Source organism: Lissotriton vulgaris, chromosome 2_1 (genome assembly GCF_964263255.1).
Source record: "Lissotriton vulgaris chromosome 2_1, aLisVul1.2, whole genome shotgun sequence".
Classification (NCBI taxonomy): Eukaryota; Metazoa; Chordata; class Amphibia; order Caudata; family Salamandridae; genus Lissotriton; species Lissotriton vulgaris.
Genome location: NC_141687.1, coordinates 602,036,229 through 602,180,407, shown reverse-complemented (window position 1 = coordinate 602,180,407; position 144,179 = coordinate 602,036,229).

The window sequence follows — 144,179 nt, the reverse complement described above, 5'->3', positions numbered from 1 at the left end:
AAGGACTTGCTAGGTCCAGTGCTAATGCAAAGACAAAAGATGGCGAAAAAAGTACAGCACCCCTGAACATTGAGTGGATGATCCAGGCCCATCTGGATGACCCAACAGAGATCTACATTGATCAAAACCCATTGCGGTATTGGTTATGGGAAAAGGGGCCAATGGCCAGTGCTTAGCAGGCTGGTGATAAACTATCTAGCTTGCCCTGTAGCAAGTGTCTCTTCGAACGTGTTTTCAGTGCTGTTGGTTCCATTTTAACAATCAGAAGGTTCAGTGTCTCACCCAAAAAATGTGGAGAGGTTAACCATGATCAAAATGAATCACCACTGTATACCACCGAATTACACAACACATGAATCAAAGCAGGAAGATGAAGAAAGCGGCTCAGGTGATAGAAGTAGTGTGTTAGACGATGATTACCTACTTCTGGTTGAACCCCCAGAGTTTGAGGATAAGCTATACTTCCCTGACAAGTAGGCTTGCACTTCTTACTGTCTTCCTCACTTATTTACTTTTATTAGTGTGTCTGTCTTTCTGGATTGAAGCTTCGAATCACAACAAATCCATCACCACCATCTTCTAGTCTTTTTATTGCCATATATGAGTTTCAGGTATCTGCATTTCAGTCCACTCCTCCGAGTCCTGCTCCTCCATCCTCCTGAATCACCCTAAATCCATTGCCCTCAACCCAGATGATGATTGAATGTAGCATACTAGAAGAGAAAAGAAAATCTTGTCTAGTTGAGTTCCTGCAAAAGAAGTGGAACACATGATGATGACTGCTATAGCTATCCTCCTTTCCGAGCCGAGAGAGACTGCCCATTAACTGAAGATGAGAAGGAACAGGTAATGAATGATACCATGAATTGGACACTGTCGCTGACTGAGTGATTTGTGTTGTTGTGTGTTGTGCATGAAGTACATTCATTGTGTACTATTATCTAATCTACACACTAAAAGTAACTCAAGGCAATTTTTCCCTTCTTTTTTTAATATCAAATTTGTACTTCTACTTCAGGCCGAGCCATTGCATTTTGTATATGGAAAGGGGACTGTATCTGTATACTGCACACTGAGTTGGACAACACCATGATGACCACAGTGACATAATATCTTCGCAGTCATTGGAGATGATTGATGGAATAAGTTAAGGCATTTCATGAGTGGCATAAAAGGTCAACAAGTCAACAATAACCACAGCAGACCTACATGTCTGTTTAGTGGTGGAGTCGAGTTTAGTGGAATGACTGACAGCAGTGCATTGATTTAGTCACTTGATTTGTAAAATGCTAGGTTTCTGTATATGTGCTTTGTCTGACTCTGTCAAAAAATGTACGCTAAATGGAGGATGGGTCAAGGGTGCCGTGGGCCTGCTCTGTCCTGTTGTTGTTGTAGGTTAATGCTGGAAACAGACTAGCGTAGACATGATGTATCCATGTTGCCTCTTAAAGTGTTCTTGTTGCACTCCACTAATTTATGCATTTTTTTCAACTTGATTTTTCAATATCTCTTCTGTTTTTCCATCTACAATTACAGGCCGGCCCTTATCCTGTGCTATACTGGGAAAAACAACTCACACTTTCCTTACCAATGAATATACATCTTCCAGGCAGGCAGTGGCGTCATCCAAGATTGATAGATGTAAGGACCGTCCATGGAAGGCAGGACCAAGAGGAATGCAGAGATGCAAGTTCCCATTTGACCCGGATAACATACAGTAACAGTATCAACTCTCATCATCTTTTAAATAATTTGATTTTTTTTTGTCTTTAATCATTACTACTGTGTGTTGTTGTTATTATTATGTTTGTTCTCTGCTTATAATTCATCCCTACAGCTATTTTTACATTTTCTTTGCTATCTTTAAAAGAAAGCCCGGTACAACAGAACACAAACTGCATGTAATCTGGTCTCTATGAGGGCAGACAGGCAAGGCAAATTGCATAATATTAATATAATACTGCCCTGTACTGTCTAATTGTCTAGTAGTAGTTAGTAAGTACTATTTATCATTAACCATCAAGTTATCATCATCATGCATGCCCTTTTTCTCCCTTAACAGATTTATGGATATGGTCGTCTACAAAGATTGTGTTTTGTTGTTTGTCCATATGAACTGTTTTTCTTTGTCAAACCTTTCCCCAAACCCTCCTTTCAAACCATTCATCAAACCCTAACCCTCTTTTCCCGGGATGTGACATCTATTGAGGTGTGACTAAATTAAATCTACACCAATAATTGATCCCACGCTTGCTGGGGAGGATGTGGCTAAAGCAACACTAATTCAATTTCAAGGCAGGGCGAGGATCTTCTTCTACTTGCCCACCCATGATCAGTATGTTTGTGAGGTAACTTTTTTACCAAAGGAACCTAGTCCATCATCATTAATTTCCGGCATTGATTGGATCTGTCATCATACTACACACAGCACTAAATGTTACGCTTGTGTCAAGTGTAGTCCTAGTCGAGTGACTCGACACAACTACAGTTTGTAACTTGTTGCACTAGGCTATACCCGCCAACATTATGTTTTATTTACTTCATTATACTACTCCTCCAGAGTCTCACGCTACTGACTGTCTTATTTTCTTTTTTTGCAAATTCTACTGCCAGTGTCTACTACTACCACCTCAACCATGACATCACCATTCTCTTGGAAAACTAAACCATCGTCGCCATGCAGCCATCGCTGTGCCAAGCTTTTTGTCTTTTGAACTTACATAGACTCTGTGGTATTTGGTATGGACTTAAACGAGTGAGCAAAAGGGTGTGCATTGCTTCCACGACTCGGAGAGGTCGCGAGTTTAGTGTTATTTTCTGGGTTGTCTAATCATTGGGTTTCTTCAGGGGTTTCGGGGAGCTAATGAGACTCTATAGCTAGTCAGTCATGGCATTGTGGGTGTGGTATGAGGAAGGTCCAACCTCCTATCAACAACGTCCTGTGCATAGTTCTGGATGTGCAGAATCCCTACAACAGTAATAGTATGTACTAGTATCCTATCAAAAATAGTTAAATATATTGTTGGGCATTTTATTGGTGGGAATTTTCTAAAAGCCTAAAGATTAAGAAGACTAGAAGAGGACAACCCAAAGGACTGGACTCAGTGGCTAGAGTGATTGGTGAATCAGAGGTTTTTTTTTAAACTTTTAAATAAAGAGTGGCCACCTGGGCAAGCTTAGCTACAGACAGACTAATAGTAGTAGTAGTGGAGTCATAGCAGAGGAAGTTAGAAGTAGGGATAACAAGACTTAAAAACTGATTGTCTAGATTGAACATTGAAGAAGATTTAGTAAAAACAGAATTAGGAAATCGAAATAATATTTCGTATAAAATAAGGTGCTGGTTAGGGAATTATAAATATCAATATTAACAATAGGAGGACTTACTGGGGCCAGCAACAGAGCCCTCGGTAAAGGAGCGTTCCTGCCCCTGGGAGGCATCTTCCCCAGCTCCCGCCGACTCCCATCCCGTCTTCCTGCCCCTGGGTGATGATCATGAAAGATGTAAGAAAGAAAGAGACAAACATGGATGATTGGTGTGAAGCAAATAAAATATATTTTTTTAAACACTCAAAAAAACATACATGGAAACAACAATTGCAATAAAATCGACCTATCCAAATCTGGTTGACTAGTATTGCGGGATTCGTGGTCCGTCTTGTTATTATTTAATATATTTATGAACAATATTCCAGTGTTCCATTCTGATTCCAAAAAACTAACTAAATCTAAGTACCACCTGACCTAGCCCACTTTTTCCAGACGGGCCAATTGTTCACAAAGTCTGCATTTCCATATTTTAAGCCTAAAAAATGCATAGATGGAGGACACATGTATATATTTTTGCATACACCAAATGCTAGTTTTGGATGGTTGTGCTGATTTTCTGCTAGTGATAATAAGCCTATATTACACTCAATAAAAACACTACAAAAGGTTCTACTAAGGACTCGGGTAAGCAGCACTCAGCAACACGTGATGTGAAAAGGATGCGTCACGCAGACCACTAAAGAATTACCTCCTAATAACACATAACTAAACCTATCAATCCACCACTATCTCCTAGTGGCAGGAGAACAAAGGAAGGACTGGAGTCTCTTTAGCATTACCTAACTTAAGTTTTCTAAAGTAAACTCTTACATAATCATGCCAAGCAAGCGCAAAGTTGCCAACAAGTAAGATTAGTAGCGCTGAGCACCTGTGTCATAACAATCACAGAAGACTTTTAAACGTAATTTACCTGCAATGTAAGCAGCAGCACTCTTGCAGTCCAGTGAAAAAATAGTATTCACAATATATAACACAGAGCAGAAGAACACAAAGTAGTAATATTAAATAGCTACTCACCAAACCTCCACTCCTAGCAGGTCCAGCAGGTCCTGCTCCCGCTCCAGGATATCAGACCACTGGTGCGTCAGCTGGACACCAGAGCAGTGAAACACTGCTCGGCGCACATTTCCCCACCCTGGTGACGCTCCCGGGGCCCGTATATGGACCCAGGCCTGCCACCTGCTGCCAGGGGTAAAGGGAGGGGGTGCTGGACAAAAGCCAACCTCCGCCTCATCAAATAAGGCCATGCCTGCACCCCGTGTGGGCACCTTGCGGCGGCGCATACGGGAAGCCTTGCCCTTGCCCTCTCCCTTGGCCATGGCTCGGGAGCTCGGGAGTGGCGGAAAAGAAAAGGGAGGAATTGGAAAAGTAAGTAAAAGAAAAAGCAAGTTATAGCAAAAGAGTAAAAAAGTTGTAGAAATGTAACAAAAAGTAGAAAAAAAGCTCAAAATATAGAATTAGGAAAATAGAGAGATAGATAATAAATAAAAAAGATTTTTAAAAAGTGTACAGAAACAAAAGATTGCAAAGATAGAGGGAGGATAGCAATAGAGTGAAAAAACAAGATAGCCGCACACGTTGTGACCGTGTGGGTAGGTTCAGCGATAATTCCCCCGAACACGCAAAAATCGTCACAAACACGTAATACATGTTCCCGAACAGGAAATGCTCATCGCGAATGGGGGGAGCACGCAATACACAACCCGGAACAGGAAATAGGCATTGCGAACGGGTGGGTCAAGTGAAAAACAAGATGGCCACGTCCAATGGCAACTGCATGGGCAAGTTAGCGACATATTCCCCACGAGCACACATAAACCACATCGTGAACGGGCGGGGCAAGCAATTCCGCGTGTTTGTGGGGATTTTTTGCGGTTTCGTGGAGGTTTGCGTAGCGCGACTACGCAAATTCCACCCAGGCCTAATCAGCACATGCAAATTTCAACACCAGAATATCTAAAGAAAAACTATTGAAAACGCAATTAGCCTATATAAAATTGCAAAATAATGCATCAAAAATATTATTAATAGAAATATTAAATATAAACAATATTGAGAATAAAAATATGCTAACTCATACATTGACATTCCTATATTTAAAATTAAACACCAATAAAAATATCAACGACCCACAATATCAACATTTAAAACGAAAATATATAATAGGCACACATTTTAACACATTACAAATATGTTCTTAATACAATATTAAAGAAATCTAAGCTAATTACCAACCACTACAATGTTTAAAAAATATATTAAAATACACAAATCGGAACACTACAAATCAAAACAACCAATCAAATCCCAAAATTAACAAACTACTATATAACAACATTTTTTAACTCTCATTTGCTTACTATCTTTCGTACTTCAACCAAATGCGAAAATAGAAGCTAGCCACTCTGCAAAATAGTTTCAGACAACTACACATAAAAAGTAAGTAAAAACAAATATTTCCCCTAAATACTTGACATCCAAATCCTTTAAACTAGTATCCAAAATTAGCAAAATAATTTATTCTTGATTTTCCTATGTTTCTTTAACCCCACAGACATACAAACAAAGCACAAGATATTCCAAACAAAAGAGCAGCTAAAAACCAACCCAACCAAACCAAAAAAATGAAGATTGCTTCACCAAGTGTTAAAAAAATACAAACAGTAGTAACTAAATTATGTAAGCAGTTACTATATCACACAACCCACATTAGATAATTTTGTTCATATTTTTTTAAAACAGACTACAACTTGTCCAGTGAAGCAAGACACACTGTTTCGCAGAAAGGAAAACCCTTGCTAGCATGCCTAGGCAACACCTGCAGCCAATAACATAACACCAATGAACGTAGCACCTTGAAATGCACCATACACTACTCAAAAGTCAAAATATTCTTTATTCGGTTGCCATACATTTTTAGGAAACTATAAAAGCACATAAAAAACATTTCATAAAATAAAAGTTTTAAAAAACATGTATAAAAAGGAAAGCAGAGTTATTTGTACGTATAATCATTTTTACAGTGTAGGGAGTTCAGAAAACACAAATCTGGTAAAAGTGCTTGTGCATCAGGAATTATTCATAATTATGACGATATTTAATACAGGCCTTCAAAATGCAAGCAATAGATTTAGTACAGGGTTCTGTGTCTAAAAATTGTAGTGCAAGAAAAGCAGGGCGACAACATCGCAGGCCCAGGTGTCTCAGTAGGGGAATAATCCATCTCCTACGTGGAAACTCATAGTATCTACAGAATAGAACTATATGGACTGTAGATAAACTATTCAATTGTTTGCTATGGGTGGGCAGTCCTTGTAAGTGAGGAAGTAGAAAGCACTACTGAGCTTTACCTTCCACCAAATATGGCAGACTTAGAGGTCAGAAACATAGTATAAAGAACGCAAGGAAGCTTAAACCAGCTCTAGTTTTCTAAGTGGAACAGTACTAAAATGTATGTGCACAACATACCAACCCACTGCATAGCACAACTACCAAATGCAATTAACTTAAAACAACCATAGTTAGAAAGAGACACACTAACAAAATAACATGTCCAACCCCTAAATGTTTTGCAGAAAGAGACACCCCAGACAACCTACTAGCTACACTCACAAAAAAGATTTTCTTATATATGATAATCGCAATAATGACAAACACATTTTATTGTTAGCTCCAAACACAACCTGTAAACATTACATCAGTGCCCCATATGGCATACTGATGGCACCTTTAAAGCATCTCCAATATCTTTCTAACAATTCTATATCATTATTGTTTGAATATCGCCTTGCATATAGCGCTACGCGCTGGAAGCCTGCAGTCATTTTAAAAGCCCCGTTTTGTCGTTTTGGTTTAGTTAATTTTGCTCGCTTCTACCTTGGTTTTAATTACAGACTAGAATTGTTTAGATATTCATAGTTGCCCTACCTGTGCCCTTAGACACGGATCGCATTGCTGCACTATAAAATCCTGCTGCATTCACCGCCATTTGGGCGGCCCGGTCCCCGCGCTTTGTTTTCCTGGGGCGCCATCTTGGGTCGGTCTCAGAAGCACTCCTCAGCCATTCGCTGAAGCCGGCACGTGGACTGGCTAGAGGCTGTAATTGGAGCTTGTATTTAAGTCGGGTAGGAGAGACCTCCACTTCTGTTTAAATATCGCCTTGCATATAGCGCTACGCGCTGGAAGCCTGCAGTCATTTTAAAAGCCCCGTTTTGTCGTTTTGGTTTAGTTAATTTTGCTCGCTTCTACCTTGGTTTTAATTACAGATTAGAATTGTTTAGATATTCATAGTTGCCCTACCTGTGCCCTTAGACACGGATCGCATTGCTGCACTATAAAATCCTGCTGCATTCACCGCCATTTGGGCGGCCCGGTCCCCGCGCTTTGTTTTCCTGGGACGCCATCTTGGGTCGGTCTCAGAAGCACTCCTCAGCCATTCGCTGAAGCCGACACGTGGACTCGCTAGAGCCCTACATAATCAGTAGGGTATGGCGCGCAGCGTATACGCGCAGCGTGGACGCCACAGTGACGCCGGAGTCACGCCAGAGTCCAGCCCGTCTGCGCCCGTCCACGCCGAGGACGCGCTGGGCGGCTGGACTCTGGACTTAGAAGATGCCTCTGTCTCCCCTTTCAAGTACACACGCCATGAGATGGAACGCCTGAAACCCCGTAGCCTTATCTGTTCGCATACCTACGAACCATACGAACTTCTTCGCCCTCTGCGATGTGGCTGTTGCCACACATGTGTGTCTGTTAATTCCTCCCCCCCTCACCTCTCAGCTGACCGCCCCGCTGTCACTGGACCTATGACAGCGGGAGTAGAAGGCATCTTGATCAACGCCCGCTCCCTTGTTAAGAACAATATAATGTTTAGGGAGATGGTTCTTGATAGAAAGCCGGCTCTAGTGTTTATTACGGAAACCTGGGCTAAAGATTCATCTGGCCCTGACCTGATCGAAGCGGTCCCGGAAGGGTACTGTCTGACTAGACTGGACAGACAGGGGCGAGTGGGAGGGGGGATAGCGATCCTTTATCAAGATCACTTTTATTGCCACACAGTATCTATATCTGACTTTCCGGATAGCTTTCAAGCCCTCCACTTCACCGTAAAGGAAGGGCAAATCCCTTTCTTCAACGGAATTCTGTTGTATCGCCCTCTGGGCCCGAGGACTGAGTTCACAAACAACTTCCTCCAGTCCCTGGAATCTTACTTTGGTCGTGATAACTTCTCCATTTTGGGAGATTTTAATTATCATCTAGAACGACTAGATCTATCTGACACTTCTTGTCTTATCGATGCCCTGGTCTCCTGTGGACTCACGCAGCGAGTCAGCGGCGCTACTCATCGTGCAGGCCACACACTAGATGGCATCTTCTCTAATGACCATCGTTTGACCATCATGGATCCGGTACACCTATCCTGGTCGGATCACCTTGCGGTTCCATTTCTTCTGGAATATCCGCGGATGGAGGGAAATAAAACAGGGAAGCACACTAAGGAAACTGGCAGAAACTTTAGGAATATTGGTAATGATTCCTTTTTGCCATGGGCGGCTAGCCTTTCCGCTATCAGCATGGACAATGTTCAGACTGCGGTTGGTCACTTTGAACAGGTCATCACTGAGGCCCTGAATGAACTTGCCCCACCTCAAACCCGCTACCGAGCTAGGAAGAGACCCTCTGCCCCATGGTACTCGGAATCCCTCAGACTCCTCAGGCAAGAAGTGAGGAGGATGGAGAGGCTCTGGCATTCGAGTTGGGACTTCAGGAACAAGGAAGCCCACAAACTTCTGGTCAGAAAATACAAATCTGAGATTGTGCAGGCCAAGCAAGATTACTTTGTGGCCATGACAACCTCGCTCTCCTCGCCGAAGGAGCTCTTTAGAATCGTTGATTCTTTAGTCAACCTGCAAATACCTGACCCCGTCGCACCTTCACAAGATCTATGCGATAATATTGCGTCCTTTTTTCATTCTAAGATACAGGACATCTATCTGGCTCTTGAGGTACAAAGAGCCTCATCCAGTGGGCCCCCTGCCTTGGTTCAGACAAATATGATCACGCCAGACATCTCCCCACGGAGCACCCTGGACTCTTTCCCCCCGCTCACTCTGCAAGATCTGGAGATTTTGCTCAATAAAACTAAATCTGGCTCCCCCCTAGATATTTGCCCATTGAGGATCATTAAGCAGTGTAAAGAAACCTTCTTACCGCCTCTACTAGAAATTATGAATCTAGCCTTGAGGGACGGTGTCTTCCCCTCAGAGTGGAAGAGTGCAGTAGTGAAACCTCTGCTGAAGAAGGCTTCCCTCGACCCGGAGGTCCTAAAAAACTTCCGGCCGATCTCACTGCTCCCAGCCCCTGCGAAGATGCTTGAGGCACATCTAAACAAGCATATTGCCGCCTTTGTGGATAGCTCGGGCTGTCTGGACTTCTCCCAGCACGGATTCAGGAGGGAACACAGCACTGAGTCGGCCCTTACTATTGTGCTCGATAAGATCCACACTCAAGTAGATGGGGGCCAGACCACCCTCCTAGTCCTGTTGGATCTAACTGCGGCATTTGATTAAGTATGGGCGGAAAATCCGTTTCGCTCGCGGATTTTGCGGATTTTCGGTAAATTCGCAATCCGCGAGATTCGCGAATCTCCCGCAAAATCCGCAAATCCGCCAGCAGCGGATTTTATGGCTTGCTCGCACTGTTCGCGTGAGTTCGCGGCTTCCCAGTACAACTTCGCGCCCCGCGAATAAGCGCTAAATTGCAGAAATACGATCTTAGCAAAACTGAAACTACTTACCAGGTTCAAAAGTTCAGGCTCATCATTAGTAGCCATTTCCTGTAGTGCTTCCTGAGGAGCCCCTCCAGAGTTCAGTTGCCTACTTGCAACTATTATGTGACCCTGCTCTGAACCTCAGAATAGTTACACATATGCCACAAAGGTCCTGAATTACAGCTAAGGGAGACAAGCAGGAGCCAGGCTGGAAGTTCAAATCCATTAATCAGCCCCTAATTCATTATTGTCAGTTGGGGCAGGGCAGGTGTTGTAACTAATTTTGCAACAATGAAAGCACTTAGCAAGTGCAAAAGATCACTAATCAGGGAGCACTAAGGAAGCAGGTGCCAGCTAAAAAAATATTCTGTGACACATTAATCAGCCCCAAATTAATTCAGGTCACTTGAGGCAGGGAAGGTGTGCTTTGCTTTGCCACAATAATGTACACTGACTGGACAACCAGAGGGTGCTGTGATGAAACAGAGGGTGGCATGGGTGGGCCAGAGGGTGGCATGAGTAGTCAGAGAGTGGCAGTGGTGACAGAGAGTGGCAGTGATGAAGAAGAGTGTCCCAAACAGGCTGGACACGTAGAAACAACAAGTTCGCAAAACTTGCGACCCGACAGGTAAGTTCGCGTTTGCGAAATTGTACAAAACCCTCGCGAACTGGCAGAAACCCGCGCGAACACAAAAAAAAAATCCGCAAATTCGCGAGAATTCGCGGATTTTTCGAATTGCGAGTTCGCAAATCCGCAAAATTCGCGAACGCGAGATTCGCAAAATTCGCCCATGCTTACATTTGATACCCTCTCCCCCTCAGTACTTACATCTCGTCTGAGGGAAGTGGGGGTGAAGGGCGCAGCTCTAGATCTACTGACCTCCTTCCTTGTTGGAAGGGAACAAAGAGTGAAGCTGGGAGAGTTTCTATCTCCATCCCGACCTGTGCTATGTGGGGTCCCGCAGGGGTCGGCTCTTAGTCCGACCCTATTTAATATCTACGTGACCCCACTGGCCAGATTAATTAGATCTTTCGGGATGGAGGTAGTCTCTTACGCTGATGACACCCAAATCCTCGTCTCTCTTTCCCATTCAGATGTACCAACCGCCTCCAATTTTAGATCTTGTATGGAGGCGGTTGGTCTGTGGATGATCCACAATTCACTTAAGCTGAATGGGGAGAAGACGGAGGTGATGGTGTTCGGAGGGAAAGAGGACACATGGTCAGCCAGCTGGTGGCCTGATTCGTTAGGAATATGTCCCTCCCCCACGACATCTGCTAAGAACCTTGGGGTGATGATAGACCCTGCCCTGGACATGAGCAGACAGGTTAGTAGAACTATCTCTACCTGTTGGGGCATCATTCACACCCTCAGAAGAATCAGGAAGTATCTCTCCCTGCAGTCCAGAAAACAAATAGCTGTCGCTCTCATTGGCTCACGACTGGACTACTGTAATGCGCTGTATGCGGGCCTAAATAGGAGCCTTCTACAGCGCTTGCAGGTTGTCCAGAACGCCGCAGCCAGATTTGTTTTAGATATCCCCAGACGCTCTTCGGCCACGTTGGCCAGGAAAGCGCTGCACTGGTTGCCGGTAGAACACCGAGTGCGCTTCAAAGTCCTATGCATGACTTACAGAGCCATTGCAAAGAACAGTGCCATGGGAGTCGGCTCCATCATCTCCCATTACACCCCTGGGAGGGCCCTGCGCTCCTCCAAGAAACTGCTCCTGACAGTCCCCCGCATACGTAGAGCCAAGTGGGGTGGCAGGGCTTTTTCTACTCTTGCCCCTAAATGGTGGAATGACCTTCCCCTTGATCTCAGGTCCCTACCGTCCCTGCAGAAATTCCGTAGTGCCCTTAAAACTCGCCTCTTCCTGCAAGCCTATATGTAAGGTTGTATATTCCCACTTTGATCTGATTGTTAGGCGCCTTGATACCTGCGGGTTATTGTTCTGCACAATATACATTTTTATCAAATCAAATCAAATATTGTTCAATTACATGGCAATAACATTCAATTAATTTTTACTGCCCAATAAATAGTCAACCACTTCTTTAGAGATGTTTAATATCATTAAACAAAAATGTACCAACGATGCACCCACTAAAGTAATCATAGATTTCAAATTTGCTATGATACATTAAATATCCAAAAGGTACCCAAACACACAAATGCATGGGTAGTATTTCTACTAGAACATCGCCATATTTCACCTCAGGTGCTAAATACTCCACAAATAGCACATTCCAATTCCAAATTTTAGACAACCTTTTTGCACTAGCATTTGTGCCTCGTAAAGAAATAGAATCAACATTTTACCTCAAAAGGACTTTAGACTTTGAGGACAGCTGGGTTAGTCACCTACACCACTTTTAAAACAGACACCAAGCCAGGTTCCACATTCACTGGTAGAACTTATACAAAAGCACCCTAAACAAAGGATCAAAAACAAACACTGGAGCAGGAGGGTGGCACAAAACATTTTGAGCCACAATCGCTAGGCACTATCCAACCATATACCGATTCATTGAAATACGTAAAAAAAAACACAACTACCAGACCCTAAGACTACAACTATCCCTTTCAGAAACACTAAAACCAAGAGTAGGTAAACAAATTCTACACATGCATGAAATTATTTGTGTAAAATTAAACCTATACAATAAATACTTAATTTATAGCCCACAGACTACTAGAAACAAGACCACTAAACCAACAAAACATCACATTTTCTATAACTCAGTGAATAAAACAAATTGTACTCAATTAAAAAAAACCTACTGTAAGCATCATAGACAGAGAATGTATAAATACATTAAATCAGCTTAATCCTAACACACTGAAACATAACTTTAAAAATCAGTAAAGTATACACATAAAACGCTCTCACACACATATTGGAAAAATAGCAAACAATACTTACATTTAAGTAGTAGTAGGGCGCCTAGAGAATCCCATCACCCCAATATAAATCCACAAATTGTAACCCCAAAATAAATACATAACTTTAGCCCAACATAAAAATGTAAAGAATCTGCATTACAAAATGCACTTTAATGCAGTTGTAAACATTCCCAAAAATACTGAAAAAAATAAAAAATGAACCAAAAAGGTGGTGTAAATAGGCTAAAAAAACAAAATAAAAAATACATCTCATATCAAAGGAAATGAAAACCATCAAAAGTAAAAGGCTCTCTGCTATAAAACTGAAAGCAAAAAAACACAACACACCCAATTTAACCACAAATGATTTTAAGTAAAAAAGTTGCATACCATACACATAATCAACATTTCCTGTACATTTATTGCACATCGAACAAATTAATTTTTAAAATAGAAACAGTGACAAAAATTCTCAAAACCATAGAAACCTACTAAAATATGACCTAAACTAAACCAACACTAAGTAGCGGCTGCTAGCGCCCCGGTGGCAGTGGGTTCGCGTCTGCTGTTGCTGTGCGCGAAGGCCCTTTTATCTTTGCTTCTTTGAGTACAAACGATTTAGAAAAGGGGGTGGTGATGAACAGAGTGTCTGAGTTAAACAGACCACTCTTACCCAGTCCAAAGATCAGGGCTTGATCCATCACCGTTATTTATCTCACTGCCCCATCCCAGCTCAGAACCTGGCTAAATGCAAATCAGTCTGTCCCTGGCCCAGTGCATCATGGGAACAGGGCAGACTAAACTACCAAGCCAATTCTTCACCAGAAAGGAGACAAGCTACCGGGGACCGGTTTCTGGCATTTCAGCCTTCTTCGGCCCGGCTTGCTTGAATCCTGATGGAGCAGTGAGAAAGGGACTCATGTCTGAGTATACCCTGCCACACCTATAGTGGCCAAAAACGATTTAGAAAAGGGGGTGGTGATGAACAGAGTGTCTGAGTTAAACAGACCACTCTTACCCAGTCCAAAGATCAGGGCTTGATCCATCACCGTTATTTATCTCACTGCCCCATCCCAGCTCAGAACCTGGCTATATGCAAATCAGTCTGTCCCTGGCCCAGTGCATCATGGGAACAGGGCAGACTAAACTACCAAGCCAATTCTTCACCAGAAAGGAGACAAGCTACCGGGGACCGGTTTCTGGCATTTCAGCCTTCTTCGGCCCGGCTTGCTTGAATCCTGATGGAGCAGTGAGAAAGGGACTCATGTCTGAGTATACCCTGCCACACCTATAGTGGCCAAAAACGATTTAGAAAAGGGGGTGGTGATGAACAGAGTGTCTGAGTTAAACAGACCACTCTTACCCAGTCCAAAGATCAGGGCTTGATCCATCACCGTTATTTATCTCACTGCCCCATCCCAGCTCAGAACCTGGCTATATGCAAATCAGTCTGTCCCTGGCCCAGTGCATCATGGGAACAGGGCAGACTAAACTACCAAGCCAATTCTTCACCAGAAAGGAGACAAGCTACCGGGGACCGGTTTCTGGCATTTCAGCCTTCTTCGGCCCGGCTTGCTTGAATCCTGATGGAGCAGTGAGAAAGGGACTCATGTCTGAGTATACCCTGCCACACCTATAGTGGCCAAAAACGATTTAGAAAAGGGGGTGGTGATGAACAGAGTGTCTGAGTTAAACAGACCACTCTTACCCAGTCCAAAGATCAGGGCTTGATCCATCACCGTTTATTAACCGGGCCGAAGACGGCTGTAATGCCAGAAACCGGTCCCCGGGAGCTTGTTTCCTTCCCAGTGTAAGAATTGGCTTTTGTAGTTTGGTTTGCCCTGTTCCCATCATGCACTGGGACAGGAACAGACTAATTTGCATACAGCCAGGTTCTGAAACTGGGATGGTGCAGTGAGCTAAAAAACGGTGTTGGATCTAGCCCTGATCTCTTGACTGGGTGAGAGCTTTCTGTTTAATTCAGAGACTCTGTCCCTCACCACCCCTTGTTGTAAATATTTTTGTCCACCCTAAGCGTGGAAGGGTATTCTCAGATGTGAGACCCTTGCTCATTGCACCATCAGGATTCAAGCAAACCGGGCCGAAGACGGCTGTAATGCCAGAAACCGGTCCCCGGGAGCTTGTTTCCTTCCCAGTGTAAGAATTGGCTTTTGTAGTTTGGTTTGCCCTGTTCCCATCATGCACTGGGACAGGAACAGACTAATTTGCATACAGCCAGGTTCTGAAACTGGGATGGTGCAGTGAGCTAAAAAACGGTGTTGGATCTAGCCCTGATCTCTTGACTGGGTGAGAGCTTTCTGTTTAATTCAGAGACTCTGTCCCTCACCACCCCTTGTTGTAAATATCTTTGAGTACAAAAGCGGCATTTTTAATCACTCTGTTTTAAAAAACTTGTACTTTTGCACTTACTTCCACTCTGCTGGTCCCTGCTCCCCGAGTCCCGATCCGGCATGGCTGAGTGCCGCTTGAACCGGCGGGCTGACGGGGTAGCGGGCGCCATCTTGGATCGGGGCACAGAGGCTGCCCAGGTCAGCGCTGCAGTCCTCGCGCTCCTCCCCTATTTAGGAGCTTCCTTTGCGCGCTCAGTGGATGCTAACGACCCGGTGGCAGTGGGTTCGCGTCTGCTGTTGCTGTGCGCGAAGGCCCTTTTATCTTTGCCTCTTTGAGTACAAAAGCGGCATTTTTAATCACTCTGTTTTAAAAAATTTTTACTTTTGCACTTACTTCCACTCTGCTGGTCCCTGCTCCCCGAGTCCCGATCCGGCACGGCGGAGTGCCGCTTGAACCGGCGGGCTGACGGGGTAGCTGGCGCCATCTTGGATAGGGGCACATAGGCTGCCCTGGTCAGCGCTGCAGTCCTCGCGCTCCTCCCCTATTTAGGAGCTTCCTTTGCGCGCGCTCAGTGGATGCTAGCGACCCGGTGGCAGTGGGTTCGCGTCTGCTGTTGCTGTGCGCGAAGGCCCTTTTATCTTTGCCTCTTTGAGTACAAAAGCGGCATTTTTAATCACTGTTTTAAAAAAACTTGTACTTTTGCACTTACTTCCACTCTGCTGGTCCCTGCTCCCCGAGTCCCGATCCGGCACGGCAGAGTGCCGCTTGAACCGGCGGGCTGACGGGGTAGCGGGCGCCATCTTGGATCAGGGCACAGAGGCTGCCCAGGTCAGCGTTGCAGTCCTTGCGCTCCTCCCCTATTTAGAAGACCTACCTATGCGCACGCGCAGCGGGCCCGCCATCGGCGTGCCGAAGGCGTGCCAAAGGCAAGCCCGTCTGCGCCCGTCCACGGCAGGCCGGGGCTAGGGGCACCCCACTATGCCCATTTTCTTACCTACTCGTCAGCCCAGCTCCGATCCCTACAAGGCTCGTGGCCACTGGCAGGTTCTGCCATTGCCAACATTTCCAAAATTGGCCTTAAGCCGAGCTCTCCCATTCCCGTTTTCACTCCTTGCACTTTACCCCTGCCCCCTTCCCCCCCTACATTACCAGAACCGCCTCCCTCACCTTGCCACTGCAATCTCTGTCTTTCTTTTGAACACCAGATCCGCGGTCAAACATCATCATTAACTTTTTTCATTAACTTTTCGTGATGCTTGGCATGCACAAGCCTGATCTTCTGTTTCTTACAGGGACCTGGTTTTGCCCGGACTCTCTGCCAACCCTACTAGCCGCCCTCCCCTCCTCTTATTATGCCCTTCGCGCTGACCGACTGGCCGGGAAGGCTGGCGGTGGCGTCGCCTTGATTGTCCGCTCTGGACTCCATTCTCAACTATTATCTGCCCCTCCCATCACAGCGGTCGCCTACTTAGTCGTTCGCTCGGCCTCCTATCTAACACCCCTCACGTGTCTGCTCATGTATCGCCCTCCACAACAAATCCTGCACTTTCTTTCCTCAGTCCAGGACCTGCTGGCCACTCTGGTGGTGAATAATTCCTCTATCCTACGATTTCAACTTTTGGCCTTCCGACCCTGCTGAGGACCTCTTATCCAAAGAGTTCTCGGAATCTCTCTGTTCCCTCAACTTCCTGTCTCAATTTCACACCCCTACCCATATTCACAGGCACACCCTGGACCAGGTTTGGTCGCTCAATTGTCCTGTTTCTTCCCCTGTTGTTTCCCCTTGTGCCTGGTCTGATCACTTTTTAATTTCCTTTTTCCTGCACCCCTAGTCTTGCTAAGAAACCTCCTCTCCCCAGGAACACCTGGGCACGTAACTGGAACGACGTTGACATGAAATCCCTCTGCTCCTCTCTCTCTGCCTCCAGCCCCAACCTTCAAGACCTTTCTTCCTCTTCCCAAGCGGACACTTTAAACAAATGGCTCGCCAGAGGCTGCGACCAAGTGGCCCCCCTAAGACGAGTTACTGCTAGGCGCGCCAACGACGCAAACAGGTGGTTTAATGCTGATCTTAAGAAGACCAAATTGGCAGTACGGCAGCCAGAGCGCGCTTGGCGACGCACCTACTGTCCTACTCTTAAGCTACATTACACTACACTCCTCAATAAATACAAGAAGTCTATTCTCTCTGCCAAGACTGAATATTTCTCCTCAAACATTTTGTCCGCCGAAAACCAATCGAGAGAAATCTTTACAATAGTGCAAGATCTGGCTTATTCGGACAGAGTCACCCTCAAATCCTCTCCTTCTCAGGTCCTCTGCGACTCTCTTAACAACTACTTTATGGAGAAAATCATCACTATTAATTCCAACATCTCTCCCCCTCCCCCCTCTTTTTCGGACCCTCGGCCTTTACCCTCCCGGTTGCATCTTGATCACATTCCCCCCCTAACCAGAGAGAAGTTTTTGTCCCTCCTCACTATGGTAAAGTCAGGCTCCCCATCCGACATCTATCCTGCACATATCTTGAGACAAATCTATCTCGCTTGTCCTTCCCCTCCTCTCACTTTCCTCAATACTTCCCTTGCCCAAGGCATTGTTCCACAACCTCACAAATCCGCGACTATAATTCCTATTCTTAAAAAGCCCGGTGCAGACCCCTCTTGACTCCCAAACTACCGCCCCATTTCCCTCCTACCTTTTCTAGGAAAAATATTGGAACGCCACATCACTAAAGTGCTCAGCGCCTTCGTTAAAGAGAATGGCTGCTTTGCACCTTGTCAGGCTGGCTTCCGCCCCGGGCACTCCACGGAGTCCGTAGTCCTTTCTGTTATGGACACCCTCAGAGAGGGTATGGACACCAATCAACCCCAAGCTTTGGTTCTCCTTGATTTATCTGCCGCCTTCGACACGGTCGACCATTCCATTCTTCTCTCCCGTGTCGGGCGGCTGGCTTCAGGGGATCCGCTTTGGTTTGGCTCGTGTCCTTCTTGAGGGACCATACTCAGGCCGTCCACCTGGCTGATTTCTCTGCTCCACCTTGTAAGGTTCTGTGTGGGGTTCCACAAGGGTCTTCTCTGTCCCCCCTTCTGTTTAATCTGTACATTTCCCCTCTCATTTTTGCACTACAGCAGATGGAGGTCACGATTTACAACTACGCTGATGACCTCCAGCTCATTTTTAATTTATCTTCTTCCCCGGAGTCCATTCACAACTTTCAATCTGTTATGATTTTCATCAAGAACTGGATGAACTACAACCACTTGAAACTCAATCCTGAGTTGGTTTTGACGGGTGGTTGATCCAGTCCCTGGAACTCTCTGTTTTGGCCCTCCTCTCTGGGCCTTTCTCATTCTCCCTTCTCCTCTGTCAAGACTCTAGGGATAAAATTAAATGCTCACCTCACCTTGCACTCCCAGATTAGTTCAGTTGTCTCATCCTGTTTTCTTACCCTCCGCACCATTCGAAAGATTACCTGTTTTTTTTTCCTTTTCCGCCCTTAAACTTATTCTTTCAGCCATGGTCATCTCCCGCCTTGACTACGGCAATGTTCTCTACACTGGTGTCCCCGCATACAACCTCCGGCGACTTCAGCTGGTTCAAAACCAGGCCGCCCGACTAGTCTACAACCTTCCCAAGTCTCACCACGTCACCCCCCTGCTCAAAGCATTGCATTGGCTGCCCATCCGGGAGCGCGCCCTTTTTAAGATGGGCTGTATCACTTTCCAGGCCCGGGCAGGGACGGCCCCTGCCTTCATCACCTCTAAAATCAAGGCCTACCTCCCTAGCAGAGAGTTGTTCTCCTCCTCGCAATATCTCTTGGCTGTCCCACGCTTCAGGAAAAAGAAGTCGGGAGGCGTGAAATTCTCCACTCTTGCTCCTGCTTTCTGGAACACCATTCCCCTTCCCCTCAGGTCCGCCCCTCAATATTTGGATTTCCGAAAAGCATTGAAGATATTTCTCTTTACTCAAGCTTTCCCACACTAGTGGCCTACCCCCTCCCCTGCCCTCTGATCCGCATCCTCAGCTCCAAGAATCCGCCTGGTAGTCGCGCGCTTTATAAATATTTTAATTTCAATTTCAATTTCAAGCATAACACTAAAACGGGCATCATAGCAACACTAACAATACATTAGATTTAACATGCAATCCAACCACAACAATAAATCAAACCAACAACTACATTCATTATAGTACACAAAATAATGCTACCTATAGCCAAAACACAACTGACTACACTAGAATACACTTATTAACAGTGCATTCAACCAAAAATGTTTACAAGTAAGAGTAACATTTCAAAAAGGGTTACCTTAAGTGACAACACTCTGAACCCCCTCTGACTGTAATAGCTTTCAAAGCAAACTAACAAAAAAGAATAAGAGGCTGATTTGTCCGCCCGCCACCCTATCATATCCCGACAGAGGCATTATCATGCGACCGCCACCACGGCTGTTGCAATGCCTATCTTTTGCATTGCAAAAAGGGGATACATTACATATCCCTGCACTACATGGCAGGCACCATGCAGTGCCTGCCACATGGGGCAGGGATTGTAGGCGGGCACCATGGGTACCCCCTACAACTTAGGGCTAGGGGGAAAGGAGGCCTGCTACGGACCCCCAAAGTCCCTTTCTGCATGCCTTTTCATAGCGGGTTACCCACCATGAAATGGCAGGCAGAAAGGGACATCATAATCCCTACGGCGGTGCATGGCAGACACTGCCACCATTGTACAGGATTATATGACCCTCTGAAGCATCAACGGGCTCAAGCAGACCATTGGATGCCTTTCCGACCACCAACCAGCCACCTGCCATGGTAATATTGCAGGTGGATTGCATTGTTCCAATGGTGGTGGGACCACCACTGACGTCAGCCCGTCAATCAATCAACAGAATTTGTATAGCGCGCTACTCACCTGTAAGGGTCTCAAGGCGTTGAGGGGGGGGTCGCTACTGCTCGCACAGCCAGGTCTTGAGTTGTTTCCTGAAGGAGAGATGGTCCAGTGTCAGCCGTAGGTGAGTGGGGAGGGAGTTCCATGTCTTGGCTGCCAGTTAGGAGAAGGATCTTCCTCCGACGGTGGATTTGCGGATTCGTGGGATGGAGGCGAGGGCGAGGCTGGCGGAACGGAGCTGGCGGGTGGGTGTGTAGAATGTGGGGTGGCTGTTGAGGTACTTCGGGCCCGTGTCTTGGATAGCCTTGTGTGCGTGGGTGAGGAGTCTGAACGTGATCCTCTTGTTGACGGGGAGCCAGTGCAGGTCTTTCAGGTGGGCAGAGATTATTATTATTATTATTAATTTTATAAAGCGCTTGGTTATACCTGCTGGTGAGAGGCCCTATTTGAGGCATTGAGGATTGGGGAACAGGATTGTTTTCAGTTCTTTACGGAATAAAAGCTCGGATTTTTCCCGTCGCAGCTTTTCTGGCAGATTGTTCCACAGCTTAGCCGTTGAGGCTCTAAAGGATTTTCCACCCATTCTTGTTCTTTTTACCTTTGGGACCTGCACCAGCCAAGCGCCACATGATCTTAATTGGCGTGTTGTCTCATACCGCTTAAGATAGTTGAGCAGGTACCTGGGGCCTTTCACATGTAGATACGATGTCCTATGCAGAGGGCCTTGAAACTCACCCGTTCCCTAATAGGGAGCCAGTGAAGTGTTCTTAGAGCCTTTTGTGATGATGCCATTCTGGGTAGTTGAAGGATCAGGTGGGCCGCCACATTTTGTATACACTGCAGTCTAGTTACGCATTTTTCGTTGGCTCCTAGATATAGTACGTTTCCGTAGTCCAGCCTGGATGTTATCAGTGCATGGACTAGGGTTTGGCGCACCGGCGTAGGCATAAGATCCAGCGTTTTTCTGAGGACCCGTAGTATACCAAAACAAGTGCCTGCCACTTGTTTGGTCTGGTGGTCGAAGGATAGATTTTTATCCAGCCAAACTCCTTGGTTTTTCACTAGATTGCTGGGTGTGGGCAGTTTACCCAGCTCGTCTGGCCACCACGCTGAGGTCCACACTGATGGAGTTTTGCCTATGATCAGTACCTCTGTTTTGTTTCCGTTGAGATGGAGGCAGTTGTCCCCCATCCACTTGGCCAGTTCCTGCATGCAGCTCTTAAAATTAGCAGCGCATTGCTCTTCTGGTTGCGTAAGCGTCACGATCAATTGTGTGTTGTCTGCATATGACACTGTCTCAACCCCAAATTTGTCTGTGATCGCTCCAATAGGGGCGACATACAGATTAAATAAAGTGGGGCTGAGACTGGAGCCTTGTGGCACTCCGTGCTTGAGTTTTATTTCATTGGACCTGAACTGTCCTTGTGCAACCTGGAAGCTGCGGCCTGTAAGGAATGATTCCAGCCACTCCCATGTCTTGCCTCTTACTCCTCCCTTTTTAAGACACTGCAGCAGTGTGTGGTGCGCCCCAGTGTCGAAAGCGGCACTGAGATCCAGCATGATCAGTGCCGCTGTCTGGCCTTCATACGCGTAGCGCCGTAGAGTTTCCGTTGAGGCCAGTAGGGCCGACTCCGTAGAGTGTAAAGCACCGAATCCCAACTGAGAGGGGTGGAGCAGTCCGTTGGTCTCTGCGAATGCAGACAGTTGTTGATTCACTGCTTTCTCCGCGATTTTTGCAAAGTAGGGGAGAAGGGAAATAGGTTGCAAGTTGTCCAGTTTAGCAAGGCTGATGTTGGGTTTTTTTCTCAAAGGGAGGACTATTGCTCTCTTCCAGGCAGCAGGTACTTGTCCTGATGCAAATGAGAGAGTGAGTAAGTGACTGATGTATGGCTCCAGAGTGGTTAAACTACCATAACGTTTTTTTGGTGGGGCTGGGTCATTAGGTGATCCTGATTTAATGCTGCCTGCTATATGGCATATTAAATCCCGTGAGGGCACTAGAAATGCCGAGAGGCAGTTGCTGTTCTGTATAGTAGGGGGGGTTTCCTTTTTCCCATCCCCTACTCTAGCTGCCTCCGGAAACGCCGTATAGATTTTGTCGACTTTGCTGGCAAAAAACTCTGCTATTTGATTGCAGGCTCTGACTGATCCATCTATCGGGGCTGTCAGTGGGGCGAGATCAGATAGTTCCTTGTATACTAGGAACATTTCCTTCATGGAGTTGTTCGCGTTCTTAATTCTGGTGCAGTGGTAGGTTCTCTTCGTTTTCCGGATCATGATATTCTTTTAAGCCTTTCTTATATTCGGCTCTGTCTGTCTCAGAATATGACCTACGCCATTTCCTCTCTAGATGTTTGCATGCGGATTTAAGTTCTCGCAGTTCAGTATCGAACCAAGGGGGAAATTTAGATTTCACCACTGGCGCATTCTGAGTCCATGGTGCTGTGTGATCTAGCGCCTTTTGGATTCGTAGGTCTAATATTTCGCAGGCAGATTCAATTTCCTCGCTTTCGAGCGGGCCTTCGGATTCTATTATTTTATTAAATTCCTCTGGGCAGAATTTGGCCCATTTCCTGCGTTTATTAGTAGTGGTTGTCCCATTCTGAGGTCCATTTTCTGGTACCGCTACCCGAAATGGGGCTAGAAAATGGTCCGACCAAATAACAGGCGTTGGGGGTGCTACGGTCAGAGTATCCCAGTTGGCGTAGATAGGGTCCAAAAGATGGCCCTGGCAGTGAGTGGGCATATCTGATTTTAGCAGCATCTGTATGCCTTCTAGTTCCTGTCTGAATTCCTGCGCTTCGTTGTTTAGGGGGTCGTCGAAATGATAGTTTAAGTCCTCTAAGAGGAGGAGTCTCTCATGTGTGAGAGCAGAGAGTGTGAGAGTGTCCATCAGTTGCGTGGGAAAGCTGGCTCCTGGTCCCGGTGGGCGATATGTTAAAATTCCCTTGAGACAGTATCCAAGGGGCACTGCTAGGGAAAAGAAACCAGTCTCACTTTTTGCAATGATCCTCTCTTCTAAAGTGCAAGTCAGCTCTTGTTTATGTATAATCGCAACCCCCCCCCCCTTTCCCCTTCTTCCTGTCGACTCTCTTAATATCATTTCCTGGTGGGAGCGCGGCCAGTACATCAGGTGCAGAAGCGGAGTGTAGCCATGTCTCCGTGAGGAATAGTGCGTCCACCTGATGATCCGACAGATGCTCATATATTTCCAGCTTGTGTTTCCCCAAAGACCGGCAATTTAGCAGGGCAAGATTTAATATTCTACCCTTGTGTCTCGATCCGAGTTGCCTGTTAACAGTGAAAGGGCAATGTGCACACTTTTTGCCTCCATTGTTAATATTTATGATGTGCCGGCAGATATTGTTAGTGGGAGGACAAAGGTTTCTAAGTTCCAGGGAACTATAGTGTTTCCGGAACGTGAGACCCCCCAGGGGTTCCTGCCCCCGGCCCGGTCTGTCACGGACAGGCACAGACGGGCTTACCTTTGGCGCGCATGCGGCGCGCCCGCAGCGCGCGTCCGCTGCGTGTCCGGGGAATGCACATTTATATATGAGAGGGGGGTGGGGCCTCTGGGCCGTGGGCGTGGCCTGTGGGCTGAGGGAGGCAAATGGCGGTGAGTATCACTGTGCTGTGTCAGCGTTTAATATGCTGCGTGGCGAAGCAGTGATAAGGAAGGTGAAGTAAGCACTAGGTGAGTGCAGTGCAGGTTTAAAAACAAAGTATTTGTGACTGTTTTTCAATTTTTAAAAAATCGAGCGTCTCCCGGCTTCCGCCTCAGGAGAGTTGAGCCTCTGAAATGCGTGCTCTTGATCAGCGCGCTTTAAATATCCAGGGCGAGGGGGGCGTGGCCTCTGGGCCGTGGGCTGAGGAAGGCAAATGGCGGCGAGTATCACTGTGACGTGTCAGCGTTTAATCGGCTGTGCGGTGAAGCAGTGATAAGGAAGGTGAAGTAAGCACTAGGTGAGTGCAGTGCAGGTTTAAAAACAAAGTATTTGTGACTGTTTTTCAATTTTTAAAAAATCGAGCGTCTCCCGGCTTCTGAAATGCGTGCTCTTGATCAGCGCGCTTTAAATAGCCGGGGCCGGCGCTTTAAATAGATGTGGCTGTGGCGAGGGATGTCCAGGATGAGTTGTGCTGAGGCGTTCTGAATGCGCTGGAGTCTTTTCTGCAGTTTGGCTGTGGTTCCAGCATAGAGGGTGTTCCCGTGGTCAACTGGTGACGAGGGCCTGGGTGACCGTCTTCCTGGTTTCGGTGGGGATCCAATCAATTAATCAATCAATCAAGACATTTGTATAGTGCGGAGGCGTTCTGGATGCGTTGGAGTCTTTTCTGCAGTTTGGCTTTGGTTCCGGCGTAGAGGGTGTTCCCGTAGTCCAGTTGGCTGGTTACGAGTGCGTGGGTGACGGTCTTCCTGGTCTCGGTGGGGATCCAGCGGAAGATCTTACGGAGCATACGCAGGGTGTTGAAGCACGATGAGGAGACGGCGTTGACTTGTCTGGTCATCGAGAGGGAGGAGTCCAGGATGAAGCCCAGGTTGCATGCGTGGTCCGTTGGCTGGGGAGTGGTGCCCAGGGCCGGAGGCCACCAGGAGTCATCCCAGGCGGAGGGCGATGATCCCAGGATGAGGACTTCCATCTTGTCTGAGTTCAGTTTCAGGAGGCTGTTCTTCATCCACTCTGTGACGTCTTTCATCCCTTAGTGTAGGCTGGTTCTGGCGGTGGCGGGGTCGTTGGTGAGGGAGAGGATCAGCTGGGTATCGTCCGCGTAGGAGATGATGTTGAGGTTGTGTTGGCGTGCGATGGCTGCGAGGGGGCTCATGTAGATGTTGAAGAGGGTTGGGCTGAGTGATGATCCTTGTGGTAAGCCGCAGATGACTTTGGTGCAAGATGATCCACTCTAGTGCCTTCTCCTGGATTCCGATGTTGATGAGGCGCTGTACTAGGGTGCGGTGGCATGCAGTGTTGAACGCTGCGGAGAGGTCCAGAAGGAGGAGGGCTGCTGTTTCCCCGTTGTTGAGCAGGGATCTGATGTCATCGGTGGCTGCGATCAGGGTGGTCTTGGTGCTGTGGTTGGCTCGGAAGCCGGACTGCGAGGGGTCGAGGGATCCATTTGTGTCGAGGAAGGCGGTGAGCTGTCTGTTGATGGTCTTCTCAATGACTTTGGCAGGAAAAAGGAGGAGCGAGATGGGGCGGAGGTTCTTGAGGTCGGTGGGGTCCGCTGTTGGTTTCTTCAGGAGGGCGCTTAGCTCGGCGAGCTTTGGCCTTGTTGTAGACGTGGTGGGGGCAGGGGTCGGTTGGTGATCCGGAGTGGATGGTGTTCATCGTGCGGGTGTTGTCTTCGGTGCTGACCGGGTCCAGTTGCAGAGGGTGGTGGTAGGGGGTGTTGGTTCGGCGGTTGGGTGTCTGGTTGGTGCATCGAAGCTGTTGTGTATGTCGGCGATCTTGCGGTGGAAGAATGAGGCGAGTGAATCGCAGAGGTCTTGCAAGGGTATGATGTTGTTGTTTCCGGCGCTGGGGTTGGAGAGCTCTTTGACGATGCTGAAGAGTTCCTTGATGTCATGGGCGTTGTTGTCCAGTCGTTCTTTGAATGCTGTCTTCTTGGTGGTGCGGATCAGCTGGTGGTGCTTGCGGGTGGCGTGCTTGAGGGCGGTCATGTTGTCTGAGGTCTGATCGTGTTGCCAGGCTTTCTCGAGGGTGCGGCAGTTCTTCTTGGAGTTCTGGAGTTCGTTGGTGAACCAGGGGGATTTCCTGCTTCTGGGCCTGCTGGGGGGGTTCTTTAGGGGTGCAAGGTCGTTGGTGCAGGTGGTCAGGCACTGTGTGAGGTTGCTGGCTGCTTCGTTGGGGTCCGTAGTACTGGCGGGAAGGTTCTGGCGGAGGGAGGTGGTGAGGTGCTCAGCGGTGATCTTGCTCCGGCGAGGACCCTGTTGTGGGTGGTGGTGGGTCGTCTTTCTCCTGAAGCTGAAGTGGACGCAGCTGTAATCAATCCAGTGTAGTCCGCTTGAGTGGCTGACAGAGATATGCTTGCTGGAGGAGAAGACGGGGTCCAGCGTGTGGCTGGCATAGTGAGTGGGGGTGTTCACCACTTGCTTGAGTCCGAGGTTGGCGAGGTTGTCTAGCAGGGTGGTGGTGTTGCAGTCCTTGTTGTTCTCCAGGTGGAAGTTGAGGTCCCCTAGGAGGATGTAGTCGGAGGAGGTGACGGCGTGCGGGGTGATGAAGTCTGCGATGTCTTCGCTGAATTGTGTGTGTGGTCCCGGGGGTCTGTATATGAGGGTGCCTCTGAGGGTCGTCTTGGGGTCAGTGTGTATCTGGAAGTGGAGGTGTTCGGCGGCGGTGAGGGTGTCGTTGGAGTTGGTCGAGATGCGGATGGTGTTCTTGTGTACGATGGCGATGCCTCCTCCAGTCTGGTTGACGCAGTCCCTCAGGGGGATCTTTTATCCATCCGGGATGGCTATGGCGATGTCGGGTGCTGAGGAGGAGTTCATCCAGGTTTCCGTGAGGAAGGCGACGTCTGGTGATGTTTTGTCGAGCAGGTTCCAGAGTTCCAAGGCGTGTCTGTGGACTGAGCCGATGTTGAGCAGGATGCACTTGAGGTGGTTGCTGCTGGTGCTCGGCTTGGCGGGTGCGGTGCAGGTCCGGAGGCAGCAGAACTTGCAGGCTTGGCAGGTGAAGGGTCCGTGGGTGCGTTTCGGAGTAGCTCGGTAGCTTGGTAGCAGGCGGGGTTTCGTCCGGCACTGAGTGCGTTGAGGGTGTCAGAATCGTAGGTCCGTAGTGTGGGCTGGCAGCGCCGGGGGCCAGGGGTTCTGGCGCTGGGCAGCATACAGGCGCGGATGGGCGCAGACGGGCTTGCCTTTGGCGCGCCTTCGCGCACAATCGGCGCGCCCGTTGCGCGTGAACGCTGCACGTGCGCGAGGGCGTCATAAGTGAGGAGCAGGGAGGGAGGAGCAGCTGGGTGGTGGGAGCGGGGCGGCGAATGAGCTGGAGGGGGGCGGGGCCACAGGGAGGCAGCGGCGGGAAGAAACTGTCGGTGGGCGGCTCAGCGGCGGCTGGGTCGTCCGAAGCAAAGGCAGGAAGCAGGCAGGCTATCTGGCAGGCAGCGAAGCGTGGGGGCGACCGGGCCTGGTAAGAGGCTCAGCGGTTGCTCCACCGGAATATCCACCGGAAGATCTTTCGGAGCATGCGCAGGGTGTTGAAGCAGGAAGACGAGACGGCATTGACTTGCTTGGTCATCGTGACGAAGGAGTCTAGGATGAAGCCCAGGTTGCGTGCATGGTCCGTTGGCTTGGGTGCAGTGCCCAGGGCAGGGGGCCACCAGGAGTCGTCCCAGGCAGAAGGGGATAGTCCCAGGATGAGGACTTCCATCTTGTCTGAGTTCAGTTTCAGACGGCTGAGCTCCATCCAATCCGTGACGTCTTTCATTCCTTCCTGGAGGCTGGCTCTGGCGGTGGCGGGGTTGTTGGTGAGGGAGAGGATCAGCTGGGTGTTGTCGGCGTAGGAGATGATGTTAAGGTTGTGTTGGCGTGCGATGGCTGCGAGAGGACTCATGTAGACGTTGAAGAGGGTGGGGCTAAGTGAGGATCCTTGCGGAACGCTGCAGATGACTCTGTGGCCGCGGATCGGAACAGGGGAGGCGGACTCTCTGGGTTCTTCCGTCGAGGAACGAGATGATCCACTCCAGGGCCGCTCCTTGGATTCCGGTGTGGGTGAGGCACTGCATCAGGGTGCGGTGGCATACGGTGTTGAAGGCTGCTGAGAGGTCCAGGAGGATGAGGGCAGCAGTTTCCCCTTTGTCGAGCAGGGACCTGATGTCGTCGGTGGCTGCGATGAGGGCAGTCTCGGTGCTGTGGTTTGCTCGGAAACCGGACTGTGAGGGGTCGAAGGATCCGTTGGTCTCCTGGAAGGCGGAGAGTTGTCTGTTGACGGTCTTCTCAATGACTTTGGCTGGAAAGGGGAGGAGCGAGATGGGGCGGAAGTTCTTCAGGTCCGAGGCGTCCGCGGTGGGTTTCTTCAGGAGGGCGCTCAGCCCGTCATAATATTCAGCCCCTAAAATCCTATAGACATTGTGAAAGGAAAATGCCATCTTAATGGAAATACATGTTATGTTATGTTATGCTAAGTTATGTTATGATATGTCATGCTATGTTATGTTATGTAGCGCACATACACCAAATGGTTTTTGACACAACGGTAACTAACAGTAACGGCTCAGAATATTAATTCATGTCTCTCTTCAACCTTTTGATGCCACTGCAGGAGGCCCTAGGGTGGGGATACACTTGCTAAACACCTTTGCGGGATCGAACAGCATTGACTAAGATGCCTACGATTGCCTCTTCTGTTCCTAACATTTTCAGTTTATCTGCCTGCACCTACCGGATCCAATAACACTCATGAGCACACATACACACACTGCCTTCCAATAGTTCTCCAGCCGTCCTGCTAGTGGTTTTGGACCTTTCTGAAGATGTACACTCAGTGAGCGACCTAAGACCACAGGTTGTCCTAGAAGTCCAAGTTTTATTTGTCTTGGTCTGCTAGAGGTTAGGGCGACACCTTCCAGTAGCCACAATGCCGCTGACTCTTGAAAGCTCCTAAGCAGATGGTGCCTACCAGAAGGAGTCCAAGTGGAGAAGAAAGCCCAAAGGCAAACAACCTTGTAATTGGGGGGCATGGCCAGCAAGTGGAGAAGATGGCCGCACACTAACGCGACTACGGCCTCCTCAGTTGTTTTCCCCCTAATATCCAGCTCTAATCCGCTCACACTGGACACACACTTGAGTGCGGGGCATCGAGTGCAGCATACTAGTGCATCAGGCAGAAATGACCAGTTTTCGGAGGTGCCAGAAGCCCCCGGATTTTGAGTCCTGAGACACCAGTGAAGCAGCGCAGTGTTGTAGACGTGGGCCCAAAGTGGTGATGGCAGACTCGGTGGCACAGCTGTTGCACGCTAGAAGGCACTAATACGAGGGGCGACTGCCGCTCACCACCACACATGCAGAGAGTACCGGTCCTTGAAGCCGGCAGTGGAGGAGCGGAGCACCAAGGTCGGCACTCTCGGCCAGTAACAGACCGTCGACAGAGCCCAGCAGGACGAAGTCTGAACCCAGCCAGATCGGAGCTTCATCTAAAAGACTGGTGAGGAGTGCGCTGGAACCCCGGGGCAGGCAGTGGTGACTTGTGTTCATAACTAGAGGCGCTGCAGAGCCTGAGAGCAGAGAGACAAGGCATAAACTGGGCACATTGTGGCAAACACATGCAGCCCGATCCACTTGCGGTCGGTGTGTCGGCTGAAAGGTTCCGTAACCCTGCAGTTCTAAAACTTACCTCCCAGCCACAACTCTATCGCACGAACACCCCATATCGCAGTAAGCAGCACAGGTGACAGAACCCAGCAGGACATGGCCAGAGCCAGACCTCACTGGTCTAAAAGACCAGTGAGAAGTACGCTGGGACCCCGGGGCAGGTACAAAAGGGGGTGGTAATGGGCGGAGCATCTGAGTCAATCAAACACTCACACCCAGTCAAAAGATCTGGGTTTAATCCATCACCTTTCTTTGGCCCACTCTGCCACCCCAGTTCAGACCCCGGGGCAGGCAGTGGTGATTCGCGGCCATAACGGAAGGAGCTGCAGAGCCTGGAAGCTGAGAGACAAGGCGTAAACTGGGAACATAGCGGCAAACATAGGCAGCCTGATTCACTTGTGGCCAGTGTGACTGCTGAAAAGTTCCGTAACACTGTGGCTCTAAAACCTACCTCCCAGCCACAACTTTACTGCACGAACATGCCATCTCACAGCAAGCAGCAAAGGCACATACTACAGGGGCGTGAACGTAGGGGAAAGCCAACAGACAGCGTGGGGAATCTCCTGGCAGGCGGCGGTGAATAGCCTGCAAATGCTCACGCTACACCATTGTCTGCATTACTTCAGGGGCAATAACGTCAGACAGTAGAGGCGGGCGTGGCTCGCATCAACTCATGCTTGACAAATTTTCACGACAGAAGGTGCAAGATGGGGCAGCAGTGCAGCCAGACCCCGAACAAGAGACACTGCAGAAACAGGTTGAACAGGGCTCTGCCACATTGCAGAATATAATGGGGGCCATCACCAGCCTGTGCCCTAGACTCAGTATCCAGAGACATCTCCCTAGTACGGGAAGATGTGAGAAAAATGGACTCTTGGGTCAAAGAAGTGGAGGACGTAACCCATGGTCTGGTTGCGGACACAAAGTCTTTGGAGAAATAAGTCTCAGATTTGCAAGCCACATGTAAAATCCAAGCAGCGCAACTGGATAATTACGAGGACAGATCTAGGAGAAACAATGTTAGAGTTCTTAGGGTGCCAGAAAAAGCAGAGGGACCAGCTACATACCTATTTGTGGAAGACTTAGTCACAAAACATCTGCAGCCTCTGCAAATCTCCAACTATTTCTCTATGGAGCAGGCACATCATGTACTGGGAGGCAGACCCAAACTGGGTACGCTCCAGGCCTATCCTGGCATGAATGATCAAATACAGAGACCGATCCTCTAAACTGCCCATAGTGCACGGCATCTTAAGTTCAAAAATAGGATAATAACATTCCTTCCTGACTTCACCACAAAGGTGCAGAGACAGAGGCGCATCTTCCTGGGGATTAAAAAGCCCTCAGAGAGAAGGAGTTGAAGTATGCAATGTTGTTTCCAGCCAAGCTGAGGGTCGAAGCAGAGGGTAAAAGCTGTTTTTCACTGAGCCGGGGGATATCTGGGAGTGGCTGGAGGGATGGCGGAGAGTAGGCGTTCCGGATAACCCAGATAGGCGACTGGGGAAGACGCAGTAGCGTCCAGATCCTAGTCAAAAAGAGAGGAATCCCGCCAATAATAAAGACTAGCTCACCAGCCATCATTGGAAGTTCTGCATTTCATGGTCCGACTCTATTTGGGGCCAAGAGACACTGAGATGTCCACAAAGGCTAATGAAACATGGTTTTTGGGATCAATTGGGTTGGTCTCGACAAGGACTGGGGTAGCTACCGACTTATCACAGAAGAAGAGACGGCTGAGTATATCAATAACTGCACTGTGCACTCACAAAGTAATTGTAGTAGACTTCCCAGTAAAAGTTACAGGGAATGGTGGGCAACGGGCACTCTGCAAAGTTCGAGATGTGAGCAGTTCTGAACCCATCATGCAGGGAGGCAAGGAGGGGGGGCGTATTTTTCTAGGAGGGGTGTTTGTTGTAATTTAGGTTACATTGTTCAGTTGCAACAGCATTATAGTTCACTCATGACACTTCAGGGACCACACCTTTTACCGCAGATAAAAATATTGCATATGCAATTCAAGACACAAGTTAACCGAGTCCACATAACGGGCGGATTCACCTATCACCTCTCAAGCAGGGATTGCACGAACAGCCATTGACAATATACAAGTGACAGACATGCCAGCGATGGAGGGGAGGGCAATTCAAATACTCTCTTGGGACAAACTCAAAAGAGTTAAGTGCGTCAATACATTAAAAGACAGGCTCCAGATGTGGTCCTGCTTCAGGACACCCACCTGGTCAGAAATACCTGTGAGGCACTTAACAGATGGGGTTAAAATCTCATTGTCCACTCAGGTTTTACCTCACGATCCAGGGGGCAGGGATACTCATGTCTAAACAATTCCCCTTCACAGTGTCAGGCATTCACATGGATAAACAGGGCAGATTTGCAGGGGTGGTCTAATCCTGAGAGGGCAGACGGGTCAGTAACATGTCGGCCTATATGGCCCCTGCATTATACAATTTGGCACTACCCGACATGAGTAAAATGATCCTAGATTTCCCTGAAGGAAAACTAGTGATAGGAGGAGATCCCAATATGACCCTCAGTGATCAGCTGGATAGATACCCTCCATGAGCCACTCCACGCACCGAAAATACTATGGCTGAATTCATAACTGCGCTTGGCCAATTAGATGTGTGGCGTGAGGCCCACCACGAAACAAAGAAATTCACATTCAACTTGGGGTACACAATATACTGTCTCGAATTGACCACATGCTTACTGTAGCAGAGGACAAACAATACTTAATTTAATTTAATTTTAATTGCGGGTTTCTAACGCACTAGAATCAAGGAAGGAGTATCTCTGCGCAATAGACCGCTGGGGAACCCGTCCTGGCTTTCCCTGTGAGATGGTCCCTACTGTGTATCTCTAAGGTGAAACCAGGCATCCCCGGCATATGTGGGGGGCCCTTGTGGAGATGAGGCAAGCTAATGCCCAGAGTTGCCGAGTGTGATCTCTGGTTAGAGTAGGCACCAAGGTGAGAATTATCGAGTCCGCTGACCCTGATCCACGACCCTGCCGTGTCGGGAATTGAACCTTGGTCCCGGGTCGTCCTCTGCTCCCGGGTCTTCCACCTCTAACCAGTGAGCCACACCACTTCATTTCATAAATGTCAAACATTTAGCCTAGGGGATTTCGGACCACACACCACTATGGGCAAAATACAGCCTGGGTATGAAATCCATGCGTAGATCTATATCGATCAGTCCAAGGTACCTCACAATTCCACATATTAAAGCCAGCATTGTTAAATCCACTGAAGGTTATTTTAAGGAAAATGTGGGGTGGGTTCATTCTCCCCAGACTATCTGGGGGGCCTACAAGGCGGCCTTGAATGGGCAGGGCCTCTCTCTCATGGTCGGGCACAGGAAAGAGAAGAAGCAAACTAGATACATTGGAGCAAGACATACTGGTTCTGGAGCAGTGCCCCACCTCCTTGGCAGATGAGTACACCAAACACCCATTAAATGTAAAGCATCAAGAGTACAGAAATCTAGTAACAGAAACGACAAGAGGCAGACTTCGGGCGATGCAGCATAGAGTCTACGAACTTGGAGACAGAGCAGGCAAATTACACGCCTGACTGGAAAAGGCGGACATGGGTAATAACCATACGGGGAGCGGAGTGGGAATGGCTGCATGACCCTCAGGAAATTGCATATGCCTTTGTGGCCCACTACAAGCATCTCTACACCCCGGAGGAGTCAGGCACATCAGGGGAATCCAGAGAGTTATTAGTAGATATCCCGATTCAGACCCTGTCAAAAGAGGACAGGCAACTGTTCGAAGACGATATCATAAAGGAGGAAATAGTAGCGGCTATAAACAGCATACAGCCCGGTTAGGACATGGGGCCAAATGGCATCCCAATTAAGCTCCTCAAGCTAACCGCGTCTAAGGTGGTGCCTCATCGCCTTAAGATGTTTGAACAGAGTAGGCAGGTGGGTATACTACCCAGAGATCAGAGACTAGCATCGATTGTGGTCATACATAAGGGCAAGCCAGTGGAGGAGTGCTGCTCCTAGAGGCTGATTTCCTTCCTCAATGCAGAGGTTACAATTTTGGCTAAGGTTCTAGCCCGGCGACAGATCCCAATGGTTGCCAAACTTGTGCATCTGGACCAGTCCGGATTCATGCCTGGATGCAATACTGCTCTCAACCTGAGACGGTTGAATGGTGTGTTGGGCCGGAGGGACTACATTCAAGAAACGCAGCAATACTGTCATTAGACACTCACATAGCCTTCAACACTGTCGAATGGCAATATATGTTCACAGTCCTAGAGCACATGGGACTGGGGAAAAAATGTATTGAATGGATTCAATTGCTATATACTGTACAGTTGGCCCAAGTGGTAGTAAACAGGCAAACATCAAATATGTTTACCCTAAATCGGGGAACAAGACCGGGTTGTCTGCTATCTCCGCTCTTGTTTGCTCTGATACTGGAGACTTTAGCAATTTGGATATGGGGAGAACCAATAATACGTGGGCTGAGGTGGACAGCGGAGTGCAAAGACAGAATCTCGCTCTATGCAGACAACATACTGCTGTATGTTGTGTCACCACGATACTCCATCAGCAGGATACTTCAGATTTGTTCCAATTTTGGAAGATACTCTGGCTATACTATTAACTGGTCCAAGTCAGTTGTGTTTCCCTTATGGGGCCCGCTCCTGCCCTGCCTGCTGGCTGTGAAGCGAAAACTGCAACAGAGGGATTTATATGTTTAGGTATTTATGTCACTTGCAGGGAGGAATTTTTATATGAATGAAATCTCCTCGCTCCGCTACTCTGTCTACAGGGAGAAGTGCAGCACTGGCGTGCCCTGCGCTCTCCCAGTTGAGAAGTGCAGCAATATTTAAAATGATGGCACTGCCGTGGTTTCTCTATGCTCTTCAGAATACGCCCTATGAAATTCCCGAAGCTTACTTCAGATCAATAGACAGAGAGGTTAGAAACCCACTCTGGTTTGGGAAACCACCACGTATAGCAGCCAGAGGCTGGTACGACAGTTGAATCACCTTACCCAATATTCGTACATACTATTGGGCAGCCCAAATAGTGGTCATAAGTAAATGGGAACATTGCGCACAGGATGACCTGTTGTGTTATATGGATGAGTGGTTGATGGGTGCCTGGGAGTACAGTGAAGCATTGTACACTAACCCAAAAAAGTGAAACTCACTGGGCCAATGGCCTAGACAGTCACCATTTGGCACAGAGTTACAAATCATCTCAGGTGGGTGAACAGAGTGATGCTCGCCATACCCTTCTAGTGAGTAGAGCACCCGGGAAAGCTAGGCCACTACCAGGGCTTCAACAAATAGAACACCATCGGCATATCAAGGGTGAATGACCTGTGGGCAAGGGGGAAACTAATCCCATTTGTGGAATTACAAAAAGAGTATGAGTTAACTGAGAAAGAAATCTTTAGATATTCACAAATACGACATGCTCTCAGAAGTGTGGTCTCTGTGAGGGAGGACATACCGGTGCCTTGCCATTGGAAGACAGGCTCCTGTCAAATATATGCACTGCAAGGCCATATCCCTGACCTACAAAAAAATTATTAAAAACTACCTGACCCCCTTCTTAATCTTCAGGAGCACTGGCAGGCTGATATCGGGAATCTAGAGGAGGAGGACTGTCAGGAGGCACTCGCGTCACCTCGTGAAGTTGCAATATCATCAAGACTGCAACTTGTCCAATTAAAAATACTCCATAGCTTATGCATTGCATGCACCATGCACGGTCAAAGTGGCCAAGAATGTAGAGGAAGGGTGCAGAAGGTTATGTGGGGGTACTGGCACTCCCACTGGTACTGCTCACTCCCTAACATTGGGCTCACTCCCTAACACTGTCCAGAGTTCTTTAGTTGTAGCGCGGGGACACGCTTCTGCGTAACCAAGCGCTTTATAAACTACCCTATTATTATTATTATTCTACCATATTATTTGGGAATGTCCGATGATCAAACTATACTGGGAAGCAATAATCACATGTATGAAAGACGCTAATGGCGAGGTTATTTGACTGTCCCATGAACTGTGCTTGTTGAATAAATGGGAAGCAACCAACATGAATTGAGCTGAGCAGCTCTGGACTACTATGTGTCCCATGATAGCAAGATGTAATATTGCTTGGAGGTGAGGAGCAGCGGAGTCACCAGCCCTAGTTGAATCGGAGAGTGACATGGACTGGTGCATGATTGCAGAAGTGGAGGTTTACAAAAACAGAGGATGCACTCGGAAATGGGACCGGGTTTGGGGGAAGTGGAATGCACACAGAGGCAGTATATGAAACCCTCCTTTGCCTGTGGTAATAATATAGGGGGGGCGGGCAACACTATGGAGATAAGCGATCAGGAAATGTGATGTGGTCTTAACGTCGAAGTCTACAAGAGGTCCAAGTAGCTGTAATCAATGTATTAACTGGTGTTGGTCAAGTATTGCTGCTGTACTGTTTGTTTGTATAGTCAATAAAAAGCTGTTTTAGGAAAAAACTCCTGATGGCAGAAAATGCAACAGACAGATGAAAATCTGAAGATGGACCACCCAATGCAGAAGGGAACAGGAGACACATGACATAGAACTTCAGGAACCCTTCCCAAAACCACTGGAGAGAGCAGGAGCAAAGAACACACCCACAGGGACGAAGAAGTTTTACGATGCAAGGAGCGAAAGGGACAATGGCCTTTTATACATGTAGAACAGGAAGTGCATCACAGGACGGTGCAAGCCATGGTGGTGGTTTGGGAAGGAATGCTAAAGGCATAAGGAGCCGCCATCTAGGTTTGGGCTATTCAGTAATCCAGAAGTAATCAGTAGAGAATTCTGCAGAGAAGGGTGTTGGAAAGAAAAGTCCACTGTATGTTAAGAGACGTGTACCCCTGCACTGAGGACCCAAATGTACTGTTGTCTGAATCCCTAATGCTGATCTTTTTGTCATAGGTGAGCACAGATCATGTGTGTGTGTGTCATGACATAGGCTTGTCTCACAGATTATGGTCTTGTTGGACTGGGAGTGGCACCCAAAGCACTACCATCATAGTGGTGGGACACCACCACCTTCACCAGAAGTAAAGCAGCACAAGTGCAGTGGTGTAAGCATACAGTGTAGCGATCAGCAGTAGTGAACAGAACCTTTTTATCCTGTGGCACTGGCTTTACATCTACAGGCTCACTCATCTTTTTGAAGTGTACATTACTGTGTGCTTAACTCATCCTTAACCTATGTCAGCTAGATGTGGAGTGCTGCAGAGCACAGAAGTAGTGACTCTGTGTTGGTTGTATGTGTGCATAGGAAGGATACAGTACAAGGTTGGAGCAGCGCTGTGCAGTACATGTGTGGTTATGGGTGTATGTATGCTTTAGAGGAATACATTACATGATAGAAGTAGGGCTGTGCAGCGCATGTGTAGAGACAGCATGTGCTGGATATGTGTGCTTGTGTGAAGTACAATACATGAACAGTGAAGATTTGTGTAGCGCACATAGTGAGTGTGTGTGCTGGCAGTGCGTGTGTTATGAAATAACACACCCTGGTTAAAGATAGCAAAGCTTCAGTGATGAACAGAGCATCCATAATGAGTGTGTATGTGGAATGCAGGTGTACATGGGGGTGTACAATGCATTGATGTATTAGTGCTGAACAGAAAGTGTGCTATTAATGCACCCTGAATGAGTGTGCCTGCAATGGTGCTTTGTATGGAGTAGCCTGGGTTCCAATTTGATAAGCCCAGGTCTGCCTTTTAATGACTTGAGGAGGAGAGGAAAACCCCAAGAGAGATTTTTGTATTTCTGTTCTCCTGTGAGCTGAGTGGGGACACACTGGAGGAAAGGAAGAGTCTCCCTTTACATATCAAAGGACTGTTCTAAGATTCAGTGATAGATCACTAGGAAGGGGCCTAGACACATCTCAGTAAGGGAGATGGGGCCGATAAGAGAATCATAAAGACTAGGACCAAGAGAATATGATTATCATTTGATGCATTTGCATTTCCAGGTCAATACTCCAGTCACGCCTGTAAATTATGGTGTGGGCAATCAGCCTCTGAGAAGTGTCTACAGTGGCAGACTTCTCTCATGAAGGATGTTCCTATCAAAAGAAGCAGAACCCAGACATAAAACATTAAAGATCCAGACCCTAATTTACATTTGGTGTCTGGAAATGGGCTATAAGATGGCGATAGACTGTGATGGCTCTCTTAATTTTTAGGGGTGCATCATACTCATGGGTAGTACGCATTTACATATTTAATGCTTGGCCGTGTTAACATTTGGTCATTAGATTGTTTAATGTAATAACTTGTAAAGTGAAGTAACAGGAATGTTTTTGTATAGTGTTGAAAAATTAATATTGTGATTAAAATCTACATGGTGAAGCTTTAATGTTTTGATTGTAAAAGTGACAAATGCAATGAATTCACTATTATGTAATGCATTGATTTAAACGTGCACAGTAATAATGTTCATGTATACGCGAGACTAATGAAGTTCTATATTGATTCTTATGTTAGCCAAAATTGCAGGCCTCATGTGTATTTCTCCCTGGCTCTCTAGACAGCTTGCTAGTAAGACTCAATCAAGGTCATTAAGCCAGCACTGGGAGTAACGCAACTGCTTGGAAAGTTACCTTCGAGGAGGTGTCTAGCTGGATGTGACAATCGCGTGATATGACGATGGGTGTGTTCAATGATTTTGGTGTTGGGGTTAGGGACAGAGCCCAGGGGTCATGGGGGGAGATCTGCAGAGAGGGAGGAGCATCTTAGAATGAGTGCTGAAGCTTTATGATACTTGACCCAAATTAACGTGACAGTACTTCTTAAGGAAGTCTTCACGTGCTGACACCTTTTCCTGAACTTGCCTGAGAAATGCTAAGTAGGGATTTCACATTAGTGGTGGAGTAGGGACAGACTGATGCTTTTCACTTACGAACTGCCAATGAAGAAGACTCTTGATGTAGGCGCAGTTATACTCGTGGCCTGTTTGTAGAACTGATTATTCTGTGTATGCTTCCCCGACTTAATTTCACCCATAGGTTTGGCTTTGTATTAGTTCCAACGTACTTTTACACCCTCATCTTTAGGTGTCCGTATGCCCAGTTGTGTTTGGCTTTGTAATAAACTAACTAAACTTTAATCAGAAGTCAGTGATTCTTCGGAGTCATGGTTTAATAAAATTGTGACATATGATTGGTGAATGGTTTTCCTCCCCTCTACACTTTCAAGCAGATACCAAGGGTTACAGTGTAAGTCTAGAACATGGAACCCGGCTCCTTCAAATGGGAGGTTGAGTCCCCAAAAATTGGTCATCTGCCAAACAACCCGATGGGCTGTGTGAGAAGGGGAAGCTCTGTAAGTCTTCTGCCTGCGACCAGAATTGAGGGCAAATGCCTGCTATTTTCCATGCTGGTTGTGGGGACATCCTCGAGGACGCCAAGATCACCTGCCCTGGAGCACCATCACCTGCCTGCTTTCTAAGACCAGTGTGCCCTATGAGGGAGAGGAGAGCATTGGAGGCAGAGAGGTGCAGCGCAGATCCCTGCATGAGGATTCCCTGAGCAAGGTGGGAGGCTGTGCATCGAGTGGGCCATTGTCTTTGTGCAATATCGACTCTGTGACCCTCGTATGTCTGGAGAGGGTGCCTTTCTCTGAGCTGTATCATTAGCGCTGGACAGGCAGCACCAAGCTGCACCACCGCTCTGCGGTGACCCTATATGCCAGAGGGAGTCGCCATAAACATAATTTTGTCATCAATATTACGCGGTTTCAGCTTATGGAGGTAGGGCAGTAATGAAATCAGTAGATATAGTGTGCCAAGGTTCAAGAGGGACTAGTAAAATGTAAAGTAGCCCAGAAAGTTGGGCATGAGAAGGCTTATTTTGAGCACAGACTGGACAGGTGCTAGCGTAGAGCTCCATGTCTTCTGGGATAGAAGGAGGAGAATAGGTGTTTGAAGGTAGATTTAATGTCTTTGTGACCATCAACAGGAGAATAGTGATACATCTTCAGTACTTCTAGTCTGAGTGGCTTAGTGGGTATGAAAAAATTGTCTCTTTTCCAGAGTTGTCCTAGTAAAGATGCCTTGTCTTTCTAATAAATCTTGGAATAATCAGCTTGTAATCTATCCAGGAATGTTTGAACAACTTCAATAATTCATTGTGGAGAGAGGACATTCTGATTAAAGGAGAATGGTCCCTCGGGATATCTGTGGGAGACAGAACATCTTCTAAAATGTTTTAGTACCCGGAATATAGGTAATAAAATTGTCATGTTGATTGAAGTAATAATCTCAGTGGCCTTGCAGGCTATTCCTGCATTGCAACTTCCGTAAACACTGAAGATTATGGTGATCGGTTTGTATTTCAAAGAGTTCTCTGTCCCTATTAGCAAATGTCTCCATTCGACACAGACCATTTCCATGGCTAAAAGTTCTTGTTCCAGAGCTGAATAATTATTGTCTGATTCTGATACAATGTGTGATAGATGGAAGATGGGATGTTCAAGGCCATCCTCATCCTTTTGTTAAAGGAGGACAGCCAAAATGTTATGTAAAGAAGCATTGGTTTCTACAAGAACCTTTTTGTAGTGTCTCGTTGGTGGCGTATCAGAGCTTGGATAAAAGCTAACTTTGACTTGATAAAGGAGCTTTGGCTTGATGGTTCCACTGAAAGCTGTGACGAGATATCTCTTTCTTAATAAGGCACATTTCTCAATGCATTGATGATAAAATATTAGCAAAGCCAAGGAAGCACTGTGTCTCTTTGACATTAGAGGGAGTCAGCCAGTCTAGTATTGCAGACACTTTCCGATAATCCATTGATATACCTGTGCCATTTATTCAGGAGACTAAATATTCGATTTCAGGCTGGTCAAATTCACACTTTTCCAATTTAAAGAATCTCTGAGTCTGATAGAGATTCTCAAGGACTTGACAAACATGATGATGGTGATGTATTGGATCCTTTGAGTAAAATAATATCATCCAAGTAGATAACAACAAAGTGGTTTAATATGTATGCAAAGACATGATCCATAAAACAATGAAAGATCTCTGGGGCATCACTCAATCTGAAAGGAATTACACAATATTTGGAATGTCTGCGAGGAGTCCTGAATGTTGTATGCCACTCGTCACTGCCTTCATTCACAGTAGATGAAATGGCAGAAGAAGGTCTATTTTGGTAAAAAAAAATCCCAGCTCCTCGAACAGACTCTAAAATGTCCTTGATAAGGGGCAATGGATATCAATCTTTGATAGTAAAATAATTTAGACCCCTACAATCAATACATGTTCTCAGATCTTTCAGCCTCCCAGGGACAAAAAAACATAGGGCCAGATGTATCAAAAAAATGTTTTGCGATTCCCTAATTGCAAATCTTTGCAATTTGCAGTTAGGGAATCGCAAAACAGCATGCATGAAAGTGTACAGTACACTTTCTGCGATTCCTAAGGGGCACCAAATGACCTACCTCATGAATATTAAAGAGTTAGCTCGCAATTTGCAACCCCCTAGGAATCGCAAAAATCACAGGGATGGTGGCCTTCTGAGATCAGCTTACCACACTGTCTGTGATTGCTTTTAACCACTTCCATGCTAATGACAAGGTCAGCTCGTCATGGAGTGGCCATTCATTTCAATGGAAATTACACAGAAATCCTTGAAGTGCCGTAGCAGCCAAGTGGTTAAATAAAGCTATAATTTGTTTTTGGTAAAGCAGCCCATTTTCCTTAAAGGAAAACAATATGCTTTAGAAAAAGAAAAATTAAAAGTTTTCTTTTCATTTTTTAATAGCAGGCAGTGGTCCGTGGTACCCCTTCCCATTTGTGAATGTCTTACCACCTACTTAAAATAGGTCGTAAAATGTGAATGTTCTGTGACCGCATTCATGGTCACAAAAGATTCATGCATACTATTAAGATTCAGTATTTCAAAGGGACGCCCTAATGATGCATCGCAAAAGCAGTTTTTTGCGATCGCAAACAGGCTGATTCTTTGAATCAGCCCATTTGCGAGGAAAAAAATGCTTGATGGATCTGGCCTTAGTGGGTAAAGAGAATCAAATTATTAACCCATCCTGTAAATCCTCCTCAAGGTATTGTTTTAAGGAATGAAACAATTGAATTCCTGGTGTGGTGGTAAGGACACCTCTGTAGGTTTTTGAAAAAAATTAGCGTACACTTGATAACAGGTAGGAATCCCTTGGAGGAGGCTGATTGAACGATTGTTGTTTCCGAGATTCTTTAGAACGTCTTTGTGAGTCCTTCTTGTTTCCCACTTTATACAAGGGTTACGATGGGTCAACCATGGGATTTCTAGTATCAACATATGATCAGGGAATGCGATCAGGTCAAAGGACAAAACCACCCAATGTTTTACGATGGTCAGTTTCATAGATGTTGTCATCTCCTTAGCAGGACCAGATACTAGGGGTGTACCATCCACAGTTTGTACCTTTCTGGAGTCTCCCTGATGATCCAGATGATCTTCCTTTCCTGGGCCCAACGGGAATCCAAATACAGTGCACTAGCTCTGCTATAAAGAAGGGCCAATTTTTGCTCACTCCACCCAGTAGGAACTTTCAATTGAATGGGTTAAAGGAACAAAGAGGCTTGCATGTCTCCAGAGAAACCATTCAAAGGGCTTGTTGATGTTCCTGTCCTTTCCCCCTTCTAAAAGGACAGGACCTGATGTTTCCTGTGACATTTTGAGGATGGACTCACAGGCATTTGTCAAATGCTCAGATGAACAGCAGTATAGACACAGTCCATGTTTGTGGTGATGTTCTCTTTCTGTCTCACACAGAGGTCCTTGGGCAAGATTTATTTCTATGAGTTCCTCATTAGAAGAGGCAGATGGTTCTCCCCGAATGGCCTAGGTTATTCTGACTGGTAAATGGGCTCCCACTGGACGAGTGGTGTGTCGGGACATGCATCTCTCAGATCGACGTTCATGTAGCCAGCTGTCAATAGTTAATGCAGGCTCCATCCATACTGGCATGGTCTCCGCTCGGGTTGAATGAATAAGTTTGTCTTTGATTTCCATCATGAGACCTCTGCAAAACAGTGTAAGCAGGGTCCTCTCAATCAACGTGGTCTTGGCTGCCAATTGACAAAAACGAGTGATGTAGGTTAAAACATATTGATTGCCCTGCTGGATGTTTAATAGGGATTCCTAAGCAAAGAACTCAAGATTGGGCCTTTCAAACATCTGTTTAAACATCATTATGAATGGTGACTAGTCAGATAGGCACGGATCTTCGGTCACTATTAATGCTTCACCAGATAATGCATTGATCAAGTATCCAACTTTTACCATTTCTTGTGTGAAATTGAGCTGGCCGGAATGGCAAAATAAACTGTCAAAGAGTTGAAATATTTTCCAGCTTACTTGGATCCCCTGAGAAGCGTGGCGAGTAGAAGATACTGGAAGAACATCGGAAACTCTGGCACCAAAAGTTTGGGCTAAGTTCTCTTCATGAAGTTGCTGGATTGGCTAAACTAAAGCTTGAGTTGGGTTGATCTGGTCTATGGTGTCTGAATCAGAAGCAGTATCTGGAGTGGAGTAGATTCTTGGGAGATGACTGCCGGGCTGTCCGGGTGAGATATGTTTGCAAAAAAGTAGATGTTGTGGCTCGCCAGCCTCTCCCCCACTGCCCAGGAGCTGCATTTCAGTCCTGCTCAGGAGTAGAGGGAGATTGCTGTCTGGAGGGACTTCAACGCAGCAAGAGGAGACTAAGCTGTCTTTCACACACCCCTGGCAGTCTTACCAAAGCACTGCCTTCAAGGGGGCATACCTCTGGGGGGGCTGTTTGGGGTGTGCCACCCTCTAAATAAAGCAAAACAAAAGGTGATGATGCACGGAGTGTTGAACATTGCAAGCACTCACCCCCAGTCAACTGATCTGGGTTTAATACATCATCATTCTTAAGCTCACTTCGCCACCATAGTTCAGACATGGCCATATGTAAATCAGTCTGACCCTGTGCCTCATGGGAACATTCCAGCCCGAACTGCCAAGCCATGTCTTCCCTAGACAAGAAACAAGCATCCTGGTACCGTTTTTTGGCTAATCAGCCACCATCAGCCAGGCTAGCTTGAATCCAGTGGCAAAGTGAGCAAGGGACCAACGTCTGGGCATACCCTGCCAACTAGAATGGCATGGTGACCAAAAAAACACATGGATTTAGGCCCAGATCTCTGTACTGGGGTGAATGTATGACATTGTTCTACATTCTGTCCATCAATTGTTCTTTTTGCATTTGTCACCCCGAGTGGGACGGGTATGCCCAGACTCGGGTCCCGTGCTCTCCATGCCAGTGGAGTCAAGCAATCCTGGCTGATGAGGGCTGAAAGCCCGAAACCGGTCATAGGGTGCTTGTTTCCAGTCCAGGGGGGACCTGGCCTGGCAGTTCGGGATGCACTGTTCCCATTGGGTGCAGGGTGAAGACCGATTTGCATACGGCTGAATCCAAACTGGAATGGCATGGTGAGCAAAAAAACAATGGATTTAGGCCCAGATCTCTGTACTGGGGTGAATGCATGACATTGTTCTGCATTCTGTCCATCAATTGTTCTTTTTGCACCCTCTAAATAAATGCTTTCTTGGATTGGTTTTGGGTCTGAGGACTTGAGTTGGGTCTGCTAGCTCAGTGTCGGTTTTTCTCATCCTAAGCCAAGAATGAATGACAAAACACTAACCTTTTAGTCAAATAGGAGAGTGAAAGACATAGATACTCATCTGGTGGCTGAATTTCAAAATGTGAAACAAGATAACTTGGAATCAATGCCGGCTTCCATGCTTGTCCAAATTTTGTGATCTTAGGCACATCTTTGGTTTCACAGAGCCTACTTTTTCTTTATTATCACATATAAGCACACTTTGAATATTTGAGTTCAGAATGTGCACAGCAAAAGCACATCTTATATTTGATTTAATATACTGAAATATAATATAATAATAATCTAGGCCACGTCTAGGGTTAACATGACTACTGACTTGCCTCTTAGCACACTAATGGCAATGCCCTTGGAGTGCGGGCCATGAATGTTTGCTAAAAACGATGTCTGTTTATACATTGATATAATATTATATACTAAGGTGAAAAGCTTCCACATGTTAAAGAAATTCACGTTTTGAATTTTGAAGGGATTGCATCATATTTTTTACAACATGTTTGTTGCACAATGTATATAACATTTATTTTCGAGGACAGCTAAGCCAGCAGAGGAGCGTCACTTACTGACTTCAGTAGGAAAAGAAAATGATAACAACTATTGTAAATATCATTTAATTTTTGATTTAAGTGAGTGGCCATCGGGTTGGGGCTGTCCAGAGCAGGGAGAGTTGTACTCTGGTCGACCAAATAGTCCTGCGCACTTCGCATCTTTCCCGTGCCAGGCTTGCTTTACACAGCCTGGTGAGGAACATGCAAAACCTCCCAGTCCCCGTCTGAGTGCCGTGGTTTGGTGCTCAGACCAATCACTATGGTGCATTGCAGCATTGTGATTGGCTATGGGGGGCCTGGGAGCCTGGGTGCTTCCTGTTCCTTCCTGCAGCCAGCAGAGACAGGAAGAAGGGGACAGAGAGGAGGCGTCGGCGGTCTGGCCCAGGTAAGTATTTTTTTGTTGTTATTTCATTCCGTTACAATCTCCCTCTAGTCATGAGTTCCCAGGGAGAAATACCAAGCTTGGTGGAATGGGCAGGAGTGTAGCTTCCATGGGGGTGTTTGGGATGTGACAGCTCTCAAATGGATTATTGGTTTGGTAGTTGGGCGTGTGGTCCCTGAGTCAAGTCTGTATTGTCTGTGTTGTTTTTTCTCATCTTTCTCATTTTACTGAGAGGTTTTAAATTGTTCATTTTTTGGATTGGGATCCTAAATATATAGTGACTGGTTTCCAAAAAAGTAGTAAATCTGCACCCATTGAAGCACTCCTTAAATTGGTGCAAATTTAATGCTATCAAATTCACAAACATTGGCACTAGTAGGCTTGTAAAACCATGTCAGTTTCAAGTTTCCAGGCATACCCCTGGTAATCAAACACCCAAAATGTGATGTGATGAATGCTTGCAAATTGTGTCACCACTGGCAATCACTCGAGTTAACATTGCAACCCATTGTTTTTCGCCAACTGTGCCACTGTAGATAGAGGCCCACCTAAAGTAAATCAATACTAACCCTGCTTCTCGAGGACATAGTCTTTCCTGAACTTTGGTTATTTCACCCCTCCACCCCACTGTTTTTTTTAGTTGAGAAATTTGCAATTCACCCCCACCCCCTGCCTTCCAAATCTCACTGACCAAGCTACTCCCCTGCTGCCACTACCTACTTTTTTCATAGATATGTGTGGCCTGCAGGGCATTAAAAACAAATCAAACATTTGTGCTAAAAAGTCAGTGGCCCAAATGTAAAACAAAAGGTACAATTGTCTTTCATCCTGGGTGCAATGGAGTAGAAGGAGGAAGCGGGTGTGATGTCAGCAGGTATGGGGGCAGGGCAGAGTTGTGGCTAAAAATGTAACATAATGTATCTATTCTGTTGGTCTTTCTCCTGGAACTAACTACGCATCGAATATATTTGTTCCACCTATACACTTAATTGATACTTAATCATGTATTTTTAAAATATAGATTGCCAACACTCAAAAATCATCTAAATGTTAAAAGCTTAGATTGTTAAATCTCTGGTCACAGAACAATTCAAGCTGTTAGTGCATTGTTTGAGAAACCTATTTTGTTGTAGCCTGGCAAATGTCACATGCAGGTTACATACAGATCTCTGCCTTAATGTCATTAATAAGCTGAACTTTGTCTGCGAGTTCAAATAAGTGACTTAAAAGATACATGCATTCACCTGAGACATTTTTTAATGCAGTCAGTATATCACCCACCTCACTATCGATATCACAAGTATTGGACCTTACAGTGACTGGTGGATTGTATGTAGAATTATAAAATACAGAGTTTATTTATTCCTCTGTTATTTTGTATTATGGTCACTTTACATCTATCTTTGTTTTTTGCTAATGTGCTTTTTTTCAATATGTCAATTTTGCTCTATTATTTTTAGTTTTCCTTCTCTAGTTATGGCCATTTCATTCTGTATTACAATCTCAACCTTACTGTGGGTGTTATAAGTTTTCTTTCTCCTTTTATGTCCTTTTCTTGCTAAGCCTATTTCCTATACTCTTTAATGTAATTCTTACTCCATTTTTTCAAATTGTCAGCCATTGCTTGCTCTTATAACTTTTTCAAATCATTCTTTTTCTGGTCCTTTCTTGTTCTGTCCTATTTTACCATCTTTTTCCACTCATTTTCTCTTCCTCTTTTTTCCATTTTCTGTCTCATAATGTCACAAGTGCTGTGCTGGCCGTAATCAAATGTCTCCTCAGTTGGCATCCGATTTGATAATTAGTATATCACTTTTTTAGCACTTTCAGAAAACAGGTGCTCTGATCAGCATGTACTGAAACAGTTTCCACTGTGTGTTTTTAGGTCGAGTCTGGGCAGCGCATGCGCTGTTCTGCCAGGCATGCTATATTCAAGTATTGACTTGAAGCTCCCCCACTCTCTGCCCGTATTTTTCATTGGCTTGTGCCATTGCCCTTAGTAAATGATGGGTTCTGATTTGTTAATAGGCTTGTTAGTCCCTCCTTAGTACGGCCTTGTCTACATTTGTAACCTCGCATGAGGACTGGCCCTTTTCCTTCTGTTGTTACAGGATATGTTTATTGTAGTCTGTAAGCACTATTTACTTTAATGAGTTTCTCCTACTGCAGGCAGGTCATGCTTCCCTGCAACATTCAGTGTGACATGCGGGCTTTCACTTTCAAAACAGCCCGAGCCAAAGGAGGATGCTTCTTAGAAATTAAATAGGTCTCGCATTTACAAGAGTTTGAGATATTAGCATTGTAAATTACTATGCCTTTTATTTATGTTATAAAAACAGTTAAATTAAAGTCATTGTCATAATAGCTTAAACTCTTGCAAATGCGAGACCTATTGCATTGCAAATGCTTGTTTATTCTGCTGTTAACCTGCCTATGTCTGCTCACATGGTCATGGTCAACCTCATTGCTATTTTAGCCTCGGCATGTCATGGTTACGATTAACCATCCAGAAACGGTTGTTTTTGCATACAATTATAACAACGGCTTCTGCAAAGTAAAAAACACAGAGGAATGCTGTTAGTTTCCACTCACTTCATCTTCTCCTCACATCTCTAATTCTATAAACAACAGAACGTGGGGAGAAGTAATCTGAAAGTTACGATGGTAAATCGCGGGTCCAATATGAGGAGAAAAGAAACAAAGTTATGGCTTGTATGAGAAAAAAGAGGGAGGGAAGCATAAAGAGACATGATGCAAAGGAAAGGATAATAGAAAGAAGTGAAGGAAAGATAATAAAGGGATGAGGGATGGCGAGAAAGCAAATCAGTTAAGCAAGAACACTGCAAACAAAAGAGAGACCAATGGGAGGCCTGAGAAAAAGTGAAACCAAAAGGATAAAGGGGATTTTCGAGAAATTCCAAATTGAAAAATAATATAAACGACAGAGCAGTCACGAAGAGAGGAGAGTTGAAAGGAGAGAAAAAATGCACAATATATGATAAGAGAGAAGAGAAGAGATCGAAGAAGAAAGATGGGTTGTTCAGCATCTTATAGCAATTGTAGAAATATCAGAGAGATATGTGAATGGGGAGTTAGTGAAATAGTAAAAGGATTGCTGTGCCATGGATGGAAAGAAAATGGTTATGGTGAGAAAGGCCATCTTTATGCATTTGCACCATTTTTTTTTTTTTTGCATTATAACCTTCCTGCTGTATAACTTTGACAAATTAAAGTTTTACAGGCAGGCTCTGGTAAGTTTGGGCTGGACTGTTCCCATGAGGCACAGGGTCAAGACTGATTTGCATATAGCTGGGTCTGAACTGAGGTGGCGAAGTGAGCTAAAGAATGATGATGGATTCAACCCAGATCTGTGACTGGGGGTGAATGTCTGAAAATTTTCAGCGCCCTGTCCATCATCTCTTCTTATTTGCTTTGTTCGCCCTAAGTTGGCAGGGTTTGCCCAGACGTGGGTCCCTTGCTCACTTTGCCACTGGATTTAGGCTAGCCTGGCTGATGAAGAGTGTTACCCAGAAACTGGTTCCAGGATCCTTGTTTCCTGTTCAGGGAAGACCTGGCTTGGCAGTTTGGGCTGGACTGTTGCCATGAGGCACAGGGGCAAGACTGATTTGCATATAGCTGGGTTTGAACTGAAGAGGCAAAGTGAGCTAAAGAATGATGATGGATTTAACCCAGATCTGAGACTGGGGGTGAGTGTCTGAAAAGTTTCAGGGCTCTGTCCACCATCTCCTTGTGCTTTCTTTGTTCTTCCTAGGTTGACAGGGAGAACAAAGAAAGCACAAGGAGATGACATGCGTCATTTGCTCACTTTGCCACTGGATTCAAGCTGGCCTGGCTGATGGTGGGTCCCTTGCTTACTTTGCCACTGGATTAAAGCTAGCCAAGGTGATGAAGGGTGTTACCCAGAAACTGTTCCCCAGGATGCTTGTTTCGTGTTCAGGGAAGACCTGGCTTGGCAGTTCGGGCTGGATTGTCCCCCTGAGGAACAGTGTCAAGACTGATTTGCATATAGCTGGGTTTGAACTGAAGAGGCAAAGTGAGCTAAAGAATGATGATGGATTTAACCCAGATCTGAGACTGGGGGTGAGTGTCTGAAAAGTTTCAGCGCTCCGTCCAACATCTCCTTGTGTTTGCTTTGTTATGCCCAGACGTGGGTCCCTTGCTCACTTTGCCACTGGTTTCAAGCTAGCCTTGCTGCTTAAAGGTGTTACCCAGAAACCGGTCCCAGGGTGTTTGTTTCCTGTTCAGGGAAGACCTGGCTTGGCAGTTCAGGCTGGACTGTTCCCATGAGGCACAGGGTCAAGACCGATTTGCCTATAGCTGGGTCTGAACTGAAGTGGCGAAGTGAGCTAACGAATGATGATGGATTCAACCCAGATCTGTGACTGGGGGGGTGAGTGTCTGAAACGTTTCAGCACTCCATCCATCATCTCCTTATGTTTGCTAGGCTCTGGTATGTAGCAGTGTAAATGTAAATTGATACTTGTATAGCGCACTACTCACCCACAAGGCTCTCAAGGCGCTTGTACGAATACCGCTGTGGAGCCCATCCTGGCTTTACCTGTGAGGCCTCCACTCCCGGGCACCCCCAAGGTGGAGGCCAGGCATCCTTAGCGTTTTGGGGGCCGTTGAGGAGATTAAGCAAGCTATTGCCCAGAGTTGCAGAGTGGGACTCCATGATTGAACTAGGCAACGAGGCGAGAATTATCAGGTCCGTGGAATTTTGAGCCCAAGACCCGCCGAGGCGGGGAATCGAACCCTGGTCCCGGGCTAGACCTCTGCATCAGGGTCTGCCGCTCTAATCATTGAGCCACACTTCTCCACTGTAATTTCACAGAATGACTAACTGAAAGGCTGCTAAGTGCAGCTGGAGCAGTGGATTAAAACTCGTCATTAAATATCACAGGGACTTTGTAATGCCAGTGCCTGTCCATTCCACCATAGTTCTATTTCCATCAGGACACAGGGACATAATATGAAGAAAGGGCGATACATTATCGCCCCTTTTATCGGCAGGGAACTGCACCTAAAGCGGCGATAATGGGCTTGATAATATGCCCTTGTGAATTTCCATAGAAGGCTAGGTTAACACCATAACCTGGGCTTCCATGGGAATTCACAAGGGCATATTATGAGGCCCCTTATCGCCGGTTTAACTGCAGTTTGCTGCTGATAAAAGCGGCGATAAGGAATCGCCCATCTAGATAATACGGCCCACAGACTCTTGAGTACCCCTGGCAGCCCAGTTCTATATTGCTGCTTGTACATCAGTGCTGACCCACTGTTAGCTTTTTAGTCAGTTCGGATGCCTCATCTAATGGAGAGCAGCCAGGAATGATTTATGTCTTTGACCTCCCCAAGGGCTAAATCAAAAATGCCACACCACATGACCCTTTGATACACACCTCCAACATCGAGTTCCAGGAAAAGCATTCCACTACAATCAATATTTATCAGAAATATTATCAATATCGCTCTTGCAAGTAAAACAACCAGTACTTACAGAGCTGCTTAGAGGCAAATTTTCTTCTAGTCAAGGGCTTGCAAAATATTTAATTCTGTCTGTCCCTGCGAGAAGCCCTAGATAGAAAATCCTTTATGTATATCACAGTAAATGAAAAATAAAACTGTATTAAGGGCCCCACATCTAGCAAACATTTTCCATGAGTACCAAAGTGTGAGTACAGAGGTGAAATTTCGCTCGCATTGATTTTTAAAACTTAGTGGAAAATCCCCTACAATAAGAATGTTGAAAAACATCAAGACGTTTTAGAAATCTTGAAAATAATGCATTACCTTTCAGACTGTGAGTTTTCTTGTGCAGAAGAATCATTGACAACAATTATTCTAATTTAAGTGTAGGTTAGTAGCTCCACATGTAAATGCCCCGAAAAAATGAATCAAAAAGAGAAACAAAGTGATGTAACATTTAGTAAAAGAAAGAGCACAATGAGCGCTAGAACGTAATAAAACCAGACAGAGGATAACATTTAAGATTCATAGGGAGGCCTGCCAGCATGCTGAAAAGTCCCATCCCTTCTCTAGTATATTATTGACCGTACAAGGAGTGAGAGAATACACGAGGATTTGCATACGATTTGAGATATACGCGGAAAAGAAACTGTGAATTGTTACCAAGGCTTTTTGGACTAACGGTGTAATATATCCCGTGATTAGACGAGTGATATTGATGGCATTTATATGAAATACAATAATGACCTCAATCTGATTGATATAGATGTAAAGGACAGCTAAGGCCCTGAGGAAGTCATTTGGGATACATCCCTTGACGAAACACGTGTTGGCTATTGGCTGTTATGTGCATTATCAAGACTCCACATATGTATCAACAAGTCTTCATGAACATCTATGAAATAAGAAAATAAAAGGCAAAGGACTAATCACTATGAATGTGTACATATGGACAATTAATTTGATCAAAAATATTCCACTGATAGTTGTAAATATTGTTTTAAGTGCTCGGGGTTCCTCTCTTTTTTCATTTTATCACAATAACAATTGTTGCATTATTGTTATTGTTTGACAATGTTAGGTGGTCGCTGTCTCTGGTTCCCCTTGAAGCAATCCATGAACAAACCCGACTAAAATGTTAGCTACGTGGGCTATGCGCTGAAGATACCTCACTACCTATTTATACAAAGTGTCACTTGATTAACATGTTGCAATAAATAATGAATAAATATGCACTGTATGTCTCAATGTTTATATCTCCATAACCAACATTATAGTTCAAGAAGTGAATACCTATAAGAATATTTATAAAATCCCCACAACAATAATAAAGTAGGTAAATTGATGGGTAGTAGATTTCACCTGACTTCCTTGAGTGGTGAAAGGAGGGGCCCGATGATGAAGCCTGCCACCCACTAGGAGGGTCACGTCTTTCGTCCTTAAAATGGGATGTTTTTCCAGCCAAGGAACCTTTAATTTTTGTGTGCCACTTACTACGCAATATAGGAAATGTGTTCTTTTGTGGATATTTAGAATTTGTAGGGGGTGCACTGACTGTCTTTAAACCTCTTGACCCTTATGTGTGATATAAAAAACAGCCCCAGATGATTTCTCTCATATAAATATGGATCTTCATTGTTTAAAGAGGCTTAAAATGCTAAATTAAGCATCAAATGTTTAACAGCATTTAAGTCGCATGAATTTGCACCACGGCTAGGAATTTAAGGATATTGTTGAAACATAAGGGATTTAAATAATCTCTATTGGACCCATGATTTAGTAAGGAACATTTTGCCAAACAACACTGTTCAGCACAGTAATGTTCACAGCATGATAGTCCTGTCCTGCTCTGTGAGAAGAAGAAAGTGGTTGCATTTCCACTGGAGGACCACAGGAGATGGTAATGTTTTATCAGGAATAAAGTTCCCATATCCTAGAAGTAAAATTATAATCAACATAAAATTTCATATTAGAATAGATATGACTCCAGTAGTAATCCAGATGAAAGAAAAGGATATTGGTTATGGAGTCAAGAGCAAGCAAGAAGTCATGCGTCACATTGATTGACTGGAGGAGGGATCATTATTTTCTTCTTTCAAAATGTGTATCAGAGTTATTTTCATATAACAACATTTATTGCAGTGGTGTCATTTAAATAGATGTGGGTTTGGTTGGTGGTGCATAATAAATCACTTTTGCAGAGATTGCTATTGTCAATTTTGCAGCATCAGATTTTGAAACTGGCTATAGATGTATAGCTGGAGACCGAGAAAGGTATTCAGTCTCTCTGGAATGCGGCTCAGGATTTCAATATTGCTAGGGTAGTTCCTCCGGGATAGGGAAAAGTTTGTGCTAATCTACTCGAGAGGCACCTTGGTGTTGACGGCGGTCTACTGAACAGAAACAACCACATAGTGCATTTCAAGTCAAGTCAATAGCACTTTATTTCGATTAATAAAAATCATAAAAGCGATCACACAATTATATTACACACAGTAATGTTAAAAAATACATAAAAAGATGTAATCATACATAGTATACAGTATTATACATGATAAAAAACATAAAATCAAGTGTTGGTGATGCGGTCATCCACAGGTAAAAAATCTCACAATTCATTAGCAGAGGGATATAATCTGTACATTGAAAAAGGGGTATAATCAGATCTCCAATTGCATAAGGGCAAACCTCCTATTCTTATTACGAACAGCAGCCACCAGGAAGCTGGCAACCCCAAACATCACCCTCGGTGTACTTAACATTTGTAAGAACATCAGAGCTGGTTTAACCTGGGTGAATCCCGCTTCTCTAAGTATAGGCAGTAGATGTCGCTTCCTGATATCCGAAAAGTGCTGGCAAAACATGATAAAGTGCAAGAGGCTTTGGGGGGAGACACTATCACAGCTACAAGGAGGTGTAAGGTCTGGTTTCCCCCACACACATGAGATACCCAAAGTATATTGAACAATGCTCAGTCTAAATCTGATCAGGAGATTTATATGCTGTGGGATGGATACAATTCTGAGGTATGGTTCTATTTGTGAAGTAGTTTTCAGAACATAATTTGCTCTCACAAGGGGTTTACACATTTCCAGCTGTTCTCGTTCTTGCTCTACCATCCTCATAAAGTTTGTCTTCACCCACTTCAAATCATTTTTATGCAACAAGTGCGGGGAATGAAAAAGCTCTGGTCGTCCCAGTTTGGCAAAGACATCTCTTATGTAGCATAGCCAGGGTATTTTATTTGCTTTATCAAGTGCCATTACGTCTTTTAGGATGGCATGGTTCAGTGAGATCTCCTTGTTGGTCCAAGTTTTAACCCAACACGCTATAGGGGCTAAGTGAATAAGGTCGGAAATGAAGCTCATGCCCAACTCGGTATGAATAGTATAGACAGGCGTTGATTGGGGAACTGCTAAGAGATTCCTTAAAAACTTATTCTCTATTTTTTGCAGTTTTTCCTGTTGCAAATATCCCCATAATGAAGCCCCATACAGTGCAATAGATATACATTTTGATTTATAGATGGATAAGAGTGCCTCCATAGGCCTGGATCCTAACCGCTTAACAAGGTCCATTAAAGCAGATGACGATCTGGCAACCGCAAGGCATTTAGCATTAATTTGGGGGGCATTTTAATGTGATTAATAAACAACTTCCTGTTCTTTTCGGCATCGGAGAGCAGCAGTAAGATTACTGTCAAGGAATTGTTTTTTAAGCAGGACTCCCACAGCCAGGGATCTGCCAGCCAGGGATCTGCCAGTATCCCACAATTGTCTTCCAAAGAGGGAATAGTTGTTATACAGCTCCATAGAGACTCCATAAAATTCTTAGATGACTCTCTTCTCAAAGTGAATTTGCCCCACGGCGTGTGGAGACCACGTGGATCTGTAGGCCAAGTGTTTACACTCCAAACAGTGGATTTTGATGATGAATATAAAACGGCAACCTTGAAAAATGATACTCCTCTCTTGAAAATAATTATGTATATTTTAATCCGGAGTACTTCTGTACAGTGGACTTGGACACATAACGGGAAACACTGTTAATTTAGAAAAACTTTCCCTTTTTGGATGATAGCTGTAGGATACTGATGGCTCCATCCTAGTGTGGAGGAGTCCTGCTCTAAAATCAATCCGATCACAACATGCCTGTCCCTAATTTACTAGTCCCAGGGTAGACCCACCATGATGTGTACCAATTAACACATACACAAAGGGTTGGAACGTTGATGACATTTAATTGGTCCATATCCTTGGTCAACCATCCTTTAAATTGAATTAATGATGTGATAGGGTGTATGTTGAACCAGTAGAGACAAGAAGGATGGGCACCTTTCTATTTTTTTTTTCATGTACAATTTTTGTATTGTGTTTTGTTAAGAAAGAATGTACTTTATGTCGCTCCCTCACAAGTTACATTGCGTCTTTCATATTTGTGTCCATGACAGCCTCATACGAAGAAGATTGTGTATGAGTATTTTGACATATAATTGTGAATATATGCAATAAGTAATGGTTATGCTGTGTGTTGTCTATTTCTTCAATGATTTGTACTGTAAGGGTGTTAAATATTGGTCAATTACAGGACTATACTCATTTTATTCTATGTTGGGGATATTGTCTACTCAATCGTCTAGATCTTAGATTCACCTGCATAAATTGGTCAAATTTTCTAGAAACCATTTCAATTACGCAAAGCAACTAGGAAACACATCAGAATACATTGTAGCTTTTATCAACCATCGGCTGCGCAGCACAAGCTGTGGATTACTTCTGTGTAGTGCAAAACATATACAGGCACATACATCGTTATGATTTTGGGAGTCCTTAATTGCGATAATTAAGGAATCGTAATTAAGGACTCGCAAAAGCCTATGCATGTTGGAATCGCTATAAAAATTGTGATTCCTACACATTCCTTATTTGCGATTCGCCTCTGGCCCATAGGAATGAATGGGAAATTGCATGCGCAATTTGCGAGCACCAATTGGTACTCGCAAATTGCGCATGCAATTTGAAGGGTGCAAGGGTGTCAAAAGGAAACCCTGTTGCACCCCTGGAATTGATCTGTGCACAAATGTTGCGCATACACATGTCCTTAGGACATGTGTGTGTGTGTAACCTACAACTTTGAAAAATGCACTTTATTGCATTTTTCAAAGTTTTTGCAAATTACCATGAAGTTTAACCTCATGGTAATTTGTGACCCCTAGTAGCGAAATCGCTACTTCAAAGGGGTTCTTGCTTTGCATTTAAGGAATCGCAAAATGCAATTCCTTAAATGAAATTGCAATTTGAGAACTCGCAATTAATTGCGAATTCTCAAATTGTGAGGGCCTTGCCCCTTGATGCATTACTAATTTTGCGTTCGCAAACGGCCGTTTTTTTGTGAATCGCATATTTTGCGATCGCAAAAAGCTTTGATGCATGTGCCTGTTACTCTATAGAGCTGTCTCCATAGAACATGAACTTATACTCATGTATGGATAAAATGTTCAAAGTTTGTGGAATATTTTGTGTGTATTGCAAAACCTCCTGAGTATGCCCTGTAGACTCATATTAAAAATTTATATCAGTAGCATTTAGAGAAGCAGCCCATTGCACCCAATTAAGGTGTGGAGCATACAGTCAGAAATATTAACTTCTGTTTCTTTGCGTGTAGGTTAAGGGGAAGCTATAATTATTTGTTTTTCCTGTACTAAAGAACACTCCTTCAGTATCACTGTTTGTACTGCAGATACAATTTTCTCAGTAGGAGTGAATCATACTTCAGTTGAGGAATATAGATGTGGTCTACATGTTGTAGGAGTTGTCTGGCCTTCATTGTATACTACAAATGTGTAGCCTGAAATGCTAAGAACTACTCTAATTACCAGATTGTTCTTGTTGTCAAGTGTCTGTAAATATTCAGGTCCTCATTTATATTTCCGCTGACGGAATACTCCATCACATATGTAATAGAGTATCCCGTCCACTATATGACAAGTGCAATTATATCCTATGGCACTTGTAAAACGGCTGACAGGATTTATGTCACTTTATGATGACACAGTATTCCGTCTCCCGAATATAAATCAGGCCCGTAGTCTCTAAGATTTCTGCTAGCAGTTCACTTAATATAGATGTGTGAGTTTTTGTTTAATTCCTTGAAAATGTTTGAGTAATTATTTCATACAAGGGCTTAACTCACTCAGTGTAATATGGCCCTGCCAGAATTAAGAAACCCTATCATGGCTCATAACTTCCTTACTGAGTTTTGAGGTTGTAAAGAAGCACACTTTTGCATGAAGTCAGGTGCCAATCCGATACCCTAAGTGGATTATTCATATCCTAGAAAAAACACATTACAGTACACAATTATACTTTTCTTTAAATTACTTTGTCACTATCCTGTCCACCCTAGCCAGGTGTTCAGTGAAGTCATCGTCTATGTATGATATGGATGTCATCAATATATGATAGTACCCCAGGATCTTCCTGAAATATCTTCATAATCCATGCTGAAAAAACTGAGGCTAATTGTGTACCCCTGAGGTAATCTTGTACATGTATAATGAAAACTATCAAAAGAAAAAATAGTTAGATATTGGGATTCAGGCACTATATTCTGACTAAAGAATCCAAATGAAATCTCTCAGGTCAATTTATATATGTTCTTGACTATATTCGGTATTGATCACGGTCTGTGAGTGTTTAGTATGTGTGCATCTGCAGACATTTTAATTTTTCTACTCTAAAACTATTCTGCTGTAATTACAAGGTTTAACACCACAATAATAGAAGTGCTCTTACTGGCCTGGCAAGGAACTATTATACCTTGATATTGTAATTAATCTTAAATAGCTTTGATATTACGCTTAGTATCTGGCTTCACTGGAATCAGTGGAGACAACGCGCTCCGCGTTCACATGCGCGATTGATGATCACAATCGTGAGGGCCAAAGTGTATTTTAAGAAACCCTCAATGCAGGAGGATCACGTTTAAGCCCTTTTCCCTCGACAGCTGGTATGACTCAAGAAAGCTGCTAGAGGTCGCTACAGAACAAAGTGTCCAACAGTGGTGTGGTGACAAGGTGTGTTGCCCTGACGAATCTGCTGTTACTTTTGAGGCAGAGAAACATGTTGGTGATAGTTAATGGTATGAGAGGTTAGCTACCAGCCTTCTTAATTCGACAGTTCACACCTATAAATTAGGAATAAAAGGTTGCGAATAGGTTTGACTGTTGATGTTAATCACACTATTGTAGTGTAGTTCCTAGTTTCCCACTAGGCCCTGCGCATTGGAATAACATAAACAGTAGTATCGACGTGGAACTGCGGATATTCCAGGCCTCCACTGACTATGCTAAACTTAATTGGGTGTGTTACCAACTAGCTCAGAGGTCACTGGAAACTTTCTTCTCTGCATGGGAAGTGATCAGCTTCCCTGGCACAGACAAGAAGGGATTCAGCTTTCCAACAACCGTGCAACATGACAACTTTGCTCCTCAGATCAAGAGTCAATCTCTAGGGTCGTGTGAAACAATAGACATGTATTTCACTCAGTCAGGTTAGTGCAGTTTACTTTCACGAGATGTAGAGAATAGAGAGACAGGCGTTTGTCAATAAAGGGTTAACATTTATTGAACAGTCTTTCTTCTCGTACAAGAGAAATGTATTGCCACAATTGCAAGACTTGTTATTATAAAAAGTACGTACAGTAAGATAAGGATTGCGAAATAGAACTGTAAAAGCATTGATATGGTTTCTTAGCCATACAATGGTTTAAAAGTAATAAAACATATATACAGTCATATATACATTTAGGCTAACATACTCAACTGGTGCTTCTAACTACGCCTACCCCAGTGTGCCTGACCTAAGCCTAACACGTGGAAGGGGAGTAAGTAAGTAGCTTTAAGTTAAGTTGGTTTTGCCAAGGTTTGCTTCAAGAATTCTCGTCTAAGGGTTTAGTCAACACCATACCTCTGAATAGAATGATGGAAGTCTGGTATTTCCTTCAGGGGGCACTCGATATCCCAGTCACCCGCGAGGGCAGACCGGAAACGCTAGAGCTGGATTTCTCTGCAGGAGAAAGGCAGCGGCTCTCTTCAGCGCGTCGAGGAAGGAGGGGGGACAGCGTCCGCGGGCAGCTTGGCATCTGCTGGGCTCTTCGCAGAGGGACGGCTGTTCAGCTCCTAAGCGTACTGCACCATCGTTCGCGCTTTAGCAGCGATAATGGTATCAGTAGCTTCAACACCAAGGGGACAGCAGGCTGCAGCGACAGGGTGCTAGCTTCACCAACACGGGGTCTTGCAGACAGCTAACAACAGGCAACGAGCAAAGAGCTATTGCTTAAGGCAACGTTGGTAATATTTATACCTGACAGGTGCCGGGTTTGACGCAAGTTTGCTGGACATAAGACGTCAATTAAAGATGTCACTAGGAAGTGATAGCTATCAGTTGCTCATTAGAGTTCCATTACTAATCAAAACACAGCAAGCGGGGATTTCCAGGTTTGCTGAGTTTTTATCTTGTTGAAGAACTCGGAGTGTTAATCTAGGAATCTCAGATAGTGACTCCTGCTCTGTCATTGCACTAATTGGTCGCAAAGGAAGTGGCAGAGAGCTATGCTGGAATGTGGCTCTGTTTGTGTGAGGCCAGAGATGACTTTCTGAAAATCGCACTTGAACGGTTATGCCAATATAGGGAATAAATGGATTTATAGCCGAATAGGGGCATAAGGTCACAGTATCGATCAAGAACCTAGATAAACACGCAACACCCACTCCACGTTTTCATGTCCATCAAATTACTAAAACTAGAGCAATAGGATGCATGTGTAACATTGCCCAGCCCAAAATACATAAATTCATTCGAAATAGGCGTATATTGTAATACGTGAAATTTAGGTACTGTACGTTTTTTGAAGCATAGAAATCATTCAAAAATTATTGCATATGAAATCAATGAACGATTATGCAAAAAGAATTACACATGAAGTATCTCTGACAGAAGAAGGGCGAGATAAATCATCACATATAAATGCATTGCAATAACATGTGCTGGAGGCTGATGTAATGTTGTTATGTCTCTAGATGTGTTTAGAAATAGAAGTTTGAAGCTTCTGTTCTCTAAGAATAGTTTTTACGTTAAGCAAAGAATTGTTTGTGCCAAAAAAAGGGTGAATATTAAAAAATGTTCAATTCAAAAGAATTATTGCTTGAACGGGGAAAAATAGAGTTCCAAAGCTTTTTGCAGTTTTTGTTGATCAAAACTGAAGGCCGAATTCAGAGTTCATGGGAACGCTGTGAGTCGGAAAGCTTCTCCAAAGTTATTATTTTTGTACGGGTGAGAACATCGTATCAGACAGGCTCTCAAAGAATTGGTCTACAAAATCAGGTGACAGTTCAACCAAATTCGATAGTGCTGTAACTTGGCAGGTGTGAGAATGCTTGCTGTCATCGTAGTCAGGATCAGCAATGCTCACAGAAGGTCGTACCTGGGTGATGTTGCTTTTGTCACTCGCTCCACTGTTACCACCTAATCGTAGTACAGGTGTCTCAACGAATGCTGTCATCAGGATTGGTAGCCGCTGGGGACAACACAATGCATGAGCCGTTATTGGACTGAGCAAAGTATCGACGTCCGTTGGTACTGCTGATGGAAGTGAAAGACAGATGTCCAACACGCATTCATCTCCGCATAGCATACATCTCAGTACCAGTAAGATACAGTTCTGCCATATAGGTCTGAATGAAAGGAACCAGGTCATGTTTAGATCTCTCAGCCTGGCCAATCCAAGGACGTTAGTTATCCTGTCCCGGTAGCGCATTGCTAGGATTGTCTCTTCCATTCCCATGGGAGCTATGTCTGAGTTTCGGTTTGCCATAACGAAGCAGGAGGGTCAAAAATAAAATCCCTGCGACGAGTCCCAAAAATAATGGTATGCCGCCAAAAACAGAGTGTACAAAATTAGGAACGATACCCAAAATTGCCTGGAAGGGTGTTAGCAGTCCCGTAAAGACTGTTTTAAATATGCCTGGGATGCTTGTTGCACTAGACATGTTAAGGAGTTGGCTCAACATTTCTACGAAATGCACGGGGCAATTTGTTGATAAAAGGTCATGAACTTCAGTAGCTGTCCTTGCAACTAGAAGATCATACGTCTCTTTTGATGACGTTATAGGCACTGTTGTCTGTAAAAGTACAGATTTCATTTTGCTTAATGTATCAATTCGTATAGAATAGAGTTCAGACGAGGCCAGATGGGAGTCACTGTGTCTGCAGGCCCACTTGGAAACAATGCTTGCATACAGCATTTGACCATGGATGTTACTCTTACTAGATAACTTTTCCCTGGCACAAGGCCACAACATCTGTGATCCGTTCTAAGAATGTAACTCCCGTTTGAAAGTTGCATAAAGAAGGGCTCTATCTGAGTTGCAGGTGTGACTAGCTGGTGGCATGAAAGGTTGTTAGAATTTCCATCATATGCTCCGTGTAAATTAATACCCTGACACAAAAGTATACCGCTTAGTGAATGTTTACAGTTCTCACCACTAAGAAATACATTTTTGTCGCTGTCACTATAGCAAGAATGTGTGTATGGTAATTTCCATTCAGATTTTACATATCCTTTACCCAATTGTTCATACTGGCCAGCAGGTATGTATTCAAGGCACTTTTTAAATCGGAAAGTTGTTATCGGAATAGTGATAATTCCGTGTATTATCCATTCAATGACAGGAATCTCTGACATTGTCAATGGTAATCTCTCAAGTTTTTCGATGCTCAGGATTGTATAGTCTGCTCCTTTCTGTGCCAAACTGATCTGTTTATCAGTAAGGTTAAAAATGGAAAATAATGACGTTGTGTTGATTAAACGCCAAGGCACATAGCCTGAACGAAGATTTTGCAGCGTCTAGCCTAATTCTATAATAGAGCGTAATTGAGACTGGCCATGTTGTAACACTAGCAAGTCTCTGTCTATCACATCAAAAGCAGATGATACAATATTGTCCAACGAATATATTCTGGAAGACAGAGTCATTAACCCATTTTCTACTACAGAAAGTGATTTTTCCAAATTAATACGATCAATTTCTCGTATTTTTTCAGCAGTTTCAATTTGTTTGACTTTCCAAGCCTCGTTGTAAGCAGCATAGATACTGGTTGCTATGAAACGCTTTTGACGCTGTTTGCGTGGTCCAAGAATGAAATCGCGCAAATCAGCACCTTCTTTTAGTAAAGACAAGTGTTGCTTAATTTCAGCCAGTGTGGATGTTGTTAGCCATTCAAGGCAGAGTTTCCCTACACTGTATGTTGTTATAATCCCTGGATGTTGTCTCTGGGAATATCTCGGGTCTAGTCTTGTCATTTTTAACCCCTGTGTTTTATTCAGGAATCTATCTTGACAGCTGTTTGTGTCAGTAGGCCGGATTAACCACTTTTTCCAATCAGGATGTGATCTGCTAAAATGTAAAATTTGTGTTACGTCTAATTCAATATCTGCAGTTGTATTCTCAGGTATTGGCTTTGGTATAGACGGTGTTTTAAGGTCTTTGATCTTAGCTAGGCCAAGACAAGATGTTTGGTGTATTGTGTCATTTAAAAACAACATTTGTTCTGGTATCATGCAGGTTCTAAATAGTGCTTCAATGCCTTGCACCTGCCAATCTTTTGTACCCCAAATTGTTTTCGTTTCAATATTATTTTTCCAATAATCAAAACCAAATGTCATCATTTTGTCATAAAATGCTTCTGAATATATCAATTTAGAATTTGTCAGCATTGTTTTCATTCCTGTTTTATCTAACAGTTTGTAATAAAACGTTTCTGCATTACTGGTGTTAAACCCTGAGAAGTATTTGAATTTCTCAAAAAATGCTTTAGAACTGCTTTTAGGTGGTGTAGCACAATGTTCCCATTGATTATACATAAAAACATTTCTAGGCTGTGCAGATTTATGCAAGTAATGATCACCATAGTGTGTGTAACAGAATAACTGCTCATAACTAGATGAACCTTGTAAATAATCATGATCTGTGAATCTAGCTGACATTACTAAATCAGACATCATGTCATTAATACTGTTAAAGTCCCAATCATCAGAGAATGTACTAGGTTTTACAAAGTCACTTAAGGAAACCTTCAGTTGATGAGGATACTTCAGGATTTCGACCGGACCATATATCTCATAGTCTGTTTTCTCCCATACTACCCCACCAGGTATTGGAATTGCTGTGACATTTACTGTTGACTGTTCTCTTTTCTTCACGTGGGATGATCTGTGTGGTTTCAGGACTAGGTTGATGTTCTGACTTGCTGTGTCCATTGTAATATATTTTCCCTCAATGAATCTTCCCAAACATAGTACCATGATGAGCCAAAGCAGGAGGTAAAATACACCTAGACCGAACCAGAACTCTAGCCAAGGGGAAACAAGGTAGATTTCCTTCAGTTGATGAAAGAGTTCTGTTGCTTTTTCTTTAAAAGTCTTTTTTGTTTCTGGCATCACTTCGGGGTCGTTTTGATCTTCAGAGAAGTTGTCGAAGTTGATGAAGTAACCAGAGGCAGTTCTGTCAATTGATGGGATTGTTCTTTCAATCTGTCTTTCGGTAGCATTTTCTGATGCCACATCATTGTAGACTGGTGTTGTTTCTTGACAAACTGTTTCAATCTGTGTTTCAAGAGGCACGAGTTCCATGGCATTATTGCATAGTCCTTCATTGTGCACTGCAGGCTGATCGAATGTGATGAGTCTTTCAGTTTGAACCTCTTGGATTGTTGCAAGTTTGGGTATTCTGTTGTTTCTTGGGAGTCCACTGGGCCTACTGTTGATTATAGGCCACATGCTTGTGGTTTTACCAGGTCGATGGACACGACTCTGTTCTCCTTTTTACCAGCAAGGGGCGGTAGCACAACTGATCTTGTTCCGGTGACTGCCAAGACAGGTACTGCTTTTCTGTAAGAAGGCCCAAATTCCTTCTTCACCGCGATCTTTTCTCTGACTAGATCCCCAATCTTTGGAATCCAGACAGGCCTTGCTGGGGCTGTTGCTGGTGGTGCCTCGTCAGTGGTACCTGGCTGTTGCTTTAACTTTATGTTGCTTAATGATTTTCTTGTTTCATTCAGTTCCTGTAAAACAGCCAAACGATCTTTGATGTCAAAGTTTGTTGTTTCTTCTTGTACCACTGACATCTGACTATCGAGGTCCTGAATACGCATTCTAATTCCGAACAATAGTTCGTATGGGCTGAAACCTTTTAGAGAATTTCTTGGCATGTTGTTAAGACTAGTCTGGACACTTATTAAATGTTTGACCCACCCAGCGCCTGAACCTAATACCTTCGCTGTTATAGATTGCTTTATGTCCCGGTTTTTTCTTCCTACCACACTGTTCCCTTCGGGGTGCGACGGACAAGAATACCGCAACCCAATTCCCATGCTAGCCATGGCCTCCTTATAAGCTCGAGAGCTGAAAGCAGGACCCTGGTCAGAATGGAACGTGGTAATTGCGTATGTGCTGATAAAGACTCGCAAATCTTTTTTAACCGTTGTAGCGTCAGCCGAGCGCTGGAGGCCTCATTATTTAAGTGCTTTTAGCCTTAACTGATTAATAGGACGCAGGTTGGGGTGCAGGCAGCGTTACGCTGTTTCTGATCGGTAGCCGGTAGCATGGTTCACTACTGCGATCCCTATTGCAGTTTTCACAGTTGTTTGCATATATTTGGTGTTCTACACTCATTCCCGGCCACCAGTATACTGATTGTAATTCAGTCAGAGAAGCCTTAATTGTTTGGTGTCTCAGACCCAACCCCATGTGTGCTTCCAGTAAGAGGAAGCCTCTCCTGCTCCTGTTTGGAATTACTCTGTCCCCCACTCCAGGGATTCGAGCAAAAGGAACGGAGTTTGCATCGATTACGTATGCATAATTGAGTGGATAGTTCACGGGTAGTGCTGCACAGTCGCCTTTTACGGTCGTTTTTACTGCCAGCATGGTTTCCCCGTCTATGTATTTATCTGTACGCTTTTTTGTGGCTACGGAAGCCGGGTTAGTTGCTTCCGCTGTGGCTGTATTAGCCAATGAATTCCCTGCAACGTGAACGCCATCACGTTGAAGACTCTGTGCGTGAATCACGTGAGTCTTTTGTAGTTATTTGTGTAAAAGAGCTACCTGTTTCCAGAGCAATTTATGCTTTATTGTGGCACCTGTGTCATCTTTGTAGTCGTTTTCGATCCAACTCTGCAGCTTATTGTTGTAAGAGATGACGCAAAAATGAGAATCGCACACGATAAGTGTCGGGAATTCACGTTCTGCATTTTCGAGCGCCATCTTTAAAGATCTGATTTCAGTTCTCTGAACCGAACAGTTTCTTCCAGATTCAGTTTTTGTTACTTTCGGTCTGAATTTACCGCACAGCCAACGACCTTTAATGATCGCACATGCTGCATCGTAGGATTTTCTCTCTACGTTGAAATGCTGTACAAAGCTGTCTGTATAGATTATACAGGCGTACTGTGGGAGAGGCAGAATTTCGATTGGCAGAGGATATTCTTCTTCATATTCTAAATCATTCAGTTCTTCAAATTGTGGGGCGAAATAGTATTTCACGTCTTCCGCTCCTAGAGAATCTATGCACTGTATCCATTTCGGATCCAGTGACACTGTAGGCAGGTTTACTGGGCTGAATAGCGCTTCGAAGGCGGATTCCGCTGTAAGGATATTAATCCTTTTGCCGTGTGCTAGTTCTCGTTCATTTGCTAATGCGATTTGCACTGCTTTCACAGTTCTTTCTGTGTGACTGAATGTTTTTTCTACTTGTGTGTACAAGTGTGATTTAATTGAAATTGGTACCTTTTCTCCCTCATTAGAGGTCAGGTATGTGAATCCGCATCTTCCTGGTATGACTCGGATTACAAGATCGATCGTGTTGTCAAGTGTATCTAATTTTGTTTTTGCTAACATGTCTGTTTGCAGTGATCTCAAAATTTCTGTGTGTTTTTGAGTCCAATTGATTTGTTTAAAATCAGGTTTAATTAATTCGTAGAGAGGTTTAACCCTCTCTGCGTAATTTCGGATGTAAGTTCTTCCGAAATTCAGAAAACCTAGAATGGATTGTAAATTCTTCAGCGTTTTTGGAGCTTGGAGTACAGCGCACTTCTCTAAGAAGTTGTCCGCTAGGCTTTTCCCTTCACTTGATAATTCGTACCCTAAGAATAGTACTGTCAGATGGGCAATTCGGGACTTTTTAAAGTTGAATTTGTAACCCTCTGCTGCGAACCCAAGTATAATGGTGTTCACTCTTTTCAAGTGAGTATCCAAGTCGTCGTCTGTGAGATAGATATCATCTACGTAAGATAATGCCTCATCATCATAGATTTGTAGTAACTCTGTTACCCTAGCTGAGAATAGTCCTGGGCTGTTCTTGAACCCCTGTGGGAGTCGACAGAATTTTTTCTGCGACCCAAATGCGGAGAAAGCGGTCAAATATCTGCTTTCTGGTGCAATGTTTTGACAAAAGAAGCCATTAGATATGTCTAATGTCGTTTTATATTTTTTCCTAACTATGTTATTCATTAGGGCTGCACTATGCGAGTTTTGTACTGCAAAAGTTTTGCAACATGTATTAAGGTGTCTGTAGTCCAAAACTAGACGATATGAATTGTCTGGCTTGGAGACAGGAAACAAAGGATTGTTCATTTGAGAGGTGCATGTTTCAATCACCCCCTGGTATTCAAGTTGATCTAAGATCTCCCTGACCTGTTTTTTAGCTTCTTGCTTTATGGGATACTGCCGTTGGGCAGTTGGTTCACTTTTCAATTGGATTTTGTGAGGAGGTGAATCCTCATCCCATCCTACATGATTTTTATATAATGCAGGTGCCTGGGCTACTGCCCATTTCCTTGCATATGTATATTTTTAATGAATCGGAATGTGATTCGAGAAGGCAGGCATAATCACTTCTTCGCCACGAGGGCACTCCCTGACAAACTCAGGGGGCCAATCTTTTTCAGCTAACAGAATATCATAGCCTTTTGAGAGCTTATACCAAAATAGACCCCTAATTTTCCTAGTCTTATCACCCTCTATACGCAATGTTATTTCGTATATTTTATGGGGCTCGCTAAGTCTGGTGTCGGCAGTTTCAACCTGAATGTATTAATTCGTGTCCACTGTCTCCAGATGACTCATCAAGATCTTGCGTGCTATACTGATTTCTGCTGCACTGTCCAACATTGTCAATGCCCACTCCCCGTTTTTCAACGGTGTCCTCAGTATTCTCGGCATGGTTGATTACTCTAATACTGGCTACCTTCTTTTTCTGAAATTGAGATTTTTACTCTGAGCAGGTTCCTTGTCTTTGGACTTGGTGTGCTCTCCTGGGTCTGACCGTCCTCTTCTTTCCGAATTCTGTGGAAAAGATCGAGAGGGACGTGTATCAATACTTTGATATCTATCAGGTTTTTTCAGATTATCCCTATTTCTAAGGTTATATCTTTTCTCAGAGGGCTCCCTCTGGGGAGACTGGCGTTCTCGAGTCGGAGTTCTTTCCCTCCGTCGAGGAGACCTTCCTCTGGACTGGAAAACTTTTTCCTTGGGAGTGGATTGTTTATTTCCATCCCAGTTCTTTTTAGGAGTGTTTGAATTATTTTTAATAAATCATTTTTCAGGATTTTCGAGCAGTTGGGGCTTTACTGGTTTCCCACCCAAGCTGTCTCTACCTAATTCTTCATAGCATTTTTCTATGATTTTTGCAAGCTCAACAGGATCTTTTATATCTGTTTCCTTCAACTTCTGGCGGATCGCCACAGATGCTGCTTCTCCTTTTATGTTGGCTAGTAATGTAGCCGAGACCTGCTTGAAGTCTTTCAGTAATTTCATACCTAGATTTAAAGCGGGCTCTGGACCGTATTCGTTTTGAATCTGTTTTAGCACTTCTGGAATTACCGCCATAGACGGAACACCGTGTGTTTTTGTGTAAATGGAAGCAAAGACTGTACCCCAAGTGTCGCAGTCCTCCACGTGTGGTGCGATTCCCATTGGAAGGCAGATGGTCAAGATTCTGTGTTTCTCTATAGGGGTAGTATCAGGAAATACTGCCTCTATTTGAGTGATTTTCTGTGCTAACCAGAAAGGAATTTGTTCCCGTTTTACGGGTGTTTTACCAAGACATGACTGTATGTTCTGTGGTGTGATTTTATTAGTGTTCCCCTGATGAGGGGTCAGCTGTGGTGTATTTACAGCTGGTTGGACTGTTGCAGTCCGCAATACATATTGGACTAATTGCCTATGTATTTTTATTAATGTGTTTAGCTGTACTAACAGCTCTTCTCTAGACATTTTTACAATGTCCGGATGTGGTGTGTAGCTGGCTAGAACCGGCCACGTTGCTCCTGGTCTACCTAGTGGACCGAGCCTGGTAATGTGATCAGTATGTTTTAGGGCGCCATTAAACCAGAGCAGGTGCTCTTGAAATTTAAGTGGAATTTCAATCTCCTCGAAAGGAGCGTACTCTTCCGGAGGTTTCTCTATTTTGTAATAGTGAAACTCTTTTGTTGTAGCGTTTACCGCTGGAAAGTTTATCTATGAATAGAATACCTCTGTCTGCCGATATTCGTGAGCCTCTATCACGAAAATTACTGTACCACCCTGAGGTGTCAGTCCATTTTCTATAAGTTTTAATGTTATAGATTTTCTTAAGTGGACCGGGATGATAATTGCACCCGGGTCTGTGTGTTCGGGACCTTGCTGAGTCGCATCTGCTGCGGCCCCAGTGGTTCCGTTTTCTCCTGGCATTGTTAAAATGCAAGGTTTGCAGAGTAGGTCTCCAAGGAGACAAAGATTAGGTGCACAATATTTTGGAACACTGTATCCTTCAACGTTGAATAAACCAGAGCTTTACATAGGAATCTCTTCCTAGTGAGTTCGGGCGGATTTTAACCTTTCACCCACTCCAGACGTCTATTGGAGTATTTACGGGAGAAAGGGGTGTGAAATATGCACGACTGAGTTACTCTAACGTCTTGCGTTAGTTTATCGCCTTACCAAACGTTTGGGCGCCATGTAGTGTAGTTCCTAGTTTCCCACTAGGCCCTGCGCATTGGAATAACATAAACAGTAGTATCGACGTGGAACTGCGGATATTCCAGGCCTCCACTGACTATGCTAAACTTAATTGGGTGTGTTACCTACTAGCTCAGAGGTCACTGGAAGCTTTCTTCTCTGCATGGGAAGTGATCAGCTTCCCTGGCACAGACAAGAAGGGATTCAGCTTTCCAACAACCGTGCAACATGACAACTTTGCTCCTCAGATCAAGAGTCAATCTCTAGGGTCGTGTGAAACAATAGACATGTATTTCACTCAGTCAGGTTAGTGCAGTTTACTTTCACGAGATGTAGAGAATAGAGAGACGGGCGTTTGTCAATAAAGGGTTAACATTTATTGAACAGTCTTTCTTCTCGTACAAGAGAAATGTATTGCCACAATTGCAAGACTTGTTATTATAAAAAGTACGTACAGTAAGATAAGGATTGCGAAATAGAACTGTAAAAGCATTGATATGGTTTCTTAGCCATACAATGGTTTAAAAGTAATAAAACATATATACAGTCATATATACATTTAGGCTAACATACTCAACTGGTGCTTCTAACTACGCCTACCCCAGTGTGCCTGACCTAAGCCTAACACGTGGAAGGGGAGTAGGTAAGTAGCTTTAAGTTAAGTTGGTTTTGCCAAGGTTTGCTTCAAGAATTCTCGTCTAAGGGTTTAGTCAACACCATACCTCTGAATAGAATGATGGAAGTCTGGTATTTCCTTCAGGGGGCACTCGATATCCCAGTCACCCGCGAGGGCAGACCGGAAACGCTGGAGCTGGATTTCTCTGCAGGAGAAAGGCAGCGGCTCTCTTCAGCGCGTCGAGGAAGGAGGGGGGACAGCGTCCGCGGGCAGCTTGGCATCTGCTGGGCTCTTCGCAGAGGGACGGCTGTTCAGCTCCTAAGCGTACTGCACCATCGTTCGCGCTTTAGCAGCGATAATGGTATCAGTAGCTTCACCACCAAGGGGACAGCAGGCTGCAGCGACAGGGTGCTAGCTTCACCAACACGGGGTCTTGCAGACAGCTAACAACAGGCAACGAGCAACGAGCTATTGCTTAAGGCAACGTTGGTAATATTTATACCTGACAGGTGCCGGGTTTGACGCAAGTTTGCTGGACATAAGACGTCAATTAAAGATGTCACTAGGAAGTGATAGCTATCAGTTGCTCATTAGAGTTCCATTACTAATCAAAACACAGCAAGCGGGGATTTCCAGGTTTGCTGAGTTTTTATCTTGTTGAAGAACTCGGAGTGTTAATCTAGGAATCTCAGATAGTGACTCCTGCTCTGTCATTGCACTAATTGGTCGCAAAGGAAGTGGCAGAGAGCTATGCTGGAATGTGGCTCTGTTTGTGTGAGGCCAGAGATGTCTTTCTGAAAATCGCACTTGAACGGTTATGCCAATATAGGGAATAAATGGATTTATAGCCGAATAGGGGCATAAGGTCACAGTATCGATCAGGAACCTAGATAAACACGCAACACTATATTGTCACTAGCAGTTCCAACAGTTCTGCTTTAGCACACTCACACTTTTCTTTTGGGTTCTGCTTGGACACATTTTTTTTCTTCTTTTGAATTGAATGACGACCAATGATGAGAAAAGGGGCCCAGTCTGGTGAGAATTTGCCAGTTACCCCGAGGGTGGTGTTCCCGCGAGGTGTCATTCTTTTCGCCACACATTTTTCTGACTGATGATTTCTTTCTCAGCAGAATTTGCTTTGACACATTTTCATTTTTAAATTTTTTTTGGGGTGCACGCACTGTGTAGACGGAATAGTTCTGTCTTTTTATGTGGTGTTCCGTGCGATTGTCAGGAGATGGTACTAAATATACCAACTTTTCTTCCCCGTGTTTTATGAAAATATAGTTTTTTTCAAAAAATTGTTGGACGCATTGCAGTAGATATCCACTAACATATGAAAGCTAGGAGGGTACTGCCAAAGCAAACACTGATACGAGATTGAACTGTTGCTAGGCACACTGACATGATTTGCATCCATAAGACAGGGTTTCATTGGTATTGATGTCCACCGGATATTGAGCCTGTACTTAGAGCCTACTCCATCAGGCAATTACTTGTGGGACAGATTCTCAGACCCACCCCACAACACAGGAATCTGCTTCAAAGCCCATTCTTGTGCATATTTTTCCCATAGTTCTTCAAGTACTAAGGAGGAAAAAAGAAAGTTACTTACCTTTGGTAACACCTTCTCTGGAAGAGACTCTTTCTAGCAGCAATTCCTTACCTTAGAACTATCATCAGGCTCCAGATTGGATCCAGTACAGTCTTGAGTAGGACCCTCACATGCCGGTAGGTGGTATAGTTCAGCTCTGCACCTGAAGTGACATAGACAATGTTTATATAAGTGGGAATCTCCACAGCAAAAGCGCAGACACATGTAGAATGCAGATCCACTGGCGCACAGTGCTAAGGGCATCAGAATTGTAACCCTATAAAGAAATCAGTTCACAGAGCGATGAGGATGAGAGAGACTATATCTGCAGCTAGAGAGGGCCTCTACCAGATACAGCATTATCGAAGGTAGGCAACTTGTTCATCTGCTAGAGACTTCTGGTCAGAGATTCTTTACCTTAGAATAAATATCCTAGCAATATCTCCAAGGAGGTTGGCCTGCGAACAGATTAGAACAAAATGTCCTGTTGCACCAAATGGGGAAATTGCCCATCATGACAGACCTGGCTTTCAGTAATGTTTGGGGAATGTGTGTAATGACGCCCATTTTGCTGCATTATAGAAGTTCAGGACAGGGAATCCATGAGCTAATGCAGTGGTCGCAGCATTGACTCTGGTGGAATGAATGTGAAAACCATCTAGGGGCTTCTTTTTGGGCAATGCGTAGCAGATTTTTATGCAGAGCACTATCAATCGCAAATTGGTTTGTTTCTACACAGCCTTTCCCTTCTTCGCCCTGACATACACAACAAACAGTTGATCATTCACCCGGAAATCTTTGGTGCAATCAAGGTAAAACTTCAAAGCTCTTTTTAGTTCCAGGCGATGGAGTCTTTTTCTTCTTTGGAAGGGTGAGGTGGAGTAAAGAAGGTAGGCAGAATTATATTCTGGTCTGTGTGGAAAGATGTGACAATCTTCAGAAGGAAGGAGGCGCTGACCCTCAGAACCAATTTGTCTGGATAGAAAGTTGTGTAAGGAGGGTGCACGAAGACTGTTTGCAGTTTGCTGACCCTCCTGTTCAAAGGTATGGCCACAAGAAAAGTTGTTTTGATGGTAAGCAGTTGAATTTGGCAGTTGTGCAGATGCTCAATGTGTGCTCACATGGAAAATATTAAGACCAGGTTGAGATCCGATTGGCGCATGATGAATGATCTTGGAGGGAGCAGATGTTGAAGTCCCTTAAGAAACCGAGTCACAACAGGTGAGTTAACCGAAAAAGGTTGGACTGGCAACTCTGGAAAGCCAAAACTGCTGACAAATAACCTTTAACAGTGACTGGCCTAGCTGCACAAATAACATCACAGATTTGTGTAGTCTTGTTGCTCAGTCAGCATGTATGAAAGCGAAGAGTACACATGTTTAGTTACAAGACCCTTCCCTGTTGCTGGGACAGAAGATCCTCCAGAAGGGGCAGCCTGAGTGGAGGACCGATGCTCATGCTCATGAAGGTCAGGATACCAGACTACCCGTGCCCAACCTGAAGCCACAAGAAAGACTTGGGCCCAGGCGTTTCTAATGTTCTTGAGAATTCCGGGCAGAAGTGGCATCAGCGGAAAGGCCGGAGTTCCACTCGAGACGTAAAGCAGTTCCAAACAAGAGCCACCTTGAAAACTCCAGCACACAGGCCTGCTGACATTATGCATTGTTTGCGCTGGCACACAAATCTACCCAAGGCTTTCCCCAAACTTGAAAAAGACCTTGCATCACCTCCAGTATGGAGATTCCATTTGTAATACACTAGGCATCGATGGCTGAGTTTTTCCACTCTAACGTTCAGATAGTCGCAAGTTGTTGAACCTCCAGGGTAATGCCCTGATATTCCAGATATTTTCAGAGATGCAGGGCCTCTTGAGAACGGATCCACACACACAAGCCACCTTTTTTTGTGCATCTGTCACATGGTGTGGTGTTGTCGATGAACACCTGCACCATCCTTCCCTTGATCGAAGGAAAGAAGGCTTTCAATGCCAACCATATCCCCAAAGTTCCAACAAACCAGACCTTGCCGGACACCAGAGTAATCTGATCCCCACCTCTCCCAGGTGGCCGCCCCGGCCTAGGAGTGATGCCTTGGTGTCGTTGGAGCTCCTTCCTCATGATCAACTTGAAGATTGCTTGTTCCAGCTCCAGGCAGATCCAACTCAGAAAGCTAATATAGGGCTGAGTATTGGAGTGGCCAGCTGAGGGATGGGAAGGAAGTGGACTGCGGGGAAGGGGGTTAAAACACACACAAACAATACTGAACATCACTATTGCCCACCAGGTGATGATAGGTAAGATACTCAATGGACTTGATCAGAATCTATACTATTGCATAACAACATATAACCTCAGGACAGCGTAGCTCTATGAGGACTTCTGCTTAATTATCCTCACAATTTCCCCTACAGGTTACAGCACCAGAGGTAGGAACATTAAAGGAATTGTACAGAGAAATAGCAACCGCCTTACGCCTTGGGTTGTGCAAGTCATGATTGCATTACAGTCATGCACGGCGAATGACGCAGTGTAGGCTATATAGGCAGGTTACTTCACGGGAAAAAAGACACAATTAAAGAACATGATCTTGCTTACAGAAATGAAACACAACACCATAATGCTTCAATGGATTCACATTGCTGCCCAAGAATCATGTTGAGCGAGTGCACTCACCAACACAGAAAGCGGGTCTGCTCCGTCAGGCAGAAACAGCATAATCGTCTTTATCGTTTAGTCAGGGACGGTCTTATTACTAGGATAGGAATACCTGCCAATGATGCAGTAGGCAGCAATGGCTGACTGGATAAATGTTGCGTTGTCAGGGAGACAGCCAACGGAGAATCCCTACTGGAAATCAGGAAGATTTCCTGAATAGTAAGAATGTGTGCCTGGGCTGGCATCTTCTTATAGGCTTGACCACATCCAAGATCGCTGCTGCCCAGGGCTTCTGGGACTTGCAGTCCCCTTAAGGAAATCAAGGTAAAACACAACAAGCTACAAAAAGAAAACACAGGGAAATTAAGCATGCACACTTGTTTAAGGCTATGCACAATGATACCATAGCAATAAAGCATTGAACACATGCATAATATAGAATGAACCATAAAGTACATCATACTAGCTTGCTCTCACCAGGACTTTGTGCAGCATAAACAGCAGTGCACCAGTCTGGTTTGGGAATGGATCTCACCACAAGGGAAACCCTGCACTTTGAGTGTATGACAGCACTGTAATGTCGCCAGAGTGTTAACCAAGGATATAGGGTTCAGTGGATAGCAAAGAGTGGTGGTTGGGATGGGCTCTTGACCGCGCCCTGCCACGTTAACAATTGGTCACTACAGGCAGCTCTGGATGTGGAAGGGAGAAGGGCCTGCTGCTGACCCAATCATTGTTCGTCAGCCACCACTGCGCGTCTTTTAGAGTTCCTTCCAAGATCTGGACCAGGTTGGAGAGATTCCCCTGATGCTGTGCCCACTGGAACTTCAGATTCCACTGCAGAGCCCACATATGCCAGCTTGTATGTGTCACTAGCAGGATGCATGATGAAAGATGCCATGAGGCCCAACAATCTCAGAGTCAGTCTCAAGGAAATCAGGTGATAGATTTGGGGGTCTCTAGTCGGCAGAGGTAGGTACCTTTGACCAAATAGGAACCCTTGAGTCTAGCCAGGGTAAGGGGGTACACTCCTAAAATAACCCCTGTTCACCCCCTTGGTAGCTTGGCACGAGCAGATATGCTTATCTCAGAGGCAGTATGTAAAGCATTTGTTAGCACATACAGTAAACCAGTGGCAACACTACAGATGGACACCACACAAGTTGTAGTATAAAAATAAGTATTTTGATATAGACTTAACACAAGACCACAAACGACAAAAATCCACAATACTGTACTTTAAAAATTGGTGGAAATAGCTTAGTTCTCTTTAGATGTAAAATGCGACACTTTGAGTTCAATGTACCTTTGTATGTGTAATGCTATACAAAAAGTGTTGCAGGGAAGGTGATGCATCGGTTCCTTACATGCAAGAACGGTAATGCGTCGGGTCCCTACTGCTGCGTAGGGGATGCGTTGGTTCTTCTCCGCATGGGGAAGTGATGCGTCCGTTTCTTACTGTGCTTCCATGGCCATTAATTGGAGCAAGGTGGACCTTGGGAATTCCGTAGAGGATGGCGTTGCCATAGTCAATAAGTGAAAGAACATGTGATTGAACTGCAAGTTCAAAATCATCGGTGGGTATGAATGGTTTGATTTTCTTGAGGTGACACAGAGTGAAGAGGGCTCCTGTGGTAGAGTTTTTGATGTGAACGTTAAGGGGGAGGGTGTTGTCGAAAGTAATGCCAAGAGATTTGACGGAGGTTGACAGTGTGAGTGAGCAGTTGAGTGCATTAAGGTCTGAAATCAATGATTGAAAAGGAGAGGGTTCTTTTTAGCGAAGAAAATAATGATTTCAGTTTTATTTATGGTTAGTTTGAGATGATTTGATTGGAACTAGGATTGGATCTTGTAAAGGATGTTGTTCAGGTGTAAGATGTCAACATGAGTTTTAATCTTGTAATAGATTTGGGTGTCATTGGCATATAGGTGGTAGTTGATACCTGCTTGTTCCAGAATGAGAGTGAGGGGTTCCATAAAGAGGTTAAAGAGGGAAGGAGAGAGAATAGATCCTTGGGGGACTCCAAGGGAGACTGGAGTGGGTTTAAAGAGACAATTTTGAATTTTGATTTGCTGAGTTCGGTGTTGAAGGTAAGAAGTGAACCATTTGAAGGCGGTGCCATTAAGGCAAAAACGGGTCCTAAGAACATTAAGTAGGGCTGGATAATTGACTGTATTGAACGCTGCGGAGAGATTGAGGAGGATAAGAAGGCAGGTCTCGCCATTATCAAGTGATTGATGGATGTCTTCTATGACATTGAGCATTGCTGTTTCAGTGCTGCAGCCTTTCCTGAAGCCAGACTGAAGGGGGTAAAGTAGGTTGAAGTTTTCGATGTGTTTGTTAAGTTGTAGTAGTACACATTTTTCAAGGACCTTTGAGAGAAGGGGGAGGTTGGTGATAGGGCAGAGATTGTTTAGGTCATTTAGGTCAGCATTTGGATTTTTAATTATGGGCAGGATTTGTCCAAGTTGAAGAGAGGTGGGGACGCAGCCAGTGGAGAAAGAGGTGCTGATGATTTTGGTCCAGAATGGGGCGATGATGTGCTTAAGGGTAGGGACAAGGTTGGAGGGTACAGGGTCTTTTGTGTGGGAGGACGGTTAAGATTGCCAATTATTTAGAGGACTTCTAGCTCAGTGACGGGGAGGAAAGTGAGCAAGGATGCATTGTTTTTTAGTTGTGAGTTAGGGGAGTTGGTAGCCAGTGAAGTGGTAGCAGGGAGGGCAGTGGAGTGGTTGAGGGAGTAGAGAAGTGGGTGGGTGAGAAGGGTGGTTAGGGAGCGGGTTGGAGAGTGGTTGTGTGGGAAGGAAGGATTGATCAATTTTGGCAATTGTTTCCAAGAAGAAATGGGCAATTTTGTCGCATCTGGCTGAGGAGGCTGTCATATTAGGAGATACTGGGGAAGTTTGGTTACAAATGATATTGAAGAGTTCCCTAGGTCTGTTCTTGGCACGATCAAATTGAGGGCGGCAGAGTGATGGCTTTTGCTTGAGGATGTGTTTTTTGTACGTGGATCTAGCACGTCTGACACGTGCAAGATGGGAGGGTGAGGGCTGGTGTCTCCAGGTTCCTTCCGCTAGTCTGATCGCCTGTCTTTTACTACTAATCTCGGTATTAAACCAAGAGTTTGAGGGGGTGTTTCTTTGGCTTTTGAGTTTAGGCAGGCCAGTTCGTCAAGAATACCAGTGACAGTATTATTGAAGAGTTCAGTAAGCTCATTTGCACTTTGTGAGTGGGGAATGAGAAGGAGTTGAGCTTGGAGTTTAGATTGTAGAGTGTCTGGGGGGATACATTTTAGGTTCCTTGTAAATTTCTGAGGTCTGTTAACTTTAGAGGCAGGGAGGCTTGCTGAGGTATCAATGGTGAACAGTATAAGATGATGGTCAGACCAATCAATGGGGATGATATTGATCACAGTGGTCAGATCTTCGTTAGACAGAATGACGTCAAGTATGGAACCTTTGGCGTGTGTTGGGTATAAGCAAAGTTGTTTGAGTTCACTGATCTCAAGGAGAGTTGTGAGGAGGGAGATAGTGGGGTCATTGTTATTGGTCCAATGGAGGTTAAGATCCCCAAGAAAGAGATGTTTTGAGTTGGATAATACAGATTTTGTCAGGAGCTCAGATAAATCCTTAATGAAGGGCTGCGGTGGTCCCGGGGGCAAACGATGTTGTGTAGGCGAATTTGGTAGGGAGTTTTGAGTTGACAGTTCAGCTTCCAGGTATTCGCAGAAGGAGTAGCCTGGGTTAGTGACAAGGGATATCTGAAAATCATTTTTAAAGATAATGGCGAGACCACCCCCCACTCTGTCTGGTCTCTCTTTTCTAAGAATAGAGTATCCAGGAGGGGAGAGTAGGTCAAGTATGCTCGTTGAGTGTTCATTTAGCCAGGTTTCTGTGAGGAATGCGATATCAATGGATTCACTCAGGGTTCTTTCCAAAATGTCTGTGGCGTGTAAAACAGCGTATCAGCAGTTGACGAGCATGCACTTCAGTGGTGTGGGGATGTATATGGAGTGTGGGCACGAGGGGATCGAAGTGAGTTGCGGCAGTGGTCCAGGGGAAGCTGGGGAGGAAGGGGTTCTATTTGTAACTATAATAACAGGGATCGGGCGTAGGGGAGTGGAGGCCTTGTGAGTTGGGGCGGTGGTCTGGGGGAGACTTCAGAGGAAGAGGTTCTATTAGTACCTATGATAACAGGGAAGGGGGAGTGGAGGGTTTGTGGTTGGTACATTAGGAAGGTAGTAGTTGCATAGGTCGGCGAGGTCAGACGGGGAGAGATGGTTAGAGGTGCGGTGAGGTCTGTACGTACCACAGCTGATAGGGAGCAATCTCTACCTGTTGTGTGTGGTGTGAGGGATTTTTGAGGGAGGGTGTGAGTGGGTTTTATGGTGGAGGAAGGTTTTGGCACTGAGGAGGACAAAATCTTTCCTGAGTCGGGCCAGTACAGTACCTAAGTTATAAAGGTCACGTTGAATGTTTTGTAGGCTCTGGGTAATTAGAGTGAGGTGAGGTATCGAGGGGGCGCAGTCTGTGTTATTTGTGGATGGTGGACTAGTGTGTGAGGGGGAGATGGTAAAGGAGATGTGTGGTGGAGGGCGATGGGGCTGGGAGTTGTGAGGGGTTCGATAGTTCGATAGTCATATTAGATTGGTCAAGTTTGGTTTTGTGTAGGTTCGGATCCATCCGGTTACGGGGAGGGAAAGAAGGGGCTTAGGAGAAAAGAAGATTATGGTCTGGGGAAAGGGAGTGGTCTTGATTAGTTGCGGAAGGTGGTCAGTTGTGTGGGTGGGGAGATTGGTTGGTAGGTGAGGAGTGAGGGGTGATGGAGCTGTTAAGTGTCAGTGGAGGGGTTAGGTTGTTCAGGGGGCACAGAGTTTCCGGTGAAGTAGGTGCTTGAGGGGAAAGGACAGTGAAGTATGTGAGTGGTTGGGACAGGGGGAGAAAGTTTGGGGGGTCAGAGGGAGGTGGGGTCATAGGAGGGGTGTGTTAAATGGGTGATTGGGAGTAGGGGATATCATTATTCAAGGAGGAGTCTGAAGAGAGGATAGAGGGGGATGTGAAGTATGTGATTGGGGAAGGGGGATGTTAGCAGTAGAGAGGTCCAAGGAGGGAGATAGTGAAGTCCATTGTTGGATTGAGAGTGGAAGTAGAGCAGGGGGGAGGAGGGAGGTAGAGGTATGAGGGGTGCTATTCGTTTTTGGGAGGTGGAGTGTTAGGCGCCAAATGGTGGATGAGGAGGGACATAGTGCTGATGTGGAGCTTGAAGATGGAAAGATGGGATGCTGTGGTTTGTATGAGGAGGTTACCTGTTTTGAAGATGGAGATGTCAACATCACCATGAAAGGCTGGGGAGGGAGCGGTGGATATTTTGAATCCATATGGTATTTTGGCTGATTTAGAGATTGGGAGGTGTTGAAGGAAAATGCTCTTCCATTTGGAAGGGCGTTTGGAGTAATAGATGTAGTTGTTACTAATGGGGCAGGTGAGGCTGATGTAGTTGTCAACAATGAGTGTTTCTGGGTTATGGATGAGGAGTTTATGTTTGAAGTTTTTTCTCCAATGTTTGGAGAGACTGGGAGGGTAAAAACTGATCCAGGAGTTAGGGCCATGTTTGGCGAGAGTAGGGTCCTGGGGTTGATGGACGGTGCGGTGAGGAGGCATGTTGGGAGGGCGAGGGAGGAGGACAGCGTGGAGACAGGGAAGTTAAGGAGATGGGGGTAAGAGAGGAGAGGAGGATTAGAAATCCAAAAAGTGTAGGGGGGTGCTGGGAGAGAAAGGTAGGGCAGGATCAGGAAGTAGGATACGCAAGCAAGGAATTGGAAACCAAAACGTGGTGTGGGGTGCAGGGAGAAAAAATAGGGGCAGGATCGGGAAGTAGTAAGTAAGTAAGCAAGCAAGGAGTAAAAAATCAGGCGCAGATTGGAGAGCAAAACAGATTACATTACTAAAATAGAGCAAATAAAATAGTAAAATAAACACGATCAATATGATGATATTAATAGTGGTAATATAAGGAGGTAGATTAAACAAATGAAGAAAATAGAAGTCAGAGAGAGATTAGACAGCAAAAAACAGGTTAAATATCGGTAATATGGAGTAAATTAAATAGGTAACACAAACACGATAAGTATGATGAATAAAATAGGGGCAAGATAAGAAGGTGGGGTAAGCAAAGGAGGAATAAAAGTCAGGAGCAGATTACATATTAAAACAGGTTAACATCGCTATCATGGAGCAAATTAGATAGGTAAATAAGTAAATAAACACTTTGGGGGTAGATCAAAGTCAGGGTAACATTGCTAGCATGGAGCAAATTACATAAACCTGTAAACCTGTAAACCTGTAAACCTGTAGACTTGTAGAGCGCGATTGCTGCCCGGAGGCGTCCAAGCGCTAGGGTAACCAGAACCTACCAAAGAGCAGATGAGGAGGAAGCTAGGGATTAGTGGGGGGAATTAAACAGGAAAGTCTTTAATTGTTTACGAAACACAGTGAGGTTGGGATTGGCTCTGAGATGTAGTGGCAGAGTGTTCCAGGTTCTGGGCGCATTGTAGGCGAACGTCCTTCCGCCTGACCTGGATCTTTTTATTCTTGGCGCCATTGCTAAAAAGGTCTGGCTGGAGCGAAGGCTTCGGTTGGGAATGTAGTGAGTAACTAGGTCACGTGAAATGCTGGGGCCTGTGTCCCAGAATGCTTGGTGGGCTATGCACATAGCTTTAAAAAGGACTCTCTGCCGAATCGGTAGCCAGTGAAGGCTGACCAGACCGGCCCTCACTGATTGTCTCCGAGGGATCTTGAGCAGTAAGCGCGCTGCGCAGTTCTGCACTATCTGCAGTCTGCGCAGAGTGTAATCTGGGGCGCCTAGATAGAGCACATTGTTGAAATCGAGGCGTGAGTGTATGAGGCCTTGTATGGCCACCTGTTTGGCTTCCAGGGGGAGGAGGGGGAAGATTTTATTTAGCATCCTCATGATGCAAAAACAGGTGGCTGATAGTTTTGTGGCTTGAGCGTTGAAGGACAGAGATCTGTCTAGCCACACTCCGAGGCTCTTAATATTGTTCTTGGGGGCTGGGGGGGCCCAGACAAGGAGGCCACAAGGAGGGGGGGAGGCCAAGATCTGGGGGGCCTAAGAGCATCAGCTCTGTTTTATCCCTATTCAACTTGAGGGATGATGAAGACATCCAGGTCTTCACCTCCTCTAGGCATTCTCTAAGCCCACCTGACGCAGGCCGGGTAGTCTCCTGCGCCAGTGAGACCACCAGCTGCGTGTCGTCCGCATAGGAGATGACCTTAACTCCGAATGGGCGGACAACATCAGCCAGTGGCCTCATATACAGGTTGAAGAGTGTGGGGCTCAGAGAGGAGCCCTGAGGAACTCCGCACTTTAGAGGTCTGCTAGAGGAGACAGACTCACCCTCAAAGACCCTGAAGGATCTGTTCTCCAGAAAGGATTTAAACCATGTCCAGGCTTTGTCCTTGATCCCGGCGCAGGACAAACGGTCCAGTAGGGTGTCATGACTGACCGTGTCAAATGCCGCGCTTAGATCAAGGAGGATCACTGCCACTGATCCTCCTTGATCCAGGATTTTTCTAGCTTCCTCTGTTACCATGAGGAGAGCGGTCTCGGTCCCGTGTTTCGGTCTGAAGCCTGTCTGGGTGGGATCTAGTACGTGATGATTTTCCAGGAAGTTCACTAGTTGTTGATTCATATATTTTTCTAAGACCTTACTCACCCATGGGAGCAGGGAGATGGGGCGATAGTTGGCCAAGTCAGACGGGTCTAAATTGGGTTTTTTAAGCAGCGACCTGACCATGGCCTGTTTCCAGACGGTCGGTACAGTGCTGGAGGTGATGGATGCATTTAGTACCTCCCTAATAATAGGCAGGGTGATCTGAGAGGCAGCCATTATTATGTCTGGTAGAGCAGGATCATCCGGCGATCCGGACTTAACACTGCGCGCTAGTGGTTCAAGGGTGGTAAGGTCTAGTTGGAGGAAAGTGGGACATGGTGTGTTGAGATAGAGAGTTGGATTGGGTAGATGAGTTGATTTTTTGGGGGGGGGAGGCTGAATAGATAGCGTTTACTTTCTGATAAAAGAATTCAGCGACATCTTTGCAATGAATGACGGATTTCTCGACCTGCAATGCAGGAGGGGGGATCGTTAACTTTTTAACGATCGGGAAGATCTCCTTAGGTTTGGACTTGGCATATAGAATTTTTTCGGCGAAATAGGTCAATAACAAAATAAATACTTTGGGGGGTAGATCAAAATCCCTTTCCCTAGGTAAGGTGGGGTACTAGGTCCTAATCAGTCATGATTGCAAGACTGTAGAATGTAGTGACTGTGTAATCCTATGTCACTTTCCATTGGATTGTATCCGGAGTGTTGGTCTGTCCTCTGTTTCCATGAATGAGGTTAGTATCCTGCCAATTTGAGGACGAGGTCATGGGATGGTCCCAGTGCAGATTAACCCTCTGGCATCTGGATTAGATTAGATAGGGATTAGATCATCTCAACCTGGCAGATTTGAGCCCACGATTGCGCCGCTAGATCAAGGGGCACTGGCCACCTCACCCCTCCGAGGGCCGGTCCCTTCCTCACTGAGCTCCACAAAGAGGCCAGACCCTCTACCTGCGAAAATATCTGTGTCCAGGGCTCCGGTGAGACAAAGCGGAAATCACCCACCTTAATCCGAGATCCAGGGGCACTCAACACAGAACGCTCACTGTGGACACGGTGGGGGAAGGCAGCCAGCAAGTCCGAGGGACAACTCCGGAGCGAGCCTGGTCATCGGCTTCGCCGATGCCCAGGACAGGAGCTAGCACTTAAGATCTTTTGTGGCATCCGCTCCACAACTTCCCAGACGGCCTGGTTTAGAACAGCCGGCTCTGCCGTGCTGGGTTCCTCTAAGTCGGAGTCCCTCTGTCCATACTCTCAGGGCCCACCATGCTAACCCATGGAGAACCCTTCTCCTCACCTGTGTAGACCATCTCTGCAGCACCTAACCTTAGCTTGCTCACAGGTGTGTCCCAACAGATGGACAGCAAGCCACAGTGGACTCTGACAGTAGTCAGTGATGAGACCCAGGCCTTATGCCTCTCAGGGCTCTCAAACCTCTGTGGCATCAGAGAGTGAGGGGCAGTAGCCCCAGGTGCTTGGCACCCTTTGTCCACTCTCCCTCCTGTCAGGTCAGGTATGACATCCTGACACTGACCCACCAGTCCGGGGCCTGTACCCAGTGGCTGGATAAGAGACTGTGTGGGATCTTCACCACCCGGTCCTCCTCTTCGGGGCACTGCACCCTCCCACTTGGAGTGGCACCCCCTTCCAGAATTGTCAGGGTAACTGTAGCAGGTGTCCAGCACAATTCGCCCACCAGTTCAGGTGTTCTATCCTGCAATTGGGCTTCCATGTCAGGGGGGACACCCTGAACCTGACCCTCCAACCTAGGGTCTAAACCGGCGGGCTGTAGCAGGGTCAGAGTCGATGACTCCCTTCCTCTGCATCCCCTTCCAGAGCACTGCACACCCCAACTAGAGTGGTACCCTAGAAGCTACATCGGTCAGGACACTGATTACAATTGCCCCTTCCTCCAGGTCAGACAAGACAACACATGAACCTGGCTTCCCAACCCATGGATCAACCCCTGTGGTTGAACACTCTCCTGGCAAACCAGGACTTTCAGGGGAGTGCATATTCCCTCCCCGAGGGTGATACACATAACTCATGTGTCGTGTGACAGTCTGCCCGGTGCAGATCTCCCGACCCCTGTCCATCTTACAGCGCGTGAAGATCCCCCAGGACAGAAGTGGTGTCACCATGGTCATTCCTTGGTGACTCAGCCCTTCTGGCTGGCCCCTGACCCACTGGTTCTTCCACTGGGGACTCTTTCACCCTCTCACCCCTCAATCTGGACTTCTGCACTCTCCACTTAGGCGTGGCACTGCCAGACATCACAACAGGTGGAGGCCTGCTTACAGACACTCCCAGTTCACCAGACACTAGGGGATCCCCCTCAACGTGAAGCTCATCAGGACAGTCTAGGCTCCCCACCTGGTGTTCCCTTAATGGACCATCCAGGCTCTGAGACTGGGTTTCAGGCACCTTGTGACACGCAGCCCCAAACCCACTTTGTCCCCACTGACACAGGATGTGTGCCACTACACCCCTCCCACTACACCAGGACCAAGCTGAGCTACTCTGAACCTCTTCCACCACACAGGTCCGGAAGATACCGGGGCCACTCCCCTCAGTGTCGCTCCCCAATGCCTCTTCAGACCCTCAGGAATCCACCAAAAGGTAGGTCTGCCACCAAGGTGAGCTCCGTAGGGTCAGAGAACTCACCCTCCAACAGGAGTTGGAATAGCTCTGGAAAACAGGGACTTGCAATATGCTCTCCCACAATTGAATCAGATATCCCCACACAAGGGTTAACCAAGCTATCCTTTACCTCACCATCCAGTGCCTCACACACGTACTCCACACCACTCTCCTAAGCTTGGCAAGACAGTATCTGACTGTCTCTGTTATTTAACCCACACTCTTCTGGGCGGTCTTCACACTTACATACCAGGACTTCACCCTTGGGGGAAGCCCTCTCCCTGCACCTCTCATCTAGAGTCAGTAGAGTGTCCCTCCCACCACTAAGACCATGAACCCCTGCATCAGTTTTCCCATTTTCCTCAGGGACACTGCCACTACTGAAGCTACCTCATGTCCTGGAACATACTGGTGTATGTTAACCCCCTCCTTCAAGTCATGTGCCACATCTCTGTGTGTATGTACTGCTCCCTCAGCACTAGATAACCCAATTTTGCTGCCACTATCTGAACTGGATTCCACCTCCAACTTGGCAAAGCTCACTCCCTGAGCTACACACATTTCTTGTTTCTGGGCTGAGACACTCATGGCCTCAAGCCTCTCGAGCTCCAAATCAAGTTCCCTCATTCTCAACTCATGCTCAAACTGCATCCTCTTTTCCTCTAGGGACAATTCCCTGGTTTGCAATCCCAATTCTAACTGCTCACTCAACTTGAGCTTGGTCAGCTCCATCTCATGCATCCTACTTTTCTCCCTGTCCTCCAGCTCTTCTGGGGACAGGCCCTTCGGCAGAAACACTGCTACCTGCTGGGGAAGGTGCTCTCCTCCCCCGGGCCCTTCCAGCTGCTCCTCTGCATGTTCAGCCCCCTCCTCATTCTCAGGGGTATTCCTGGCTTTGACCCAGGCCCTCAGGGCCTTTTGGAACTCCTCCTTCTTGGAGAGACTGGTCATAGCAACTTTAAAACTCCTGCAGAAGTGCTTCAGCTGTTTCACATTGTAGCATTCTAGTTTCTCCTCTTCCCATTCAAAATTAACGGCTGCGATGGATGCTGCTTTATCCATGGTGGTTAAACGTGGCAGTTCATGGCAAAAAATTGAAAATCCCAGGAAAAATAATCTCCCAAAATATATGTGGTCGCGTTTTTTCTGCACTCATTAGTAGTGTTCCCCAATAACTTTATATGAGTCACAAGTCCAGAATCCTCACTTCTGACCACCAATGTTAGATTTGGGGATCTCTAGTTGGCAGAGGTAGGTTCCTTTGACCAATTAGGGACCCTTGTGTCTAGTCAGGGTAAGGGGGTACATTCCTAAAATAACACCTGCTCACCCCCTTGGTAGCTTGGCACAAGCAGGCAGGCTTATCTCAGAGGCAGTGGGTAGAGCATTTGTGAACACATACAGTAACCCAGTGACAACACTACAGATGGACACCACAGAAGTTGTAGTATAAAAATTACTATTTTTATATAGACTTAATACAAGACCACAAACAACAAAAATCCAAAATACTGTACTTTAAAAATGGTAGAAATAGCTTAGTTCTCTTTAGATGTAAAATGCGACACTTTGAGCTAAATGTAACTTTGGATGCGTAACGCTATACAACAAAAGTGTTGCAGGGAAGGTGATGCGTTGGTTCCTTACGCGCAAGAACGGTGATGAGTCGGGTCCCTACTGCTGCGCAGGAAAGGTCGGTTCTGCTCCGCATGGGGAGGCGATGCATCAATTTCTTACTGCGCTTCCGTAGTGATGCAACCAGCAGTGCCGTGATGCGATGAAGATCCGCTGCAAGGAAACAAAATGGCATCTTCTTCTTGATGCGACATGATGCGCACACGCCTGACGACCGTGAAGCGACTAAATGATTCTTCTGAGCCACGACATGCCCTGCGACACACTTCTCTGGTGATGCGAGGCACTTCAGGTGATGGGATGGTGACAGCAGCAGTGGCGGCACTCTTCTCTGGTGATGCGACGGCGTCTGCTGCAACGGCGACACTCTTCTCCTGTGATTCGACAGCAACGGCTGCAGCGGCAACATGCTTCTTCGTCTTGAGTCGTGCTTCCTGCTCCCAGTGGCACGCAGTCTCTCAGAAGGACCAGCTCAACATCAGGCACTTCTATTCCCAGCAAGGGTTGGTAGGGGAGATGGTTGTTGAAGTCGGTTGTCCCTGAAACTTCAGCAGGAGGCAAGCTCTATCTCAAGCCCTTGGAGATCCTTTACAAGTTGATTTGAAAGTAGCAAAACATCCTTTCTCCTTTTATTGGTAGTCAGGCAACCACTGCAGGCCAATCCCCCAAACAGCACTCAGCTTAGGGATAGTCTCCTCCTAAGTTTCTCTGGTTCCTCTCCTCAGCAAAGTTGTGTCTTGTTTCCCAAAAGCAATCTAAAGTTCTGGGGTCTAGGTCCCCATATTTATACTAGCAAATCCTTTGTCTCTGAAGCCACAGACTGTCTGTGCCTAGTCCAAACCAGTTCTGTGCAGTCCTGGAGCATTTTGTTGACAAGACTCCTTCTTTCCTTTGACAGTGTGGGCCAGGGACATCAGATGCACCATAGGAGGTGGAGCCGGCATTGTGGAAGGCAGGCATAGCCCTATTCAGGTCCCAGGTGCAACTCCTCCCACCCATCTACATGCAGATAGCTTTATTCAGCCCGGTGCTGACTTACCCTGTCTCCTGGATTCCCCCAGCCTCTGTCACTCAAACTCCAGACAAGGAATACACAACCTAGCAGAGGCAGGTGTGGATAGTTAGGCAAGAAAATACCTACTTTATATAAGTGGTATTTTCAACACAGAATGTTAAAACCAACTTTATTAAAGATGTATTTTACCATTCTGAGTTCAGGCATACTAAACTCGAATTTCTACCTAGTTCCCTGAGTCACTTAGGATTATAAAATGTTATAATCAAACTGCCCATTCTGGCCTATGGAGAATAGGTAGCCTTGGAACAGTGAAAAATGAAAATGGCTGTAATTCACTACCAGGACATGCCACACTCATCAGATCATGTCCTACCTTTTACCTACTATGCACCCTGCCATTGGGCCTACCATAGGGGTGACTAATATGCAGAAAATGGAAGGTTTAGGGACTGGCAATTGGGTGCACTTGCCCAGTCAACATGGCAGTACCAGACTGCACACAGGCTCTGCAATGGCGACCTGAGACACACTTTACAGGCTGCTTCTGTAGGTGGCACAACCAGTGCTGCAAGCCCTTTTTTATAATTGGTTGAATGCCAGAACAGTGGATATCAAGTTTAGCATCTCACATTCGGCAAACAAAATCTCCTTCTTGGATGTTGAGGTATATCCCGCCAAAGGAAGGTTGGTCACAACACTATATACGAAACCTACGGACAGAAATAAGGCTCTGTTATTTTCCAGTAACCACCCTAGAAGCCTAATGGAAAACCTGCCGTACGGCCAATTTTTACATATCCGTAGGAATTGTTTCTATAATGAAGACTATAACCTACATGCAGGCAATCTGGAAACCAAATTATGTGAGCGAGGCTAACCCAAAAAACTTGTAAAAAATGCTATTAAACGAGCCAGATGGCATCCAAGGGAATGCTTATTAGAATGGAAAATCAGACCATAGACACAAAGACAAGTCTGTGTCACCACATTCTGTCCAAATTCTAACAAACTGAAAAAGTTATTGCACAAAACTGGCATTTAGTCAAGAATCTGGAAGCCAGTTTAAAGTTACCACCATTGTTTGCATTCAAAAAGGAGAGTAGCATTTCCAACTATATTGTAAGAGCAGCAGCTCCTAAAGAGGCGCAACCATCATTAAGACAACTAATGGGTCTTACTCCCATCACTGGCCATCATAAATGCGGTACATGTGTTTGCTGCGATCTTACAATGGAAGGATCATTGTTCCAGCATAGAGGATAATTGTGGAAACACGAATCCTTTAGCAATTGCAAATCTAAATACGTCATCTATGGTATAACATGCCTGTGCGGACAACTATACATCAGCTAAACCAATCAGGAAGTCAGCCAAAGAATCACTCAACATATATCTCGAATTAAAAACAAAGTAGAGACGGCACCATTAGTAAACCACTGGATTAGAAATAACCATGTGATTAGTGACCTCAAATGGATGGTCATTGCCAAAGTCGAACGAGATCCTCGGGGAGGGGACTTGGAGTTCAAATTATCCAAAAGAGAGGCTCTTTAGATTGTTAAATTTGACACGGCTGTGGCAGGTCTTAATGAGTTGTAAGAAATATACAAACTGTAAACACTCATTCTTTCGTACCCTTTAGTGCCTTCTGCTCTCAAGTTCGTGTATGATTACACTGATTTTATACCCACTTCTGTTGTAGATTCAGTCCTTGCCTAGCTACACCAGCTTTTAACCCTTCCAATCAATAGGCTTTCCCTTCAGGACTGCACCCCCTGTCTTCAGGTTTTTCTACACATTATTTTTGTCCCCCATTGTTCATTTGCTAATCCTTCCTCCTTTGTCCATTACTGAGTTGCATGAATTCTCCATGGCTTGGGCCACCTATAGTTATGAGTGCCCGCAACAATTGCTTGCACTCATAGACATCCAATATTTGAGTTCCTCTCCGTTTTTACCCAATAATTATTCACATGTCCGCAGCACCAAAATTACAGCCCTTATTAACCTTGGTGGTGTTTACAGTAGGTTTTACACCCCTTTTTCTAACAACACGTATAATATGCCCCTGAGGTCCCCTACTATGATACTACAACTCCCATGGTTCAGAGGTTTTTCCTCTGCAATTTTAGATCGGGCAAAGAATGCGCTTCCTCCTGCCAAAAATTTGTGGCAGTCGTTTTATTCCATTTTTTTGATGTTTAAACATCGTGTACTTTTGTATTATTGGATTTCGTAATTTTTGAAAAGCGTTCCACTTCCGAGCATGCACATGACGTGGACTACATTACCCAGCATCCTCTTAGGGGCCTGCACGCAAACTGATGCAGCGTCTCTCAGCTCCCGGTCCTGTTTGATTCTGCAACTCGGTCCAGTACTCGTTAGGAAACCTGTAAGATATACCGAGCTTTATACATTACTTTAGCTTTGGTCCTTTCTTCAATAAGGACAGCTCCCCTTCACATTCCTCCGTTTTTTTGAAGTGCGGCAATTCGAGCCCCGCCTTTCGAGTTTTCTGATTCATCAGCGGTACTTTAAGGAAGATTCATTTCCCCAGCTCCACTTGGTGCCTTTTGGTGAGAGGCCTCCAGTACACCCAGCCCCCCCACCCTTTTATTAGTGACCGTTTGGTCACCACTATTAGGGATTTTTCTTCGGTTCGGTACCAGTTGTATTTCATAAATGTTGTTTGTTAATATTACTTGACAGGCCATCTCCTTGCCAGAGGGGTGAGGAGCCCGTGCCATTTTTGAACTATCATCCCCACTAGGACATCTTTTTGGACTCCCATGAGGTAAGCCCTTGCTGACCGTTAGACTATTCGAAATTTAGAAGGCTGTGTTATAGGTACACTCATTGGTTGTCTCCATTTTTTTTGTCTTTTCTTTCCTCTATGTCTGTATAGGAGGATTTGGCAATTCACGCTTTATGATAACAAGGCTTGATCATTATTCACTGGTAAGCTAAGGTGTTTTTATGGTGTATTAGTGCTCTTAGGTTTTTTATTGAAGATTGGCTAGAAACACAGTTTCTTCTTTTTCTTTTCGCATACTTTGGTTGGTCCTGAGGAGAATCGCAAGATCCAAAGGGATTCGAAACGCGTAGGCCATTGGGTCTGCCTATTTGCCCTGTTGCTAATTTGTTTTTGCAATTCTGTTGGCAATAATACACCGAACTTTGTTGTATATTGTTTGAATTCAATCATTTAATTGATTTGGATGCGGTGTATTTTTGTTAATAGTACACATTGTAATTCTTTAATTTTTGTTGGCAGACCTAGTACTCTACAAATTGGTGTATACATTCTCCATTTGTTTGAGGGCATGTTTGAATGAATGTGTGAGGTATGATTGTGAAATGGTTGAAGATTTATCAATGATTGTATGTGTGATTTTTTGGTTTATTTTCATGTCAATTTTCATTGTTGTTATACTATTGTGTTGGAATTGTATCTGAACTGCAAACTATTTATCAAAAGTATTTCCAAATAAACAAGTTATTCAATAGCACTTGGATGCATTGAACTGTAGTCTATGCATTTACTTAAAATGTTTGGGTTTCAAGCAGAGTATCAGTATTGGCATTTTTTCTTGTGGTATAATTATATTTGGTTCTGCCTTACTGATTAGAGCCATCCCCTTGTTTGTTATTAGCAAGCCCGCCAGCAGCATTTGGTGTACAAGCCCTGGGCACTCTCAGTGCACTGAAATAGGGTCTGACAAGTAAACCAAACCAGCCAATCATGGAGTCCCTAATCCATACATCAATTTACAATAGAGAGAACATCAGCAGTGGTAAAGAGCCCAGAGTCATAAAACAGCCAACAACAGGTCTGAAAAAATACAGGAGGAAGGCAAAAAGTTCAGGGCTGACCCTGAAAAAAAGGCCAAGTCCAACATCCAGGATAGAGGCTGAAACATCAGAATCATAGCCCGAATATCCTGGACTTGCCACTCAAGTAGATAGCCAGAAACTGCACTGTTTTCAGAACAGCTCTGATGAAAGGAGCATCTGAGAGGGAGTTAGGTGTGACTTCTGCATGTTTATAGTGAACCCCAGTGAATGCAGGAGGTCGGACGTAGTCTGGAGGTGAGAAGCTACTGTCTGGGGTAGTCTGCCTTCAACAACCAATCGTCAAGATAGGGAAAGACTGTAACCCCTGACCTCTGCAGATGTGCTGCAACCACTGCCATCAACTTGGTGAACACCAGAGGGGAGGCCCACCAAAAACCGCAGGCAACATCTGTGGGCAGGCACGACAGGGATATGGAAATATGCATGCTGCAACTCCAACACTATCATCCAGTCTCCAAGGCTCAGGGCAGACAGGACCTGAGGTAACACCTGCAGTAACATGAAAATGTAGGCGTATGTAGGGGTGTAGATACTCACAAACATTTTTCCCACGTAGTACATGTCTCTATGGGTTTATCATGTTAAGTGGAACACACATAGTTGACACTCTATGCCTATCCTGGAGTGTTATCCTGGAGGATAAACTGCTTCTGCCTGATTCGCCTCTGACATCCTCCTACTTTTTTACTCTACGAGTGTCCCTCAGTCAGATTTGTATGGTGGGTAGCGTTACTTGCTCTGTATTCCCTGTATGGCCTTTCTTTGTCCCCTTTGACAGGGCATACCCAACTCCACTCCCCGTCTTCCCTTCCTCTGAGTCTACAGATAGATTGTATGACTCGGATATGCTTTGACAATCTGTCCAACATGTCTAACTTAATCTAGACGTAAACAAAACATAACAGGTGCTGGAATCTACATGCTTGTCTATCAGCCAGGATACGAATTGGGCACAAAGTCAGTGTACTTAAGCAATCTTTGGGCTCTTGGTCTGAAATCCTAAATGGCAGACTCCTTGTCACTCAGGATCAGACTGGCAGAATCCAACATCTGTGCCAGAAATGCTGTTGACCCTGCCTGTGAGGGAAGAAGTTCAACATTTATTGATGAGGAGCACAAGAGGTAGCATGCAGAGAAATATTTTTATCCAGATAAAAAAGCACTACCCAGTGGCCATGAAGGATGAGAGCTAAGCAATGGGATTTTACTCAACAACTACGGCCAATGGTGCGGATCCCAGGGGCTTGACTGGCTTTGCTGCCACTGTTTGAAGTCACTCAGGTGCATATTAGCAACGCTTTACGATAAATATCGCAAGGCGCGCTTAGCGGGTATTTTTTCATTGCCGGCTATCGCTGGATTCCATCTCTGAGATAGCACGTTATTAGCAACGGCTATCTCCACGGTGATGGAAAACCCAGCGATGGAGGCGAAAAGAGGGATTATCACATGAATTACAGCGATAATGACCCAGCTTTAGGGTGGTGGTTGCTCATAGGCCATGGTGGTCTCAACCACACAATCCACCCCCCCTTGAGTTGAGTCAGGTTTTTAGCAGGTGTAAAAAACTTGTGATAACCACGGTTAGCGCGACTTTCATCGTCGCTAACCAGGTCCTAGGGTCGCATTGCTGATAGGAATTAGGTGTGTTTGTGAGTGGATTCCTGTTGTTTTCATGGGGCACGCCTACTTTGCATGTCATTAGTGATAGATATCGCCGAGATGCAGAGTGGCAAGGGAAACGGTCGCTGTCACCGGAAAGCTTGTTAATTAGGCGATAATAATATCACCGCTTTGGCGGCAGAAAGTGCTGCTAAGGCGGCGTAAATGCCCTTGCTAATATGCCCCTTAATCCATTAACCCAGTGTATCTGCCCTCTAGTAGACCCAAGAGGCTCAAGTTACCTTGGCTCACCTCCAATGGCTAGGAGTCGTCCTGCGGTTGCTTATGCAGCTTAAGTACCTTGAGTGGATTGCACCTGAATTTGTGTGCAGTTGCTGGGATATTGCATTTATCCCTGTTTACTGGGAGTGTGTGCACCCACCTGCTAGATTTTTGTGTGTGTGATCTGATCATGTCAACTGAACCCACCCCCTGAACCGTGTGGCTCTCCAGCTCTGAAGAGAGATGTTCCCCCTGCCACATCGCAGCTTCCAGTACTGTATCTCAGAGGATCCTCATCTGGACCAGAATCACACCCAACCCACAGGAGAGACTGCAATGAGCTCGCATTTGACTACTGAAGTAACAATCAGCTCACCAGCCAGCATGTAAAATTACTTCCCTGCTCACTGCTCCCTAAGAAAGCGCATGTGGAGCTCTGGCTCAGACAATTCAGGAGAGTTGTTGTGGGCAGCCCCTTGAATAACAGCAATGAGAAGCATTAATCAAGTATCTTGTTTAAACTACTAATGAGCCTGATTGCCTTATTTTAGTATATAATCCATATGAAGACACATGGAAACAGCCACTACACTCAAAATAGCCAATCAGGCTCATTAGTAGTTTAAACAAGATGCTTGATTAATGTTTTGCACTGTTCTTGCATCTGCATGGGCGAGTAGCTTTCCTGGTTCTGTGACTTGTAGTTCAGTCCCTACATTTTCCACAATAAGTTATGGCCTTTTCCCAACGCACTTTAGATCAATTCATGAGGCACTGGTGGGAGTTCAACTGTTTCTAGCTTGTACCTGGTCATTGAGGCTAGGCACAAGGGCCACACAGCCTTCTTTAGATTCTCTCCGTGTGTCAGGGCGCTGGTCAGAAGCTCACAAGGCCACGTTTGATCTGCTCTGTTGGTGTGCAGTAGCAGTGAGTGGAGGCTGCACCTGTCGGCAGAGTCAGTTCCAGCCACTTGGTCACTTTAGTGCTTGCTGGTGACGTCTTCTGAGGGAATCAAAGCAGCTGCTCACAGCTTATGGTGCCTCAGGTCTTAGTTGCTCATAGCTGTCGGTACCTCAAGTCATACACAGCTGTAGAAAGTTTGGGAAGATCATAACAGAAATTGTTGCACCTCTTGAAGGTTGAGCGGGCGACTTGCGGCTAGGTCCGGGAGGCCAGTGACTCACATCTGACTCTAGCCGTCACCAGCTACACTCCCTACAGTAGTCTGCGATTTGAGACTGTACCCCAAAACTTCTGTTCTCCTCTCCTTCCTGACAGCTTTCTTCCTGCATGGGTTAGGCACTCTTTCCCCTGTCCCAACAGGCTAGCAGCTCCAGTGGTACAGACAGACCAGCTGTTCCTCTTCAAGTGATGTCGCATCATCTATGGAAAATTGATTGTACAAGACATGACAGAGCCCTGGATCTCAAGATTTTGTAAAAATACTCTGAAGTTTCCTTATTTCTTTGTCAAGAAAAAAAACTCGAGATTTGTAGTCCCACTTTTATGCTCGTTTTTCACACAGGGCATGTGGCTCACACTGTCAAAGGCCGCCTCCTTTTCTATTCCTAATCTGTGTAGCAGTCAGAGTCTTTTCAGCAAGCATGACAAGGGGGCTGGCGGGTCACTTGGTTGCCCGAAGACATGATGGCAGTGGTAATTGGTGGAAGACAATTAAATGTTGCCTGAAATATTTTTTTTACACCTTAATAAAATCTGACAACTCACCTCCCCAAGCCATTCTCATCCCTGATGGCAGTGCTTTGATAGATAAATCATCTGCGGGCTTTCCCAACAAATGGCCACTGCAGCATTTCTAAAGTAGCTTTGTCTTCATTCTCCCAATGTCAGTGTCTGGGGTTGTTACCTCAAGCCAAGGAATGGCGGAAATACATTTCCATCTAAGGGAAAACTTAGACACCCTCCATCGTGTGTTATGTTATACAAGGGGCATCCAAGATGGACCCCATTGGTTTTGTCAGGCATACACTCACATATAACATGGAGCCATGCAAATAGCATCACATATAAACAACACACAAATACATTTACTCTGGATGACTGCGCAGGCTCTGGACTAAAACTTCAAGCTGAACTCTACTTGAATGAGGCAAGTAGGCACCACTCTCTGCCTAAATAGGAAATAAAGGCAATATTTCTCTAGCAATTTGAAAACGTATTATCATCTGACACCACTGCTTAATGTGTATGTTCAATGACACAAACATTCGATTCATGTCAGCTCGAGGGTGTGCTTGATGTGCCTCCCTCAGACCATAGATCTAGGACCTGCGCCTCACAAGTTACAGACTTGCCTATGAAATAGTATGCACACGTTTGTTGTCTCACAAGGCTAATAGAATTATTTTTTAGGATACTATACATATCATGGAGCTATGTTACTCCCAGCTGGGAATGCACATCTGTTTTATCATACAGGAGACATTCCTGTACCAACAGACACTCATCCCAGATCTGAGTACACTTAACCTTATTCCACAGATTGAAAAGTCTGGTTGGCTGATCAGCAGAAGGGACTGGAATGTTCATTGGCATTCCAACGCTGCAGTCTAGCCAGGTCTCTGTTTAACAGTGAAGTTGCACATCTCAACAATTTGGGATTCAACCCCTTCATTTCCCTTAAACACCTGTGTGGCTTGTGAGTTGTGTGGAGCTCAAATGTGGTGCCAAACTAGTAGGACTGAAACTGTCTCAAGGGCCAAACATTTACAATATACTATCACAAAAGAGAGACAAGAAGGGTGTTATGGGGCTTACGCCTGCCCTTACTAACTCAAACAAACACAAACATTGGCTTGCTACCCTCAGAGAAATGCTGTTAGCTTATTAGGCAAGTCAGCAGGTTAGGTTCAGAGACCAAATAAGTTCTCTGTGTGCTGCTAGTTGTTTGTTACCTAAATTCAAGGCAGTGCCAAGAATTGGACGAGTTTGGCTCACTAACGTAATGTGACATGCTTCATCATTTGCCACCTCATCCCACCCTGGTAAGATGTTACTACTTGGGCGGACTCAACCTCAGATTGGGGCTTTTCTGAAGGAGTATTTAGATATTTCTTCTCTCAGGACAATGATTTGGGTCCAGTTTATGACTTAAAAAAACATAGGATAATCCATTAAAGTATCCATTCATTTGGTGGTATCCCTGGTTGATTAAAAGATTACCAAGGAGAAAATACAGTAGGCTTATTTAGGTGTAATGACTTGTATGTGTCACTGTACAAATAATTATGCCAACATGTTTTGGCCTCTAATCATCCATGTGTCTAAGGCATACGTCAGGGCTGTGTCCATGCCCCCTACACTGCAATTAGTAATTGCTGTCTGAGCTTAGATATAAACTGAGGACCTACCTCTCAACTGGTATCATATTTTGTGATAATCTATGAGATAAATACAAAAGGCAGAGAAAATAGAAAATGCCCACACCTCATCAAATAAACAATTATTCAAAAAAGCACGTGTAACTGAATGACACATGTGAAGGTACATTTATTTATACCAACGACTAATGTTTTTTAAATTTTTTCAACAAGATATTTTTTTTGAAAAGCAGAAAAAAGGGGGTAAACCCACACAATCAACACAGTGATTATACAAATACATACAGTTATTAACAATGATGGACAACAACAATTGATGAAAAACATAGGAACACAGAACAAAAATATTAACACATTTGATAATTCATGGTTAAATGTGAATGCCTGTTTTAAAACCACCAAAGCAAAGTGAAAAAGGGGGCAAGAGCTTGTACAATGTTCATTGACATAAATACATTTAATGTATTACTACGCTCTTGCACAAGAGCGTAGTAATACATGAAATGTATTTATGTAAGTTAGGATTTTGTCCTAAGTTTGTTTTAAGACAAACTTAAGACAGACTTAAGACAGACTTAAGACAAAATCCTAACTTCTGTGAATACCAAAAGTAGTAAGTTCATTCTGTGAATGCCAAAAAGTAGTAAGTGCATTCTGTGAATACCAAAATAGTAGTAAGTTTAGGATTGAGTCTTAAGTTCATTCTGTGAATCGGGCCCGCAGGGTTTAGAAGCATGTTTTAGGTCTCATTTAATTATTTTATACACTGTAGAGCAATAGGAAATATCAAAATCATACTTGATATTTTGGCTGCGTTTGATTCTTTTACTGATAGGTAAAATGGCTGGTTTCATAAGAATCTTTTCTAATATGTGTCATCACATTTACCCACAGAGAATGGGTAAAAACCCTTAATACACCAGCCCACAGTTGTTCCTAGTGGGTCAGTATTGATAGTAGGTGAATTGCCAACACCTCACTCAGTGCAAGGTATAGTAACAAGTATATGTATTAAGAGCATGTATTAAGAGCGCTATCACCAAGCATCTGGGATAGTGGTTAAAACATGACACCAGACTTTTGGAAAAACATGGAATGCAGTGTCACTTGGAATGCTCTGCAAAAAAAGGTTATTTCCAAGTTCAACAAAGATTGGAGTGATATTGTTTGCATTTGCAGTGATTCAGCTGCGTATATCAAAAAGTTGTGTGATGACCTGTCAAAATTGATACCCGAGCTGAACTGATTCCCTGTAGGAGATCCTTGCCACTTGTTAGATGGTATGCTGAAAGCATCTTTACAATCTTCAGAGTTAATGAGGGATGCTATTGACTTTTTAGTCCATTCTGGTACTCCTTGAGAGTAGGCTGGGTTACACCTTTAGTGACTTTGGCACTGCAACATGTGTCATGTTAGAGTGCTTGGCACTTTGTAAGCAAAGCAATGTTGAAGAGCAATTCAAGAACGTTTATTCTACAATGTATGAGAAATGGCTTGCAATGATGCATAGAAATGTCCCTTCACCACCAATGGCATTTGAAGGCAATGAAACCTCACTGTGGTACTCTGTACAAGTTCTAGATCCCTTCAGTAAAGGGGAATTTCCTCTGTCGTTTCAAAAGTGCTGCTTCATTTTTGACCGCTTCAATAATGCTGAGGGCAAATGTGCCCAGCTCAATGCAAATGTTGCAGAACCTGCCCTGAGAATCGCAATCTTCAAGTACACCAGTATTGGCATGGAAAGCTATGTCAGTGGCCAGAGTTAGCAAATTCTGTACTGGCTGTTTTGGCATTGCCCGTCTCAAGTGCCAATGTTGAGAGGGCCTTTTCACAGATACAAGTTTACATGGGAAGGAAAGAGCGAGCATGCATGACCAAAGACTCACTGAAGAAGTATTGTAAGATATACTACGATAAGTTTAATTTGCAAAAATCTATTTGGACCTCATATACACTATACATACACTATCTATATACCATGTTCTCTCAGTGCAGAAAGCAAGCAATAATAAAAGCAAAACGTTCCATAAACACAGGAAAAAACACTCTTTCTTTTGTTTTTAGTGGCGCGAAAATGTGTAACCTCTGATAACAACTGTTTTTTAAGATATTGAAATCACTGAAAAAATCCCACCAGAATTTACCAAAAATAGAAACTGAAAACAGGAAAGCCTAAATATGTTGCACTATAGGACACAAATTAATTAACAACAGACGAGTGATTAGGGTGAGTAGACTAACTCTAGCCAATGCAGTGATCAAAATGAAGAAAGCAGACAAAATGAAATACCTAGAACTATTTAGCTAGGTACCTTGTGGTCTGTTAGGGGTGGGTCTCTCTTGTAGCCACACTTTTGAGTCACAAAAGGATATATAAAATAGAGTTTAGAATGATATCAACTCCATGAAGAACACATGAGAATGTTTTTTTTAATAAATATATATTTCCCTAGTGCAGCTAGAACAGGAATGGTAGGCAAAATATTAAGGCCCCACATGTAGTAGAAGTTATATATGGAAGCACAACAATATACCACAGATATACTTAAAATATAAAACCACGCCCCTCTCTTCTTTTGTAATAGGAGCGATTTACAAGGATACCAAAATATTCTGTTTCACTGCCTCATGAAGGACCTGCATTCTAAAATCCTCAAAAAACCTCCATGCAAGACTTACTTCATCAGGACCAGGACCCACTTGTCACCTAATTTGCCCCATCGAACAGCCATCAGGTGCAGCGTTTTTTTGCCAGGAAGTTCCAGCTTTTAAGCTTCCAGGCTAATGAATTCTTGTATTTCTACGTTGGTTAATGTATAGAGCATTTCCACTTACACTCACCCACTAGGGGCATATTTATGTACCTTTCACACAGTGCAGCACAGCAAGCCACATTGCTGTGCTGCATGAAGCAGCATGGGCGTCCGCAGAAATGTTTCCAGGAGGGGGCAAAATGTTAACGTCATCACCATCCTCCGACATGATGTGTGCCAGGTGGGGCACACGAAACATTGGGGCGCAGAACTCGGATAGACTCAATTGAAAGGCAGGAATCCAGCACAAGTGACTGACCCTGCCACGGGCCAACAAACACCACCTGTAGGGAAAACGCTAAACTTTCTGACAAGGTGCTATATCTCTGGCTGCTAGGTGTGCAGACTTCCGGGTCCTCGATCCAACACAAATCAAGGCTGTCTTCAGCATGATTCGATTTTTGTCAGAATACTTTAAAACAGTCTATGATTAAAGCACCAGATTAAATATACTGTATGCACAGAGTATGTTAGGGATTATTTGTAGCACACATATTTACCAATATTGGCTTCTTGGTGCTAGAATTTATAATAACTTTTATCCAAAGTTAATGCACAACGTCAAAGTTAGTAATAAATAATGCAGCAATCACAAACGCTAGTGATTTGGCAGTGGGTGCTCCCTTTACTAGAATTCCCCGGGCATTGCTAAATTTTACACACATTCAATTAATTTATACAAAATAAAATGTATAGGTCCAAATGTTAGCTATATTTTTTTAAAGAAACTTAGAGTCCCTCTACGTGTAGTCAATGTCAAACTGACATCTTGTGCACGTTTAGGGATACAATAATGGCCATCTTCCTTATGCGGAAGCCTGGCACCGTAAATGTGTGGCACATGCGGCGCCCGCAGCTGTGCCTCATCACTGGTTCAGGGATGCTGAGTCTTACACAGTGGCCGAAAGGGGGGGGGAAGTAGGGGAACAGTGGGCGGAGAATCAGAGGGCGGGAATAACCCAAGGATTGGATCTGTGGGTGGAGCCAGAGGTGTGGCTAGAATGCGCAGACATCCCAATTTTTAGTATTTGTTTGGCATTTCACTGCCCAGTTTAATCAACCAATGGATAAACATGATTATTTAAGGTTATAATGAGCTATTGACATTAAAATATATTCACAAAGTGGGATATGCTTCTAATCACTGAATATACTAAATATGATAAAATGTGGAAACACATGCACTTTGTCTCCGAGCCATGGAGTTTCTGTCATCAGCACTTCACCCTTTTTCAACAACAGCAGTTCAAACATGAATGGCAAAATATCCTAGTTTACAAATGTTTTATCTAAAATTATGGCTCTGCCATATTTGCCTCATAATTCAAGATCTGCTGCATGATCTGACCATTTAAACTAATAAATTGTTTGTAGCTCAAACATATCAAAAGTTAATATAAAATGTGACTTGTGCTGCTGCGGAGTGGATGGCCGATTGTAAAGGTTGACTGGTCACCCTTCTCACTGCTGCATTTGTATGTTACACTGGTACTAATAAGGCAAAATCTTTCCAGAGACTGTTAGCATGTGTACACACTTCAAAATAATAAAATATCTGAAAATATACTGCATTACGCTGCAGCCTTTTTTTTAATGCATAATTTAGTCAACACTACGGCATCATGTTGTCATCCTTTGCTGCATAATTAATTCCAGTGGCCCCACAGCAGGCAGCACATGTTAAAAGTGCTTGTGAATGAAGCAGGGAGACTGTGAAGTTTGCGAACTTAGTTTGGTATGTGAAAATCCTGCATTGCCAATCCCTGTTGAATTGCAGCTACTGCTGCTGAAACAAGGCCAGTGGAGGTACCTTAGGGTGAGGTAGACTGGCCTCAAGGGCAGGGCCAGCCATAGCACTGGTGGTGTCCTGTGCATTAATGTTTGTTAGTGCCCCCAAAGACCACCTCTGCCCAAGGATTCCCTTAGTACCACCCTTAACTGTGCCCCCCAACTCTCCATAACCACTCTCTCTCAGATGCAATTAATTTGATTTACAGCGCCACTCATACCATTGTAGGGTGTCAGAGTACTTTACATCACACACATTACACAAAGACAATCAATATGTGTGTAAATCACTCTATAGAAAATATTACATAAGACTAAGGACTACAAGATGTAGGAGTCACATGACAACCATACTAGTAGCCCGTATAGTTTTAGTGATTGGTCTGGAGAAACACAATACCCGGAAGTTAAAACGTAATACCATGGTTGGGGGTTCTCCTTAATAATCAGAATTGATTTCTGTCCAACTAACACTTTTTGGGACATTAGGATAATCAAAGACTGGGGGACGTGGGGGGGAACATAACGCTCAAATTTATACCTTGCAGTTTGTATGCAGCTCTTAGATGACAGTTAATAGCTCACTGTTCTAAGTTAGGATTTTAACTTATAAACTGCAAGTAACAAAAGGATCTCTGACAAAAGCAGTAGCCCACTGACCTAATTACATTATGTGCACTTTGTGATCTGCATGGCGCATGTCCTTTGCAGCCGGGACATTAACCATCTGAGCTACCTTTCCATAAGTCAAAACTTCCACTAGACAACATTCTGATCTCTCTCTAGGAAGAACATTAATCACCAGAGTCCTCATGACATTTTTATTGTTGCAGAAAATTGCTGGAAGCCAGGAAGGAGACAGCAAGCGTTTTTAAAACCATAATATACTTGCAAACATGATGCCTTCACCTAAAGTCATTACCCAGTGCGGTCACACTGGTTGCACCGCCCTAGAGCTGGCCCTTCTCAAGGGTCCTGTGACCTCAGTGACTGGTGTTCTAGGGTGTGCTGCTTCATAGGCCTGCCCGCAAGACTGGAAGTGGGCTTCAGTATGGATTGTGGTTGACAGGCCTTCAAGGTTAACCCACAATTGACACCACTAGGGTCCACCTGCTGGTACGTAGACACCAGAACTTCTAAGGTGTTACAAAGCCTTCTAAGGTCTAGCATGTGGTTGTGCTCTCACAGGAGAGTGGTCTGGTGGGCTGGATTGGTGCACTAGTTCCAAGTCCAGGGAAAACAAAGACAAGAAAACAAAAATAGCGCTTCACTGGCAAACTCTGTAAAAGTGGCGCTATTGTGTTTAGGTGTGAATAAAATCAGTTTGGCCAGTTTGCTACCACTCTGTCTTACTTTATTTAGTTATGTATCTATTTTTCATATTTTTAGCCTTTTATTCTCAATGCTGCACTTTGGAATTAAAATGACAGAAAAATACTACATTTCCAGCAAAAGCGTCTTTCTTTTTTGGATCCATTTCACAGGGAAGCAAATAAAAGAAAGGAGAGGAAAGAGAGTGAGAACCCGTCTTGAAGTCACGGTTTTCATGGGCGTCTGCAGAGGGGGCAAGGAGGGTCGCTCCAGGGGGGTGGGGGGGGCAAGCGCCCCTCTTTGCCCCCCCTGCGGACGCCCATGTGAAACGGGAAGGGCAGGAAAGGGCAGGAATGTGCTGTATTTACCCTAATACGATGCAATCCTGTCCTTTCCTTACGCTAGTGCCCTTTTGGCTGCCTAGCTTCAACTCAGGCACCCTTGCACTGGGGTGCAAGGGTGCCATAGTGTTGTAAGCACAATTGTTTTTGTGCAGGAAAGTAGCCCTCCCCTGAGGAACTTTCCTCTATCTATGTGAGCTGCAGAATGAAACACACAGAGAAAGAAGTAGTAACGAGGAGATATAAAGATATTTCCCCATGTTACGCCTCACCTGGGGAGGTATAGCATTTTGATGGATTCCAAGGTTTACCACTGATGGTAAATCTGGGAATTTGCCAAAATCCATGGGTCGACACAGGTGGCCTTGAGTAGCTTGATAAATCAAACATAAGAGTTGCATCGCTCTTGCGCCCCTCTGCGGGCGCAAGGGCGCCCCAAACCTTTAATAAAAATGCCCCTAAATGAGTTTCCACTATCCAAAGATGCCAACTGTTATTTGTACCTTTTATATTTATTGTTTTCTTAATTAAAAACAGCAGGTTTAAGGCAACATTTCGATCGGTTCATTAAATATGCACTAGACCATCATGCATTGAAGACTTATAGTTTGTGGATCTTCCTAATGATGGTCTAGTGCATATTTAATGAACAGACCGAAATGTTGCCTTAAACCACCTGTTTTTAATTAACAAAACAATAAATATAAAAGGTACCAATAACAGTTAAAAAACAAAGGACAATTGATACTTCTAATGAAACAGCTGTCAGATGATCACTAAAGAATGGTTTTCGTTTTGCATGTCTTTTTTTATTTCTTATCGTTTTTAGATGTTTTTATCCATAGGAGAACAAAACATGTAACTAATTAATGATTTGGAAAACTCTTTGATAAATGAATCAGCATGATAAAAAACACATTTTGTGAATATTCACAGTCTAGCCACGACTTAAATGTTATTAATGTGATGTCATATTTTCGTCATTATTAAAGATTACAGTAATGTTGAGGTAGTTCAGTAAATCTATCGAGTGAAAATAATAATGTTATATTATATCCCTAGAGGAAGTATTGCTGTTTTCCAAATACTGGCATGTTTTCTAATGTGGAATTGGCAGCTCTGTATGATAGATAAAGGGGCATATTCTCAAGAAAGTGTGATAACCATCCCAAAAGTTAGTTAACGCAACTTCAAACATCGCAGTGTATCGCAGGAAAGTTTCGCCGTGTTAACCAAGCATTCTCAACACGGCAGTACCATGCGATAGTACCAGATAACGCGTCAACTGACCGCATTAAAATCAACACCACGCCGCTAAAATGCAAAACAAGAACACAAAATAAGTTGCGATGAGGCTAATCGCGACACTGAAATCAGCTAAAACTAGGCCTGCAAGTCACACGTGCCAGGTGGGAAAAATCAACATAAAAGTAGAAAAAAAAAGGACATACAAATGCCAAACAACAGCAAAGCACAATGGACGTTGCTGGAGCAAGGACGGAGGAGAACCAGAACCCCACAAGCCTCCCGGAGGACCTGCCTGGGACCGTGGTGTCAGGGAAGGCCAAGGAGAGAAGAGTAAGAAGAAGCCCTTTAGTCCGCAGGAAAACAGGATCCTGATAACGGAGGTAGTCGAACAACATCAACAACTTTTCGTCACCTCCACTGTGTCATTGGCAACAAAAAATGGACTATGGCAGTACATCGTGGACAAGGTGAATGCAGTGGGAGTGCTGAAGAGGACAAAGGAAGCGGTCACGAGGTGCTGGAATGACATCAAGCGCAAAACCAAGCTGCAACAACTATAAGGCAGCAAGGCAGACTGGAGGTGGGAGTCCTGCACCACAGGAGGAGCTGGACGACATGGAGGAAATGGTGTCCACAGTCATCAGTGGGGAGACGGTGCCTGGAGTCGGGGGACCTGACATTGCTCAACATGACCGGACACAACAGCAACAGGGTGAGTAATGACCAGGGACTGGGGGGACTTGGGAGATGGCAACAATGGCATACATGCACAATTAAGTAGAGCACATCTGCGGACAAACCATGTCCCAGACCCCAACACCCACCAAGAGACAAATGTACCCAAGAATGACACATCTCAGCACTGTATAAGCACAGAAGGCAAAGGCACATCACAGGAAAGGGATATGGGGCAGCAAAACATAGCAGCAGGGGCCACACCCCTGAAATGCAGCACACACATAAAATGCAGAGCACAGCAACACTGACAACAATGTGGCACAAACCGCAACACGTCCACAACAGAACAGAGGAAACAACTGGTGCCGGCTGGGTATAGACACAGGCCTAGCACAAGTGCCACACACATGTCTGTTGTTGAAATGTCCACTGTCCCCCATCAAATTGGCAGCTCCTCCCAAACAGCCACGATGTACACAGGCATGCAGTCTGTATGTAAACATGTACAATGTGACAACACACATGCAAATACATTGTTAAGCTGCATCTCCCCTTCACATTGCAGAGGGACAATCAACACCTCCTGCAGAGCAACCGACCCTCTCTTCTCTGATGACGAAGAGGACCACCACAGCTTTGACTTTGACGCCCTCCAAGAGTTAATTGACAGCTACGTCAACCCACCTTCAGTAGCTGGGAAGCCCAGCTGCAACGAGGACACCCCACCCCTCTCACAGACCACACAGCAGGCAGCACCCACCACTACGGCTGCCTCCCAGGAACCCCACGAAGAACACCTAGCCTTCCAACGCTGTGTGTTGGGATGCCAAAAGCAGCTGGCGGAACAGGTGCAGGTGGGCTTCTACCACATGGCAGACAAACTAGATGCCATACGTGGGTGTCTAAGTCCCAACAGGGACCACTCACAGTCCCTAACGAACACCCACAGTCCGCTCCATGCTCTCCAACGAACCCTGGCTGACATCGACAAAGTCCTGACTCAAGAGACAAGAATGACTGACTACTCAGAGTGGCTCCATCGAGCTCGCCCGTGAGGTGGGAAACATGCGGAGGCTCATGGAGACAATGGAGCGGGCCAATGCGGAAAGAGCGGCTGCCATGGCTGCACACCAGTGAGTGGTAGCTGGGTTCCTCTATGACCTCAAAACCATCCTCATGGCATTGCTTACACAAGGCCTGGCGCTGATGCATGCTGCTGCTACCACTACATCCATATCTCTGCCCCCTGAAGTGTCAGTGCCACACAGTGCAGCAGACATTCTACCTCTGGCCCCTGAGGTGTCACTGCCACACAGTTCTGGAGAAAGGCCAGCACCACCCACAAGTGAGGCACTTGGTACAGCCGAGGACAGCTGAGGACGAAGAGGTGGATGAAAGCGCCATTGTGGTAAGAAGGACGCAGTAGCATTCATCTCCGCTATATGGCCGGTTTCAGCTTGGTTCTGCCCTCTGCATCATCACCTTCCACTGTCCCCCGATGTACTCTGCAACACTCACCTTGGACCTCACAATGGACTGCCATATTCTGTTTGATCGCCAATTACACAGCAATCAGCCGGTGGACTGAACTCTTCCTCGTCCTTTGGACTTGTCATTCCCAGAAGGACTCTGGCTGGCCCTCCACGGGCCAACATCGTCATGTGGGGTTTGTATGGCCCTGTTCTGCTCCAGATGCAACACTTCAATAAATGTGCATTAAACATTCCGAATCACACAGATGTATCATGTCTATGGTCTTCATGTGCGGTAGTATTGATGAATGTAGGGTCAGTGAATTCCCCCTACCTCCATGTGGCTCATGTCGTTGGAGTTGGGTCACAGGGTGACACATTGCCGTATGTTGTCCAGATGGCGCCAATGCAACAATGGGGACACATGCATTAGTTCTTTCCTTGTCCAGCCCCATAAGGAACGACGCCCGAGCCCCAGGGTCATTGTTCAAACTCTTATGCTGGACTGGCATAAGCCAGCCAGCCCACTACGCTTACGAACACAAGGGGAGACAACAATGCTACATGTGCAAGGTCTCCCCGGTAGTAATCTGCTGTTCACTGGTCTAGTTGCCAGCATGCCACCCCCACTCCCTCATGACTGGTTTACACCCACACAACACCCATCCAGTACACGCATCACAGCACATGTGACCCTGCCAATAAAAAGGACCATGCACACGTGCACGACGCCATTTCCAACCTCTCTCGCGGTGTACCTGTGTGCTGTGCATGTAGGCATGGGGGCCCAGGGGCCTGCAACATCACAGTCCGCAGGCCTTCAGGTGACATGATGGCATTCGCACCACAATACCCAATCATAGAGGGTCCATGAATAGCAGGGCATAGACTTGGTGGCACCAGATACACTGGCCGGCACAGGAACACCGCCACGGGACGGTGATTTTCGGTGCACTGAGGTAGGGGACCTACAGAGTGTCCCAAGGGGTGCAGCCATGTGTCTTCATTTCTATTATGTGTTTGTTTTAATAAATTTTAATTTGTTGTTTCGAAGGTGAATGTGTGATGCACATTTTTGTGTCTCTGCATGCTTGTAACCAGGTGTGATTGTGCATCATCAGGAGGAATGTTTGGTACATGATTCTGTGTAGTCGATGTGGCATGCCTTTGTCCGGGGGGTGGTGGCGGTGGGTGTTGTGGCCCTCTGTGTTCCCGGGCTGCATGATGAGTGGCTCCATGGCATCTGTTGTTCTTCAGGTGTGGCTCTGGGCTGGGCTCCCGTTTGTGGTCCGACTTTACACCAGGACAGAGCAGGTGTTAGTTTCCTGCTGCTAACGCACCTTATCGCATGTTATGTGACCTTATCGCCAATGTGGCTGGTTGTTGAGAATGTTGCAGAGTGGTGTTGTCGTTGCTTTTTGCTCGGGAACGCTTACTATGCATCTCATTAGCGAGTGTCACGGGGGTCATCTGTGGCGATGTTTTTTGCGGCTGCTATCGCAGTTAATCTGGTGCTATGGGCTGTTTGCACAAGCTTGCGAATGGGGCGATATAGTTATCATGACTTTGGCTGCGATAAAGTGCTGTTAACTCAGCAATAGCGCCTTAAGAATATGCCCCAATGTGTCTGAATAGCAGCATTTGAGATTAATCTACATGACTTAAGATAAGTGTTCTCCAAATGAGGAACTTGTAAAGCAGAAATGCTTTGAAAGAGCAGAGCAGTGATGGGTAAGTAGTTATAGCGTTCTCTGGGGGAGAGTAGGAGGAGGTTAAAGTCTCTCCATCTCAGCGAAAGCATTCTAATACTGCTGTTTTACCATTTCTATTCAGAAAATTACTAGATGATAGTACATCATTGTTCAAGCCTGTGAGTTTAGTAATCATCAAATGCAGGAGAATTTATCAGAGTTCGACTTAAAGAATTTTCATTTCTTTATACAGATTTTGCAACAACAGTAGAACCAAACATCCCGAGATGATTTTGATGGTACAGGAGGGGTGTCCTCGCTACGCTTTGCTTGCTTATTCAGCCACAAACGGCCAAAAAGTGCATACTTGCAAAATGTCTATCTCAAATTCATCTGGCATCAACCCAAAATCCAGTCCTGATTTTGTATAGTCGATTCTGAACAGTATCAATTCTCAAACAATTAAGTAGCCATGTCCCTAAAAAGCGGGCTTCCTTGCCTACTCAAACTGCAACTCATAGAGAGCATTTCACCAGCAACTATAGAGCCATACGGTCGGGTGTCAATGATTTGCAGTCAAAGGCCAAGAAAAGTAGTAGGTCTCCAAACAACGTACAGTACATTAGTTATATCTTCATAGCTACACCCCAAGGAACCGTACATTTAGGATACAGACGTAAGAAACTGCATGCTGCATCAGTCAGAGAGAGAGCATGCCCTGTTAATAAAGGATGCATTTTCACGCCCTTATAGGATTTAAGTCACATGTAGACTGCAAGTATTTCTCAAATGTCCAGGTGAAACCACAGTGCTAATCACAAAGCATAAGCTATGTAGATATGTTGTCAGGATGAAACAGGCTGGCCATCAGCCTGTAACTGCTTTCAGACAGCTCTCTGTTGTGTAATAGAATAATTAGTGGTAGAAAACTTCTTCTTCGTAAACATTTCCGCATCATTCTGCCATCGGCCTTCCCGATGGGGTGTCTCATTAGTAACTGATATTAAGAAGCAAGGTTTGTGATGCTCTGATTAGCATGTTTGTTGGAGCCAGTATAACCGTAAGAGTATTCATGTCGTTTCATGGAGGTACAGGTTGGCCTGAGGGTAGAATTTTCATTGACAGTACAAAGGACATCAGAGTAGTTTTTCAAATGTTGAATCAAGAAATATTGGGCGTCCTGTTGCCCTGAATTCAGTAGATTCTATCAGCTTCTTTACACAGCCCAACAATCTTGGTGTGCATTATGCTGTTTGATTCAGAGAGGGAAAGGTAAAGTCAAGTTTTGATATGGGTCTGCAGAATCTCAATACACGACGATAAGAGGCAACTTAACATTCCCTGAGAATGTCATTGAGCTAAGCTCTGGTTTATTTAGTCAAAGGGTTAGAGTTCGTATTTCTTCTTCACTACACCACGGGCCTCATTTATGAGAAATGACGCATCGATGCGTGAAAGCAGTGATGCGTCACTTCTCAGTGCGCACCCCTTGCCACATACCTGATGCGTCATATTTAATGTATGACGCATCATGTCGCAAGGAGTTACAGATACGTCAGTATTTCTGACGTATCTGTAAGCGCAAAAGTGACGCATTGCTGGAGTGTGTCACAAAAGTGCCGCAACTCCAGCAATGCGTGCTTTCACATGCTGTGAGGCAGGCGCAAGATTTTAACGCAACGATGTCCTAGAAGTGACGCAGTGAAATCTCAAAGATTACACTGCGTCACTTCAACAAGGCTTTTTGCGGGGGAACACCCCCCCTGCATACATTATACCTGACACAGGTGTAATGTAGCGGAGGGGTTTACAAAGTGACGCATCTGCGTAGATGCGTCACTTTGTAAATAGTGCGCAACAGGAGGCATGTTTTACGCCGCCGATGCGTCACAAAAAGTGACGCACCGTAAGCGCAAAACTGATGCAAGGCCTCATAAATGAGGTCCCACATATGTTGCACTTTGGTATTGAGGGAGTACATAAACATGCTAGGGCATGGGATCGCAAGAATGTATTTTGCAAACGGATATCTCGATGTATAAGAAAAATTGATACCAAGAATCTGATGGTCTGAACAGTAGTGACGAGTTAATGATTTATTAACCACTGTAAAATGTTGATTATGTTCCTGATTGCACCTGCTGCCCGTTGACTACGGTGTGTATTTAATCTATTTTCAATTATAGATGGCGATGGTTTTCCTTGCAAGCGATCTTTTTTAGGAGGTTTAATTGATGAGATCGCCCAGTAACATCAGATTTAACTATTAAAAACTGGAACTTTATTTCTTAATGCCATAAGGTGGAAACAGTGATGGGGATGCTTTGAAAAATACAAAGGGATATAAAAGAACATTGGAAGACTTGACAGGAAATATTCTTACAGTACCCTGAATGAGAAGAAAAGAGAAAAGGACTAATTTACCTAATGTTAAAAAATATATGTATTTAAAAGCAAACCAATGTGCTAAATGAATTAATAATCCTAATGAAGCAGGTCGATAAAATGAAAAGTTATTTTGCGGTATTTTGTTGACCTGCTTAAACCAGTCTCAATGATTTAGACACAATGCAGTATTCATTGGACTGAAAATGAAATTAATTTGTTTAAAGGACAGATTGAGATAGAAAGAAATAATTTCAAATTAAATCTGTCTTCGCTTTCTATTCTCACAAATGTGTAAAATAAGCACATTGTTTCAAGGTAGTTCCCCTCCGTGAGCAAGACTCTTGTATTCGAGCTCAACAGGTCCGTTTTTCACACTTTTTCATAAATCACAGTTCCTCTTGCATCCTTAGAGTGCATATTTGTTTTACTACAGAGGAGAGGTGTTTTATTGGGTGTTTGCGGAAACTCTAAAATTCAATTAAAACGATTAAAGTGCAGTCATGGCTACGAATTAAACCCCAAAGAACTCCCCCGCTGTTGAGTGTGGCTAGAAAGGGTCATTCTTACAAAGGTAAAACCCCAAGCAGGCCAGACTACACAGCTCCTCCATCAACAATGGGTATTCATGACATATTGCTCTTTATACGTCTGTTTATGGTTTATGCTATCATGTTGTTTCAAGGGCATTCATTATAAAAACAAGTACTGAAGCCAGAGCATAATGTCACTGCATAGGCCATAGTGTGAAGCACGAGCTCAGAATGTATAAATGATAAGGGTGCATTTTAACTGTGGTAATAACCTGGGATCTAATATTTTAGGTCTAATAATAAATGTCTGAGTATGTATAGCTACACTTGTTCTAAATATTGTTTTATTGGGTCCAATTTATATTCACTGGCAAGAAAGCATGGCACAAGTGGCTGCGTGTATGTGCGTGTATACATTTGTATACATACATGTATATATTATGCTTTGGCTTTTGCAATGCCACAAACTAACACACATGACATCACTCCTTCAAACTGGAATTAAGCAATTTACAGCCTGGGCATGTGCTAAAAAAAACACCTAAAAGGCAAGGTGTATTATCGCTCACTGAATGTCTCGTTAGGATTCTGGTGGCATGTACAAGCAACTCACCTTTAGACTTTGGGGTTTATTATCAATGACATGTTTTACGGCAATTTTACACAAATGTCTCTTTAGAGAGAGGTATAAAAATATTCAGACGCGTGTTTGTGTTGTTGTGTGTTTGTGTTCAAGTGTCTCTCCACATGGAGTGTGTACAGAGCGCTGAAGGATACGCCGCGTGTGGTTATGTCGTCCCGGAGAAAGGTGGGGGTGAAGGGTTTGAGGTTGAGACAGGTATCAGCAATTAGTTCTTGCCTGGAGGTCTGCCTGGCTTTCATCTGGCATCTCTCTGTAAAGTATCGATCGCATGCCTTATTAAGAACAAAAGAAAAACCCTTCAGGTTTCTTTTTAAATCTCCAGCGCATCGACCAATAAATAGATCCTGTCGCGCGCTATCTCGGCTCCTATTCCCGGCGGGCCTCGGGGTCGAAAGGAATGTTCAACTCCTGCCAGAATGAGCGGGAAGAGGCAGGTTTTAACCTGGCTCAGATGAGAACAGAAACAATTCATGAAAAGCCCAGAGCAGGCCAGGGTAACTCCGAAGCCATTAATTCTGTAGATTGTATAGTCTCCCTACACACTGCCAAGCCGTTCTGGAGAAACACTGTCTGTTCTCACGCTGTCCAGCTATCCTGGAGTAACACTGGCAACCCACCTTGTAGGAAAGATGCCAAGCTATGCTGGAGACACACTGCCCAGTCATCCTCAATTACACTGCCTCACAAATCTGCATTCATACTACCAGCCCCTGTGGAGAAACAATGAACACCTATCTTGCAGACCCCGGCCAGCCCCAGTCACTCTAGAGAAAAAAGTCCCAGCCACACTGTCCGACCTTCCAAGCCATGCAACTTTCGCCCATCCTGAAGAAACATTAACTCAGTGTCCAGGAGACACATTGCCCTTCCATCACCGAGCTGCCCAGTACCTTCCCAGCAAATCCTCTAGGATAGTGTCCTGGGGATACTGTGCCATGGCATTCTGGAAAGGCACTTCCACGTGATACCAAACAAACACTGCCCACTTACTCTGCAGGGATACTGTTTCCATCATGAAGAACCACCGTCACTCACCCCCAGGGCCACCCTGGAGAAGAAATGCATGCCAAACCACCTTCTAGGGACATCCTTGAGAATCACTCCCCAGTGAGCCAAAACTCTGACACTTCAAGGAGAACCACTGTCCAACTATAATTAGGAAACACTGTACAATCATCTTGAAGATACACTGCCGAACCATCCCGGAGAAACAAAACACTGCCATTATGCACGAGCGGGGTGGCTACCAGCCTAAGGAAAGCGTGACTACTCCAACTCGCGCCCCTTTGAACAGCAATTACCTTGCCCCTGAAGTTCTATGAGGTGCCAAGGGCACCTCCCCTTGGGCGGGAACCTCCATGGGATGATGCCCGCCCCCTCAGACCTTAAAATAGCTGCTCACCGGTCATGACCTTACCGCCACAGGTTAACAATGCTGGCCTGTGGCGGTAAGGTCATGACCGGTGAGCAGCTATTTTAAGGTCTGAGGGGGCGGGCATCATCCCATGGAGGTTCCCGCCCAAGGGGAGGTGCCCTTGGCACCTCATAGAACTTCAGGGTGAAGGTAATTGCTGTTCAAAGGGGCGCGGGTTGGAGTAGTCACGCTTTCCTTAGGCTGGTAGCCACCCCGCGCGTGCATACTCATGACGTCACCGGATGGCGCAGAGTAAGGGCCCTCCTTTAGTGGGTAAATGGAGTTCACGGCGTGGACCGGGTAATTACCAGGCCCGGCTACGCATGCGCATATCTCTGGGTAAGGCGCAGCTAGTAATTGTTTCACGGCGTGGACCGGGTAATTACCAGGCCCGGCTACGCATGCGCACATCTTTAGGTGAGGCGCAGCTACTAGGACCTGACACCGGTTAGCGACCTTGCCATATGGCCAGAAATGTAGTATACAAAAATCTAGCTTAGGATGTTAGTTCGGTTAGGAAACAACCTGTATTAGAGTCTCTGTTAAGGTTAGTCTCTCATACTTGTTGACAACATTGTATCTAATGTCCTGCTGATTTTTGTATAAAGTATTTATCATTCTATTAAAATTTTTAATTTTATTACTTAATAAATACGGCCGGGGGGGTCCCGCGACCCCCCGCCTTCCAAAGATAATCATGTTTTGTGTTCATGTGTCCGGGAGTTGGTGTGGTCATTTGGGAGGGGGGCGGCAGCCAGTCGCTGACCATGCACTGCCCAATTACTCTGCAGGGATACTGTTTCCATCATGAAGAACCACCGTCACTCACCCCCAGGGCCACCCTGGAGAAGAAATGCATGCCAAACCACCTTCTAGGGACATCCTTGAGAATCACTCCCCAGTGAGCCAAAACTCTGACACTTCAAGGAGAACCACTGTCCAACTATAATTAGGAAACACTGTACAATCATCTTGAAGAAACACTGCCGAACCATCCCGGAGAAACAAAACACTGCCACCCCAACCGCAGAGCAAGTGATAGATCTCTGCCCAATCAACCTGCATTTATATCCATCCTGGAGAAATATGCACTGCTGCCTTGGAGACACCACCCAACTAGCCGGGGAGAAGGGTAATGAGACAATCACTAGTCAATGCAAGTATCCAGGGCTTTAAGTGGGATGAAAAAACAGGGGGGTTTCTCAAAAGGGTGTGGCCGATGTAATTAGGGGCGTGGCTTAAAACACAAAAGCTAAAAATCTGTGCTCAGCATAGTGTTCCGCCGGTCTTGTATTTTGCTGATTCTGTCATTGCATCCAGATATATGATACAGCACGTAACATCATACCAACAACAAGTCAAGACAATCGGTTTTGTCAATGGTTGTTAGTTAGATAAGATAAATAGGCAGCAACTATGGCTTGCATATAATATTGAAAAAGCTTTCACTTAAAGCCCTAGTGGCACCACAACAATGTTGCTGCTCCTTAATTTAAAAAAAGAGAAGAGAAAACTAGAGAGAAAATGACTCTCTTTAAAGGATTTTCTTTCCCCTACAACGCTCCCCGTGGCATGACCTCATGCCATAACTTCTCCACTAGTGAGAAGGGAGCATGCAGTCCAGAAAAAAACGGACCACCTGTGCCAGGCCACCAATTAGAGCCCGATAGAGACCCGTTTCGAGGCCCCCTTTAAATAACTGCCGGTGCTCAGACCCAGTGAGACCCGGACCACTTAAAGCCCTGTGAGTGTCATAGATAGTTACCAACGGAGGCTCACCTATATAAACTGTAAAATATCATTGTACCCAAAGAAAAAAATGGCCTTTACTGAAGATCACGAAGGATAAAAATCAATGTGGAGCTTTTTGGACAGTTATTTCTTTAGGTATCCTTTCAAGTTTGAAAGAAGAAAATCCCACTAAAGAAGTACAGTAAGAGAAATACAAATAAAGAGTTAGTGAGATAAGTAGTAAGAGAATGTGGCGTTATGGCTAGTGCTGCCGCCTTTGGAACAAAGGGAACCAGGTTGAGTCTCGGCGCCACCTCAACATTCTATAATTCTGAACAAATCACTTAGGGCCAGATGTAGGTAAATGCATGTTTGCTATTTCTTAATAGGGAATTAGGGAATCACTATTAAGGAATCGCAAAATGCCATGCTGGTAGGAATCGCAATATTTTTTGCGATCCCTTAATATTCCTTAATTGTGAATCGCAAATTGCGATTCGCAATTAAGTAATACCTTCCCATTCATTCCTATGGGCCAAAAGGCCCATAGGAATGAATGGCAATTACTCCCGCAATTTGCGAGTCACCAAGAGGCACTCGCAAATTGCGGGTGCAATTTCAATGGTGCGAGTGTTCCAAAAGGACACCCTGTTGCACACCTGAAATGTGCATGTGTGCACATGTGGCGCACATACATGCCCTAAGGGCATGAATGTGTGCCACATGGCAATTAAAAAAAAAGGAAAAACATGCTTTTTTAAGGGAAATCGCTAATTACCACCGACTTGAAGTTGGTGGTTATTAGCGATTCCTTAAGGCTAAAGTGCACTTTCTTTTGTGCTATTTACATTGCTTCTCAGGATTCGCAATTTGCGATTCGTTAAATGCAAGAGAAAAATAAGGAATCGCAATTTAACAATTCCTTATTTTGATAGTAGTTTTCAACTTACCTACATTGCTCGCTGCCAAATAGAGATCGCTAACGCTGAAATTCTGCGAATTTCAGTGTTAAAAAAAAGTTACGTTCAAGTTAAAATTTGTATAGCACACTACTCACCCAAAGGGTCTGAAGGCGCTTGAGGGAGGGGGGTGCGTTACTTATCGAATATCCAAGTTTTGAGTTGTTTTCTGAAGGAGAGGTGGTTCTGTGTAAGGCGGAGGTGGGTGGCTAGAGAATTCCAGGTTTTGGCCGCTAAGTAGGAGAAGGATATTCCCCCCATGGTGGATCTTTGGATGCGTGGAATTGCGACGAGGGCTTTATTGGACGATCGTAGTTGGCGGGTGGGGGTGTAACAGGTCAGGCACGTGTTGAGGTATTTGGGTCCTAGGTCGTAGAGGGCTTTGTGTGCGTGGGTGAGGAGACGGAACGCTATTCTCTTGTTGACGGGGAGCCTGTGGAGGTCTCTCAGGTGACCGGAAATGTGAGCTTGGCGGGGAATGTCAAGGATGAGTCTGGCTGAGGCGTTCTGGATGCGTTGGAGTTTTTTCTGTAATTTGGCTGTGGTTCAGGCGTAAAGGGTGTTTCCGTAGTCAAGTCGGCTTGTGACCAGTGCATGGGTGACCGACTTTCTTGTTTCGGTGGGGATCCAACTGAAGATTTTTTGAGCATACGTGGGATGTTGAAGCATGATGATGAGATGGCGTTGACTTGTCTGGTCTTCGAGAGGGAGGAGTCCAGGATGAAGCCCAGGTTACGTGCGTAGTCCGTTGGTTTGGGTGCGTTGCCCAAGGCCGGTGGCCACCAAGAGTCATCCCAAGCGGAGGGGGATGATCCTAAGATGAGGACTTCCATTTTGTCCGAGTTCAGTTTTAAACGGCTGTTCTTCATCCATTCGGCTACTTCTTTCATCCCTTCGTGTAGGTTGGTTTTGGCTGTGTTTGGGTCTTTGGTGAGGGAGAGGATCAGCTGGGTGTCGTCTGCATAGGAGATGATGTTGAGGTTGTGTTGGCGCGCAATGGATGCTAGGGGACTCATGTATACGTTGAAGAGGGTGGGACTGAGTGATGATCCTTGTGGTACGCCGCAATTGACTTCAGTGGCTTCCGATTTGAAAGGGGAGAGGCGGACTCTCTGGGTTCTTCCGGCGAGGAACGAGATGATCCAGTCCAATGCTTTTCCTAGTGTTCCGACGTTGCTGAGGCGTTGTATAAGGGTGCTATGACAGACTGTGTCGAAGGCTGCAGAGAGGTCCAGTAGGATGAGGGCAGCTGTTTCTCCGTTGTCCACTAGAGTTCGAATGTCGTCTGTTGCTGCGATGAGGGCGGTCTCAATGCTGTGTTTGGCTCGGAAGCCAGACTGTGATGGGTCGAGGGAGCCGTTGGATTCGAGGAAGGCTGCGAGTTGACTGTTGACGGTTTTCTCAATGACTTTGGCAGGGAATGGGAGGAGCGAAATGGGGCGGTAGTTTTTTAGTTCGGTGGGGTCTGCTGTGGGTTTCTTCGGGAGGGCGCTGAGTTTGGCATGTTTCCAGCTTTCCGGGAAGGTAGCGGAGTTGAGGGAGCAGTTGATAACATCACGGAGATGGGGTGCGATGATGGAGTCTGCTTTGTTAAAAATGTGGTGGGGACATGGGTCGGTTGGCGATCCGGAGTGGATGGAGTTCATCAAGCGGATGGTGTCTTCAGTGGTGATTGGGTTCCAGGCGCAAAGGTTGTTGGAGGGGGGTTTTGGTTCGGAGGTGGGTGGGGTGGACTGGTCGCCAAAGCTGTTATGTATGTCAGCGATTTTGTTGTGGAAGAACGAGGCTAGAGAGTCACAGAGGTCTTGAGAGGGAGTGATGTTGTTGGTGCCGGCGGTGGGGTTGGTAAATTCTTTGACGATGTTGAATAGTTCCTTGCTGTTGTGGGAGTTGTTGTCGAGTCGGTCCTTGAATGCTGATTTCTTGGTGGATCGGATCAGCTGGTGATGTTTGCGGGTGGCGTTCTTGAAGGTGGCCAAGTTGTCCGTGGTTGGGTTTTTTCGCCAGGTTTTCTCAAGGGTGCGACAGATCTTCTTGGATTTCTTAAGGTCGTCATTGAACCAGGGGGCTTTTTTGCTACCTTGCTTGATTTGATGGTTTCTCGGCCACAGTAAGCTAAGAAATGAAAACTGCTGTCTTAGTACATTTCTGTATTCCTGCGGGAGGGGCATGAGCGAGCAGAGCCCGCAGGCACCGAGAGTTACACAAGATGGTGGCACACAAGCTAAGCTAAGAAACTAATATGGTCACACATACATTTGAATATAAGCATTGAGTGAGAATGTAAATTCAGCATAAGTGCATATACGAACCGCATTAGTTAGTCATATGATGCTAACTCGCACATCATCATAGGGTAATTAGGGCATCAAAAAGTGAATTCTATCAGACCCTCCTTTTAGCATCATTGGCTAACTATAGCCTCATTTATATGCAAAAGGTAGTGTCGACATCCATTCTAGGGGCAGGACTGTAAGTCTTCAATCTAGAACATCTTCTGCAATAAACATTAACCAACTTGCATCAGCAGGAATTTCAGTAACCATAGAAGAGGCATATTGACCATGTAACTTCTTTTTCGGACGTATATTTGCAGCACACATTGAACAACATGGAGGGAGGCAATATATGCAAAGGCAGCAAGACAGAATTACACTCACCACTCCAACCAAACCCATCAATATTTTCCAACCCCAGGAAGAAAAGGCACCCCAGAGCCACCCTTGTAGAGACCATGTCCCATTATCTTGGTGCAGTTCAGTCGCTAATCTATGCAATTTTTGTACTGCCAAGTTAACAGTCGGGGCGGAGTCAGGGATATAAACACAGCAAGATGTCCCGATGGCGCGACAGGCCCCGCCCCTATCAGCTAGTATGACGTCAAGGACCATCCTGTTCTGGATCGTGAATAATCTCATAGCCTGAATTTCAACAGATATGTTAGTCGTAATGTCAGCCTCAGTCAGAACCACTTTTTCCATCACCCTAGACAGTCGTCTAATAGCTCTACTGTTAAATATCGGGCCCCAGAAAGGTAGCAAACCCTTAGAGAAATCAGTCCATTGCTGATACGAGGTGTCCGTCTGGTCGACGTCATCTACCTGAAGTTCCCTCCTTTTACGCTGCTCTAGCGGCTGCTCCTGAGGACTGGGAAATCGACGATGAGTTTTGTGGTAATCAGAGGGAGCCACATAAACAGGGGGAATCATGTAAGCTAGATAGCACACCCCACCCCAACCCTCAGGTAACCATAGGTATCCATTATCACCGCAAATGAAATAGATACTTGGTGGGGCAATGAAAGAGGGGCTCAGTGGCAGGCGAATGGAAGCAGTGACATTACAAGAGCTATTACCAACCTTTATGGGACCCCTTCCCTCTATACAGAAGAATGGGGAAGGACCCACCACGGCCAGAGGTATCAAGGACTTGGAACTGTCGTTACTCTGTGGAGGGTGTCTGTAAGATAGAGTGGCGTTCAATTTAAGGAAACTGTCCCTCAGTCTGTCAGTATCATTTGGTATCAGGAATCGGCCCAACCTTTTCTCACATGTCTCTATGAAAGTCTGGTCAAAACGTCCATCAGTATATATTCGTCCAAGGGAAGCTGGGGGCAGAGGGCGTACTCGCATTGTCATTGTCCACCCTCTATTCTGTAGTCGAGGAGTCAGAGAATCTGGCTGCTGGAAGTATTTTACAAGACCTATAAGAGTATACCACCCCACACAACTATTCACTGGCGTCAAAGGAAGAGCAAGGAATCTGTCTTTCTTATAGGCAGCAGAGGGTAAGAGCCCGCAAACCCAACAGTCAGTCAAGTTGGTAGTGGCATGTGCATGATGCAAAGTCTTAATAAAAACATTTTCTTTGTAATTCTTACGTAACATTCTCTCTCCATAATCGACAGTAATCATAACATGTTCAGGAACAGCAGTGGGTGTGGGTGCGAAAACATGGACAGGGTAAGCCTTGTCTAGGAAAAACAATATTCCGAGAGTCACTAAAAAGGCAATCAAAACAATTATTATGACTACAATCTTTCCTTTCCGTGGAAGGGCCAACCAAGGGGAATCAGGCACAGGTCTCGGAGGAGCCGCAAAAGGCTGCTCCTCATCAGGAATGGGACGCCCAAAGGGGTACATTGTAGAACAGTCTTTCAAAAATATCAAAAATCAAAAATTAAAAAAATCACACTACTACTAGAAAAATAGTCCCAGACAATCCTCAACCGGCCAGAGGGGTTCTTCAACCCTTAAAAAGGGATCTTCTCCCTGTGTCCTTCAAAGCCTCACAGGCAGGCTTTTACCGTCCATACCTATTTCCCACGATGTTCTTCAACAATACAGAAACAAGGGAAGCACTTAATTCGGGCCCCGCACCACTCTATAGTCCCAAAGAACACAATCTTCGGCTAAACACCAGGGCTCTTATAAGTCCATCCCTACCACTAAATCTTCTTATTCAGGAAATCCACTAAGCCCTTCTTCCGGTGTCTAGTCCATCAATTTCAGCACTATTACTTGTTAACCTTTTTTCGGGGCCTGAAATTATAGCGAGTGCTCCCTGGCACTTCAGGATCCGTGAACAAGGCAGGTGTATCTGTGGCAAACGCTGGGCTTTCTGATATCTCTTCACTAGTAACAAGGGGAGTAGTAGAGCTCACTGAAGTCTCAATTCCGCTACGCTCTTCTCCAATCAGTGAAGCATCCGAGAAAGGAGCATATCTCGGGATATGCTCACACTCTTGATCAGCGATGCCATCCTGGACCCATTGGTCATAGGGCAACGGGAGCGGGACTCTCTTTACATGAGAGGCGTGAGTCCACGCTTTCCTGCCCTCGATCCGAAGTGCAGTACGGGTGGTGAGGAGCACCTGGCGTGGCTCTGACCACCTTGGCTCCAGGCACGACTTCCGCTGATATCTTCGGACGACGACCCAGTCCCCTGGGTGGATGGCGTGTCCAGGCCCCTCCGGCAACGGCTTCAGAGTGTCTGCTACCTGCTGATGAATAGAACGAAGATCTTTAGTCAAGGCATACAGATAATCTGTCAACAAAGGGTAAGGTACTTCAGTGAAACATTTAGGCCTGGGCACTCCCCAGATATTGGCCGGGCGGCCGAATACCACTTCGTGGGGGGAGACGCCCATTTTTGCATTCACAGTCACTCTCGTTGAAAGCAAAGCTAAGGGAAGGGCGTCTGGCCAACGGAGACCTGTACTCTCACATATTTTGGCCATCTTGAGCTTGAGCGTGCCATTAAACCGCTCCACGAGTCCTGCTGCCTGAGGGTGTAAGGCTGAATGAAATTTCTGCGATATGTGCAAACCTTTACATATCTGTTTCACTAATTCTGCGTTAAAGGACGTGCCATTATCACTCCAGATCACCCTAGGTAATCCAAAGCGGGAGAAATACTCCTTTATCAACATTTTTGCAGTAGACATGGCCGTGCAGTCTTTCGTTGGATACGCCTCCACCCACCTACTAAAGGCACATACGACTACAAGGACGTACTTCAAGTTGTTTACTCTTTCCATTTCAATGTAATCCATCTGAATCACCTCGAAAGGGAAAGAAGGGGGTGCAAAATTTCCAGTTGGGACAGGGGTACCCTTTCCAGGATTGTGTCTCAAACACACCATACATTGACGGACCAGGTGAGTGGCCAATTTAGAAATATTCTTATTGCTCCACACTGGGTCTAACAGTTTGCATATGCCCTTTGCACTAACATGGGCAGGCCCGTGTGCCATCGTCACTACTGGAAGGACATACGCATTCGGGAGCATCCATCGTCTTTTGTCTGTCACATCCGTCCAACATTCATCCGCATCTAGTCGTCCCTGCCCATCCTTCCATGCTCTCAATTCCTCATCTGTCGCTTTACTCTGTATGTTCTTGACACTCTGTACAGTGTCTGCGAACATGTGAACATCTGGGACCCATCTAGCTGGCCCTGCCACAAACATTCGTGGTAATTTCTCTCTAGCAGTCTCTTTTGCTGTTTCATCGGCAAAAGCGTTGCCTCGCCCTACATCATCCACTATTGTCTTGTGTGCGCTACATTTTATCACAGCCAATCTTTTGGGTAATGTCAGGGCCGTTAACAGTCGTAATATCAGTGGGCCATGCTGGATGCGTTGTCCGTGAGAGGTCAGGAATCCCCGTTCTGCCCAAAGCCGCCCATAATTATGAGCCACGCCAAAGGCGTATTGGCTATCAGTATAAATGTTCACATCCAACCCCTCACTCAACTCACATGCTCTCAGTAAGGCAATAATCTCGGCAGCCTGAGCAGAATTGTAAGGTATTCTAGAAGTCTCCACCACCGTCTGTAATGTTGTTATTGCATATGCTGCTGTCGATGTACCATCTGGTAATTTAAAACATGACCCATCCACATACAACTCCCCATCTGGTTCGTCCAAGGGCCTGTCTGTCAGATCCACCCTCCCCTTTGTCTCCTCTTCAGTCCTGAACAAACAATCATGTATGTCATTGTCTTTGGTATCTGTATCTGTGGGGATAGGTAACAAGGTGGCAGGATTCAGTGTAGCACACCTTTTGATTGTAACATGGGGTGCAAAAAGAGTCATCTCATAACCCGTAAGACGAGCACTAGTTAAGTGCTGCGTCTGTGTCCTGTTCAGCAAAATGTCCACAGCATGCGGTACCATCACTGTGAGGTCTGATCCCAGTACGAGCCCTGCCGACTGTCTTATAGAAACCGCAGCAGCCGCCGTGGCTCTCAGACAACTCGGCAGCACTCTTGCCACATTATCGAGCATGGCAGAGAAGTAAGCACAAGGTCTCTGCTTCCCCCCGAAACACTGAGTTAAGACAGACAACGCGCAACCTTCCGCCTCGTGCACGTAGAGAACAAAAGGCTTCTGGTAATCAGGTGTTCCAAGAACTGGCGCAGAACACAAAGACGATTTTAGTGACTCAAACGCTTCTTGACATGCGGGGGTCCAGGGTAGGGGCTCGCGCACTTCCTTGGTAGTCAGATACAATAGGGGTTTTGTTAGTAACGCATAGTTAGGTATCCACTGGCGACAATACGATGTTATGCCCAAAAACGCGCGCACCTCTCGCTGCGTGTTAGGTACCTGCATGTTAGTGATCGCTTTTATGCGCTCTGGCGTCCATCTCCTCCCCACTTTCGAAAGGAGGTGACCGAGGTAGGTGACCTCCGTTCGACAGTATTGAAATTTCGGAAGGGACACTTTATGCCCCCTTGTAGCCAAATGGTGCAACAATTTCACAGTAGCATCCCGACAACCTTGCTCGTCGTCTGATGCTATTAGGATATCATCCACATATTGCAACATGACGTTGCCAGGTGGAAGTTCCAGTTCATCCAATTGTGCCTTCAGAGCCTGACTGTATATGCTCGGACTTTCAGTGTACCCCTGAGGAATTCTTTTAAAGCGGAAACTGCGGCCAGCCAATGAGAATCCGAAGAGATATCTGCTATCTTCATGCACTGGTATACTGAAGAAAGCGTTTTTTAAATCTAGGACAGAGAAATATTTAGCCGAAGGGGGTATCATTGTCAATATTGTTGTAATGTCCGAGACCACCGGGTACTGTGGCTCTACCACTCTATTCACCTGTCGCAAATCAATCACAAATCTATAAACATCAGGAGTATTATCAGTAGCATCAGGTGAACGTCTTTTGAGGATAGGTAAAATAGGACTGTTGCATATGTTCGAATCAGTCTCTTCCACTACACCAGACCGTACTAAATCTTGTATTATTTGTAACAAGGCCTTTTCTCCCTCCCTAGGAATTCTGTATTGTGGAACTCTGGGCAATTTGGCTCCCACCTTCACTCTAATGGACACCGGGGCAATATCCATTTCACCAACATCAGTATCACTGACAGCCCACAAGCTGTCGGGTATGCCTCGGAATTCAGGTGGTAACTTGTCATCCTTTGAAAAACACTGCAATGGGCGGGCAACATTCGGTCCCAGAGTAAGGTACACGCCATCCGGAGAACAATAAATGGTGGCATGCAATCTCTTCAATAAGTCTAAACCCAGCAAATTTTCTCCACAATTCGATGTCAATAAAAACGGTGAATGAACAGTAAAAGGGCCAATTGTCAACGTGAGAGGTTTGGAAATGGGGCTAATCACCGGAGTTCCTGCGAAACCCACGGATATATTATTTTTGCCAGACAGAGCCGCCCCTGGGACCCGAGAACGAGCCACCGAACTTTTCATTGCACCCGTATCCACTAGAAATTTTTGTTGAGACCCCATTAAGTCAGCTTCGACGTAAGGTCCCCTCTGATCAACTTCCATAAGTACTGGTCCCAGGCTCTGTCCTACGCTGTCCTAGTTGTGGGAGAACCCTGTCAGGTCATCAACTGAGTAATCATCGTTATAGTACTGGCCACCCCCACTCTGTAACTGTTGCCTGTTTGTATTATTGTCAAAATAATTTCCACCCGGTCTCCCGCCTCCTTCCGATCGTGCCACCTGCCTTCCAGTATCACTACCACCTCTTCCTCGTCCGCGCCCTACACCAGTACTCGACTGAAACAGGGGGCAATCCCTCCACCAATGCCCCTCCTGCTTGCACTTCGCGCACTGATTCGGTCCCAGCCTTTCCCTGCTCTCACCTCTCCCAAATCCGCCTCCGCGGCTCGGCGCCGTACCCCTGCCTCTGCCTCTCGCCACCTGTTGCAACAAAACCCTTGTCTTTAAATCCTTAGCCTTCTTTTCCTGCTTGTCCTTGTTCTCATTTTCCCTATGCTCGTAATATTGCGCCATACTGAGTATTCCCGAAGGAGAGGACGTTGTCCACGTGCTCTCCGACGCCTGCAGTCTAGCTGATATTTCAGGCAATAAGTTTGTGACAAACCTGTTAACGAAGAGCCGTAACCCTCCATCCTGTGACACATCCTGCCCACTGAAATCCATAAATGTTTCCTCAAACCTCGTAAAGAAATCAGATACCGCCTCATCCTTTTTCTGCTTACAGGCCGTTAACTTATCCCAATCTACCTTTTTCGGGGGAATGAGAGAATGCATATACTTAATAATACGCCCTGGTAATGCTAGTATCTCAGCCTTCGGCTTCTCCCCTGGCTTGCGCTCCTTGTCCCAATCCTGCAGTTCCTGCCACGTACCCCCTAACTCCTCCACGTGATCAGTACCTTTCACTTGTCGCCACACATCAACCGGGACCAAAAGCCCGAAAAACAATTCAACATCGGCCAACGTCATCACAGTGGAAGACGCCGCTTCCGTAAGCTCTTTGTAATAGGCGGTCGGATTCTTTCTGGAATCCGGCAGCTGAGCCTTCAATGACAACACCTCGCTCCTCTTCCATGGCGTATACACCCATTGCTCCTGGAAATGTGCATCAATTCTGTTCCTTGTAACAGCCCTCGTGACCGGGTCTAACAACTCGGGGACCTCGGGATGAAAAATAGGGTGCACCTCGCGCATTGGGTGGAGACCTGGGAAGTGGGGTGTACCAGCAGAGGGTAATTCATTCCTGTATTGCAATAGCGCGCGCAGACTACTCATAACTTCTTTCACTCCTGTGTTTGTTCTATATGCTCCAGCCTGTATATCTCGCAAAACTGCCGGAGCCACACCTCCATATCCCTGCTCCCATAGCGGTATCAATACGTTAGACATGTGCCACAAAGCGTGCTGTTGCATCAAGGGCTCAAAATCCTTCATGGTGGACCAAATATCCTCGAACGAATAAATATTATTCCTGGCCCATTGACACGCCTGATTAGCCACCATGCTTTTTTCATCTAAACCAACTGTAGAGCGTGTAAGCAGCTTCCGTACCTGTGAAAACAATCCGCTACCTGCGCCGCGACTCGGTGTGAGCATCTCCTGACTGGGGGTGGTACTAGCTGAAACAGTAGGGAGCGCTAAAGAAAACGGTGAGGGTGCAGGTGAAGTGGTCTGGAGTAGAGAAACGAGGGGTGTCGAGGGCAGAGATAGTTGGGGGGCACTCGCTGAAGGACCTGGAACGGCACTACTAGGGGCCGAGAGTGGCAAGGAGGGGTACAAGGGCTGTGGGGCATAAGGGGGAGGGGGTCGGGCATTTAAAATGTCCTCCATCTCATCTGGGTCGTCCTCTCGCACTACATAACTTTTATTTTCTTTCAACCTACAAAGTCTATCTGAGCGCTCCATACGTAGCGCATTCTCATTTCCCATCTGCTCACTCGCCTTCTGCGCCATAGTCTTGTTGGACCTTCTATACTCCTCTTTCTCCTCTCGCATCTTACGTTTCCTGGCCTCTTTCTGCCACACTCGCAAAGAGTCGAACATACTCTGACGGCTACGCTTAGCAAACAATTTGTCCTGCAAGTAGTCCAATTTAGCCTCATCAAAAGAACCTGTCAAAGGCCATTGTAAATCTACATTATCAGCAGTGTACCGGTGCCACAAAGTTCCAAACAAAAGCGGGACCAGTCCATGTTTGACATACATGTCAAAGCTCGGAGTCCCTTCAGGGGGTGCAGGTTGGCTCTCGGCCAGTCTAGTATCTGAGGGTCGACAACAGCATCCAAAGCATCGTAACTTACTAAAACACGGCATCTTTACTTCGGTGTGAAAGAGAACACTTCACCACAAACCAGTCACTAGCTCGAGCACGTTCACACACACATATAGACATATATTAGAAAACCGCGCACACACACATATACAATACCTCCAAACACGTGTTACCATATGGGACAAGGCCCGTCGACCAAGTCCTGGGGAACCTGGACTCTACCGCAGACCGAACAGTACACTAACTGTTCTGAGGGCGGGGAACAGATCCGCCACCCGTGCGGCACTATGGATTGCTGCGCACTTTACCGCGGGAAACCCAGATCTCACCTCCACTGAACCACCACACTAGGAGTTCAGGGTAAGCACCGGAGTCTGCCCACGATGAGCCACGCCTTCACCACAGTACCACCCGGTCGGATCACTACCACCAATGACATCTAATACGTCCCCACCCTCGTCAAGTCTGTCAGAGCACCAACTCGTACTCCGAGTTCCCCGGAGCACACTAGCCCCAGGAGCACACCGGCTCCTCAAACCACTGGAGACACCCTAGTCTCCCGGAACACTCCCGTTCCTGAAACAATCAAAGGTGGACCACTCACCTTCCGTGGGCGGCACCGATCTCTACCGTTCTCCACCTCCGGCTGCCAGGACCAACACGGTCAGCTTCAAGTTCCGCCTTCTGGACCCCGGCGTAAGATCCGAACCGGGACCTCTCCCGATCAGCAGGGTGGGGCAGCGCTGCGAGAACCAAGCTCGGCATCAGATGGGTACCCGGACCCACCGTGCCGACCAGCGGGTCCCCGGTCTTCTGCTACCACCTTACGGGTGAGAAAGATCCTTATCGCGGGGTCCCTATTCGGGCGCCATCTGATAAGCGTGGCTCAAATCGACGCGAGTGACTTACCGCACTCACCTATAGTCGCTATACAGGAAGTCAGCCGGACAGTGGAGAAGAATAAACAAAAGTCTTTATTAGGCCAAACAACACTCATATGAGAGGGCCCTGTCTGACCTCACTCCTAGGAGTGCGAACGAGAGGACTGACTCTCTGCATCACAGCAATACATTATAATACCATACAGTAACGAGGGGTACGCCCCTTGTGGAAAATTACTGAGCCCCGGACCATGAAACAATGCTCTCATAGAGCAGGCATCTGCACCTGCGAGGGATACATTATTATCTCTACTCAAGGCCATGGAGCTGGGTTTCGGCGTCTCCGGGCATGAGAATATTACTGATAAGGGGGCTCGTTAGTTTCGGCCACAGTAAGCTAAGAAATGAAAACTGCTGTCTTAGTACATTTCTGTATTCCTGCGGGAGGGGCATGAGCGAGCAGAGCCCGCAGGCACCGAGAGTTACACAAGATGGTGGCACACAAGCTAAGCTAAGAAACTAATATGGTCACACATACATTTGAATATAAGCATTGAGTGAGAATGTAAATTCAGCATAAGTGCATATACGAACCGCATTAGTTAGTCATATGATGCTAACTCGCACATCATCATAGGGTAATTAGGGCATCAAAAAGTGAATTCTATCATCGTTAGCGCTATGGGTGATCCATTGTGTGAGGTTGATGGCTGCTTGATTTGGGTCCAGTGATTTTGGCCATCTACATCTGGCCATTAATCTATTCTGCCTAAAAAATGAATGTGATCTAGTGCAATGTAATTGATGCTTTTTAAAGTGCTCCAATACCTTCCAGTCGAATTCACACTATATAAAACTGCAACAAATACAATGTAAGTGGCAAAGGGAGAATAAAAATGTTATGCACCATGTAGAGATCTAGGGACAAAGAAACAGAATACATAGAGCTTTTATGGAATAGGAGATGGACCGAATGGGACAGAAATGCAGACATTATTGCCGAGAGGGACACAGAGTAGAGAAGAGAAAAATACAGCAAGTAAAGGGGAGAAGAGCGTATATGAGGCAGAGAAAGAGATAGCATTTTCTTTAAGGGTAATTGGTTGTAGGAAAATGGTGCTCTAAACAAATCCACACAGTATTTGTCGTCCAATGTAGTGGATGCAGTGTTCATAAAGTAGGAAGATACACCCTATTCACCAAAATGTTTCAAGGATCACCAATATAGTACACTCTTAGCCTCTAGCATACGCTATTATAGAAATGCTTATAATCCATTTGTATATGTTCAAGAATTCACAATCGTCTGTTTAGTCTTTCAGTCTGTTGTTCAGTTGTTATGTCCTTAGCCACAAAGTCAACATGTATTTTCGTTGCACAAGGGGATCGACCCACGACTTCCTCAGGGCTAACAGAATACAGAAACTATAGTCCATTGTAGTGTAACACCTTATTCTCTAGTCATTTACACCCAAATTCTGGTGACTTTGGCGGGAACCATTGCTTGAATCTAACATTCCTATTAGTTTCATATTTGTAGAAACCCATGCTCATTAGTACAAAGTACATTCCATTTACATCCAAAGTTCATGTCCCGTGATGATATGTTATCTCTAAGCTTTATCAAAGTAACTATTGTTCTGTTACTGTATCTCCAACTACTATTTGTATTTCTGTGTCCCCGTCACTCAATCATTTTCTTCTCTCCCTCGCAGTGCTCTTAATACAGAATGAAATAAACCGCTGATTGCTTGATAGACAAGGGGAAGAGGCAGAAATTGATGAAGAGAAGCGTGAAGGTTTTGAGAAGCACAGATAGGAGGGGACAGGAGCAGAGCTGGTAAACACTGGAGGAACACGTATGTTCACAGCCAAAAGAAAATGTGAAACCATGGGAGAAAGCAGATAGCTATGAGAGCGTTTGTTACTAGGGGAGCTGAGAAAAGATTAGAGGAAAAGGGTGGAGAAAAAGAAGGCAAAGAGGAGGCATAGGTGAGAAATGTAGGAGAGAAGTTAATCATCCCAAAAACTTGCCATAGTAATTCTGTTGCTGCCCATGAAAAACAGAGGCGCCTTAGATCTATATTTTCAACGTCCCTTGAATATGAAAAATGAGCTCTGCCTATTGTTATTGATTGCTGTATACATTTAATTCAAACGTGTCCTATAAAGTATCGCCTACTCGTGGTTCAAAATACCACGAATTTATATCCTCCCCAGAGATCGCAAGGAGAGTGCAGGTTCCACCACCCAAAGCATTGCCTGCAGATTGAGCTAAAGTGACACTAATTTTAAAACAGTGATTCCAAAGACCTACATAAAATCGCATAGCTTATTTTATATTCCTTTCAGTACAGGTCACTCCTAAAATAATAGGCCATAGTCAAGGTATAAGTGTGTGTGCATGTGCGCGTGCACGCCTCTGTGTGTGTGTGTGTGCACATGTGCATTTGGGCGTGTTTGTTACATTTATACTATAATAATTTACATCATTAGCATGTGTATAGTTCCTTTCTATCTTTTGCACACCTTTGAAGCATTCTCAGCACAACAGCAGTGCATTTCCTCGTGGTTCTAGGCTTCCCTCTGGAAAGGAGTAGTAATAGTAACATATTAATGTGTTGGGTCTGTGTAAAAGTAGGTGTTTTTGGTTCATATTGGTTTAATGAGTAGTCCCCTCATAGCCCTATTGTGTTTGAGTTTGTATGTGGTCCTGCGGTGTGTGTTTTGTGTCTGAATGAATTAGCCATAAGACTTTGCTTTTTCTTTTGTTCCACAATGATAAATCAATGTCCATTGTTAGATGGGTTGTGCTGGGGGAAATAGCATTGGAATGTGTTGCATAGTGCAGCTTCTGTATAGTGTCTCATACCGCTGACGAGGCCCCGAGCCACCAGTACATAAATCAGAGGCTTACCTGTTTTCTGTTGGTAGCATGTAGGTTTAAAGTGCAGCCTGTATGAAAAGAGTTTGAATGTCATGTGTGAATTTCAGAGACTGCTCCAGACCATGTCATGTCAAACTTGTGGCTGCTTCCTAAGATAGAGTGAAGCAAAGAGGTGTAAGAGATTTGGGAGCATATTCACAAGCCCCTATCGCCACCACAAAGTCACTTTCAGTAACATTGTGATGGCGATAGAGGCCTCGCATTATTTACTTAACGTGCCTTAACGCTGCCATGCAAATAAGGCACCCTTTCATTCTGTATTTAGCGCGAAAGGGGAAGGCAATGGGTGTTGCAGTGGGCGTTACTCCGCAACACCCATTGATTTTGATGCTCCCTCCTGGACGCCCACGACCTTTGTCTATTTAAAGTGTACGCTCTCAACATAGATGAAAGAACCTTCTTTGGGGAGGTTTTGATGGTGACCCAGAGCTTTCTGCCAGCATAGTTGGCTCTAATTGGAGACTGCAGTTATGTGTTGCGCCAGGGCACTAAACCACACTTGTCTGACACCTTGAGACAAATGATGTTGGCGTGGGATTGGTGGACATTTAGAGGGCCCAACACCTACTGACACGCACATACTTCTGTTACACGCCTGCAGCAGAAACACATAGCAGACTGGACTAGTTTCTTATACAACAATTGTTGGACACAACATACTTGGACAGGTAAATCTTGGATCATTTGCCCCTACTTTTGACCTACTGTTTGGCCAGAAAAGCAACCAGAGTCCCGTTATGGAGGATGCGGGCAGAGTCCCTTGCAAACCCAGTTTATAAAAGTGTGATTGTAGGTGCCCTGACAGAGTAGTTCACACTAAGCTGGGAAACCACCCAAAACATAGTAGTAGAATGGGGGGCCATGAAAGTGGTGCTCAGGGGAGAGGTCATGGCAACCTCTATCTGTATGTGACATACACTGGAGAAGGACCTCACTGTACAGGAGGGGAAACTATAGACTCCGGAGACGGCACACCACATGACCCAATGGTATGTCCAGCGTGGGGGGATGCCAAAAAAACAAGTACACTCATTGTGGGATAGTTTTGAAAAACATGTAGGTCTAACTTATAAATGGACACTACATATGGAGGGTGACAATACAGGCAGGCTATTGGCTAGGATAATACAGCAAGAACTCCACATGGATCAGATATTGCTGATTAGGGACCCAGTGAGCCGTGTGGTCTGTACTCAACGGGCTATTAATGAGACCCTGGAAAACCACCTCCCCGGTGCTGCCCTGATCACTGAGGAGTTGGCATACCCTGACATGCTGCTGTTGCGGCTGGTGTGCCCTGAGCAGGCGAAAATGGACGCTCCACTCACCAAACAAGAGATTCTACAGGCCATAGACTTTCTTAAAACAGTGAAAGCTCCAGGCGGGGGTGGGCTCTCAGCTGAGCTCTCTAGGATGCTTCTGGAGACTATGGCCGATAGATTGCTCTGAGTTTACCAGGAAGTCCTGGAATTAGGAGAGCTTCCTACATCCATGCGCTAAGCACTAATTTCTCCAATCCATAAACCTGGGAAAGACCCTCAGATGCGACCTCCTACCATTCTCTGTCCTTATTGAATTTGGTTCAAAAGATTCTCCAACAACTCTTGCCAAAACTTTTGCTCCACCACCTGCCCAGATTGGTTCATCCTGATCAATCAAGTTTTATACTGAGCAGGAACACTCTTTGCAATATACTGTGGTTGGTACACGTGATCCAAGCACCCTGTCTAGCTCAGCACCAATATGCCCTTGCCTTACTCGATATAGAAAAGGCAAACAATTTGTTCTGCTGAGAGTATAAGTGGGACTGGGTGCCAAACGGATTGCCTGGGTGAAGTTGCTCTATACTCGCCCGTTGGCACGAATACGCACTGGATGCCTGTTTTCAGAGGTGATCCAGTTGCAGAGAGAAACTAGCCAGGGATGCCACCTGTCCTCTTTTCTGTTTGGCCTGGCAGTGAAGCTGTAGCATGCAGGCTGCATCAGGTGTTACATACATGGTGAATTCAAGTAGGACACATAACCCATGTTATCTCCCTATATGCAGACGATGCTATAATATACTTGCATCAACCAGACATATTGGCTGCAATCCTTTTGAATGTAATGAGGACATTTGGTGAACTCTCTGGACTTCATGGGAATCAATTAAAATCTACACTATTGCAGGGAAGTGAGGCCTCCCAGCTCCTTGAGTCAGGAATACTGTGGAACAGCAACAGTGTTTGTTATCTCAGCATACTGGAGAACTGCAGCCTTAAGGCCCGGCGGCGCAGGGTACGCCTGAAATCCCCGGGATTCACCTGCCTTGTCAATACAGAGACACGGACTCTTTGTCTGGCATAGAAGATGGTATTTATTAGCTGCAGCTAGTACAGTGGTCTTAGAAGTCGTCAGTACAACGAGGTTCAAAAGAGACAGCCACTTAACTCCGTGGCGCACAGGTTTATATATGATACAATACAATACAAAATGCAATCACACAAGAGCATGAGCTATAGACAAACATTATAGACAATGTTTTAAGACCAAAGCAACTCAAGTTCCCGGTTCTGTTTGTCACTCGACCCCTTAAGTAAATCACAAATGAATCCACACAATTTGATTTACAAGTAGAGAAAACACAGCTGCGTGTTGTAGAAAACAGTCGTGAAACAGGAGAATGCATGAGACGTGTAGCGAAGGACAGCAGATAAGATAACTAAAAGGAAACAATGGTGTGAACCAACATGTAGTTCGGACGGGGATTAATCAGCTCAGACAAGAACTAGTGTACTCGGCCAGACGCTAACACTCATTAGTAAACATAAGCAAAGAAGCCACCTGACACGCAAAGGCAGAAACGACAAAAACATCGCGTTCGCCGAGCTGCCTGAGTGAGAACAACATAAAATGGTGGCGATCACAAAATGGAGGCTGAGCACGAACAAATTCATAATTTACAGAACCTCAGACCCTCCTTTTGCCATTACTCAAGCAAAAACAAACCAACTCATGTTAATCTGAGTCAGAATCAACACTGATGTTCATAAGATCCTCAAGCTGTTGCTGCACCATCATTCTAATATTCTGTCTTCTGAGTAGCGGAATGTGGAACACATAAAGTAGCCAACAGGCCACAGACTGCAGGACCACATTGGACGCATAGGCAACAGGAGAATATGATAGCCAAAATTGCTCCAAGGAACGTTAAGATCTTCCATCCCCAAGTTGACAATATTCCCCAGAACCATCCCATAAAAGACCAATCTCCTTCGTCCTGATGGATCGACTCGGAGACCGCGTGCAATTTGAAAATGGCTTGGTATACTGCCGGGGCGTCATCTGGAATATAAATGCAGCAACTAGATCCGATCAATCTACAGACACCTCCTCGTCTGCTAAGATCACATCTAACGCAATTAGATTTTGTAACGTCATAAGACGGTCAGCCTGATGCTCTGCTGTAATGTTACCTATCGCACCTGCAGTAACATTAACAGTGGTCTCAACCACTCGAACCAGTTGCCTGATGTGTCTGCTGTTGACCATCGGGCCCCAAAAGGGAAGGAATCCTTTAAGGAAATCTCCTCCCTCTTGTTCTGCCGTGTCTTTGGCATCAAATACACCTCTGCTATGTCTAACTCTGTGATGTTCTGACGGAGCCGTATATGTAGGGGGAAGGAGGAAAGCTATGTAACAGGTTCCAGAAAAGTTGGAAGGTAGCCAAGTATAAGCTCGGTCGTTACAGACAAAATATGTTCCTTGAGACGGAACTAACGGAGGGAAATCAAGGGATGAGAAAATATATGTGTACGAACATTTCTGATTGACGTCAGCTTTCTTGCTGCTGACTTGGAGACAAAAATTACCTTGATGGGGCACAGTCCACACTGGAGAAGACTCACCCTTTCTAGTTTTGTCACCAAGAATAGAGACATAGTGGGTAACATTCCATCCATCATAAGCTCTCTTCTCATCTAATGGAATCTTACTCTTCTCTATAATCTTGGCCATTACCACTATACCTTTAATCAAGGAGCTGTGACTAAAATCTAGTCCATTCCCAGACGTTCTCACAGGGCTTCTAAGTCTGTTGTGGTATGCAGCTGACAACATTGTCAAATAGGCCCAAGCTGAACCTTCGTATGAGAAAGGAAGAACCAAATATGGCATTCCCTTTTGTGTATTGTGTGGCATGAGTCCGCACACCCAACAATCAGTCATATTAATGGCCAACTGATGTTGGTGCAACAACTGAATAAACGTATTATTCATATGTTCTCCTTATCTGTCCATGAGGGGGTAGAGTATGCATTTTGTGTGAAAGGACAGAAAGAGAAGAAGGCAAAGAAGTTGTAAAATTAGCAACATTTCTTGATTGCAACACATGTATGATCCAACCTGTGCAAGCTAATAAAATACACAAAAACATAAGAACACACAAAGTTACGCCAAATCGGCTATGCAATAATTTACAACATTTTGATCTCATTTCCTGCTTCCTATTTTCCCTACCTACGATTTCTGTACCATCCATCTTTATCTAAAAAAAGGTCGCTCACGGCACTCTTCCTTAATCACTCAGCTAGTCACTTCTGTATATCCTGAGGCACTAGCCACTTACTAAAAGAACAAAATCAGGTTACAGTCTGAGTCTCCTACCGTGACCCTGCGACGGAGACAGATGGCACATCTAATACTAATATCACACCAAAAAAGAAGCAAAAAGGACCCAAAAAGGAATATCTTTAAATAATAAAAAGAAGTGTTCAAGAAAAAATATTCAGTTCTCTTTGTTGGCTCTTGGTCTTAAGTTGTAACGTGTTTTGCTTGGCACGGTCTGATCCTTGAACAATGTTTCTGGATTGGTAGTGTCTATTCGACGATGCACAGGCACAGCGGCTTGAAGAATATCATCATCCGCTTTTTCGGACTGAGTCCCATAAATTTGAGCATCACCGGAAGGAACAAAACAAGGAACCACTGCAGTGTCCGATTCCCATACCCCACTGCGAATCCACTGGTCGAGGGTAATGGTAGTGGCACCTTTTTACAGTGCACTCCATGCACCTAGTTGCGCTTGCTGACCACTTTCACCGCCGTGTGGGTAACGAGCAAAACTTGCGTAGGCGTAGACCAGCGAGGCTCCAAATTCTTAGTCCGTTGAAAGTTCTTTATACAGACCCAGTCACCGGGCAAGATGGTGTGACCTGGGTCTGTAGAGGCCTTCGGCAAAGCACTTTGCACCTGTTGGTGAATAACACTTAATTTAGTAGTCAAATCATGCAAATAATCAATTAACAGAGGATATGGTATGTCTGAGTATCTTTTGGGGAGGGGGACGCCCCAAACATTAGCTGGGCATCCAAATACCACTTCATATGGGCTAAGTCCCATACGAGAGTTCACAGTAGTTCTGGTTGACAAAAGTGCTCGGAGCAACGCATCAGGCCAAGCAAGACCTGTACTGGCTTGAATCTTGCCCAGCTTAAGCTTGAGTGTACCATTGTAACACTCAACCAAACCCGCTGACTGTGGATGGTTTGCCGCATGGAATTTCTGTCTAATACCAAGACCAGAACACACTTTCTGCATAATCTGGCCCACAAATTCACTTCCATTGTCACTCCAGACAATGTGCGGCAAACCAAAGCTAGGAAAGAATTCCTTAATCAATACTTTAGCAGTTGACAGAGCAGTGTTATCTTTCAAGGGGTAGGCCTCTATCCAACGGGAAAAGGCACATACCACCACCAGAACATACTTGAGGTTGTTGCAGTGATCCATGTGAATGTAATCAATCTGCAGCACTTCAAAAGGGTATGACGGAGGAGCAAAATGACCTGCGGAGTTGGGGTACCCTTTCCTGGGTTATGCATTAGACAAACAATACAATGCTTAACCACATTTTCTACACATTTCGGGATTCCTTCATTCTGCCATACCGGAGCCAAGAGCTTACATATGCCTTTTGCACTAATGTGAGCTGGACCATGAGCCATAGTCACGACCGGCAACACATAAGCGTCCGGTAACAACCATCGCTGATGTTCCGACAATTCTATCCAAAAACCCATCGAATCTAACATTCCCGTACTTTCTTTCCACATACTCAATTCCTTCTCAGTAGCCCCTCCCTGAATCGTTTTCACACTCTCAATCGTGTCTTCACACATTCCAATTTCCCTCACCCAGTTTGCAGGACTTACCACGTACATTCGACTAGTGGTGTTTCTATCTGTAGTTTTCGCTACCCCATCTGCAAACACATTTTCACGACCCACATCATCTGTAACTTTCTTATGTGCGCAGCACTTTATGATTGCTATTTGTGCAGGTAAGGTAAGTGACTCAAGAAGATCAGTCACTAACTGACCATGCTGAATCTTTGTCCCGTGGGAGGTAAAGAATCCTCTCTCCCTCCACAACTTTCCAAAACTATGCGCAACACCGAAAGCGTACTGACTATCTGTGTACACATTCACTCTCTTTCCCTTTGACAGCACACACGCTCTAGTCAAGGCTATCAACTTAGCTGCTTGGGCTGAATTATGTCCAATACGTGCCGTCTCAACAATTGTGCATAGGGTGGTAACGGCATAGGCAGAAGTAGTTTGGAAGCTTAAAACAAGAACCGTCCACCTATAGGATCCCGTCCGGGTCCTTGGGTGGAGTGTCCTTTAAATCAATCCTACCCTTCGTTTCTTCTTCTGTTCAGAGAAAACAATCATGCTTATCCTGATCGTCTTTCTCATCTGGGTGCGGCAACAGTATAGCTGGATCTAACGTGTTACATCTTTGGATATGTACATGGCTCACTAGAAGTGTCAGCTCGTAACCAGGCAAACGAGCACTTGTAAGATGCTTTGTCTTAGTTCTATTCAACAAAGTATCCACTGCATGTGGAACCACAACAATAAGTGTGTTATCCAACACTAATCCGGCAGACTGTCTAATAGAAATTGCGGCAGCTGCCGTAGCTCTGAGACAACTGGGCAAGGTTTAGCTACTGGGTCTAATGTAGCGGAGAAATAGGCACATGGCCTCTGCTTATCTCCGAATTGCTGTGTCAAAACTGGCAACGCGCAACCTTCTCTCTCGTGAATGTACAATGTAAAGGACTTGCTATAATCTGGGGTACCCAATACTGGAGCAGAACACAGGGCAGTACGTAAGTCAACAAAACTTTTCTGACATTCATCCGTCCAAGGGAGCGGATGGGGCGTATCTTTCAACGTTAGTGCCACCATGGGTTTCGCCAAAAGTGAAAAATTGGGAATCCATTGTCTACAATAGGAAGTGATACTCAAAAAGGCAGGCACTTTTCTCTGTGTGGTAGGTACCGACATCTGTGAAATAGCATGAATACGTTCTGGAGTTAATCGCCTTCCCTCCTTCGACAAGAGATGACCTAAATAGGTCACTTCTTGTCGGAACAACGCAACAGTCACACTCCTACACACATCTTCCGTATCAGCAGCCACCAGCAAATCATCCACATACTGAATAAGCGTAGCGCCTGGAGGCAAAGAAAAAGTATCAAGTTGACATTTAAGAGCTTTGCTATAGATGGAGGGACTTTCACAATAGTCTTGAGGAGCTCTTTTAAATCGAAAACTTCGGCCACGCAGAGAGAAACCAAAGATATCCCTACTTTCTTCAGCAATAGGAATACTAAAGAAAGCGTTCTTGAGGTCTATCACCGAAAACCAAGCTGCCAAAGCAGGAATCATTTTCAATAAAGCTGTAATATCCGGAACAGGGAACTGTGGTACCACTATTTTATTGACTTCCCTCGGGTCAATAACAAATCGATAGACAGGGGGCTGTGAAGGATCCGTCCACTTAAGGATCGGAAGAACAGGGCTGTTACAGACATTGCCTATGGTCTTTTTGACCACACCTTTCTGAATAAAATCATCAACAATAGCCAATAGTGCTCTCTCTCCATCACTAGAAATACGATATTGGGGAATGCGTGGCATTCTAACATTATCTTTAACTGTGACAACATACGGTGGGATCGCAAGACGACCCACGTCATTCGGGCCCGTGGCCCAAAGACTGTCTGGGGTAGAAAGCAACTCGGGTGGAAACTGGTCCCGGGACAAATACATGGGGGACATCAATCTCTTTACCAACGTAAGATGCACACCAAAAGGGGAACAATACAATGTTGCATGCAGCCTTTTCAACAGATCCAAACCCAGCAAATTCTCACCACAACCAGTTGTCAGGATAAGTGGAGCTTCCAAATCATAGGGACCAATCAAGACAGGCAAAGGGCAAGAAACCGGATTACGGACTGGAGCGCCAGAAAATCCCACAGAGGTATTCTTTAAGCTAGACGAAGGTGCCCCAGGGAGTTTGGAATGAATAATAGAACTTCTCATCGCACCAGTATCCAAAAAAAACGGTTCTGAAACACCCATGGTATTGACGATGACATATGGCCCATTTTGATCTACTGGAATCGACACAACTACTTTGTCCATGGCTGTCCTATTCAATCTGAAAATCGTCAGTCCTATCTTCAACATGATAATCATCATTGTAATATTGTGTGGACGGAACTGTCTGTTGGTCAAAGTAATTCGAAGTTGATGAAGGGAAAGAACGCTGCTCCTGAGAGGCCGCACCTCGTCCTCTACCTCTATATCCTGTCTGAAAATTACCATTGTTACGCTGTGATAAAACCGGGCAACTATTCTTGAAATGTCCTTCTTCCCTACAATATGCACATTGATTAGGACCTAACGAAGGTCGCGGCGTAAAATACTCGAGCTTCTGCAATAATCTCTGAAACTGTGGAGGTTGCTGAAAATGGGAATTTTGCTGGTGCTGATTCGAGCGAGGCAGATACTCCTGCTGTAAAAGAACCTTTGTTTTCAAATCTTTGTTTTTCTTTTCCTGTTTCTCCTTCTCCTCCTTATCCCTATTCTCATAATACTGTGCAGTAGCCAATATTTTAGCAGGAGAAGAGACAGCCCATGTACTTTAGGAACTCTTTAATTTGTTCGATAACTCGGGAAGCAAATTATATACGAACTTGTCCACAAACAATCGCTGACCACCCTCTACAATCAAATCCTGACCACTGTGGTCAATAAACGTCTCTTCAAAGCGAATGAAGAAATCCAAGACACTTTCATTTTTCTTCTGCTGACATGCGGCCAGCTTATCCCAATTTACTCGCACCGCAGGCATCATTGTCTTCATCAATTCAATTATTCTATCTGGAAGAGCCGTAATCAAATCCTCGGGTTTCGCACCACCCACTTGATTCGCATCCGCGGCTCTGATAGCAGCCCAATCACCGCCTAATTCAGCCACATGATTTTCCCTACGAATCCGTGCCCATATACCTTGCGGAACAACATTTCCAAATAGCATATCAATGTCGGCCAAATTCATAATACAGGCGTCAACTGTTTGGAACAATTCTTTGTAAAATCCAGCAGGATTTTTACGTGGGTCTGGAAGAGTTTGCTTAAGTGCCAACACTTCAGACCTTTTCCAGGGTTCATGGACCCATATACGCTGGAAATGAGCAGGGACTTGAGGTGGATCAATCACCTCTTCTCTCCATACGGGAGGAACTTCACGCATTGGATAATTCTTACTACCTTGTTTATTAGCTGGATCAGCCTCGGAAAAAGACAGGGACAAAAACATTGTTTGAAACGCAATGAGTCTATTCACTGCCTCTTCAACTTGATGTCCTACAATGAAACCTTTGTCAAAATCAGCTTGTAATTTCAGTAGTTCCGAAGGAACTGTATCTGACTCCATATCTTCCCAACCTCTAATAAGGGTTTGACACATAACATTGAAAACATATCTCTGCGTGGGCTCTCCCCATTGATAGAAGCAACTCATGATATCTTCTCTACTATATTCTAGTCCATGCTCAATCCATTTACGAGCGAGAGAACCCAAAGCTACTTTCTCGTCCGTAAGGGGAAGTTGACACCGAGATTGTCGTTTAGAAAAAGCTGGGGACAGACTTAAAGACCTAACAAAAGGAGAAAAGACACTTGAAACAGAATCTGCTATCCTCCTCTGTGAAGTAGGAGAATCCCTCGCTAGGATAGGAAGCATTTCAGATGTAGAAGGCAACGGAGACTGAAACGTAGCAAACTGAAGAGTAGGAGCGGGAGAAGGTGGGGGACTGTGAGGATGGAGCAGAAGCAGGCAAAGGAGCACTAAGAGGCTGAGCCGGTTGTTGGACAATCGGCACTTGAGCAACCACTTGTTGGGCAACGGTAACTAGACATAATATCGACTCCACAATATCGAATGGACAAAATATCGAGTCAAAAATATCGACAATAATAAAATATCGATAACAAAAAAATCGTTGGTCAAAATATCGAATAAAATAATGATAAAAAAATATCGAGTACAAAAATATCGACTCAAAAAAATCGACAAGACAAAATATTGATAAATAGTCAAAGTAAAAAATATCGATAATATGTAGAAAAAAGGTTACATTTTTTTATTTTTATTAATAGTAATATAAATTGTAGTTAATGTTTAGGAGCGGGTTGTGGGTTTATAGGGGAATAGGGTGGGAAGTAATTTAATAATAATTAATTAATTAATATATGTTTGTAAATATGTTTAATTAATAATTAATTGGTAATTAATTAATATTAATTAGTTAATTAATTAATATAATTTTGTACATATTTTTTATTAGTAATTAATAGGTAATTAATTAATTTTAATTAGTTAATTACATTAATTAGAGTAATTTTTTAATATATATAATTTTGTGTTATTGTTAATTAATTGGGAAAAAATAATAATAATTATTAAATTAATTACAGCTAATGTGCTAATATATTTACTTTATTGTTATTGTTAATTAATAATTAATTGGTAATTAAATAATATTAATTATTTGGGGTAAAGGAGTATTTATAGGGTTCAGGGTCAGTTCTGGGTTTTTGGGTAAAGGGGTATTTTTAGGGTTCAGGGTCAGTTTTGGGCTTTTGGGTAAAGGGGTATTTTTAGGGTTCAGGGTCAGTTTTCAGTTCTTGGGTAAAGGGGTATTTTTAGGGTTCAGGGTCAGTTTTGGGTTTTTGGGTAAAGGGGTATTTTTAGGGTTCAGTGTCAGTTTTCAGTTTTTGGGTAAAGGGGTATTTTTAGGGTTCAGGGTCAGTTTTCAGTTTTTGGGTAAAGGGGTATTTTTAGGGTTCAGGGTCAGTTTTCAGTTATTGGGTAAAGGGGTATTTTTAGGGTTCAGGGTCAGTTTGGGGTTTTGGGGTAAAGGGGTATTTTTAGTGTTCAGGGTCAGTTTTCAGTTTTTGGGTAAAGGGGTATTTTTAGGGTTCAGGGTCCGTTTTCAGTTTTTGGGTAAAGGGGTATTTTTAGGGTTCAGGGTCAGTTTTCAGTTTTTGGGTAAAGGGGTCTTTTTAGGGTTCAGGGTCAGTTTTCAGTTTTTGGGTAAAGGGGTATTTTTAGGGTTCAGGGTCAGTTTTCAGTTCTCGGGTAAAGGGGTATTTTTAGGGTTCAGGGTCAGTTTTCAGTTTTTGGGTAAAGGGGTATTTTTAGGGTTCAGGGTCAGTTTGGGGTTTTTGGGTAAAGGGGTATTTTTAGGGTTCAGGGTCAGTTTTCAGTTCTTGGGTAAAGGGGTATTTTTTGGGTTCAGGGTCAGTTTTCAGTTTTTGGGTAAAGGGGTATTTTTAGGGTTCAGGGTCAGTTTTGTGTTTTTGGGTAAAGGGGTATTTTTAGGGTTCAGGGTCAGTTTTGGGTTTTTGGGTAAAGGGGTATTTTTAGGGTTCAGGGTCAGTTTGGGGTTTTTGGGGTACAGGGATATATTTAGGGCTCAGGGTCAGTTTGGGGTTTTTGGGGTACAGGCGTACAGGGTAAATATAAAATAAATTTAAATTAAATCAATTAAATGAAATTAAAAAAAATAATATTACATTAAATTATTAAGTTTTTAATTTTATTTAAATGTATATGTATTAGCACCTTCCCTGATATTAGCTAGACTGGAGTTGGAATAGTAATTATTAATTGGTTAGTGTCCAGCACCTTCCCTGATATTAGCTAGACTGGAGTTGGAATAGTAATTAATCATTGGTCAGTGTCCAGCACCTTCCCTGATATTAGCTTGACTGAAGTAGGAATAGTAAATAATTATTGGTCAGTGTCCAGCACCTTCCATGATATTAGCTTGACTGGAGTAGCAATAGTAAATATTAATGTAGGATTAACGCAGGCTCTATATCTAACTGCGAAAGCATGCAATTTGCCCTTGACCTCTCTCCCACGGCAACCTTTTCAGGCTTACTTATCTACCGTCCCCCAAACCAAATGGGAGATTTTCTTGACTCCTTACAACTTAAAGTTGCTGACTTAGCTGTCACTAGCCCACACCTCACCATATTAGGTGACATCAACATCCATCTGGATAATTCAGATGATCCCTCAACCAAAGCCTTGTTAGAGAATTTGGAAGCTATCCAACTCACTCAGAAGGGTTTCGAACCGACACATGAGAAAGGCCATCTTCTGGATGGTGTATTTAGCAATGATCACAGACTAGTAGTAGGAACCCCTTTGGCCCTCACTTGGTCTGACCACTACCTGGTCCCCCTACGGTGGCAACACACCATCTCTGCTTCACCACCTCCGCGTAATTTGCTTCAGGGGAGAGAGTGGACTAAGCTCTCTGTTGACAGGTGGACAGATGCCCTACTTACCAACATCCCACAAGCTATGGATGACCCAATTTTAATGTATGACAACTACTCTCAATGGGTCTCCAAGGCCCTTGACGATGTGTTGCCACAAACAACCCTAAGAGAAAAAACTAAATCTAAGGTATCACCATGGTACACCTCCAAACTCAAAGAAATGAAAAGACACTGTAGGAAGCTAGAAAGAACCTGGAGGGCCACTCGTAGCAGTTCAGCCAAAATAGACCATCATGATGCCATAAAAGAATACAAAGCAGAGATTGACTCAACCAAGGCCCGCTTCTTCGAAGACAAAATTAATAACGCCCATAACTGTCCCAGAGAAATATTTCAAATCGCAAAATCTCTAATTGATACCCCATCTATCCCCCCTGACCCTAGTAAAGCACAATCCCGATGTAACAATCAAGCAGAATATTTTTATAATAAAATACAATTAATTTCATCGGCTTTTGTCGCCCCAGATCTAGTTGACCTCGAAGCAACCATGCCACCTGGCATCACACCCCACAGACTGGTAGAATTCCCTCCAGTAGAAGCGGACGCCTTGGAGCTTATCATAAAAAAAGTCAAATCTGGATCTCCAAGCGATCCCGCACCCCCATGCCACTTAAAAAAGATCATAGATACAATACGGCCAGTTATTCTCAACATCCTTAATAACTCCATCATTACTGGTATAGTCCCCACGGCCTGGAAGAAAGCACAAGTACGAGCTCTTCTGAAAAAACCCTCTTTAGATCCAGACAACATGGCCAATTATCGTCCAATATCCTTGCTTCCCTGGGTAAGCAAACTGCTCGAGAGACATATCAACTCATCTCTCACTCACTACCTAGAATCAAACAACATACTTCATGATTCCCAGGCAGGATTTCGCCCCAGGTTGGGAACGGAAGCAGCTCTTCTGACAGTAACAGAATTAGCTAGGAAACAGATGGACTCGGGCGGCACTACAGCAATTATTTTGCTGGATCTTAGTGCCGCCTTCGACACTGTAAACACCACCATCCTCATTCACCGTCTTAAGCAAAGAGGAGTTTCAGGAACAGCCATTCGATGGCTACAGTCTTTCCTAGAAAATCGCTCTTTCCAAGTAGTTGAGGGCACCACACAATCCAGGTCCTGGCCTCTCAACCAGGGTGTGCCTCAGGGCTCGTCCCTGAGCCCCACCCTTTTTAATGTGTATATGCTCCCCTTGGCAGACATCGTTCACTCATTCGGCCTGGAGCTGGTCACATATGCTGACGATACTCAGCTGATCGTCTCCTTGAACCAAACCATCGCCTCCTCGCCCAATCTCGAGGAATGTCTAGTGGCAGTTAACAAATGGATGGCCAGCTCCCACCTAAAACTTAATGGCGATAAAACGGAGCTGATGATTCTGGGAAATCCAAACATCCCCTGCCTGCTACCAAACTGGCCCCCATGCATGGGCACCCAGCCCCAGTCCAAACCTCAAATAAAGAGCCTGGGCATTTGGCTTGATGCCAATTTGAATTTTACCTACCAAGCAACAATCGTATCTGCCACCTGTTTTGGCTTGATGCGTATGCTCAGGAAGGTACTACCACTTCTCCCCCCACAAGCCCGCAGGATCATGGTGCAAGCTATCATCCTGTCCCGTTTAGACTACGGGAACGCGCTGTACCTAGGGGCCCCAGCCACCACTACAAAGAAGCTCCAGGTCACGCAAAATGCAGCAGCCCGTCTCCTGCTGGGCCTAAACAGGCGGGACTCAGGGACTGCTGCCCTAAAAAAACTCCACTGGTTACCCATCAAAGCTAGAACACTGTTTAAATCAATGTGCTTTATGCATAGGGCTATGTGGAAGGAAGCGCCAGCAATGATCTGCTCGCTGGCCATTCCATATCTCCCCCGCAGGTCGCTGCGTTCCAGCACAGCCTTTCTGGCCACCGAAAACAAAGTCAAACGTGCCAGATAGGGAGGCCGCTCCTTCTCCTGGAATGCAGCTAAGGCATGGAATTCTCTGCCAGTCTCCCTGCGTGGGGAACCTAATCTCCTAAAATTCCGGAAGGAATTGAAAACCCTCCTTTTTAAATAAACTACATCGCCTTTACCTGTCCTCCAGTCATTTCAGCGCTACGAGGCCTCCGGGTTGTCTGCGCTTAATAAAACCCATTTAATAATAATAATAATAATATTAATTGGTCAGTGTCCAGCACATTTGCACATAATTGTACATTACTGTGTTATTATATTACAAAATAATGCAAAATGGATGTTTTCACAAAACTTTATTATTTTTTTTTATTTTTTTATGTGTACTACAATACAATCACAATCAAAAATAACATAACATTATTTTGAAATGTAGTATTCGCCGAATAACACATTATCATTTATGTACATGTTGTAAATTATCACACAAAATTATTTAACAACACTTTTTCTGTAAATAAATTTTTTTTCATCATTAACTTTGAGTAACAAGTATTTATATTGAATTAAATAAAAAAA